Raw genomic sequence first — 103426 nt, forward strand, 5'->3', positions numbered from 1 at the left:
AAATCAACTATGGCCTATAGATAATAGAAGACTATAGATAATAGAAGAAACATTTAGGAAACTTTTAAGAGATCAGATTTTTTGTTTATAAATACTTCGCTAAAATGATACACGTAATTAGCTGTGTTGTTAAACCGTGACGGCTTTCTATCAGAAATTGCCACGTGACCCCACACCCCTGTTCAGAGATGAGATTCACTGCAAGCTGAAGTCTCTTGTGGAAAGTGGAGACATTCTGCAAAAAGAATGTGAGTTCATGAAAGTAGACTATCTAATCAGCAGCGTTATTCGTTCCTTACCAAAAATCCACAAACAATTGGATAAGCCGCCAGGGAGACCTATTGTGGCCTCCATTGGTTCATTGACTGAAAATATTTCTGCTTTTGTAGATTCCTTTCTAAATCCCAGTGTTGTGTCACTCTGCATATGTACGCAATTCTATGGACATGATTAACACCCTTAAGACAATGCACAATATCAATGGGGAGACGCTTATGGCTTGCTTTGATGTTGAATCTCTGTATATTTATATCCCCCATCAGGGAGGCCTAGAATCCATGGCACACTGTCTTAGTCAACGACCCACTGGCACACTTCCTAGCACTGACCGTATTATTGAATTTGCTCCGGTTGTAGGACTAAGAACTTTTTCATGTTTGACAATGACATGCTCATTCAACAGAAGGGAACTGCTATGGGTAGTAAAATGGCACCGAAATATTCCAATCTACATGTGGGGTTGTTTGAGAAGAATGTGATTTCCAGCCCTAACAATTCATTCCTGCGCCATATCAGACTCTGGAAACACTTAATTGATGACGTATTCCTTTAATTCCAGGGCACAGCAGAGGAACTTCATCGATCCCACTCCTTCATCAATACAAGCAGTCAACATTTGAAATTCACTCTAGCCTTTGATACGCATGAAACAAGTTTTCTTGCCATTTTGTTTAAGAGGGAGGGGGTGGATTTAGCACGGGATCTATACAGGAAGCCGACGGACAGGAATTCACTGTTACGTGGAGACAGCTTCCACACCACACCCCTAAAAAAGAGCCTTCTCATTAGCCAATACAGTCGCATACACCGGATTGGTAGTACACAGTCACTACGAGAAACAAGCCGTCTATCTGGATGAGCGTTTCAGACTGCAGGGCTACCCAGAAGAATGGCTGCATGACGCAAGGGAACGTTATAAAAAAATATGACCCTTGATGACACCCTCACACCCAAACCTCCCCGCGCACCTGACCAACGCGTTCAATGCTTCCTTCAATACTCCCCACTTGGTAAACAGTTCGACCACATCATTAAAAAACACTGGTACATTTTGAGTACTGATCCACAACTGGAAAATACGTTTAAAGAACCCCCGTGGGTAGTCTTTAGACGCGCCCCCAACATCAGTCAAATGGTGGGGAGGTCTGATCTTCCACCAGTGCCATGTAGTACTTTTCTAGATAGACAATGTGCCGGACGGTAACTATAGATGTGGCGGATGTTCCCAGTGTAATTTTACGAAAAAATGCACTATGTTCAATCACCCTATTACGGGCAAGGTCATTAAGATTAAGGGCATCATTACATGTTCCACAAAAAAATTGATATACCTGATCAAGTGTATTTGGGGTCTATGCTATGTAGGAAAAACTAAACGAGCTCTGAAAACAAGGACAGCAGAACACAGGAGTAATATCAGGACCCTTGGCCAGAGAAACCCTGTGGCTACTCATTTCATGGAGGCTCGTCACCACATTAGCTCTTTGAAATACATTGGCATCGAACACGTTAAGACTCCTAGGAGGGAGGGATACTGATAAGCTGTTATTGAGAAGAGAATTGGATTCGATTCACCGTTTGTGCACCATGTCTCCTAGAGGTCTGAATCAACAGTTTGATATCAGACCATTTCTTACATAAATATGTCACTTTGATTTGTCTTGCCTTCTGTCATGGTTCCACCTGTCACCAGAGGGCGGCAGAGACCGTCCTAGAGGCATTAACGACACTCAGGTGTGTCCAATTTACTCATTATGATTTCCATGTTAAAAGAGATGTGTTTTTTTGTTGTCCTTTGCAGAAGCTTGAATTGTTTACCATATGCGTTCGTTTCCTGAGTGAGTTTGAGACCTTTGTTGAGTTTGTTGTTTTTTCAAGTGTACTGTTATCCTGTGGCAACCATTTCTCAATAAAGTATTAAGTTCTTCCTTAAACACTGATTCCTAGTCTGTTCTCTTCTCTTCACCTGGGTCCAACCTTACCACGTCACAGCAAGCTTCTGCCCAAACATGGACCCAGCAGAGATCACCCAGATCAAGAAAGTTGTAACCCACCAAGGAGCACTGCTGTGGCAGCAGCAAGAAAAACTCTCCAAAATTTCAGAGACCCTCCGGGCACTTGCCAACTCCCTCCGACCACAGTCCAACCTCAACCCAGGAGGAGCCAATGTCCAAGTCTCATCGCCCAGTGCTACAGATGTCGCCGTAGTTCCTCCAGGGAACCTGCACCGGGAACCCAAGATCCCAGCCCCCGAGCGGTATGACGGCCACCCGGGAGGATGCAATGGGTCCTTCACTCAATGTGTTCTCTGGTGTTCTAGCTACAGTCCTCCTCATTCCACACCGATCGGGCCATGATCGCCTACATCATCTTTCTACTCTCGGGCAAGGCCCTGGCATGGGCAACGGCAGTGTGGGAACAGCAGCCACCACCCTGCAGCTCCATATTAGCCTTCATTGCCGAGCTGCGATGAGTCTTCGACCACCCAGTTGGTGGACGAAAAAAGACAGTGCCTTTTTGACACCACCCCAGTATCCCGGTTTCCTGAGCACCCCAAGCCTCCCGAATCCAGCATTGAGGAGCCCATGCAGCTGGGACGCACACATTTCTTTAGCTCACAGGTGCGTGACAGGCGCATGCGCTAAGGCTGCTGCCTCTACTGCGGAGGTCTCTGCCTTCTCCATGCTACATGCCCAGAGCTGATGGGAAATGCTAGGGCTCGCCAGGATAAGGGGGAGACCCTGATGCCCTGTGCAGTTACCTCCCTGCTACCCAGTCACCGTCTGTCACTACCCGTAACCCTCCACTGGGACAACCGTCAGCACCAGATTCAAGCCTTCGTGGACTCCGGGGCCGCAGATAATTTAATTGATCAGGACTTCACCAGAGAATTACAAATCCCCTGCGTGAAGTGTCCCATCCCTCTGCTGATTCAAACCCTCCATGAACGGCCTATCAGCTCCGATCAAGTGGAATATCAGACCAAGCCCATTCTACTGGAGGTTGTGGTGAACCACTCAGAGACTTTTAGTTTTCTTTTGATCACTGTCCCCGAGAACCCCCTTATCCTAGGGTACCCCTGGCTAGCACTACTTAACCCACCATTCTCCTGGTCCACAAGACACCTACTAGACTGGGGTAAGGACTGCCAGACTAAATGTCTAAGACCCCCACCAAGAGCTTTGCCGTGTCCTCCTGCATCCATTGAAGACCAAGACTTCTCCTCTCTCCCTCCCGAATACTTCGACCTCCAGGTGGCCTTCAGTAAGAGGCAAGCCACCACCCTCCCCCCCCCATCGTCCATACAACTGCGCCATAGAACTCCTCCACGGCTCCACACCTCCCCGGGTCTGTACTCCCTCTCGACTCCTGAAGCAGCAGTCATGGACAATTACATCCGGGAGGCAGGTTTCAATCTCCCTCAGCAATCTGGTGAGAATCAGGGAGGGAGATGAGTGGAAAACTGCCTTTAACAGCCCTAGTGGTCACTATGAGTATTTAGTCATGCCCTTCGGATTATCGAACTCACCGACAGTCTTTTAAGCATTGGTCAATGACACTCTTAGGGATATGTTGATATGTTGAACCTGGTTCCTCGGGTTTGGCAATTTTTACAGGCGTTTTATACGCAACTTTGGTGCGGTTGCAGCGCCTCCCACGGTCATAACCCGCAAGCCCCAGATCCGTTTTTGCTTGACTCCTGAGTCTGACAGGCATTTCTCAAGGGACATTTCCCCTCTGTATGGATTTTTGTTCATCCTGATCCTACTTGTCCCTTTGTGGTAGAGGTGGACGACCCTGTACGCTCCAGCTCCACTCCGCTCACATACTCTGACCTCACCGAAGGAGAGCAGGAACCAAGAGAAACACACAAGGAATCTGAATCCCTTTTATAACCATATGACCTATTTGAGTTGTTGGCCAATAGCATACTCTAAAAGTGAACGTCCAATCAGATGACCAGACCTACAGAACGTGAACACAACACCTCTACTTCACAGAGGTGTGTGGGTGGATAAGAACAATACAGATAAGACAGAATTCTTGAGAAAGACCATTAAGATAAGATTTTATCCCAACCCCTCTTGAAGAGATTGGAGCAAGGGGCTGCCACACTGGAGCAGTTGATTTTTCGGGGTTAAGTGCCTTGCTCAAGGGCACAACAGGAAGCAATGACATTGATACAAGTAACCTTCTGGTTGCCAGCTCACTTCCCACCAGATTTGTACTGTCAGACCCAGGACTCAAACTTGCAACTTTCCAGTTGCTGGCTCACCTCTCTAGTCTAATCGCTTGGCTGCATGCCTCCCTAAAATAAATAAAAGCTCTTGAGTACAGTTGTTAAGAGTCATTTCGAGGGCTGGGCCAGCCTGCAGTTTCTGTTTTGAGAGTTACTAGCTCCTCTGAACAGTCACTATTGTGGGCTTATTTCCCTCTTTGTGTCAGTGACTAGAGCCAGTCAAATGGAATAATAAATGACATCTGAAATCTCAAGAAAACCATTTACACTAAACTATTACAGACGGCTATGCGTTAACCATGTGACCCTCTATAAACAAGGTGAGGTGAGGATGTGGTGTGCGGCCCATTAAAAACCCCTGACAATAGTATTTATGTCATCTGGGTGTGTTGCCAGAGCAGCTGTTGCCAAAGAGATTTGATCTAGGGCTGCTCCAATGATAAAGCGGAATATGTGCTGTCATGACAATGGCACAGCATCATAGGATACTTAGACAAGACAACAATATGTCACCCTTCTCGTATGAACACAGTATGGCATCACAAAGGCATGGTTCTTCGCCTGGTGATTGACTTTCAAGTAAAGGTCATATAGGGTTAGATTAAGCTACGTTCAGGACTAAAAATACATTCTTAAAGAGATTTCCCTTTTTTTGTGACTGGAAAAGCAGCACATAAGGTTCAGCTTCATTCAGAAAAGTGTCAAATAAAAACTAAGGTGAACATAGTCTGTTTTTTAATAGTGTGATCCTACGGTTGAGAGAATGCCACTTCACTTTCCTACCATTAGTATACTGTGTTGTAGACATTAGCAATGTCAGTGGATTTCCATTGAGGTCACACTGTCTGACCCCTAAATAGTGGGTCCAAATTCTGGGGTCATGGGTAGGTTATCCATGTGTTTCTGTTAGGAAGAAATTGTAACAACAAATGACAGAATGACTGAATGTGTAACTAGGCAGACAACGTGATTGAGCTGTGAAGCAAAGTCCATCCATGACTCCAAGAGTTCAAATGTGACAACCTCAGATAAATATATATTTTCCTTCACCATGTCATAACACAATTATGTACAAGCTTGTATATGAGAGTTTGCTTATTCCATTCAAAATTCAATGGAATTTTTTAAGGTTCTTTGGGAAAGGTGATGGTTCTATGAGGAACCATAATAACCCAAAGAACCTTTTGAGCTATTCAATGGTTCTTTACAGTTCACAAAAGGGTTATTCGCTTTTTTTTAGTGGTCATTAAAATGTAGGCTGCGAAAAAAAAAAATGGGGCGTGGTTTGCTCACAGCTCTTTTTGTGCAACCGTGAGTGAGAGTGTCATTCCAGTGTATGTAATCTGCTGTGTTACGCCATTACATTTTATACATGACCAATGCTGTGTCTTGTGAAATACTCATGTAAGGCCTTATGTCAACTGAGAACTGTTGGCTAACTCAGTGGTTCTCAATTCTCTCCTCAGGGACCCCAGCCTTTCCAGAGAGAGCACACCTGATTCAACTTGTCAATTAACTCAATAACAAAGCCTATGGCAGAGATCATCAGCTGATTCAGCCATGGGGGCTGATTTGTTCTTGAGCGGATGGCTATGGGTCCGGAACATAATTACAAATTATTTGCAGACTGCAAATTGACCAAAAGAAGCGCAAACAGATATAATATTTGACGGCAGGTAGCCTAGCAGTTAAGAACATTGGGCCACAGGTCACTGGTTCAAATACCCGAGCTGACTAGGTGAAAAATCTGTTGGTGTGCTCTTGAGCAAGGAACTTTACCCTAGTCGCTCTGGATAAGAGCATTTGTTAAAACATCACACCTATTCTTTCCATGACATAGACTGACCAGGTGAAAGCTATGATCCCTTATTGATATCCACCTCAATCAGTGTAGATGAAGGGGAGGAGACAGGTTAAAGAAGGATTTTTAAGCCTTGAGACAATTGAGGCATGGATTGTGTGTGTGCCATTCAGAGGGTGAATGGGCAAGAAAATATTTAAGTGCCTTTGAATGGGGTATTGTAGTAGTTGCCAGACGCACACGTATTTGTCAAGAACTGTAACGCTGCTGGGTTTTTCATGCTCAACAGTTTCCTGTACGTACCAAAAATGGTTCACCACCCAAAAGACATCCAGCCAACTTGACACAACTGTGGGAAGCATTGGAGTCAACATGGGCCAGCTTATAGAGTCCATGCCCTGACGAATTGAGGCTGTTCTAAGGGCACATGTCTCTCTATTATGCGTGGGAATACTTTGGAACATAAAAAAGAACCATTAAAAAAGGTTCTATATAGCCCCAAAAAGGGTTGTAAGAATAACCTTTTTTTGGTGCTATATAGAACCTTTTTTAATGGTTCTTTATAGAACTGTAGGAAAGGGTTCTTTATAGCACCATTCAGGTTCCATTTAGAATCATATGAGCATGGTTCTTTATAGAACCTTCAAACCAAAAAGGGATCCACAATGGTTACAAGCCAAATAACTCTTATTTGGCACTATATAGAACCATTTGGTTTTAGTGTGTATTGCATCATGTTTTCTAGTCTTTTCCGTTTACATAATCCCAAGATTACCACACTTCGCACAGATCAATTTATGGTGACATACATTTCCCTTTTCCAGTCCTTTGACTATGGCCACTTGCCTTACAAGTAGGGAAAGAGAAAACGAAGAGGGGGAGAAAGGATAAGGAAAAACGCTGATGTAGAAGATTAATCGTATCACAAGGTTTCAATAAGGGAATAGCCTTGATCCTTTCTTGATGAATTTTACTGAGTTGGTTGAGCAGGGTAACAGTGTAATCCCTTGTTGGCTGTTCTCCCTGAGCTTTTGCCCCAGAGAGGAGCTAAAAAGCTACAGCAAGATAGCATGACTCTGCTGTTTTTAGTTTCAGCCAATGCACCACACCCAGAGGGTGTTATCTCTGTTATTTGCTGTAATGAAGCTAATGAGAAAGAGAGAGTTAGAGAGAAAGAGAGATAGAGAAAGGCCGTAAGCAGAGCAACAGGCCCAACCCCCACTAATACACCTGCCCAAGCCCCATCCTGCAGCCTAAGAGGCATGCACCAGATACTCAGCTTACACCTAATGGTTCGAGCCTAAACCACACAAATAACAACACTGGACACTATGTAACACAAGCTTTGACTATTTCATCCTGGATTATACAAGATCTGCCTTTGGACTAAAGAGCAGGAACCCAGACTTTGTCATCCTACAAGAAACATGATATAGAGGAGATGGACCCACTGGTTTCCATCTAGGTTACAGAGAGCTGGTAGTCCCATCTGTCACGCCCTGACCATAGAGAGCTGTTTATTCTCTGTTGGTTGGGGCGTGATAGTGACTATGGTGAGTCATCTAGGGGATTAATGGTTTATGTTGGCCTGGTATGGTTTCCAATCAGAGACAGCTGTTTATCGTTGTCTCTGATTGGGGATCATATTTAGGCAGCCATTTCCCCTTTGTGTTTCTTGGGATCTTGTCTACATTTAGTTGCCTGAGTGCACAACAGTAGCCTCACGTGTCGGTTGGTCGTTTGTTGTTTTTGTTCAGTGAGTTTCGGTTTATTAAAATGATGTGGAACTCTACACACGCTGCGCCTTGGTCTAATCATTTCAACGATCGTGACACCATCCACCAAATGACCTGGTGTGAAACAGGGAAGAGACTCAGGGGGTATGCTAATTTGGTATAGAGCAGACCTAACCCACTCAATTAAATAATAAAAACAGGAACATTTTACATCTGGTTAGAAATAAATAAATAATCTCAACAGAGAAAAATGTCCTATTGTGTGCTACTTACAGTGCCTTGAGTAAGTATTCACACCCCTTGACTTTTTCCACATTGTTGTATTACAGCCTATATTTAAATGGATTAAATTCATTTTACAAATGAATTACAAATGAAAAGCTCAAAGGTTTTGATTCAATAAGTGTAACGGCTGTCGAAGTCATTCTCCTCCTCAGACGAGGAGCATGGATCGGACCAACACGCAGCGAGGTATGTAGACATAATGAATTTAATTATAATAACGAATACGAAAATACAAGACAAACTACAAAACAACAAACGACGTCAACAGACCTGAACATGCGAACTAACATAAAACGAAGAACGCACGAACAGACTAAACATAACGAAACAGTACCGTGTGGTGCACAGACACAGCAACAATCACCCACCAACAAACAGTGAGAACAGCCTACCTTAATATGGTTCTCAATCAGAGGAAACGTCAAACACCTGCCTCTAATTGAGAACCATATCAGGCAACACATTTAACCCAACATAGAAACACATAACATAGAATGCCCACCCCAACTCACGCCCTGACCAACTAAACACATACAAAAACAACAGAAAACAGGTTAGGAACGTGACAATAAGTATTCAACCTCTTTGTTATGGCAAGCCTAAATAACTTCAGGAGTAAAAATGTTGCTTAACAAGTCACATAATAAGTTGCATGGACTTTCAAACACAGATTCAACCACAAAAACCAGGAAGGTTTTCCAATGCCTCGCAAAGAAAAACACCTATTGGTAGATGGGTGAAAAAAAGCATACATTGAATATCCCTTTGAGCATGGTGGTTATTAATTTCATTTTGGATGGTGTATCAATACACCCAGTCAACTACAAAGATTCAGGCGTCCTTCCTAACTCAGTTGCCGGAGAGAAAGGAAACCGCTCAGGGATTTCACCATGAGGCCATTTGTGACTTTAAAATAGTTACAGAGTTGAATGGCTGTGTTAGGAGAAAACTGTGGCTGGATCAACAACATTGTAGTTACTCCACAATACTAATCTAAATGACAGAGGGAAAGGAAGGAAGCCTGTACAAGATACAAATATTCCAAAACCTGCATCCTGTTTGCAACAAGACACTAAAGCAATACTATAAAAAATTTGGCAGAGCAATAAACTTTTTGTCCTGAAGACAGTGTTGTGTTTGGGGCAAATCCAACCAGTGGATGCTGCTGAGGCACGGCTCATAATAACGGTTGGAACGGAGGAAATTAAATGGCATCAAACACATGGAAACCATGTATTTAATGCATTTGATACCATTCTTATTATTCCGCTCCAGCCATTACCAGGAGCCCGTCCTCCCCAATTAAGGTGCCACCAACGTCCTTTGAATCTAATACAACACATTACCACTCTTCATATTTTCAAGCATAGTGGTGAGTGCATCATGTTATGAGCATGCTTGTAATCGTTAAGGACTGGGGAGTTTTTCTGGATAAAAAAGAAATGGAATGGAGCTAAGCACAGGCAAAGTCCTATAGGAAAACCTGGTTCAGTCTGCTTTCCAGCAGACATCTGGTCTTACGTTAGGTACGCCTACCTTGGCAGCAGTAGTGTAGACTAGTTCATCACTGACCTCAATCCAGAGTATCTCAGAGCGTTCACAGTCCTCCCACTGACACCTCTATCAGATCACAGCAAAGTCACAGCCTTCATGAACAGAGCAATACTCAATCATGAGGCATCAAGCCAAAGAAACTGCATACTATTAAGAAATGCTAAAGATGGAAGGAAAATAGTGTAGAAACCTACCAGAAAACAATTAGCCAACAACAAATTAAATTCCTTTCAGACAACTTCCTGGCAGTGGTGGTAAAGAACTTCAGTAAAAATACTTTAAAGTACAACTTAATGTCACGACTTCCGCCGAAGTCGGTTCCTCTCCTTGTTCGGGTGGCGTTCGGCGGTCGACGTCACCGGTCTTCTAGCCATCGCCGATCCACCTTTCATTTTCTATTTGTTTTGTCTTGTTTTCCCACACACCTGGTTTACATTCTCTCATTACTTGTCGTGTATTTAACCCTCTGTTCCCCCCATGTCTGTGTGGGAAATTGTTTGTAATAAAGTGTTTGTGCACTCTGACTGGTCCGCGATGGGTTATTTTCTACCCATATTTTGTTGTTCTGGGTGCCGTTGGTTTTTGCAAATTAAACTGCTCCGGTTATTACCCAGTTCTGCTCTCCTGCGCCTGACTTCCCTGCAGCCAGTCACGCACGTCTTGCACTTAAGTAGCTTTTTGGGTTATTTGTACTTTACTAGCTATATTTTTGACTACTTTTACCTCACTAGATTCCTAAATAAAATAATGTACTTCTTACTGCATACATTTTCCCTGATACCCAAAAGTATTCGTTACATTTTGAATGCTTAGCAGGACAGGAAAAGGGTCCAATTCACACACTTATTAAGAGAAAATGCCTGGTCATCCCTACTGCCTCTGATCTGACGGACTCACTAAACACTAATGCTTTTTTACATTTTTGTAATTATTATATTTTTTATTTGTAAATTGCAAAATAAAATGTGGCCTCCCGAGTGGTGCAGCGGTCTAAGGCACTGCATCACAGTGCTTGAGGTGTCTCTACAGACCTGGGTTCAATCCCAGGCTGGGTCGCAACCAGCTGTGACTGGGAGTCCCATAGGGCAGCGCACAATTGGCCCAGCGTTGTCCGGGTTTGGCCGGGGGGGCTTTACTTGCCTCATCTCGCTCTAGTAACTCCTTGTGGTGGGCCGGGCACCTGCAGGCTGACTGTGATCATCAGATGAACAGTGTTTCCTCAGACACATTGGTGCTAAGCGGGTGGGTGTTAAACCTCTAACGCCTCACAAACCCGGATCCGGGGCACCCCCATCAAAAAAGCTGACTAGCATAGCCTAGCCTAAAGCCACAGGGATATCATATAATAAAATGTTCATGAAATCACAAGTCCAAGACACCAAATGAAAGATACACATCTTGTGAATCCAGCCATCATTTCTGATTTTTAAAATGTTTTACAGGGAAGACACAATATGTAAATCTATTAGCTAACCACGTTAGCAAAAGACACCACTTCTTTACTCCACCATTTTTTTACTCCATCAGTAGCTATCACAAATTCGACCAAATAAAGATATAAATAGCCACTAACCAAGAATCAACTTCATCAGATGACAGTCTGATAACATATTTATTGTATAGCATATGTTTTGATAGAAAAATTTGCATTTTTCAGGTATAAATCATAGTTTACCATTGCAGCCACTATCACAACTCTCACCAAAGCGACTAGAATAACTACAGAGACCATCGTGTATTAGCTAATTACTCATCATAAAACATTTCTTAAAAATACACAGCGTACAGCAGATGAAAGACACAGATCTTGTGAATCCAGCCAATATTTCAGATTTTCTAAGTGTTTTACAGCGAAAACACAATATAGCGTTATATTAGCTTACCACAATAGCAAACATCACAACAGCATTGATTCAAGGCAAAAATAGCGATAATAGCGATAATAGCGATTTTTATCATAGGTACACTTCAACTGTGAGAGACGGAATCTAAAACAGAAATCCAGAAAATCACATTGTATGATTTTTAAGTAATTCATTTGCATTTTATTGCATGACATAAGTATTTGATACATCAGAAAAGCAGAACTTAATATTTGGTACAGAAACCTTTGTTTGCAATTATAGAGATCATACGTTTCCTGTAGTTCTTGACCAGGTTTGCACACACTGCAGCAGGGATTTTGTCCCTCTCCTCCATACAGACCTTCTCCAGATCCTTCAGGTTTTGGGGCTGTCGCTGGGCAATACGGACTCAGCTCCCTCCAAAGATTTTCTATCGGGTTCAGGTCTGGAGACTGGCTAGGCCACTCCAGGACCTTGAGATGCTTCTTACGGAGCCACTCCTTAGTTGCCCTGGCTGTGTGTTTCGGGTCGTTGTCATGCTGGAAGACCCAGCCACGACCCATCTTCAATGCTCTTACTGAGGGAAGGAGGTTGTTGGCCAAGATCTCGCGATACATGGCCCCATCCATCCTCCCCTCAAATACGGTGCAGTCGTCCTGTCCCCTTTGCAGAAAAGCATCCCCAAAGAATGATGTTTCCACCTCCATGCTTCACGGTTGGGATGGTGTTCTTGGGGTTGTACTCATCCTTCTTCTTCCTCCAAACACGGCGAGTGGAGTTTAGACCAAAAAGCTCTATTTTTGTCTCATCAGACCACATGACCTTCTCCCATTCCTCCTCTGGATCATCCAGATGGTCATTGGCAAACTTCAGACGGGCCTGGACATGCGCTGGCTTGAGCAGGGGGAACTTGCGTGTGCTGCAGGATTTTAATCCATGACGGCGTAGTGTGTTACTAATGGTTTTCTTTGAGACTGTGGTCCCAGCTCTCTTCAGGTCATTGACCAGGTCCTGTAATGTAGTTCTGGGCTGATCCCTCACCTTCCTCATGATCATTGATACCCCACGAGGTGAGATCTTGCATGGAGCCCCAGACCGATGGGGATTGACCGTCATCTTGAACTTCTTTCATTTTCTAATAATTGCGCCAACAGTTGTTGCCTTCTCACCAAGCTGCTTGCCTATTGTCCTGTAGCCCATTCCAGCCTTGTGCAGGTCTACAATTTTATCCCTGATGTCCTTACACAGCTCTCTGGTCTTGGCCATTGTGGGGAGGTTGGAGTCTGTTTGATTGAGTGTGTGGACAGGTGTCTTTTATACAGGTAACGAGTTCAAACAGGTGCAGTTAATACAGGTGATGAGTGGAGAACAGGAGGGCTTCTTAAAGAAAAACTAACAGGTCTGTGGGAGCCGGAATTCTTACTGGTTGGTAGGTGATCAAATACTTATGTCATGCAATAAAATGCAAATTAATTACTTAAAAATCATACAATGTGATTTTCTGGATTTTTGTTTTAGATTCCGTCTCTCACAGTTGAAGTGTACCTATGATAAAAAATTATAGACTTCTACATGCTTTGTAAGTAGGAAAACCTGCAAAATCGGCAGTGTATCAAATACTTGTTCTCCCCACTGTAACTTTTATTTCTTATCCGTATTATTTTTAAAACTGCATTGTTGGTTAGGGGCTCGTAAGTAAGCATACCTGTTGTATTCGGCGCATGTGACTAATTGTAACGGTAGTCGTCATATTCCTCCTCCTCGGAAGAGGAGAGGCGAGAAGGATCGGACCAATACGCGGAGTGGTTAGTGTTCATGATGAATGATTTATTATAACGGAAAAACTGAACACTGAAAATACAAAACAAATAAACGAAGTGCAGAAAACAGACAGTACTGTGTGGTGAAAAACACAAACACGGAAACAAACACCCACAAAACACACGTGAAACCCAGGCTGCCTAAGTATGATTCTCAATCAGGGACAATGATTGACAGCTGCCAATGATTGAGAATCATACCAGGCTGAACACAAAAATCCCAACATAGAAAATCAACCATAGACAAACCCACCCAACTCACGCCCTGACCAACTAAAATAAATACAAGACAAAGGAAAACAGGTCAGGAACGTGACACTAATAAAAATTGATTTGATGAAACGCTAAAACAGTACAGAAATACACGAAGAAAAAATAACGAACAGCACGTCAGAGATCAGCTCAATGTAATTGAAGAATCCATAGAATCTAACCACTTCTGGGAAATTTGGAACACACTAAACAAACAACAACATGAAGAGTTATCTTTCCAAAATGGAGATGTATGGATCAACCACTTCTACAATCTTTTTGGCCCTATAACAAAGAACAAAGAGTGAAAACATATAGATGATCAATTAAAAATCTTAGACTCAGCTATTAAAGACTACCAGAGCCCACTAGATTGTACAATTAAGTTTAATGAAATGCAGTACAAAAAACACCAAATAATGCATGCAGAGCAGAATTAGAACGATTCCCAGTAATTATTAAAATCCAGAAAAAAAAATATTAAATTGTACAATCACTTACAAAGAAGCAATTGTCAAATCTTCCTTAACAAATCCCTCACCCACAGAGAGGGGAACCTGGAGAAAAGTCCCCTCAGCCAGCTGGTACAGGGATTCTCTTCTCAAACACAAACCGACCCCACATAGCCCCAAGACAGCAACACAATTAGGCCCAACCAAATTATTAGAAAACAAAAAGAGAATTATTTAAAACCTAGAACAGACTCAACAAAAAAAAATTGGCCCTAAACAGAGAGTACACAGTAGCAGAAGACCTGACCACTGTGACTGACCCAAAATTAAAGCTTTGATTATGTACAGACTCAGTGAGCATAGCCTTGCTATTGAGAAAGGCCGCCGAAGGCAGACCTGGCTCTCAGGAGATGACAGACTATGTGCCCACTGGCCACAAAATGAGCTGGAAACCGAACTGCACTTCCTAACCTCCTGACAAATGTATGACCATATTAGAGACACACATTTCCCTCAGATTACACAGAAACACAAATAATTTTAAAACAAATCCAATATTGATAAACTCCCATATCTATGTGAAATTCCATAGTATGCCACCACAGCAGCAAGATATTTGACCTGTTGCCACAAGAAAATGGCAACCAGTGGAACACAAACACCACTGTAAATACAAACAATATTTATCTGTTTATTTATTTCCCCTTTCATACTTCAACTACTTTCACATTATTACAACATAGCCTAAAACTTTTGTGAGTGTAATGTTTACTGATAATTTGTGATTGTTAATTTCCCTTCTTTATTTCCCTTTTGTTTATTTTCTATTCCACTTGCTTTGGCAATGTAAACACGTTTCCCCTCTTTGAATTTCATTGAAATTACGTAGAAACAACATTGATTCAACCAGTGTGTGCCCAATGGGACCATTGACTTATGGCATCAATATGTGTCTTAAATGTCAAATAATTTGCATACAGGAAATACAGGAAATCTGGTCACAATGCGGACACAGTGGACAGATATGAGCCACATTTGAATACAATGTGTAGACACATTTCTGAAAATGTGGGCACAATCAGAATGTGGACAAGATCAGGAAAAGGGATGCATGTTAGTGCCAGGTATATATGTGGCTATACAGAGAGAGGCGAGAGAGAAAAGAGAGAGTGATGCTTTAGTGAGCCTTACAGCAGGTCTACAGTAGCTTTTACTGTTGAAAATTACATTCAAAAATGCTTTGTGTCAAGAATAGTGTATGTGCATGCTGAAAAGTTGTTGCTCTCTGTGTGGTTACATGTGGTTCAAATGAATTGCTTGAAGGTTAGCTCCTCACTGAGTACATATTTGCCACAGCACTAATATATAACAGATGGTTGTTATGGTGTCACTGTTTACTACCCATTCTGCTAGAGAGAGAAAACAGATCACATCCCTGGAACCTGATAGGCTACGTATGTTCTAAGGATACGTTTTTGTTAGCCGGGATTCAGGAACATGAACACACAGTCAGGTTTACAGTTAGTTTTGTGTCACACCTATTTAGAGTTCTTAGCACCGAAGAAGCAGGATCCCTATTGTTTTTATTATTTGTTTGTAACCAAATAACAAATAGTTATGGTACATAACTGTTATAGGGGGCTTCACACACTTACACAGTGATATGTTTGATGTTGATGTGCTTAAACTCTCAAGACTGTAGCTCTCATTTATATTTGTTAGAGGGTCGTTCCACAAAAATATGACCTTTTCTTTGATATTTTAAGTAGAAATTATGCACCAATATTGAATTTTAAAAGCCTGGTATATTAAATGAAGTGCCCTTTAATATAGAACACATGGAGAATTCAATAAACCAGATTTTTTTTCTATGAATACAGGCTTGCTAAAGTGCCAATATGTCAACCCTATGTCAACCCTTTGTCACTTCTAGGAAGATTTTAACCCACATAATCCCAAAATGTCTCCAAGTTTCACCATCATTGTAAAGCCCAAGTTATTTTGTTGCTTTGACAAAGTAATTTCTGAAGATTATTATTTATTTCATGTGATTAGTGTCCCTCATTTTAAGGTCAACCCTGTTACTGGAACTGAACTCTCGTTTTAATATGGTGAAACTATTAATTTTTTTATTCAAAAGAGTCATTGAACATCTAATTGTCAAATCGTAGAGTAAAAGCAGGGGAGCTGGTTCTACTGTTTTTGGCCATTTTCTGGTGTTTTGTGGTATAAAACTGAGCAGGTCGAAACAATGAACACAAATTTGTGAAGCTTGCATTCAATTGCCACTCCCTGTTTCACACAAGGACCTTCCATTTCCCCTGTCACAAAGGGATTTATAGCTGATTGAAAAATAATTCTTCATCCCTGTTAAGGTTAACCTTGTTATTTTATTTGGCACTAAATAGGCACTAAATAAGTGCCAAATATTTGTCCTTTTGAGATGGGAAAACTTGTTTTTTATTGAGTTGATGACAGAATGTTAAAATGAGGTGAAATCTAAGGTTTTTGGGGACTAAGTTACACTTCTCAAAGGGCACTGAATTTGTGGAATGACCTTACTAGTTTGCAGCAGTATCTTTGTAGAGTTCATGTTCCCAACAAACCAATGCCTTCAAGTGAACCAGGAGGTTCATTAACTCGAAGTTAGCTCCATGTAGAAGTTGCCCTTAGAGTCAACTTGGCTCTACCCCTAGAAAGGATGTAGCATGCAGTACTATGCATTTACATTTTGGACATTACTGAATGAGACCTCAGTCTCAGCTATTGATTGCCACCAATTACTATATTTCCACGGCTCTCTGGTTTTCCACTAGTTACCACAGCCACAAAGTCAAAATGTGCTTTTTCGTAAAAGTTAATGAAAACCAAAATGTGCTTTTTGATCTTAATTTAAGGTTAGACATAAGGCTAGCAGTGTGGTTAAGGTTCGGTGAAAAAAAATGTTTTTAAGAAGATACATTTTAGAAATAGGCGGGGATTATGACTTTGGTAACTTGGGACGACCCAGTTTGGCGCTAGCTAGCGCGTGGCGTGCCACAGCACAATTCCGACTCGAGATCAGTGATTGGCTTGACATAATTTTCACATTTTCTATTGGCTGTCTGTCTTGTAATTTAGTACCATGTGCGTGCAACCAAGTTACACAACAGGAAATAAAGTAACAGTTTTGAAGAGTGGAGGTAGCAGACTTTGTCGTACCGCACACATGGAAGTTGGCCAAGCCTTTGAATAGTGCCAGCAGGGAAATATGGAACCGGTAAAAAAAGATGCGAAGACGAATCCATCGGCAACAGCTAATCTTTTCTCCCAGGTATTCTTCTGGTAAGTCAACAACCTTCGCCGCCGGGTTATTGAAAGGAAGCTGAGCTACCCTCTACAGAAAGTCGTTATAGTTGTTACTGAAAGTGTTACTGTTAGGCTATTCGAAAAATCTTTGGTCAATTTTAATTTGAGAGGTTGAACGATTTGCTGTTTAATTAAATTAGGTATAACGTCATAATGAACACTTATAACTTAAAGCACTAGTCTGGTTTATAACACAAAGTGCGTTTTACCCATGTAATTCCATGGTTTCCCCCACTGTGAAATCACAATTTCCGGTTGATTCATACAGTCTTGGATTATGTATGGTGCCAAATAAGATTCCAGTAATTTATGAACCAAGAATATTGTTTGCGCAAACTAGGCTATTAATCCCCATCTCGTTTGTTTCGGATACACTCAGAGGTAAACCTCTGCGAGAAGGGAAAGGATGGATGCCTCGTTTTGAATTGAATGAGACCATCTGTGCCTTATATTTACATTAAAGACGCGCTCCAGCAATTTTTGTTGATTTTTCCAGTTGAAAAACAGTACCCCACCCCACGTATAAATACAGTAATGTACAAATGGGTAAAACAATGTTTTGAGCAAAATCATTTTTTTTTCAGTGCAAATGAGCTCAAAAGGAGACGAGTAGGTATTTAAAACAACGTTTGCTAAGGCATTTGCTGACAATTTGTACATTTTACAAGCACAGTGCACACAGTTGGGTACTAAAGCATTTGCAATAAATGCTTTTTACAAAGACATGCTACCAGTAGGCCTATGTCACAAATAGAGTAGATCGTCTACTGCAGTGGTTCCCAAACTGGGGTCTGCAGTGGGGGCTTGGAGAGGTAGTGGGAGATGAGGAATAACCAAAATTTAAAAATAAAAAGTTGTCGTAGTATAATGCACAAGGTGCAATTTCGAAATTGGGTAGTGCATCATCAGTTTTCCCTCTTGTCGTTGCAGACCTTAGAGCTATGTATAACTTGTCAGGTGATTAGGAAAGTAGTGATGGGGGGAAAACGATAGATCAAAAATAATATCCCGATTATGTAGCTATCGTTTTGACTATCCCAATATTATTTTTGTGCTAGTTTGCTGTAGCTGTACCAAATCTCCAGTATTTTTTTCCCATCATAGCATGTTCTCTATCTTCTTTTTAAATAGGGAGCCAATTAATTTCACCACTTTTTTATTTCCATGACAGATCATAACTCGTTTTCTTATAGTTCTCTCTTGTCCCTCTGCAGCAGACATATGGTGAGCAATATGTTTGGAACATTGAATCACAATAAACTCGCAGTATTGAATCACAATGCATATCATATCGGCACCTAAGAATCAGGATAATATCATATTGTGAGGTCCCTGGTAATTCCCAGCCCTAGATGAAAGGGGGGCATGAGTGAAAAAGTTTAGGACGCACTGGTCTACTGTAGCGTTTCCCAAACTCGGTCCTGGAGCCTCTCGGAGTGCACATTTTTTTTTCCCCCCCTATCATTACACAGTGATTCAAATAACTAACTCATCATCAAGATTTTTTTATTTGAATCAGCTGGGTAGTGCTAGGAAGAAAAAAAACATGCCCCGGGAATGAGTTTGGGAACCTCTGGTCTAGTGCATGCATTGCCCTGCTCGTCCTGAATGTAACAATACATGTATTAAACACTTCTCTACCTCTGTTCTCTTCCCCTTTTCCATATATTCTGTCTTCCCTTTTTCATTAGCTGGCTAAATCCTTTGTTCCGCATTGGATACAAACGAAGGCTAGAGGAAGATGACATGTACAAAGTGCTTCCGGAGGATGGATCTGAGAGTCTGGGAGAGGAACTACAGAGGTATGGCAAATGTATCATTTTGAACCAATACAGAAGTGGCCTGTTGAATTGTTGTTAATTAAGCACAAACATCACCTTAAATAAAACGTAATAGCGGAATCGCCTTCAAACCAGTTGCTTATCGCCCACCTGAGGATGTTTATCCTACCACTACTATACACCAAGCATATTATGAAAGCCATATCCTGTTGGCTGTTTACCCTTTGATAAATGAATGGAAAGGAGTTGCTGCATTTAACCTGTCCTTGTTAATATTTTACATGCTGCCTGTCCTGTCTGCTTTCAAGGACAGTTATAAAAGGAAGCATGCATACCCTCCTGTAAATGACGAGGGGAAAAAATAAACAGTCTTTCAGCATTTCACCAAGACATTGTCAATATTCACCTATCCAACCTGGCCTCGGGGAGATTTATAGGATTTGGAATGTACATTTGTCTCTCTCCATTTAGTATATGTTACCTTAAAAAATGTAAACGGTTATACCACATCATACAACTTGGATGACTGAATGTATCAAGCATCTTGGAGGACATATAGTATTATACATCTTTCTTTGAGACCAGGCTTCTTGTTGCGTTGTTAGCATTTGTGGCTAACGTTAGTGGCTAAAGCAGCAGGTCAGGAGTATTTGCTTAGCAGGTATGGGGAATTTAAGTTGAGGTTAGGGGAAGGGGAAGGGTTAGCTAAAATGCTACAGTTGTCCCCGACATGACTAAAACATGCAACCTTTGCGTTGCTGGACGGACCCATGCTCCCCGACCTACTTTTGTTTCTGTCTTAAGTAACCGGACCATTATTCTATTCGCAACGTAGCGTATCATACTAAATGGAGATACACGCATTTAAATAACATATCCTATGTCTGTTTAAATGTGGTCATGCTGACCAATCCATTGTCTTTATCTAAACAGGGGTGTCAAATATTGCAGTGGGCCCATTTCGGCCCGCAGGTGGTTAGAGTAATATGAACTATTTTAAAATATTGTTTTTGCAGGGAAAACGACATCGATATATTTTAAAATGACAAATCAATGTAGTTACTTCAGAACTATTTAAAGGTGTTCCATGTGTGATCTGGTGACACATTGGTGTGTAATTAGGGCGTCATTCAAGACTGATCTGATGTTTATATTATGAACCTTCAGTGAGTTTCTTTGAGTTACACATTCATACTCTAAAATTCAGACGGAGCAATGGATGCAAACACTGACCATCCATGAGGTCAGAATTATAGTTTTAACCATGTTTTGAAGATGTATAGTGTTGGCTTACAATAACATTGTTTAGACACAGTGGCGTATTTTGTGTTGTGATGGAGTAAGACAGTTCACCTAAGCTCACAAATCAATGGCTATATATCATTAATTGAAATGTAAAGAAATGGATGTACCAATTGTAGATTGCCCCTTTTTAAGTACAATTGTATCACCACATGATGCAATGCAGAATTGAACGTCCAGGTACCTATAGGGATTCCTTGCGTCGTCGGTCCTCAAAAGTCATTGGCAAGGACGTGAGAAATCAAATCATTGCAATTGAGATTCTCCCAAATTAAAATGAAAGCCATCTTTCCTCAGGCACTGGGACCATGAGGTGCAGAAGGCTGCCAAAGATCTCAGGCCTCCCAAACTCACCAAAGTCCTCATCAAGTGCTACTGGAAACCCTACGCAGTGCTGGGGATCTTTACTCTTGTTGAGGTACGTAGAAGAAGAGAAACACAGCCTGTGTAAGACTTACCGGTACCCTGCTAGGGAATTAATGATATCTTAGCCGTATGTTTTATATATATCAAGCTGTGGATTCACCTTATTCTCTGTATTCTCTACCTCTTGTTCCCCCAATAGGAGGTGATTAAGGTGATCCAGCCAGTGTTCTTGGGAAAGCTGATCCAATACTTTGAGAAGTACGATCCTGATAATATGGACACACTGTATGAGGCCTATGGCTACGCTGCTGGTGTCTGTCTGTCCACCCTGATCCTGGCCGTCACGCATCACCTCTACTTCTTCCACGTCCAGAGGACCGGCATGAAGATGCGCGTAGCCATGTGTCACATGATCTACAAGAAGGTCAGTATAAGAGACACATGTCTACAGACCTTTTTTTAAACTGTTTTTTTCAAGGTTGTATCTGATGTCCTGAACTTGAATTTGGCAGACTAAAGGATTGAGATTGCCCTCTAGGGCACATGTCAAACTCATTCCACAGAGGGCAGAGTATCTGTGGGTTTTCGCTCCACCCTTGTACTTGATTGATGAATTAAGGTCACTAAGTAGTAAGGAGCTCCCCTCACCTGGTTGTCTAGGTCTTAATTGAAAGGAAAAACCAAAAACCCGCAGACACTTGGCCCTCCTTGGATTGAGTTTGACACCCCTGCTCTAGGGCAGTATTTCCCAACCCATACGTTTCACATTTTTAGACCTAAACTTGCACACCTGATTCAGTTAGTCAAGGGGTTGATGATTTATAGAGTAATTGAATCCGGTGTGCCAGTTTAGGGCTACATCAAAAATGTGAAGCGACTAGTGGTCCCTGGGGAGAGGGCTTGGAAACACTGCTCTAGGGTATGACTGCCTTTCCAAACTGACATGTAGGTATTTTCTTCTTCGTATTGTGACAAATTACCTGGTTATTTATTGAGTTTTCAATAATTAACTTGGTAATGTATGTGTCACCCCAGGCCCTGTGTCTCAGCAGCTCAGCGATGGGAAAAACAACCACAGGCCAAATAGTGAACCTGCTATCCAACGATGTCAACAAGTTTGATGAGGTATGAATGCATTTATGTAATGCATTTATTTTTTTGTCACTTTGCATATTGCTGACTTAGTGTATTAGCAACAGTAGAAAAAGCTGTTGAAAATGAACCTATACTTTTAAGACCTTTTGATCCACTGTACAGACCCAATCCAATATCAGCTCTGTTACTTCAACCCTGGAAGATTGCCTAAGTCGCACAAGGCTGACTGAGTTGTTAACCTGCATGGTGCCAGGCAAAGTAACACTTGAGTTTTTAAAGTACAGTACTGTGCATTTTGATAAAGGTCAGAGTCACAGGCTTCTCCGGGCACCTGGCAGACAAATTAACATTTTGAGTTGTTACTCCAGTGTTTCCCAATCCTGGTCCTCCAGTACCCCCCAACAGTACACCTTTTTATTGTAACCCTGCACAAGTGCACCTGATTAAACTTGTCAACTAATCATGAAGCCCTCAATGAGTTGAATGAGGTGCGTTTGTCAAGGGCTACTATGAAACTGTGTACTGTTAGGGGTACTCAAGGACCACGGTTGGGAAACACTGCCCTACTCCACCCTCCTGTTTTGTTGCATATTGTGGTCAATGATTCAAAGTCAAGGAAAGATGCTGCTACATATTACTGTTTAGAACATGGCTGAATGGAACGTGCACAGTTGAATTCAGTGACTGTAGCATCAAACTACAGTGTAGATGAAGCAGCCATGTTATAGATGTAACACAGGGGTCTAGAACACGGGTCTACAACTCATGGCTTGTGGGCCACATCAGGCCCATAAGTCACTGTGGTGGCACGCTGGAGGGAATTTGAGACAACTGATGTACCATAACCTCCCAAAATCCTGTTCTTGTTTAGAAACACTCACCCTATGAGTTCCAACACGTGATCCCTCTTGGTTACAGGTGACCATTTTCCTGCACTTCCTATGGGTAGGGCCTCTCCAGGCGGCGGCCGTCCTGGGGCTGCTGTGGGTGGAGATTGGCCCATCATGCCTCGCAGGCATGGCCGTCCTCGTCATCCTTATGCCAACGCAGACCATGTTCGGAAGGCTCTTCTCCAAGTTCAGGTAACACACGATGTAGATAGGAGTCTGAGCTTAAGATTTTCAAAACAAGCAGGGAGGTCAGTGAGTGCCTTTTCTTGCCCAATATGAAACCCTGTGACCAGACCAATTGCTTTATAAACTGATCTTTGGCCTGTTTTTATGATGTGTAATGATTATCCCTAGCATAGACCATATGAGAACATAATCCTAACCCTAGCGTGGACCATAAAAAATGTTATTTCACCTTTATTTAACCAGGTAAGCGAGTTGAGAACAAGTTCTCATTTACAACTGCGACCTGGCCAAGATAAAGCAAAGCAGTGCGACAGAAACAACAACAGAGTTACACATGGAATAAACAAGCATACAGTCAATAACACAATAGGAAAAAAAAAGAACGTCTATACAGTGTGTGCAAATGGTATGAGGAGGTAAGGCAATAAATAGGCCATAGTAGCAAAGTAATTACAATTTAGCAGATTAACACGAGTGGTAGATGAGCAGATGATGATGGTGTGTAAGTAGTGATACTGGTGTGCAAAAGAGCAGAAAAGTAAATAAAAACAATATGGGGGATGAGGTAGGTAGATTGGGTGGGCTATTTACAGATGAACTATGTACAGCTGCAGCGATCGGTTAGCTGCTCAGATAGCTGATGTTTAAAGTTAGTGAGGGAAATGTAAGTCTCCAGCTTCAGTGATTTTTTTTTTTTTTTTTTTTTTTTTGTCATTTGTTTTAGTCACTGGCAGCAGAGAACTGGAAGGAAAGGCAGCCAAAGGGGGTGTTTGCTTTGGAGATGACCAGTGAGATATACCTGCTGGCGCGCGTGCTAGGTGGGTGTTGTTATCGTGACCGGTGAGCTGAGATAAGGCGGAGCTTTACCTAGCCTAGACTTATAGATGACCTGGAGCTAGTGGGTCTGGCAAAGAATATGTAGCGAGTGCCAGGCGACTAGAGCATACAAGTCACAGTGGTGGGTGGTATAAGGGGCTTTGGTGACAAAACGGATGGCACTGTGATAGACTACATCCAATTTGCTGAGTAGAGTATTGGAAGCTATTTTGTAGATGACATCGTCGAGGATCGGTAGGATAGTCAGTTTTACTAGGGTAAGTTTGGCGGCGTGAATGTAGGAGGCTTTGTTGTGAAATAGAAAGCTGATTTCTAGATTTGATTTTGGATTGGAGATGTCTGGAAGGAGAGTTTACAGTCTAGCCAGACACCTAGGTATTCGTAGTTGTCCACGTATTCTAGGTCAGAACCGTCCAGAGTAGTGATGCTAGTCGGGCGGGTGCGGGCAGCGAACGGTTGAAAAGCATGCATTTGGTTTCATTAGTGTTTAAGAGCAGTTGGAGGCCACGGAAGGAGTGTTGTATGACATTGAAGCTCGTTTGGAGGTTAATTAACACAGTGTCCAAAGAAGGGCCAGATGTATACAGAATGGTGTCGTCTGCGTAGGGGTGGATCAGGAAATCACCCGCAGCAAGAGCAACATCGTTGATATATACAGAGAAAAGAGTTGCCCTGAGAATTCAACCCTGTGGCACCCCCATAGACTGCCAGAGGTCCGGACAACAGGCCCTCCGATTTGACACACTGAACTCTGTCTGCGAAGTAGTTGGTGAACCAGGCGAGGCAGTCATTTGAGAAACCAAGGCTATTGAGTCTGCCGATAAGAATACGGTGATTGACAGAGTCGAAAGCCTTGGCCAGGTCGATGAAGATGGCTGCACAGTACTATCTTTTATCGATGGCGGTTATGATATTGTTTAGTACCTTGAGCGTGGCTGAGGTGCACCCATGACCAGCTCGGAAAACAGATGGCACAGCAGAGAAGGTACGGTGGGATTCGAAATGGTCAGTGATCTGTTTTATTAACTTGGCTTTCGAAGACTTTAGAAAGGCAGGGCAGGATGGATATAGGTCTATAACAGTTTGGGTCTACAGTGTCACCCCCTTTGAAGAGGGGGATGACCGTGGCAGCTTTCCAATCTTTAGGGATCTCGGACGATACGAAAGAGCGGTTGAACAGACTGGTAATAGGGGTTGCAACAATGGCGGTGGATAATTTTAGAAGGAGAGGGTCCAGATTGTCTAGCCCAGCTGATTTGTACAGGTCCAGGTTTTGCAGCTCTTTCAGAACATCTGCTATCTGGATTTGGGTGAAGGAGAAGCTGGGAAGGCTTGGGCTGCGGGGGGTGCGGAGCTGTTGGCCGGGGTTGGGGTAGCCAGGAGGAAAGCATGGCCAGCCGTAGAGAAATGCTTATTGAAATTTTCGATTATCATGGATTTATCGGTGGTGACCGTGTTACCTAGCCTCAGTACAGTGGGCAGCTGGGAGGAGGTGCTCTTGTTCTCCATGGACTTTAGTGTCCCAAGACTTTTGAGTCAGAGCTACAGGATGCAAATTTCTGTTTGAAAAAGCTAGCCTTTGCTTTCCTGACTGACTGTGTGTATTGGTTCCTGACTTCCCTGAACAGTTGCATATCGCGGGGACTATTCGACGCTATTGCAGTCCGCCACAGGATGTTTTTGTGCTGGTCAAGGGCAGTCAGGTCTGGAGTGAACCAAGGGCTATATCTGTTCTTAGTTCAATTTTTTTTGAAAGGGGCATGCTTATTTAAGATGGTGAGGAAATTACTTTTAAAGAACGACCAGGCATCCTCGACTGACGGGATGAGGTCAATATCCTTCCAGGATACCCGGGCCAGGTTGATTAGAAAGGCCTGCTAGCAGAAGTGTTTTAGGGAGCGTTTGACAGTGATGAGGGGTGGTCATTTGACCGCGGACCCATAGCAGATGCAGGCAATGAGGCAGTGATCGCTGAGATCCTGATTGAAAACAGCAGAGGTGTATTTGTAGGGCAAGTTGGTCAGGATATAATTTATAAGGGTGCCCATGTTTACGGATTTAGGGTTGTACCTGGTGGTTTCCTTGATAATTTGTGTGAGATTGAGGGCATCTAGCTTAGATTGTAGGACTGCTGGGGTGTTAAGCATATCCCAGTTTAGGTTGCCTAACAGAACGAACTCTGAAGATAGATGGGAGGCAATCAATTCACACATGGTGTCCAGGGCACAGCTGGGAGTTGAGGGGGGTCTATAACAGATGGCAACAGTGAGACTTATTTCTGGAGAGATTCATTTTTAAAATTAAATGCTTGAACTGTTTGGGCATAGACCTGGAAAGTATGACAGAACTTTGCAAGCTATCTCTGCAGTAGATTGCAACTCCTCCCCCTTTGGCAGTTCTAGCTTGACGGAAAATGTTGTAGTTTGGTATGGAAATTCATAAGCCAGGATTCAGACACGGCGAGGACATCAGGGTTGGCGGAGTGTGCTAAAGCCGTGAGTAAAACAAACTTCGGGAGGAGGCTTCTGATGTTAACATGCATGAAACCAAGGTTTTTTTGATTACAGAAGTCAACAAATGAGTGCCTGGGGACACGCAGGGCCTGGGTTGGCCTCCACATCACCCGAGGAACAAAGGAGGAGTAGGATGCCTAAAGGATAGCAAAACTGGTCGTCTAGTGCGTTGGGGACAGAATAAAAGGAGCAGATTTCTGGGTGTGGTAGAATAGATTCAGGGCATAATGTGCAGATGGGTATGGTGGGGTGCGGGTACAGTGGAGGTAAGTCCAGGCACTGAGGGATGATAAGAGAGGTTGCATCTCTGGACATGCTGCTTATACTGGGTGAGGTCACCGCATGTGTGGGAGGTGGGACAAAGGAGGTATCTGAGGCATGTACAGTGGGACTAGGGGCTCCGCAGTAAACTAAAACAATAACTATCCTAAACAACAGTATCCAAGGCATATTGAAATTTTGAGAGAGACATAAAGCAATAACAGGTGTTGATTGGGAGAGCTAGCTAAGACAACAGGTAAGACAACAGCTAATCAGCTAAGACAACAACAGAGAAAATGTCGATGAATGAGCAGAGAGGGTTGGTTAACTACACACAGGGCCTGAGTTCGGGGCTAGGGCCGACAGATAAACAAAGGTAAACAAAGTGGAGTACCGTGATAAATTAACATTCCAGCAGGCATCCGCTATGTAGCCATGTGATCATAGGGTCCAGTGTACAGCAATAGACGGAACAGGGAAGCCGCATGGTAGTTGTTGCTACGCTAGCACGCGGGACGCCTAACCCTAGCGTGGACCATGTGAGGGCACAATTGGCTGTCTTGTCAATAAACCAAGATTGTCTAAGAAATATATATATGTATGTATGTATGTATGTATGTATATATGTATGTATATGTGGTCTTTTTTAACCTAATGCAGGGATCATCAACTAGATTCAGCTGCGGGATGATTTTTTATTTTTCTTGAGCAGATGTTCAGGGGGCTGGAAAACAATTACATTTGTAGACTGTAAATTGGCTGCAAGAAGCCGAAACAGATATATTTGACTAAATCATAGTAATTTCAAACCTTACTTACATTTGTATACAATCATATGTATCTCTCTATTATGCGTGGGAATACTTTGGAACAGATTTTCAAAAATAAAATAGCTGGGGGGTTGAGGAACCCAGACCTAATATATGACTGTCCTTTCCTTGCAGGAGTAAAACAGCTGCCTTGACTGACAATAGGATACGCACAATGAATGAAGTGGTGTCTGGAATCAGGATCATCAAAATGTATGCCTGGGAGAAGCCCTTCTCAGCACTCGTCAATGAAGTCAGAAGGTAAAAGAAAAAGTGTAACATTGAAGCTTTTGAACTGATCCCACTGCACAGAACAAACTCAATATTGAGATAGTGTTAGATTTGTAGATATTGTTACTGTAATAAGGCATAACAAGTGATATTGTCCAAAGCCCATTACAGATTGTGAAATGTTATTTCAAGAATTCTCTGTTATCACCCATGATTCATTTCAGCTGGTTGTTCTGTTAGGATTGCTGACGTGAGTGAAAGTCCCATGGTGTGTTTTAACCAAAGACCTTCCTCTTCTTGTAATTTTTCTGTGATGAGGGATCGACACCAACAATAGCTTCTTGTGAAGATGTTTAAGGAAACTGTCAAACACACTAACTACATTGTCTCTCCTGAGGGTTTGTCCAGACATTTTAGATAGACTCAATGCATTGTCTAGATAATCTTATCTAGTACTTTGTGCCAAAGTAACACTGACACAAATGTATAAGTTATACAAACATACAGTTGTCAGTCAAATCGACTGAAATGGTAGTGATTACCACTCAAGCCTAATAAAGGGTTATACTGGGGTATTTTGAAAAAATCATACCGCGGGTATTTCAAAATACCCCGGTATAATTAGGCTTGGGTGGTAATCACTAGGATTTGACTGACAACTGTATGTTTGTATAACTTATACATTTGTGTGTATATATACAGTGGGGAGAAGAAGTATTTGATACACTAACGATTTTGCAGGTTTTCCTACTTACAAAGCATGTAGAGGTCTGTAATTTTTATCATAGGTACACTTCAACTGTGAGAGACGGAATCTAAAACAAAAATCCAGAAAATCACATTGTATGATTTTTAAGTAATTCATTTGCATTTTATTGCATGACATAAGTATTTGATCACCTACCAACCAGTAAGAATTCCGGCTCTCACAGACATGTTAGTTTTTCTTTAAGAAGCCCTCCTGTTCTCCACTCATTACCTGTATTAACTGCACCTGTTTGAACTCGTTACCTGTATAAAAGACACCTGTCCACACACTCAATCAAACAGACTCCAACCTCTCTACAATGGCCAAAAACAGAGTGCTGTGTAAGGACATCAGGGATAAAATTGTAGACCTGCGAAAGGCTGGAATGGGCTACAGAACAATAGGCAAGCAGCTTGGTGAGAAGGCAACAACTGTTTGCGCAATTATTCGAAAATGGAAGAAGTTCACGATGACTGTCAATCACCCTCGGTCTGGGGCTCCATGCAAGATCTCACCTCGTGGGGCATCAATGATCATGAGGAAGGTGAGGGATCAGCCCAGAACTACACGGCAGGACCTGGTCAATGACCTGAAGAGAGCTGGGACCACAGTCTCAAAGAAAACCATTAGTAACACACTACGCCGTCATGGATTAAAATCCTGCAGCGCACGCAAGGTCCGCCTGCTCAAGCCAGCGCATGTCCAGGCCCGTCTGAAGTTTGCCAATGACCATCTGGATGATCCAGAGGAGGAATGGGAGAAGGTCATGTGGTCAGATGAGACAAAAATAGAGCTTTTTGGTCTAAACTCCACTCGCCGTGTTTGGAGGAGGAAGAAGGATGAGTACAACACCAAGGACACCATCCCAACCGTGAAGCATGGAGGTGGAAACATCATTCTTTGGGGATGCTTTTCTGCAAAGGGGACAGGACGACTGCACCGTATTGAGGGGAGGATGGATGGGGCCATGGATCGCGAGATCTTGGCCAACAACCTCCTTCCCTCAGTAAGAGCATTGAAGATGGGTCGTGGCTGGGTCTTCCAGCATGACAACGACCCGAAACACACAGCCAGGGCAACTGAGTGGCTCCGTAAGAAGCATCTCAAGGTCCTGGAGTGGCCTAGCCAGTCTCCAGACCTGAACCCAGTAGAAAATCTTTGGAGGGAGCCAAAAGTCCGTATTGCCCAGCGACAGCCCCGAAACCTGAAGGTCTGTATGGAGGAGTGGGCCAAAATCCCTGCTGTAATGTGTGCAAACCTGGTCAAGAACTACAGGAAACGTATGATCTCTATAATTGCAAACAAAGGTTTCTGTACCAAATATTAAGTTCTGCTTTTCTGATGTATCAAATACTGATGTCATGCAATAAAATGCAAATTAATTACTTAAAAATCATACAATGTGATTTTCTGGATTTCTGTTTTAGATTCCATCTCTCACAGTTGAAGTGTACCTATGATAAAAATTACAGACCTCTACATGCTTTGTAAGTAGGAAAACCTGCAAATGTATCAAATACTTGTTCTCCCCACTCTGTGTGTGTATATATATATATATATAATTTATTTCACTCAGAGGCTAATTATTAGGTACACCCCTCTAGTACCGGGTCGGACCCCACTTTTCCAGAACAGTCTGAATTCTTCTGAGATTGGAAACTTTGCTCAATTAGTATCAAAAGACTTAACGTGTGCCAGGAAAACATTCCCCACACCATTACAACACCGCCACCAGCCTGTACCGTTGACACCAGGCAGGATGGGGCCGTGGGCGCATGCTGCTTATGCCAAATCCTGACTACCGTTGGACCAGGCAATGTTTTTCCACTCCTCAATTATCCAGTGTTGGTGATAGTATGCCCATTGGAGCCACTTCTTGTTTTTAGCTGATAGGAGTGGAACCCCAGTGTGGTTGTCTGCTGCAATAACCCACCCGTGTCAAGGACTGACGAGTTGTGTGTTCCGAGATGCCGTTCTGCACACCACTGTTGTACTGCACCGTTATTTGCCTGTTTGTGGCCCCCTGTTAGCTTGCATGATTCATACCATTCTCATTCGGCCTCATCAACTACCTGTTTTCGCTCACAGGACTGCCACTGACTGGATGTTTTTTTGACAGTCGCACCATTCTCGGTAACCCTAGTCCCTGTCGTTTCTGAGATACTGGAATCGGCCCACCTGGCACCGACGATCATACCACGCTCAGAGTCTCTTAGGTCACTCGCTTTGCCCATTCTAACGTTCAATTGAACAGTAACTGAATGCCTCGATGTCTGCCTGCTTTATATAGCAAGCCACGGCCATGTGAATTACTGTCTGTAGAAGCTAACCATTTATGTGAACGGGGTGGTGTACCTAATTAAACTGGACACTGAGTGTATATAATTTTTTAAATAAATACCTGCAGTCATCTTGTGCACTAGGTTAATAGATAAAGCAGATCGTGTTCTTCATCTCGCCTGTTTGTTTTTTCATTATGAAGCCCTTCCCCAAAGCAGCTGATTGAGCCAATCATGGTATGTTTGTTTACAAAGAGCACACAGAGTTAACGGAAGCTTTCGCGACGACTGTTGTCCAGCGCAAGAGAGGTGAAGTTCAAGTTACGCTTGAAATTCACAACTGTTTGCCAGCTAAATATCTTATAGCTATACGTTTAACTTTTAGTTCTCTCCAACTCAGGGATCCAGCTATGTATTTGGTTTGCTAACTTGCTAGCTAAGTGGTTAGCCTGCAAGATCAAGCTTCTTGGTTACAGCAGAGACAATAAATCCCCTCCTGGATCAAGATCCCTGCTGTCTAATATTTGTTTTGTGTGTGCACCAAACCATTTAAGATAGTTGTACAGCTTTATGAGCTGGGGTGTCTGTCCTTGCAATTTGTTTATGTTGACTTGCACTTGTTAACAATTAGCAAGCGTCCACTATGGGAATACATTAGATTTTTTTACTGTTTGAAAATAAATGGTGGCCCCTTGTGTGCACTGCCGGTAACACCATACCCCAGTATGGTACGGAAGCGGCATGAAAATCTGGATGCCGCCCAACCCTACTTTTCATAACCACCACCATTGCCTGGTGTGGTATTGCTAGTGGGCCTCTGACACATAACCACCATGTACACTGAGTGTACAAAACATTAAGGACACCTGCTCTTTCCACAACAGACTGACCAGGTGAAAGCTATGAACCCTTATTGATGTCACTTGTTATATCCACTTCTATCGGTGTTGATGAAAGGGAGGAGACAGCTTAAATAAGTATTTTTAAGCCTTGAGCCAATTGAGACATGGCTTGTGTATGCATGCCATTCAGAGGGTGACTGGGCAAGACAAAATATTTAAGTGCCTTTTGAACGGGGTATGGTAGTAGGTGCTATGCACACCGGTTTGTGTCAAGAACTGCAACGCTGCTGAGTCTCACGCTGAACAGTTTCCTGTGTGTATCAAGAACGGTCCACCACCCAATGAATTGAGGCTCTTCTGAGGGCAAAAGGGGGGTGCAACTCAATATTAAGGTGACCTTCATATTTTGTACACTCCGTGGATACTATGATGTCCTAAAATGGACAACGGATCACAGAGCTGGCACAAAGCCACTGGCATGTTAACAGGTGTCGACAAGCGCTGTCACAGCTTCCTCACCTCAGAGCTGTGACATGGACATGCTACTACTATCCAGTCATAAGGCTGTCTAAATCTCTGTCACCTGCCTGTTAGTATAAGGAGAACAGGGTGTCCATGGTTCTTCCCAGTGATCTAAATTGCTCAGATTGAGTATTTTTATAATAGGGCTACGTAGGGATTCCTTAAGCAGTGGTTCTTAATGTCACCAAGTGACTCTGTGGTGCACATCGGCCCTGTTTTTGAAGTCTGGACAGCAACAACCTCTCCCCACGCAACAGGACAACCCCTGCTCTTCTCCCTCTGAATATCCATGCATGTTTACACATACTCACAGGGCTAAGATAAGGGGCCAGCCGCCAGATGAACCAACGCAGTCATCAAAGCCATGTTATCAGTGTGTCTTCTTCCTGGTTTTCATGTAGCATCCCCAGGCGTTCTCTGTGGTCTTCATTCGAGTGTGTGTGTTGAAATGCTTCCAGGGTTTGTTTTTGTTACGGAATGCCTCTCTCTCACCCCCCCCCCCCCCCCCAGGAAAGAGATCTCCAAGATCATGTCGAGCTCCTACCTGCGAGGCCTCAACATGGCCTCCTTCTTTGCGGCCAGTAAGATCATAGTCTTCATCACCTTCACCGTCTACGTCCTCCTGGGGAACACCATCTCAGCCAGCCGGGTGTTTGTGACCGTGTCTTTGTACAGTGCCGTCCGCCTCACCGTCACCCTCTTCTTCCCCTCGGCCGTAGAGAAACTGGCTGAGACGCGCATCAGCGTCCGCAGGATCAAGGTATTTAAATACATGTGAGCTTTTTAAATGGTTGCATTCTCCGAAGGAGTTTTTGTGCTATCATATGGTAATGTTTTCCTGGGAAGCACACAGTATCTGTAGTTAATCCAAGGTAGAGATGCTATGACGCATTGTCCCTTGTTAAAAAGAATCCATGTGAACTGCAGATCTAAGCGCTGCTGCTGATATGAATCACATTCTTTCTTGGGTGGTTTTCATCCAACAAGTTGTTGTGGTTATTTTGCATTACTTTATGCATTATCTCTTGACATATGTATTATCTTTCTGTGTGAACCATGCAATACCAGAGCTCTGTTGAAGTTGAGCAAGGCTCGTCTTCTGCACGTGTTGGCTTCTGACAGTGCAGGTGTCGTCTCTGCGCTGGGTTCCTTTTTAGATGTGCTGTACTGACAGTTGCCTGGATGCCAATGTGAAACACAAGTCCCAGCTCTGGCTGATCCCCTAAGACTCATTATGTAATCATGTCACATTATCATGCTTTATGATCAGTGACTGTAAAATCATCATGGGACTTATCTGAGCCACAGCCAGGCTTTACATTACTGTATGTCATCTGATTGTTCAAAGCCAGGGACGTAACAGGCATCATTGCAATCAAGATCCTCAAGTTGTTGAATGTGTCATCTCGATCCAACACGATTGTAAACAAAGTCTCGGGTCCATCTCGATGTGGGAGTTTTGTTAACATAAGGAGACATGGCTGTATATCACTATTGAACTCTTGGTGAACTATTGTTTCCAATCTCAGACTTTTCTCCTGTTGGATGAGATTGTGAAAAGCAACCATGGATTTCTCCAGGAGGAGAAGCAGGAGCCCTCTGTGGAGATCCAGGACCTGATTTGCTACTGGGACAAGGTGAATGTTCAACTACTGCCACCCAGACTCCTAGATACACCTACAGTACCGTTTACTGCTATCACAAACACCTTTATTACAGCTTGACGCTACGTGTGTGTGTACAGTGAGCTCAAAGTAGACAGAGAAATGTTTTATTGTTTTGGCTCTCTAATCCAGCACTTTGGATTTGAAATGATACACTGACTGGGGTTAAAGTGCAGACTGTCAGCTTTAATTTGAGGGTATTTTCACCCATATCGGGTGAACCGCTTAGAAATTACAGCACTTTTTGTTCATAGTCCTCCCATTTTAGGGGACCAAAGGTATTTATAAACAAATTCACTTGTGTATTAAACTTGTGAGTCTACAAACATTTTGGATGCATTTGCTGTTTTGGTTGTTTCAGATTATTTTGTGCCCAATAGAAATTAATGGTAAATAATGTCACTTATTGTAAATAAGAATAGAATATGTTTCTAAACACTTCTACATTAATGTGGATGCTAACATGATTATGGATAGTCCTGAATGATTTGTGATAAAGTTAGCTCATACCCCCCCCCAAGACATGCTAACCTCTCACCATTACAATAACAAGGCAGGTTAGCATTTGTATATTTACGCATTTTGGAGCTCACTCTTATAATAAAGTGTAACCTGAAATGACCCCTCTCTCGCTCTGTACAGAGTCAGGACGCCCCGTCTCTCCAGAACCTGTCACTCACAGTAAAGTCAGAGCAGCTCGTCGCTGTCATTGGACCTGTGGGGGCTGGAAAGGTCAGAGGTCATGTTTCTTAGCTTGGTGTGCCAGCCTATTACATCACTGTATGAGGACCGCCAACGTAGCGAGAGGGAAGTAAGCCAACTGGAATCTATATTTAGCTACAGTGTGAATCAGAAAACGGTTTTGCAGGATGTGTAAACATTGATGTTCTCTCCTCTTACTGTGACATAGTGCCTGCCTTTGTGTACACTGAGTGTACAAAACATTATGAATACCTGCTCTATCCATGACAGATTGGCCAGGTGAATCCAGGTCAATGCTGATGCCTTATTGATGTCACTTGTTAAATCCAACTCAATATTGGGAAGGTGTTCCTAATGTTTTGTACACTCAGTGTATGTTCTTATCATGCTCACCTGTTCCCCCTTCACATTTCCCACAGTCCTCTCTGCTCAGCGCCATCCTGGGGGAGCTGCCTCACGACAAGGGGGTGTTGAAGGTCAAAGGTCAGCTGACCTACGCCTCCCAGCAGCCCTGGGTGTTCCCCGGAACCATCCGCAGCAACATCCTGTTTGGCAAAGAGCTCCATCCTCAGAAGTATGAGAAGGTCCTGAGAGCCTGCGCCCTCAAGAGGGTAAGACACACTGGGTGGAGTTCTCATTGTATTTAACGCTGGGAGATTGCTAAATGCAAGGATTGGTGAAGCTCCATTGTGAACGTTGGATCTCTTGAACTTTGACTGCAAAGAGCACCAACACCTTGGGCTCTAGGTGGTACGCCTTTCATCAGAGCTGTCAACACTCGTACATGAACACATACAAGCTCTGTCCCCTCTGCCCTATTGAACACAATGTGAGACTAGATTCACGCTCTCACAACCACATCCCATGAAACGGACATCTGCTCTACAAACACACTTCCTCTTTGATCGGAGGACTGGACTTTCAGCCACACATTCACTTGCCATGGAGAATACTTCAAACACACAGAAATCTGTCATTTTACTTCCCCAGCCATGCACTCTGTAACACTGTCCTCTTTCACGGTGTACAAACTGCATTCCCTCTGTGTGTGGAAGATCATGTCCTACACATAGTCATTATGGTCCTCCTGTTTGAGGGATTGTGATGGTTGTGGGTCCTATTAACCCCTGTCGTCTCTGTTGTCCCTTCTGTGTTCAGGACATGGAGCTGCTGCCAGACGGGGACTTGACATTGATAGGGGACAGAGGAGCCACCCTCAGTGGGGGACAGAAAGCTAGAGTGAACCTGGCCCGGTAAGACCACAGCTCCACTTCAACTCATTTCTACTCTGGTATGAGGTACTTTCTATAGATGAATATCCTCCAGTCTCTATCTGAAAGCCTTGTTGTGTCTCAGGGCTGTGTACCAGGATGCTGATATCTACCTGCTGGACGACCCTCTAAGTGCTGTGGATGCTGAGGTTGGGAGACACCTGTTTGAACAGTGAGTGAACCACAGTTTCAGCTAAACACGTTTTTTTATTTTTACAACTGAATAGAGTGATGCAATACACTGATAGGACTTTGCTCTCAGTACACCGTCTCAACATGACTGTAAAAGAGCAAAACAATAGAGAACACAACCGACTGGGCACACACTGGTTGTTTCCACGTCATGAAATGATGAACTACTGACTTACTGAAGCATAAACTGGAATATGTACAGTAGTTCCACTATTGTTCTGGGGCGTTATGAAGGGTTCTGTTCCTGCTCCTGTCCCCCAGTCGTTTGTTGGTGGCTAGTGATTTATCTGGCAGAGTAGCAGCAAGTCTGGAGTGCTCTGTTCCTACCTCCCTGAGGTCTCCATCAAAGCAGCCCTAGGCTCTGGAAGGCAGGAAAAGGAGTGGTGCTGCTGTCAGGGACACAATGGCAACAGAGCCCTACTCTACCTTATCCTGTCACATGACATGGTCCCCTGAAAGTGTTCCTAATGGAACCAGCAGGGCAGTGATGAGCAGTGGGCTGCACTTCTACTGTGCAGGGCTCACTTTTACAAAAAGCTATAACGCTATTGAAACGTGTTCTAACCATTGTAAGAGTAAATCTGTGTTTTTGGTGTGGCCTCTTCTAGCGAACAGCGTTCAGATTCCCTTTGCGGTAGTCTACTTAAGCTTTGTGTAGCCAGTTTGAGGTCTGTGTTGATGTGTTCATTTTGTTAAAAAAAATGTTTTTGCTTTTAGTGTTGATTAGGAACTGTGTCGAAAATGCCAATACTTGTGAGCTGGCCCTAGTGATTGGCCCTGTTTGATAGGTGACAATCTCCAATTTGCCCACATGAGTCTGGTACTCTGAAAAGTTGGACAGGGTTGGCAGGTCTGCTGTCATCTGACTGTCTCCATGTGTCTGTATCCTGTCTGTCTCTCCGTGTGTGTCCAGGTGTATCTGTGGTATTCTGAAGAATAAGCCCCGCATCCTGGTCACCCACCAGTTGCAGTACCTCCAAGCAGCCGACCAGATCCTCGTCCTCAAGGAGGTGTGTTCCTGGCAGGGTTTAACATTCTACATATGCTTTAAGACCACATAGGAGCACGCATGCACTACCCTGTGCTTAAGTTTAATGCAGGACCTGTGCCTGCAAGCACGGGGGAGATGTGTTACCATGGGTTACACTGTAAACACACATAGGAACACCTGTATAATTGCACACAGACAAGACTTATACATTACATACAGACTCCAGGTGGGGTGTGACTTTCGTGTGTCTGTTTCAGGGTCACATGGTGGCAAGGGGGACGTACAGCGAACTCCAGCGGTCTGGGGTCGACTTCACCTCCCTGCTGAAGAGGGAAGAGGAGGGGCCACAAGCCCCAGGGGCGGAGACTGAAAGCCGCTCGCCACGCAGCCGCACCCTCTCCCAGAATTCTGTGGTCTCCCACACCTCCTCCATACGTTCTGTTAAAGATGGAACTGAACAGCTTCCGGTGGGTCCCGCCCAAGAAAGTTACCTGTGCTTGCTCTTTTTGTCCACAAGAAGGCAGTGCGTACAAACTTTTAGAAGAAGTTTGCCAGACACAGCAAAGTCCGTCACACGCAATATCTCAGACAGCACTGACCCGATTTTGACGACACTTGGGTGAATGATGTCTTGCCATAGAGATCCGGCATTTACACAATTACACTGATTTGGCCCAAGGCAGTAGCTATAATAAGACTGAAGTTCTTTAGTCACAAGCTATATCTCAATTGGCACGAGAGGGAGGAAGGGGGCACTGCATTATTCGTGGGGGACAGTGTTTACTGTTGCCTTGTAATTTTAGTAGAAGCTATGCAAGCCACAGCAAAGTACATGTCGTACTTTCCTTAAAAAAACAAGTGAATTTGTATCTTGTTGACATGCTCAGATTCCCCAACACAGGGGTTGTGTAAGTTCTCAACGTCCCTCGTGCTTGAACCTCTACAGAGTTGATCCTACACAGAGTGCACAAAATGACTCACTTAACATCATGTTGCACAGATGTCATTTTATTTGCAGTGGCTTTAATGAATAAACCCCAATAAATCCTATGATGTTTGTGTGTAATGCAGGCAGAGACTGTCCAGACAGTAGTCGAGGAGAGCCGCTCGGAGGGGACCATCGGCGTCAGCCTCTATGTCAAGTACCTGAAGGCAGGCGCCAACATCCTGGTGTTGATAGGAGTTGTATTACTCCAGTTCCTAGCTCAGGTAATGACATCATAACCCCAGTACAACTACATGGTCAAAAACAGCACTAGTAGTGTGGAAGAAACTCAATCTGATGACGACTTCATTAAATGATATAGGTCTAGTAACATACTTATGTTTCTGTGTGCAGGCAGCATATATTCTGCAGGACTGGTGGTTGGCATATTGGTAAGACATACTTTCACTGTTCATTTCCAGTCATGCAACTGTCATGTTACCCTTTTAACATGCTGTGTTGGGCCTGGCTCTCTGCTTTAGCTCTGTCTCCTCTGTGATTGACAGGGCAGGAGAGCAGGAGAAGCTCAACGTTAATGGCACTGTGACCGTCCAAAATGGTGTCAACGTCACTGAAGAGCTGAACCTGGATTTCTACCTCGGCATTTACGCAGGTGAGACACAGTGGAAACCCTACTCGGGGAGTTGTTTTGCTACTCCTAGAATAGTGTCATGCAGGCTCTTTCTTCCTCCATAACCTTTGTGTGTGTTACAAAATGTGTGCTTCAAAATGTGACATCCTAAAATGGGAATTCTGTGTGTTCAGGTTTGACTGGAGCAACTCTCATCTTTGGCTTTGCCAGGAGTCTGGTGATGTTCAATGTGCTGGTGAAAGCTGCTCAGTCTCTGCACAACCGCATGTTCAACTCTATCCTCCGGACACCTGTACGCTTCTTTGACATCAACCCAATTGGTGAGCCATAAGCCATGCACAAACTGGAACATATAGGGAAAGCAATTTTCTGTTGCTAAAGTTTTGTGTTGAGAGATGCTGCATTTGTGTTTACTTAAGGTCAGACATAATATATCTGTAGACAAAGTTTTTAAATTCCTGGTGTTTTCTCCTCGTGTCCCAGGAAGAGTCCTCAACCGCTTCTCTAAGGACATCGGCCAACTGGACGCGGCCTTACCTTGGACCTTTGTGGACTTCATTCAGGTGATCCACGACACATTTTGGCCCTGCATCTTCACAAGGTATTTACTATTCGATCACCAGTTAACCTGTTCCCTCTCCTCTGGTTATGTCTTTGGGGCTGTTTTCCTGAGTAGATATTCCTGCAGATCATCGGCGTGATCGCTGTAGCGGCCTCCGTCATCCCCTGGATCCTTATCCCGTTGGTTCCACTTGTCATCGTCTTCCTGTTCCTGAGACGCTACTTCCTGCAGACGTCACGAGATGTCAAGCGCCTGGAATCCACCAGTGAGTGCCAGTGGCCTTTTTTGCTTTATAGTGTGTGTGCGCTCGCGCACATGGATAGTAATCAGTAACCAAGTGTGTCTCTGCAGCTCGGAGTCCAGTCTTCTCCCACCTGTCCTCGTCCCTCCAAGGTCTGTGGACGATCCGAGCCTTCAGAGCTGAGGAGAGATTCCAGAACACCTTTGACGCTTATCAGGATCTGCACTCAGGTGGTTCTCCTTTCAATGCTGCCTTACTTCCATTTTGTTTGTCTCCAATGGTTCTAAGTACATTGGGTAGAATGTATATGTGTTATTAAATATCATTCTCAAACAGTCTCTGCTCTGTTCTATAGGAATAAAACTGAATCAGTGTCTCTCGTTTCTCAGAATCCTGGTTCCTGTTCCTGGTCACCTCTCGCTGGTTTGCCGTCCGCCTGGATGGCATGTGCGCCGTCTTCGTCACCATCACCGCCTTTGGCTGCCTTCTGCTCCGAGACCGTAAGAGACAACGGCACACAGAGCCAACACAATTACATTTAGCTGAAGGAGGCTATGAAAACTACAGCTTGTTGCCAGACCTAGAATAGAAATGATTTAACATTGGGTCTAACTAGTGTCCTGTTTGTTTCTCTTCTGGCCTTGTTAGAGGTGGAGGCTGGATCTGTAGGCCTGGCGTTGTCCTACGCTGTGACTCTCATGGGGATGTTCCAGTGGGGGGTACGGCAGAGTGCTGAGGTGGAGAACATGGTGAGATAACCCAGATATGTAGAGGAACACCTGTAATTACAATCAATCCCTTCAGAGATGCTACATGCTTTACAAACCCACCAGAGAACCTAGTCTGTAAATATGTTGATTGAGATGTGTAACCCAGTTCTCAGAACTATTAGTGGTGACTCTGAAAGTGCCTCCTGGTCTATTTGGCCTTTCATCTTGTTCATGCTGGTATTCATGCCAGGATGGAATGTTCGTCCATAACAGCTCTTTCAAGAATCCAGCCTGAGGGTTTTCTGAAGCTTCTTAATGCCGTTCTCTATAGTGCTTTTAGTTTCACGTTTTAACGTACTGCACAAGTACGGTGGAATGCCTTTTCTTGTTAGCTCTAAACCCAACAATGCAGTAATCATTGCAGTACTATAAAAATAACACATGAGAAATAAGAAGAACATGAGAAGTCGGTAAGCTATATTCGGGGTCAGTCAGTTCCAGTACCATATTTACAATGTGCAGGGATACTGGAGTGATAGGGGTGGGGTAACTAGGCATCAGGATATATGATAAACAGGGTAGCAGCAGCTAATATGACGATTGTGTGCAAATGGAGTGAGTGTGTAGAGTCCTGTGAGTGAGCATAGAGACAATTAAATACAAGGGTAACTCAAATAGTCCGTGTAGACATTTTGTTAGCCATTTAGAAGAATTATGGCTTGGGGATAGAAGCTGTTCAGGGGCCTGTTGCTGTCAGACTTGATGCACCGGTACTGCTTACTGTGCAGAAGCAGAGAGAACAGTCTATGGCTTGGGTGGCTGGAGTCTTTAATGTTTTTCTGGGCCTTCCTTCCTGGATGGCAGGGAGCTGGCCCCCAATGATGTACTGGGCTGCTTAGAGAAGCCATGCTAGTACAAAAGCCAGGGCTGTTTGACTGACGTAGTTAATTGACTGTCCTCAGATGACGTCGGTGGAGAGGGTGGTGGAGTACACAGAGCTGGAGAGTGAAGCACCCTGGGAAACCCAGAAGCGTCCGCCTCCTGAGTGGCCAAGCCAAGGCCTCATCACCTTTGACCGGGTCAGCTTCTCCTACAGCTCAGACGGACCTGTGGTCCTGAAGGACATGAAGGCCATGTTCAGGCCCAAAGAGAAGGTTGGCATCGTGGGCAGGACGGGTGCGGGGAAAAGCTCCCTGGTATCGGCGCTCTTCCGTCTGGCAGAGCCAGAGGGCAGGATCTACATCGATGGAGTTCTGACCTCTGAGATCGGCCTTCATGACCTGCGCCAGAAGATGTCCATCATACCTCAGGTAGCTACTGTTGGTGGTTCTTCTGTGGCTGCTCTGTCCCGTAAGCCTTCTGAATGTAGCAAAGGAAAGGCTTCTTGTTCAGATATGGGTCTGTTGGAGCTCATTACATTTTTCTGCTTGTGGCCCCTCTGTTCTGCAGGACCCAGTGCTTTTCACCGGCACCATGAGGAAGAACCTGGACCCTTTCAGCCAGCATACAGACGAGGACCTGTGGAACGCTCTCCAAGAGGTACTGCTCCTCAGACTTCTATTGATACAGTAACGAGATATACTGACACACATTTACATCAGGTTAATGGGCTTTTGGTGGCATCTGGCTCTTACTCCAGTAACTGTTTCCTCTCCAGGTCCAGCTGAAGTCTGCGGTGGAGGAGCTGCCCAATAAGATGGAGACGGTTCTGGCCGAGTCGGGCTCCAACTTCAGTGTGGGCCAGAGGCAGCTGGTCTGTCTGGCCCGAGCTGTCCTGAGGAAGAACCGCATCCTCATCATCGACGAGGCCACGGCCAACGTGGACCCCAGGTACTGAGCTTCCTCTCTCTCACACACACACACACGTTGCCATGTAGTACCTCCCGTCTGTCTTTTAGAGCTGGGCAGCAGAGGCAGCTGACATGCTTTAATGCTGCGTTCATAGCCAAGTGGGAAGGTGGTATTTATCACTTATGACTGGGAAAAATCCACTTGAAGGCCCCTCCAACTGGTAATTACTAGTGGGGAAACTCGTCTCATCCCTGAGCTCTGACCTTTCTCACATGCTGACCTCTGACATCCCCTACTAAGGAAATTCTCGATAACAGCATTTTTGGCAGTTAAATGAAACAGTAAAACCATACTTTAAAAAAAATAAAAAGCAACTTATGGTTTTCGAACATTAATTTGTTTACAGGCACGATGGCTGTAATTTTAGTTTGATGCAGCCTATGGTCAATTAGCCACTCGTCTTTTCTCAATTAGTTGAATGCATCCAGCTGGTAATTACCAAATTCCCACTTGGTTATGAATGCAACATAAGACTGGGAGGCATCTAGTAGTAGACAAGTGTGAGTGTGTTTCTTCCTCCCAACTTTGTGTGTCCTCACCTGTCTGTTTCTTGGCTCTGTAGAACAGACGAGCTGATCCAGAAGACAATACGAGACAAATTCAGGGAGTGCACCGTGCTCACCATCGCCCACCGCCTCAACACCATCATAGACAGTGACCGCATTCTGGTGAGAGCGCTCCACAGTTACACAATGATCACCCAACTGGTTACCTGTCTACTCTACAGTATTCTTTTTATATACACTACTGTTCAAAAGTTTTGGGTTCTTTAAATTGTTGGAAGAAAAGCCTTTTTTTTTGTCCATTTTAAAATGACTTCAAATTGATCAGAAATGCAGTGTAGACATTGTTAATGTTGTAAATGTCTGTTGAAGCTAGAAACCGCAGATTTTTTTTATGGAAAATCTACGTAGGCTTACAGTGGCCCATTATCGCAAACATCACTCTTGTGTTCCAATGGCACGTTGTTAGCTAATCCAAGTTTATAATTTGAAAAGGCTAATTGATCATTAGAAAACCCTTTTGCAAGTATGTTAGCACAGCTGAAAACTGTTGTCCTGACTAAAGAAGCAATAAAACTGGCCTTTAGACTTGTTGAGTATCTGGAGCTTCAGCATTTGTGGGTTCGATTTACAGGATCAAAATGGCCAGAAACAAACACTTTCTTCTGAAACTCGTCAGTCTATTCTTGTTCTGAGAAATTAAGGCTATTCCATGCGAGAAATTGAAGATCTCGTACAACACCGTGTATTACTCCGTCACAGAACAGCGCAAACTGGCTCTAACCAGAATAGAAAGAGGAGTGGGAGGTCCCGGTGCACAACTGAGCAAGAGGACAAGTACATTAGTATTGTCTAGTTTGAGAAACAGACCCCTCACAAGGCCTCAACTGGCAGCTTCTTTAAATAGTACCCACAAAACACCCGTCTCAATGTCAACAGTGAAGAGGTGACTACGGCATGTTGCAAAGAAAAAGCCATATCTCAAACTGGCCAATAAAAAGAAAAGATTAAGATGGGCAAAAGAACACACACTGGACAAAGGAACTCTGCCTACTAGGCAAGCATCCCGGAGTCAACTCTTTACTGTTGACGTTGAAACTGGTGTTTTAGGGGTACTATTTAATGAAGTTGAGGACTTGTGAGTGGGTCTGTTTCTCAAACTAGACAATACTAATGTACTTGTCCTCTTGCTCAGTTGTGCACTGGGGCCTCCCACTCTTTCTATTCTGGTTATAGCCAGTTTGTGCTGTTCTGTGAAGGGAGTAGTACACAGCGTTGTATGAGATCTTCAGTTTTTTGGGCAATTTCTCACATGGAATAGCCTTCATTTCTCAGAACAAGAATAGACTGACGAGTTTCAGAAGAAAGTGTTTGTTTCTGGCCATTTGGCCTGTAATCGAACCCACACATGCTGATCCTCAACTAGTCTAAAGAAGGCCAGTTTTATTGCTTCTTTAATCAGAAAAGCTTTCAGCTGTGCTAACATAATTGCAAAATGTTTTTTTTAAATGATCAATTAGCCTTTTAAAAATGATAAACTTGGATTAGCTAACACAACGTGCCATTGGAACACAGGAGTGATGGTTGCTGTAAATGGGCCTCTGTACGCCTACGTAGATATTCCATTAAAAATCAGCCGTTTCCAGCTACAATGGGCATTTACAACAATAAATGTCTGATCAAATTGATGTTATTTTAATGAACAAAAAATTTGCTTTTTCAAAAACAAGGACATTCCTAATAGACCCCAAACTTTTGAACGGTTTTGTGTGTGTCCCAAGGGCTTGTCAGGTCCTTTTTGTATCCCTAATGATACACCATCAATTACCTACTATATAACTTGACTCTGTTCCCAGGTTCTAGACGCGGGTCAGATCCACGCATACGATGAGCCCTACACCCTACTTCAAAACCACGATGGTATCTTCTTCAAGATGGTCCAGCAGACAGGCAGGCAGGAGGCCGTTGCCCTCCTGCAGTCAGCTAAACAGGTACGTAGCACACTGACTCAACAGAGCGTGTCTACTTCACTCTGTTCTCTGGCAGTGAAATAGCTTCATGTTCAAAGTGACATGCTACCACACAGATGTGTGGGAGTTGTGTTCTTGTGCATCCACCACCTGGCGTTTCAGGGAGGCATACACTAACACCGGTTGTCTCATCTTGATTCAGGCATACAATAGCCGGAGTCGTCCCAGTACGACCAACGGCGGGGTCGGCGCAGAAGGCAATTTGGTAATCTTTGAGACGGCCCTGTAACAACCCGGAGGAGGCTTTGACTATTGTTTTAAAGCCTGAAGTACTACTCCTCGGAGTCGGCTGGCACTGCAGTCCCATGGCATTCTCCAGTCTACCGAGATCAACAGTGCCTTATCACCCAGCAAAAATTCCATGTTGGAAACTCCAGTTGGACAGGAATCGCAACGGTTTGGTCCAGTGTGCCACAGGCCGAGTTGAGTTAAATCCACTTATGCAGTTGTAGGGATTTTTCCCCCCAAGCTAAAAAAAAGTTGGGAAAGTACGTGGTGGGATAACACTAAATGTTAACCGTCCCTTATTTATTTTTGTATTTTTTTATCATTATACGAACATGCAGTAACCAATCGATTTAAAGTAATAACCATCGAGACCCATGACAATTGATTGTATAATCGTGACTTGACTGATTTGAGACAGACTTGCGTATACAATTTACAAGAGCCAACATTTGAGGACTCTTTCCTTAGATTCATTTGTGGCCAATTTAATATCCGATTTGTAAGTAAATACTACGTAATGTAGTTTAGTGCTTTCATTTTTTTGCAGCAGTTTTAGATGAATCATCTCTGTATAAGTCATATTTACTATAAATGTAATTTGTATTCAAAGTAAAAACGTAAGTGATTTGGTATGGCTAAATAAATCTCATGTAAAGTGTAACTTTTTTTTGTATACCAGTGATTTGTCTTTATTTTTAACAACTTATTTGCACCAGCAGCTCCAAATGCATTATTTACTGTAGTTACTGCATCAATGTACCAAATAGGGTTTGCGAATGTCTTCTGAAACTCAATACTCAGGTAGTTTGAATATGAATCCCACTAAATATTTAGTCAAAAGGGCAATTTCTCAGGCAAAAATGTTGCAAATACTGTCTGGGAGTGGCCTGAGTGGGAGGGGAAAATTGGCTTATTGGCAGAGGTTTGGAACGCTCTTTCTTATTGGTCTAACTCATTTACCGCATGGTGATGTCACCATGGAAAGCCAAAACTCTATCCCAAAATAGGCTGATATTTCAGCCTGTATTTTCAAACAGCTCTTACACTACAGGGGCATCATCATTTTCATAATTTCAGTTACTCCAACCTCAGTATAGAAATGTTTTATAAAACAGGAAAATCATTTTTGACTGCACTGGGTTAAGAACTGGTTAGTCATGTAGATTAGAAATGTGATTAGTGAGGAATGTTGGGTAAGGTTGAAAAACAAGTCGTGCGCCCGATTCAAACTGGCAACCTAACCTAGGAAAATCACGTTTCGCTGCACTGGGACTTGAAATGGCGTATACGGGGGCTTTTTCTGGCTTGTAATTGACTGTATGTGCCTTTTTATATTCAGCATTGATCCTCATCGTCAGGTCTTGTCAGATGAGTTTACATGAATGAATATCACTTCTATTTCTGAGTGATTTAAAGGCTAGATTCAATCTGTAGCGCAGAAGATCCCCATTATAGCACGATTGAAATGTAAAGGTCCTTTCTGAATAAGCTGACGAGGTGTTAACTTTGAATACAGTCCCTGTGCACGCGGGAACATAGGAAATCGCGCTATAGCGTGGAACTAATGCCATACGGATTAAATAAAGCTACTAATCGACTTGTTTTATAATTTTTTTTAAATCAGCTCGTTTCACTATTGCAACTGACGTGGTGATATGTTTGTGAGGAAAGTCACAGGACTGATGAATGTGGTTTTCCTTATTAGATATTTTTCTGTCGAGGTCGGAAAGTTCAGGAATAAGGGTTGGGTTAGAAAACAAAAAAAAACACATTTGAACCTCTGACCTTCTGATCCCTGTATCGAGTCCACGGTGCCATCGGGGAGACCACCACACTGGTTGTATCACATATTTAATGCTGTTCAGTCCGTTAGTCATGTAGATGAGGAATGTTGGGGAAGGTATAAAAACAAGGGCACATGCCGGATTCAACCTGGCAACCTAGCCTGTCACAACCTGGCAACCTATCCTGTCACAACTCGTGTTTAACACCCCCCCATCCCTAAAATGCTGTTCTTTATTTGACTCTCACCTCTTGCAAGCTCTGCCCACTGACCATTGAGCTTTCATCCAACCATTCACATTTGTCCTCAGAACAAGATTGGCTAAGGAACACTCTACTGCTGTGTTTAGACAGGCAGCCCAATTTGGATATTTTTTTCAGGTCTGAAAAAGATCTGATGCGATTGTTCAAAAGACCAATTAGTGGAGAAAAATATCAGAATTAGGCTGCCTGTCTAAACGCAGCCTACTTGGCCTTTTATATAATGCATCCTCCTACTCACATTGCGCAAGGTTCTCCTTGGATAATCATGATTATCACAAAGGAATTTCAAAGTATTCACTGCAGAATGTCACCGATGATGCATTTAAATACTTGTCAAACCTGTGTATATTTGATTTATCTAAAGGTGGATAGTGTAACACTTTAACTGTGTGTTTGAAGAGGGTAAAGGGAAATAATTGTGGAAAGAGGCTTACAAAACCAGCTTGTGAAAAGGAAAAGATGGTGTGAAATTGAGGCGTTATCACTTTGGTCCATTTTCTTTAGTCAATACTGATTAGTATTAACTCCAAAAGAAAAGCAACTACATGTTTGCTTTGAAGACGTGACATGAGACAAGACAATTAAGTTTGTTTGAAATGTAATCTTCATTTTAATACAAACTTCACTGTGGAAAGAACATCCATATCTGAAACTTGAAAAAGAGGTACTATGTTGCTATAGGTACATATAAGAATACCTTTGGGAAAACAATTTTAATTTTACATCCACTACAAAAAAAAATTTAAAAGCAAAACCAATGGAATCAAAATTATACATTTTCTAAATCTAAAGTCAAGGTCTCTATACTGCCCCATTAGGGAATAAGTCAAAGTTCAAGATAAGTTCAATGCATTTTCACATTGACGGGTAGGTATTCCTGCTTTTAAATGATCTAGATTGTCATCACACAGCTTTCACTCATGCAAACAACATGAGACATACATGGGTTACTCACTTTGGTCAAGTTAATCCTCATGAGAATAATGTATGTATGTCTTTTCATGTGCGTACAATGGTGAAGTGTAATTTTCTATTGCACGTATATGAATACACACGCCAATTAATTCTATTGCCCAGTAAAGTGATTGCATAAACAGTGCAGCATGATGTCAGGATACTGTGCAGTAGAATACATCAATAGGAGTAGCAGCAGTTCAAATAGTAAAAGATTGAGGCACAAAGTATGAAAATGCAATGCTACTTCCATTGTTGTAACACTCTTCTTATGATTGTCAATGAAAGTAGTATTAAATATGCAACACACATCAGCAAAGTGTCAATAAGGAAATACATTTTGCTTCCTTATTTAAATAAAAAAAACTGATAAAGCACATTAAAGTCAGTTCCAGAAATCTTTCCTGATTTTGCATGAAAACAAGTAATCAACAACTTACCATTAAAATTACTCTGCCTGCGTTTACACAGCCAGAGTAATATGAAAAGATCTGATATGATTGGTCAAAAGACCAATTAGTGGGAAAAAATATATAAATTGGGCAGATATCACATATCTCTTTCTGCTCGTCAAGTCCCTGCACCGTCACACAACCGTCTCAAAGAAGGCCATGGCCATTTTTGGACCATGGCTGTTGCCGTTGTTCATATACGCCTGAATGAAAATATTGTGAACTGTGTCATTGACTTGGTAGACATTTTCAGTTGGGCTATCAGAATTCACCAAAAGTCTAATATACCAGTCAAGTCATTAGCCATGGCAATGATGGAATAAATGATTTAACAAATTATACCGATTTTCTGGCCAAACTCTTGAATAAATTGTTAGTGCATTGATTAAACTAAAGACATTAAGTTGAGAGAATGTGTGCGCGCTGGGTTGGGATGCAGTGTTAGTGCTCACCTGTTTGGCTGATTCAAGCAGGGCAGCTGCCTCTGCCTTGCCCATCTGCTGGACTGTCCTGTAGAGGGCACTTTCCTGGTTCTGAAGCAGGACGTACGGCTCGTCAAACTCCTGGATCATACCAGCTCCTAGCACCTGAAGGCAGGGTCAAAGGTCAGTAAGTCAACCTGGCTGGACTGAAATTCTATAGGGTTCCCAAGCAGTTTCACTCAGGCCCCTTTCCAGCATTGGGAAACATCCGGTGCCCCCTGTCTGTTTCTGTGGGCACAAGCACTGTTCATGACACAAACTGTTCACACCCCTCTTGGCGGAGAGAACATGTTGCAGGTTTAAAGCTTATTTCCTGCAATTCTATACATTTTGCCATGGAATGGAGACATTTTTTTGCCATTATAAAACTCAAACATTACAACAAAATCAATAGGCAAAAAAATGTTAGCTGACATGGCCTAGTTGAATTGGACATTTCTGACAAGTTATAAATAGCTCTCTAAGGTCTGCAATGACTGACACAACGAGGATAACTGCTGATGCCCTACCCAATTTCAAAATTGCATTCTACTATTACAACTTTCAGGAGTAAGTTTAAAGCCCCCCCTCTCATTTTTATCTTGTGTGTGAGACAGATTTGATCTACTTGAAGGTAAGAGCTCTCACCAGAATGCGGTCACTGTCTATGATGGTGTTGAGGCGGTGGGCGATGGTGAGCACGGTGCATTCCCTGAATTTGTCTCGTATTGTCTTCTGGATCAGCTCGTCTGTTCTACAGAGCCAAGACACAGTTCAGGAAAGAGACTCGACCAAGATAAAGAAACTCAATCACGCTTTGCTTGACTACTAGATGCCTCCCAGTCGTAAAGCATTTCAGCTGCCTCTGCTGATCAGCTCTAAAGGACAGACTGTGTGTGTGTGTGTGTGTGTGTGTGTGTGTGTGTGTGTGTGTGTGTGTGTGTGTGTGAGTGTGAGAGAGGCAGCTCTGTACCTGGGGTCCACGTTGGCCGTAGCCTCGTCGATGATGAGGATGCGGTTCTTCCTCAGGACAGCTCGGGCCAAACAGACCAGCTGCCTCTGGCCCACACTGAAGTTGGAGCCCGACTCGGCCAGAACCGTCTCCATCTTATTGGGCAGCTCCTCCACAACAGACTTCAGCTGGACCTGGAGAGGAAACAGTTACTGGAGTAAGACCCCGATGCCACCAAAAGCACACACACTCACACACATTTACATACAGGTTAATATCTCGTTATTGTATCAATAGGAGTCTGAGGAGCAGTACCTCTTGGAGAGCGTTCCACAGGTCCTCGTCTGTGTGCTGGTTGAAAGGGTCCAGGTTCTTCCTCATGGTGCCGGTGAAGAGCACTGGGTCCTGCAGAACAGAGGGGCCACAAACAGAAAAATGTAATAAGCTCCAACAGACCCATATCTGAACAAGAAGCCTTTCCTTTGCTACATTCAGAAGGACTACGGGACAGAGCAGCCACAGAAGATGCTCCCACTGTTAGCGACAGTACATTTGGAAAGTATTCAGACCCCTTGAATTTTTCCACATTTTGTTGCGTTACAGCCTTAATCTAAAATTGATTAAATTGTTTTCCTCATCCATCTGCACACAATACCCATAATGACAAAGCGAAAACAAGTTTAGACATTTTTGCAAACAAAAAAAATTATATACTGTACCAGTCAAAAGTTTGGACACACCTACTTATGCAAGGGTTTATCTTTATTTTTACTATTTTCTATAGTGAAAACAAACTATGAAATAACACATTTGGAATCAAGTATATTTAATCCATTTTAGAATAAGGCTGTAACGTACCAAAATGTGGAAAAAGTGAAGGGGTCTGAATTCTTTCCCGAATGCACCGTACCTGAGGTATGATGGACATCTTTTGGCGCAGGTCATGAAGGCCAATCTCGGAAGTCAAAACTCCATCGATGTAGATCCTGCCCTCTGGCTCTGCCAGGCGGAAGAGCGCCGATACCAGGGAGCTTTTCCCCGCACCTGTCCTGCCCATGATGCCAACCTTCTCTTTGGGCCTGAACATGGCCTTCATGTCCTTCAGGACCACAGGTCCGTCTGAGCTGTAGGAGAAGCTGACCCGGTCAAAGGTGATGAGGCCTTGGCTTGGCCACTCAGGAGGAGGATGTTTCTGGGTTTCCCAGGGTGCTTCACTCTCCAGCTCTGTGTACTCCACCACCCTCTCTACTGACGTCATCTGAGGACGGTGAATACATTACCATATCAATTAAACAAACCTGGTTCTAATCTCGTCTACCAGCCCACTCTGAGACTGGGAACGTGGTTAACCTTGGTCTTATGATAGTATGGCTTCTAAATTATAAAACTTTATAGAACTTCAATAATCCTCACCCTGTTTTCTTAAGTGAGCTGTTTCAGCGGAACATTCCTGAATTACAGGATGCAATTAAAACCCTTTGATTCCAATTAATCTTATTTCTACAGGTCACTGGCGCAGATCTCTGGGTTTGATTATTTTCTCTGTGGATATTCATTCCCAGGTAAAATCCTTCACATATTGTAAAAGGGCCTGGGGAGCTGAGGGATGGACAATACCAGAGTTAGGACTTTGATGTGATCTTACCATGTTCTCCATCTCTGCACTCTGTCGAATGGTCCATTGGAAGTTCCCAAGAAGGGTGACAGCATAGGACAACACCAAACCCACAGCTCCCGCCTCCAGCCCTGATTAGAACAGATAAGAACATTTACTCAATTAATTGGCTACATAGCATGTCATCAACCAGAAGCCATGGATTACAGGCAACATCCGCACTGAGATAAAGGCTAGAGCTGCCACTTTCAAGGAGACGGACACAAATCCGGACGCTTATAAGAAATTCCGCTACGACCTCAGATTAGCCATAAAACAGGCAAAGCGTCACTACAGCACTAAGATCGAATCCTCTGGCACCCGTCAGATGTGGCAGGGCTTGCAAACGATCACGGATTACAAAGGGAAACCCAGCTGCGAGCTGCCCAGTGACGTAAGCCTACCAGATGAGCTAAATGCCTTCAATGCTCGCTTCGAGGCTAGCAACACTGAATCATGCATGAGAGCACTAGTTGTTCCAGACAACTGTATGATCACGCACTCCGTAGCCAACGTGAGTAAGAACTTTAAACAGGTTAATATTCACTGCAGGACCAGATGGATTACCATGTGTACTCAAGAGTTTATGTTGACCAGCTGGCAAGTGTCTTCACTGATATTTTCAACCCCTCCCTGACCTAGTCTGTTATACTTACATTTCAAATCAGACCAGCATAGTCCCTGAACCAAAGAACGCCATGGTAACCTGTCTGAATGACTATTGCCCCGTAGCACTCACATCTGTAGCCTTAAATGCTTTAAAAAGCTGGTAATGGCTCACATCAACACCATCATCCTAGACACCCTGTACCCATCCAATTCGCATACCACCTCAACAGATCCACAGATGACGCAATCTCTATTGCACTTCAGACTGCCCTCTCCCACCTGGACAAGAGGAACACCTATGTGAGAATGCTTTTAATTAACTAGAGCTCAGTGCTCAACACCATAATGCCCTCCAAGCTCATCACTAAGCTAAGGACCCTGGGACTGAACACCTCACTCTGCAACTGGACTCCCTGACAGGCCGCCCCCAGGTGATGAGGGTAGGCAACAACCCATCCAATCCACTGCCCCTCAGCATGGGGGCTTCTCAAGGGTGCGTGCTTAGTCCCCTCCTGTACTCCCTGTTCACCCATGACTGTGTGGCCGCTCATGACTTCAACACCATCATTAAGTTTGCTGAAAACACAACGGTGGTAGGCCTGATCACAGACGAAGATGAGACAGCCTATAGGGAGGAGGTTAGAGACCTGGCAATGTGGTGCCAGGACAACAGCCTCTCCCTAAACATCAGCAAGACAAAGGACTTGATCGTAGACTTCAGGAAACGGAGGGCCGAGCATGCCCCCATCGACAGAGCTGTAGTGGAGCGGGTCGAGAGTTATGTTCCTCATTGTCCACATCACTAAGGATCTATCATGGTCCAAACACCGACACAGTTGTGAAGAGGGCACAACCATGCCTCTCCCTTAGGAGGCTGAAATGATTTAGCATGGGTCCTCAGATCCTCAAGTTCTACAGCTGCACCATTGAGAGCATCTTGACTGACTGCATCACTGCTTGGTAAGGCAGCTGCATTAGCTTCCAATTGCAAGGTGCTACAGGGGGTAGTGTGTACGGCCAAGTACATCACTGGGGCCGAACTCCCTGCCCCCCAGGACCTCTATACCAGGCGGTGTTAGAGGAAGGCCCTAAAAATTGTCAAAGACAATGTCATAGACTGTTCTTTCTGCTTCGCATGACAAGCACTAACGATGCTGGGACTAACAGACCATTGAACAGCTTCTACCCAAAGCCATGACTGCTAAATAGTTAGTCCGGGTAGCTATTTGGTTAACTATTTAACTATCTGCATTGACCCTTTTTGCACAAGTTCTTTGACTCATCACATACGTTGCTGCTATTGTCTATTATCTATCCTGTTGCCTAGTCACTTTATTCCTAGTTATTTGTACATATCAACCTCAATTACCCCGAACCCTTGCACATCGACTCGGTACTGGTACCGCGTGTATATAGCCAAGTTATCATTATGTTTTAATTTTTACTTGTGTTATATACTTTTCTAACATTTCTCTATGTTATGTCTGCATTGTTGGGAAGGGATTTATTTTATTTCCTTATTAATTCTGTTTCTTGACATAGCTTGGAAAACTGTTTGGCCCCAAGTGTAATATCAATTGTTGTTAGGGAACAGGCAATGAGCCAAAGAATTTGAGCAGAAAGATTATCCAACCTTGAATTCCATAATTTTTTAATGTCATAATATATAACCAACATTGATTTCTACCATTGTGTAACAGCTTATGTAATGGAATCATGGGCCCCTTAAAACTTCTTCTTAATAGGGGGCGCTATTTTCACTTTGGGAAAAAATTGTGCCCAAATTAAACAGCCTTGTACTCTGTTCTAGATCATATGATATGCATATTATTATTACTATTGGATAGAAAACACTCTGAAGTTTCTAAAACTGTTTGAATTATATCTGTGAGTAAAACAGAACTCATTTGGCAGGCAAACTTCCAAACAGGAAGTGAAAATTCTGAAATGGGTCTCTGTGAAGGGCTTCGCCTATTCAATTGCCTTGTATTTATGGATATGTATGCACTTCATACGCCTTCTACTAGATGTCAACAGGCAGTAGAACGTTGAATGAGGTGTCTAGCCTGATGTGGGACCGAATGAGAGCTTTTGGAGTGACAGGTCAGCCATATTGGCAGTATTTTGCTGCGCACCTACGTGCACCATATCGTTGTTTGCAATGCCTTAGGTAGACACGAAGAAATGCTCTGTCTGGGACGTTATTGGATACATACGAGAAAAACATCCTAAAGATGGATTATCAACTGAGTTTGACCAGTTTATTCGACTTTTATTATGACATTTTGAATGTTTCGATCCATGCATCAAACTTTCATGGACACGTGAGCTCCACTATGCCAGCCAAAGTTGCTAATTCGACAGAAGAAATGGACATTCTAAAACAAAACAACGATTTGTGGAACTAGGACTCCTTGCACTGCATTCTGATGAAAGATCATCAAAGGTAAGGGAATATTTATGATGTTATTTCGTATTTTTGTTGAATATGTTGACTCCAACATGGCGGAGAATGGCTGAGCGCTGTCTCAGATTATTGTATGCTGTGCTTTTTACTAAAGTTATTTTTTTAAATCTAACACAGCGGTTGCATTAAGAACCAGTGTATCTTTAATTATATGTCCAACATGTATTTTTCAGCAAAGTTTTTCTGTTAGATTACGTGACTCTCCAAAATTTCTCCGGACAATTTGGAGCATTTTTGCGCCATGTTCACAATGTAAAACCAGGATTTGTACCTATAAATATGCACATTTTCGAACAAAACATTAAATGTATTGTATAACATGATGTTATAAGACTGTCATCTGATGAAGTTGTTCAAAGGTTAGTAATTATTTTTATCTCTATTTGTAGGTTTTGTGAAAGCTATCTTTGCTGTGAAAAAATGGCTGTTTTTTTTTGGATATGGTGGTGAGCTAACATAAATATATGTTGTGTTTTCGCTGTAAAACAGTAAAAAAATCGGACATGTTGGCTGGGTTCACAAGATGTTTATCTTTCATTTGCTGTATTGGACTTGTGATTTCATGATATTTATATGCTATTATTTACTTGCTAGGCTATGCTAATCAGCGTTTCTGATGAGGAGGATCCCGGATCCGGGAGGGTGATTCGGTAGAGGTTTTAAGGCACTGGTCAAAAGTGCACTACATACAGAATAGGGTGTGACATTTAAGCAATAATAATTTATCCTCTTACCATCTCTGAGGAAGAGGCAGCCGAAGGCGGTGACAGTGACAAAGGCCGCGCAGATTCCATCCAGTCGGAGAGCGAACCAGCGAGAGGTGACCAGGAACAGGAACCAGGACTCTGTGTGCAGATCCTGATGAGCGTCAAAGGTGTTCTGGAATCTCTCCTCGGCTCTGAAGGCTCGGATCGTCCACAGACCTTGGAGGGACGAGGACAGGTGGGAGAAGACGGGACTCCGAGCTGCAGAACACAGGAAATTCATCAACACACACACGCCTGCAGACACAAAAGGAAATCATACACATTAATAGAGCAAATGTACAATTATCATTTGTCCCTTGCCTCCCCTCACTGTCCCAGTCAGTCCTGTCACTCACTGGTGGACTCCAGGCGTTTGACGTCCCGTGACGTCTGCAGGAAGTAGCGCCTCAGGAACAGGAAGACGATGAGTAGAGGAACCACAGGAATGAGGATCCAGGGCATGACTGCCGCTGCCACCGCCACCACGCCGATATTCTGCAGGATCAACTGTGGAAAATCGGATACACCCCAGGAGATATGAAGAGATGAAAAGATTCAGATACTGGATTGGGAAATCTATATCCGCCTGCCAAAATACATAGATGTTCCCCTCTAGGGCTATACACTTTGGAGGGATGAACAATTATACAGAATAGGGTGTGACATTTAAGCAATAATAATTCAACCTCTTACCATCTCTGAGGAAGAGGCAGTCACTTACCTGACTGAAGTCAACAAAGGTATTAGGTAACATGGAATCCAGCTGGCCAATGTCCTTAGAGAACCTGTTGAGAATTCTTCCTGTGACAGAACAGGAGGAAACGCGAGGACGTAATCTACTGGGCAACAACTGGTTGAATCAACGCCGTTTCCCATGTCATTTCAACAAAAAAATTAAATGTGGTGGTGACTGATCAAATTGGAAAACAGACAAGATTTTTTTTAAAGTCATCAATGTGCTAAGAATGCTATATTTTGGATGACTATTCCCTATTGACATTTGGCATTTAGAAAAGAGAGGGAGAGAGGGAGAGCTTTGCGGCAAACTTCTTAGAGGAACATTTCTGTCTTTCCATGTGCATATGTCTGTCTATTAAACCTTTAAATATAGAAGTTGTTCACCTTGTATTTTGCATCAAGTATTTCTCTACAACTTGACCAGTTTTCAATTCCTAACAAACGTAAGGGAATTTTGTATTTTTTTCACCCAACTTTTAACCCAAATCCAATGAGGGTGAGATATATTATATACAGTTGAAGTCGGAAGTTTCCTACACTGAGGTTGGAGTCATTAAAACAAATTTTTCAACCACTCCACAAATTTTTTGTTAACAAACTATAGTTTTGGCAAGTTGGTTAGGACATCTACTTTGTGCATGACACAAGTCATTTTTCTAACAATTGTATACAGACAGATTATTTCACTTATAATTCACTGTATCACAATTCCAGTGGGTCAGAAGTTTACATACACTAAATTGACTGTGCTTTTAAACAGCTTGGAATATTTCAGAAAATGATTTCATGGCTTTAGAAGCTTCTGATAGGCTAATTGACATCATTTGAGTCAATTGGAGGTGTGCCTATGGATGTATTTCAAGGCCTACCTTCAAACTCAGTGCCTCTTTGCTTGACATCATGGGAAAATCAAAAGAAATCAGCCAAGACCTCAGAAAAATAATTGTAGACCTCCACAAGTCTGGTTCATCCTTGGGAGCAATTTCCAAACGCCTGAAGGTACCACGTTCATCTGTACAAACAATAGTACGCAAGTATAAACACCATGGGACCACGCAGCCTTCATCCTGCTCAGGAAGGAGATGCCTTCTGTCTCCTAGAGATGAACGTGCTCTGGTGCGAAAAGTGCAAATCAGCCCCAGAACAACAGCAAAGGAACTTGATAAGATGCTGGAGGAAACCGGTACAAAAGTATCTATATCCACAGTAAAACATGTCCTATGTCGACATAACCTAAAAGGCCACTCAGCAATGAAGAAGCCACTGCTCCAAAACCACCATAGAAAAGCCAGACTACGGTTTGCAACTGCACATGAGAACAAAGATCGTACTTTTGAGAAATGTCCTCTGGTCTGATGAAAGAAAAATAGAACTGTTTGGCCACAATGACCATCGTTATGTTTGGAGGGAAAAGGGGGAGGCTTGCAAGCCAAAGAACACCATCCCTACCATGAAGCACTGGAGTGGCAGCATCATGTTGTGGGGGTGCTTTGCTGCAGGAGGGACTGGTGCACTTCACAAAATAGATGGCATCATGAGGGAGGCAAATGATGTGGATATATTGAAGCAACATCTCAAGACATCAGTCAGGAAGTTAAAGCTTGGTCGCAAATGGGTCTTCCAAATGGACAATGACCCCAAGCATACTTCCAAAGTTGTGGCAAAACGGCTTAAGGACAACTAAGTCAAGGTATTGGAGTGGCCATGACAATGCCCTGACCTCAATCCCATAGAAAATGTGTGGGCAGAACTGAAAAAGTGTGTGCGAGCAAGGAGGCCTACAAACCTGACTCAGTTACACCAGCTCTGTCAGGAGGAATGGGCCAAAATTCACCCAACTTATTGTGGGAAGCTTTTGGAAGGCTATCCGAAACATTTGACCCAAGTTAAACAATTTAAAGGTAATGCTACCAAATACTAATTGAGTGTATGTAAACTTCTGACCCACTTGGAATAATTCTCTCTACTATTATTCTGACATTTCACATTCTTAAAATAAAGTGGTGATCCTAACTGACCTAAGACGGGGACATTATTACTTGGATTAAATGTCAGGAATTGTGAAAACGTTTAAATGTATTTGGCTAAGGTGTATGTAAACTTCAGACATCAACTGTATATACACACTACACCAAATAGAAATCAAAACTAAATGTTAAAATTACATCTGTTCCCAGTGGGAAGAGAACATTTAACCCATCTCACCCTAACCGGTTTCAAAGCATTTTGAGGTCAGGAATCAATTCCAAGTAATTGTATTGTACTCAACAAGAAAAAGACAACACAAACAGATTCTATTTCACAGGGGGGTTTCTCACCAATTGGGTTGACGTCAAAGAAGCGTACAGGTGTCCGGAGGATAGAGTTGAACATGCGGTTGTGCAGAGACTGAGCAGCTTTCACCAGCACATTGAACATCACCAGACTCCTGGCAAAGCCAAAGATGACTGAGGCCAGAGTCAAACCTGAACACAGAGAAGGTGACTTGTCACGATTTTCCAAAGCTTCCTCCGAGGGAAGGGGACAACCTCATACTTACTTGGAAAATATTCCCATTTTTTGAAGGGAAACGTAAATATAGAGTATATGTAGGAATGCTCTTCCTCTGTATACCTGCATAAATACCCATGTAGAAACTGAGGTCCAATTCTTGAGTGATGTTGAGGCCATTGTGGACAATTACAGTGCTGTTAATATTGAGTTTCTCCTGCTCTCCTGCCCTGCCAATCAAACAGCATTGTTACTTGAATGTTCACAATGCTATGGTCCAACTGAACTGTGAAACAAATAATGTACTACTGTAACAATAGAGGCTTCTCACCAATAGGCCAGCCACCAATCCTGAAGAACATACGCTACCTGTAGTTGACAAATTACATTATAGTTGGTTCGATCATTGCAATGTCATTGGTTCCAATGCACTGATCTGTTCAGAGTTAAATTTTGCACACATCTATCAGAAGTCAAAATGCTTGTATTTACTGTAGATGCTATGAGGTAGAATGGTGACATATGGCTATTCACTGCCTGACATTTTGGATGCGTTAATACCTCCGCGATGAGACTGAGGAGGACTGTGCCCAGCATAACCAGGATGCTGGCTCCTGCGTTTAAGTACTTGAAGTATAGGCTGGCGCCGATGTTGCCCTCCGATCGGCTCTCCTCTGCTACTGTCTGGACAGGCTCCTCCTGGGAGGAGACATGGACAGATAATACCCTGTTAACTAAGGGACGAACAACCAGGCACACTTCAGAATGAAAATCTTCATTGTGACTGTATCTAAGGGCTTGAATGGAAGTGAGTGGGGTTTGGACCCACCGGAAGCTGTTCAGCTCCATCTTTAACAGAGTGCATGGAGGAGGTGTGGGAGACCAATGAATTCCGGGAGGAAATTGAGTTCTGGGAAAAGGCGTGTTTGACCACTGAGTGATTGTTGTTGGCTTGTGGCTCCTCCTCCTCGTCCCTCTTCAGCAGGGAGGTGAAGTCAACCCCAGAGTGCTGCAGCTCGGAGTATGTCCCCCTCGCTACCACGTGACCCTGAGACACACACACACACACACGTCACACCCTGCCCAACTTCTGGAGTCTGTATTCATATGTAAATGTATATGCCTTTGGGTGAACTATTCAGTTCATGAAGATTGACAGCAGACATGTGTTATGTGCTCAACAAATTAAAAGGTAAGCAGAAATGCACCTGTGGTCATACGTAGGTTACAAAGCATGTGTAGAATGTTAAACCCTGCCAGGAACACACCTCCTTGAGGACGAGGATCTGGTCGGCTGCTTGGAGGTACTGCAACTGGTGGGTGACCAGGATGCGGGGCTTGTTCTTCAGAATACCACAGATACACCTGGACACACACGGAGAGACAGACAGACAGACAGGATACAGACACATGGAGACAGACAGTTTAAGTGCAGTTTCAACCTGCTGGTGAAGGCCTAAGGCCTGTTCTAACGTCAGAGAATCCACATGACCCTGAACATCCTTTTACTTGTAAATGCTATACAAAAACCCATTACTGCCCTAAAGAAGCAGCCAGTAAGTAGACCTAATCTGAGTCTGGGAAGAATGTAGTTCAGTTGTTCTAAAGGATAGTGGGGTAAGTTGAGCCAAAGGGTTAGTTGAGCCACCCTTTGTTTCTAGGAAACCATATGCAAAATGAATCATGTGACCAAAAAAAATAAACGTCCTCTCACTGTCAACTGGGTTTATTTTCAGCAAACTTAACATGTTTAAATATTTCTATGAACATAAGATTCAACAACAGACATAACTGAACAAGTTCCGCAGACATGTGATTAACAGAAATGGAGTAATGTGTCCCTGAACAAAGGGAGAATCAAAAGTAACAGTCAGTATCTGGTGTGGCCACCAGCTGCATTAACCTCTCTTGGGCACGTGAGACGGTAGCGTCCCACCACTTCAACAGCCAGTGAAACTGCTGGGCGCCAAATTCAAATACAGAAATACTCATTATAAAAATTCAGAAAACAAAACATATTTTACATAGGTTTAAAGATTAACTTCTTGTGAATCCAACCACGGTGTCAGATTTAAAAAACGCTTTACGGCGAAAGCATACATTACGATTATGAGAACATAGCCCACAAGACAAATCATTACAAACAGTAGCCAGTCAGATAGAACAGTTACACAATTTAGAAATAGAGATAGAATTAATCCCTTACCTTTGATGATATTCATATGGTTGCACTCAGCAGACATTCATTTACTCAATAAATGTTCCTCTTGTTCGATAAAGTCTCTTTATACCCAAAAACCTCCGTTTTGTTTGCGCGTTTTCTTCAGTAATCCACAGGCTGAAACGCAGTCAAAACAGGAAGACAAAAAAATCCAAATTGTATCCGTAAAGTTCATAGAAACATGTCAAACGATGTTTATATTCAAACCTCAGGTTGTTTTTAGCCTAAATAATCGATAATATTTCAACCGGACGATAACGTCGTCAATATAAAATGTAAACAAGAAACGCACTCTCTCGGTCTTGCGCAGGAAAAAGCTCCGAGAAACTTTAGGGTCCACTCATTCAGACTGCTCTTACTTCCTCATTTTTCGGAATACAAGACTGAAACACATTCTAAAGACTGTTGACATCTAGTGGAAGGCATAGAAACTGCAAGTTGAGTCCTAAGTCAAGGGATACTGTAATGGCATTGAATAGAAAACTACAAACCAAAAAATAAAATACTTCCTGAATGGATTTTTCTCAGCTTTTCGCCTGCCAAATTAGTTCTGTTAAACTCACAGACAATATTTTAACTGTTTTGGAAGCTTTAGAGTTTTCTATCCAACTTTAGAGTGTTTTCTATCCAGTTATATGCATATCATATCTTTTGGGCCCAAGAAACAGGCCATTTAATTTGGGCATGCATTTCATCCAAAATTCCAAATGCTGCCCCCTACCCTAGAGAAGTTAAGTACTGCAGTGCATCTCCTCTTCATGTGCTGCACCAGATTTTCCAGTTCTTGGTGTAAGATGTTAACCCACTCTTCCAACAAGGCACCTGCAAGTTCCCGGACATTTCTGGGGGGAATGGCCCTAGCCCTCACCCTCCGATCCAACAGGTCCCAGATGTGCTCAATGGGATTGAGATCCGGGCTCTTTGCTGGCCATGGCAGAACACTGACATTCCTGTCTTGCAGGAAGTCACCCACAGAACGAGCAGTATGGCTGGTGGCATTGTCATGCTGGAGGGTCATGTCAGGATAAGCCTGCAGGAATGGTACCACATGAGGGAGGAGAATGTCTTCCCTGTAACGCACAGCGTTGAGATTGCCTGCAATGACAACAAGCTCAGTCCGATGATACTGAGTCACACCGCCCCAGACAATGACGGCCCCTACACCTCCAAATCGATCCCGCTCCAGAGTACAGGCCTCGATGTAACGCTCATTCCTTCAACGATAAACGCGAATCCGACCATCACCCCTGGTGAGACAAAACTGTGACTTGTCAGTGAAGAGTACTTTTTGCCAGTCCTGTTTGATCCAGTGACGGCGGATTTGTGCCCATAGGCGATGTTGTTGCTGGTGAGGACCTGCCTTACAACAGGCCTACAAGCCCTCAGTCCAGCCTCTCTCGTACCGGGTTGAACTCGGACAGTTGTTGTTTCCATCCTGTACCTGTCCCGCAGGTGTGATGTTTGAGGTGCAGGTGGTGTTACACGTGGTCTGCCACTGCGAGGACGATCAGCTGTCTGTCCTATCTCCCTGTAGAGCTGTCTTAGGCGTCTCACAGTACAGACATTGCAATTTATTGCTCTGGCCACATCTACATGCCTCTTTGCGGCATGCCTAAGGCACGTTCACGTAGATGAGCAGGGACCCTGGGCATCTTTCTTTTGGTGTTTTTCAGAGTCAGTAGAAAGGCCTCTTTAGTGTCCTAAGTTGTCATAACTGTGACCTAAATTGCCTACCGTCTGTAAGCTGTTAGTGACTTAACGACCGTTCCAAAAGTGCATGTTCATTAATTGTTTATGGTTCACTGAACAAGCATGGGAAACAGTGTTTAAACCCTTTACAATGAAGATCTGTGAAGTTATTTGGATTTTTTTATAATTCTCTTTTGAAACACAGTTTTAGGAAGAGGTCATAATTTCATAGTTGCACCATACCTCCCCAAATCATCTTGCTGTTCAATGTGTAAATGTATATTTTTAAACTGTAGTGCGTAGTTTTATGTTGTAAATGGGTCTGAAACTTTGTGAGCTGCTATTTTGTCTCTTGTAAAGTCATTATTTATCTCAATGGGACGAGTCCAGTAAAATAAAGGTTAAAAAAATACAACCTGTTCAGCTGAAACTGTGGTTCACTCACTGTTCAAACAGGTGTCTCCCAACCTCAGCATCCACAGCACTTAGAGGGTCGTCCAGCAGGTAGATATCAGCATCCTGGTACACAGCCCTGAGACACAACAAGGCTTTCAGATAGAGACTGGAGGATATTCTTCTATAGAAAGTACCTCAACTCATTTCTACTCTGGTATGAAGTGGAGCTGTGGTCTTACCGGGCCAGGTTCACTCTAGCTTTCTGTCCCCCACTGAGGGTGGCTCCTCTGTCCCCTATCAATGTCAAGTCCCCGTCTGGCAGCAGCTCCATGTCCTGAACACAGAAGTGATAACAGCGACAACAGGGGTTAACAGTCATTGAGCACAAAGCCATTACAACCACTGCAAAGCTCCTAGAATAAATACCATGAGCGCTCCATTCAGTGTGTCTTACCCTCTTGAGGGCGCAGGCTCTCAGGACCTTCTCATACTTCTGAGGATGGAGCTCTTTGCCAAACAGGATGTTGCTGCGGATGGTTCCAGGGAACACCCAGGGCTGCTGGGAGGCGTAGGTCAGCTGACCTTTGACCCTCAACACCCCCTTGTTATGAGGCAGCTCCCCCAGGATAGCGCTGAGCAGAGAGGACTGTGGGAGATGGGAGGGTAAACAAGTGAGCTGGCTGATATGGCTTACTACATATTTTACTATATGTACTGTGTATAAGGCTGTGGCGGTCACGAAATTTCATCAGTCGGTGATGGTCAAGCAAATAACTGCCGGTCTCACGGTAATTGACCGTTAATTAACGTAAACACATTTAGCATCTCCTGGCTTAAACACACAGCCTACAAGCCACTGATGCAGACCGTTGGAACATCTACATTTTAAAAAGTCTAATAAATATAGCCTACACCCTCACAATAAATCCATTATTTATTTTAGACAGGTCTAAAGAAACATGATATGAAGAAATGTAGTCTATTTCAGAAGAACAGAATGGCATACTCTGAGTTATCCTTATGTTAGGTCCTCATCTGGCTATGCCATATGGCTGTGGGCTACACTAGTTCATTTAGCAGACAAGAATTGATTAGAATTCCGTGGCATTATTTTATAGTATGAAGAATACAATTGAACAAAGATGAATAAAATATATTTTCTCCAAACGATTTGAAGGAGTGCGCACATGCGGCTATTCCGTGTTGAGCGGTTAACAAAGATAGGTACTCCTATATGCTTAATATAGAATTATTAATGTAACTTTAGCTGTTCTACAAATGTTGGACTATATGTTTTGAGTTTGAATACATTGTAAGGCTGCATGATGTGACTCTACTGATGATTTGAAAAACGTTGCATGAAAGGCATGAGCTCTGCTTAGTTTTTTTACACCGGCTGTGCACACTTCATCACCCTCATTCACAACTTGACAAGCACTTGATAATGCCTCGAATTTCCCGGTGGCATTCCCTTACATCCCGTGCAACTATGATTACAAAAAGTGATAATATATAAAAGTGATAGGGTAATATTGTCACCCATCTTGATCTAACATTGTCTTTACATATACTAAAGCTGTCGAGACAAAGGGTGAGACTTTGAAGAATCTCAAATATAAAATAAATGTTGATTTGTTTAACACTTTTTTGGTTACTACATGATTCCATATGTGTTATTTCATAGTTTTGATGTCTACACTATTATTCTACAATGTAAAATAAAGAAAAACCCTGGAATGAGTAGGTGTGTCCAAACGTTGACTGGTACTGTATGTGTGAAATGTTGTTTTTATTTAAAATGGACCATTATCATGCACCGGTCTCAAAACAGTGGCAGGGGAAACAAATGAATGTAATCTATGCACTTAAATAGCGAATGGAGGACGCTTTCCCGTGGTTCATTTTGTTGGCCAGCCAGGTAGGCTATACTCCTGTTGTAAAGAGAAGCAATGTGCTTAATATTAGGAAAGTTGAGAAATAAATACAGTAGGCCTAGTCTATAGAAAGCTGATGGGATCCTCTTTTTAACAGAGGCCACCACTCTGTTTTCATGTGCAATTGCATAGCCTATAGAAATGTTGAGCTCATGGGCTCTCATGAAGTGTTAGATTACATTTTCGATACATTTGCATCGATGTCAGAGTGATTAGAGGGACAATAGAGTGCTGAGTACCAGGCAGTTAGTAAGTTTGGTAGGCTACTAATGACCATCAGAGCTTGGTAAAGCCTAGTTCCTGTGACTAAATGGTAACGTGGACATTGACTGCCTTCATAACTCGTGACCGCCGTAATATGGTCACCGTAACAGTCCTAACTATGCATGACCTCTGACCTTTCCAGCCCCCACAGGTCCAATGACAACAACGAGTTGCTCCGATTTCACTGTGAGTGACAGGTTCTGGAGAGACGGGGCATCCAGACACTGTGGTGATAGAAAGGAGGGACATTTCATAGCAATTCATGAAGTTACCACACAGGACAGGCGTCTTCTTGTTTTGTACAGTGCCTTCGGAAAGTATTCAGAACCCTTGACTTTTCCCCACATTTTGTTAGTTTTGATAGGATTGGATTTCTGAACTTTAAATGTTATTAGTCATTAGTTGTAATAGAGACCTGAGGGGTGCCAGTTTATGGCCTGTATCACTTAGTTTCCTGCCTAGCAATAAAGATGCAATGTTTGTTCAGATGTGTAGGAGGAGATTCAGCATAGGAGAATGGGTTAAATATCAGTGCGTGTGTGAATGTCTTTGTCTAATGCAGCTGTATTGACCCTCGGAAGAATAAACTTGGTTTGAGCTTTCATAGTGTCCGTAGAGTTTTTACTCTGAGAATTAAAACATAACAGTTTTCAGCCTTATTCTAACATTGTTTAAATCGTTTTTCCCCCCTCATCAATCTACACACAATACACTTTAATGACAAAGCAAAAACTGTTTTTTGGAAATGTTTGCTAATTTATTAAAAATAAAAAACTGATATTACAAATTCTTATTTACAATGACGGCCTTCCCCAGCCAAACCCGGATCACCGAATGGGCGCCGCCCTATGGGACTCCCAATCACGGCCGGATGTGATACAACCTGGATTCGAACCAGGGACAGTAGTGACACCTCTTGCACTGAGATGCAGTGCCTTAGACCGCTGCACCACTGGGGCTACAAGCTTGGCACACCTGTATTTGGGGAGTTTCTCACATTCTTCTCTGCAGATCCTCACTAGCTTTGTCAGGTTGGATGGGGAGTGTTGCTGTTGGAGTGTTAGGAGCTATTTTCAGGTCTCTCCAGAGATGTTCAATCAGGATGAAGTTCGGGCTCTGGCTGGACCACTCAAAGACATTCAAAGACTGGTCCTGAAGCCACTTCTGCATTGTCTTGGCTGTGTGCTTAGGGTTATTGTCCTGTTGGAAGGTGAACCTTCTCCCCAGTCTGAGGTCCTGAGAGCTCTGGAGCAGGTTTTCATCAAGGATCTCTCTGTACTTTGCTCTATTCACCTTTGCCTCGATCTTGACTAGTCTCACAGTCCCTGCCGCTGAAAAACATCCCCCCTTCATGATGCTGTCACCACCATGCTTCACCGTAAGGATGGTGCCAGGTTTCCTCCAGATGTGACGCTTGGCATTCATGCCAAAGTGGTCAATCTTGGTTTCATTAGACCAGAGAATCTTGTTCCTCATGGTCTGAGAGTCTTAGGTGCTTTTTGGCAAATTCCAAGCGGGCTGTCATGTGCCTTTTACTGAGGAATGGCTTCCATCTAGCTACTCTACCATAACGGCCTGGATGGTGGAGTGCTGCAGAGATGGTTGTCCTTCTGGAAGGTTCTCCCATCTCCACAGAGGAACTCTGGAGCTCTGTCAGAGTGAACATCGGGTTCTTGATCAGCTCCCTGACCAAGGCCCTTCTCCCCCGATTGCTCAGTTTGGCCGGGTGGTCAGCTCTACGAAGAGTCTTGGTTATTCCAAACTTATTCCATTTAAGAATGATGGAGGCCACTGTATTCTCGGAGACCTTCAATGCTGCAGACATTTTTTGGTACCCTTCCCCAGATCTGTGCCTCGACACAATCTTGTCTTGGCGCTCAATGCACAATTCCTTCAACCTCATGGTTTGGTTTTTGCTCTGACATGCACTGTCAACTGTGGGACATTATATAGACAGGTGTGTGCCTTTCAAAATTATGTACAATCAATTGAATTTACCACAGGTGGACTCCAATCAAGTTGAAGAAACATCTCAAGGATGATCAATGGAAAAAGGATGGACCTGAGCTCAATTTCGAGTCTCATAGCAAAGGGTCTGAATACTTGTAAATAAGTAAATAAAGTTTTTCTGTAGATGTTTTAAAATACATTTGCAAACATTTCTAAAAACCTGTTATCACTTTGTCATTATGGGGTATTGTGGGTAGATTGCTGAGAAAAAATAAATAAATCTATTTTAGAATAAGGCTGTAACATAACAAAATGTGAAAAAAGTCAAGGGGTCTAAATACTTTCTGAAGGCGCTGTATATCAAAATGTGGACATTTGGGCCTCCCGAGTGGCGCAGTGGTCTAAGTCACTGCATCGCAGTGCTAGAGGCATCACTACAGACCTGGGTTTGATCCCGGGCTGTATCACAACCAGCCGTGATCGGTAGTCCCATAGGGCGGCGCACAATTAACCCAGCGTGGTCCGGGTTAGGGGAGGATTAGGCCGGGGGGGGGGGGGGCTTTACTTGGCTCATCGCACTCTAGCAACTCCTTGTGGCGGGCCCGGGTGCCTGCAGGCTGACCTTGGTCGTCAGTTGAATGGTGTTTCCTCCAACACATTGGTGTGGCTGGCTTCCTGGTTAAGTGGGTGTTAAGAAGTGCGGTTAGGCGGGTCATGTTTCGGAGGACGCACAACTCGATCTTCACCTCCCGAGTTCGTCGTAAAATACAAAGAAAATGTAATATTAACCTTTTATAAAACATGTGGACATTAAACATTTGACCCTGCCAGAATATTCACCTTGTCCCAGTAGCAAATTAAGTCCTTGATCTCAACAGAGATCTCTTTCTTTTCCTCCAGGGTGAATCTCATGTTGGGTCTCACAATCTCATCCAACAGAAGGAAATGCTGTGGGTCAACAGAGAGATGATTCAGCCAAACAAACCTTACTAAACTACAATAACTTATTGCACCTAGGTGAGGCACATCAGCCGTTTTGTGCCAGATGATCTATAGAGTACCTTGATCCTGCGGATACTGATGATGGTCTCGAACACCTTCTCGATGGCCAGTGGGAAGAAGAGGGTCACTGTGAGCTTGATGGCACCATACAGAGACACTGCCACAAACACCCGGCTGGCTGAGATGGTGTTCCCCAGGAGGACGTAGACGGCGAAGGTGATGAAGACGATGATCTTACTGGCCGCAAAGAAGGAGGCCATGTTGAGGCCTCGGAGGTAGGAGCTCGACATGATCTTGGAGATTTCTTTCCTGAGGGAAGAATGAAAGTGAAGTTTTTCAATAATAATGCAATAAAACAAAACATTCTGTTACACATCTGTTAAATTCAATGGAGTCTTTATAAATCTTTCCTTTAACCTATAAAAGTCTAAGTCGTTGGGGGAGGTTCTACTAAGTTAACATATGGAGTTGTTTTAAGATGGTCATACTATACGGATCATTTAGCTATTTGATTTTGAATTTTAAGACCCCTTTAGGTACAGTGGGGCAAAAAGGTATTTAGTCAGCCACCAATTGTGCAAGTTCTCCCACTTAAAAAGATGAGAGAGGCCTGTAATTTTCATCATAGGTACACTTCAACTATGACAGACAAAATGAGAAAGAAAAAAATCCAGAAAATCACATTGTAGGATTTTTTAATGAATTTATTTGCAAATGATGGTGGAAAATAAGTATTTTTGTCCTAGACTTAGCACTCCGATATCGCTTGCCATGTGGTAGTAGAGAGAACAGTCTATGACTGGGGTAGCTGGGGTCTTTGACCATTTTTAGGGCCTTCCTCTGACATCGCCTGGTGTAGAGGTCCTGGATGGCAAGCAGCTTAGCCCCAGTGATGTACTGAGTCGCACGCACTACCCTCTGTAGTGCCTTGCGGTCGGAGGCCGAGCAATTGCAGTACCAGGCAGTGATGCAACCAGTCAGGATGCTCTCGATGTTGCAGCTGCTGTAGAACCTTTTGAGGATCTCAGGACCCATGCCAAATCTTAGTTTCCTGAGGGGGAATAGGCTTTGTCGTGCCCTCTTCACGACTGTCTTGGTGTGTTTGGACCATTCTAGTTTGTTGGTGATGTGGACACCAAGAAACTTGAAGCTCTCAAACTGCTCCACTACAGCCCCGTCGATGAGAATGGGGGCGTACTGGGTCCACCTTTTCCTGTAGTCCACAATCATCTCCTTAGTCTTGGTTACGTTGAGGGATAGGTTGTTATTCTGGCACCACCCGACCAGGTCTTTGACCTCCTCCCTATAGGCTGTCTCGTCATTGTCGGTGATCAGGCCTACCACTGTTGTGTCGTCTGCAAACTTAATGATGGTGTTGGAGTCGTCATGCAGTCGTGGATGAACAGGGAGTACAGGAGGGGACTGAGCACGCACCCCTGAGGGGCCCCTTTGTTGAGGATCAGCGTGGCAGATGTGTTGTTACCTACCCTTGCCACCTGGAGGCGGCCGCCAGGAAGTCCAGTTGCAGAGGGAGGTATTTAGTCCCAGGGTCCTTATTTTAGTGATGAGCTTTGAGGGCACTATGGTGTTGAACGCAGAGCTGTAGTCAATGAATATCTTTCTCACGTAGGTGTGCAATAGAGATTGCATCATCTGTGGATATGTTGGGGAGGTATGCAAATTGGAGTGGGTCTAGGGTTTCTGGGATAATAGTGTTGATGTGAGTGGGGCAATAGTCATTTAGGCAGGTAGCCTTTGTGTTCTTGGGCACAGGGACTATGGTTGTCTGCTTGAAACATGTAGGTATTACAGACTGTCAGGGACAGGTTTAAAATGTCAGTGAAGACACCTGCCAGTTGGTCAGTGCATGCTCGGAGTACACATCCTGGTAATCCGTCTGGCCCTGCGGCCTTGTGAATGTTGAACTTTTTAAAGGTCTTACTCACATCAGCTACGGAGAGCGTGATCACACAGTTGTCCGTAACAGCTGATGCTCTCATGCATGCTTCAGTGTTGTGTGCCTCGAAGCGAGCATAGAAGTTATTTAGCTCATCTGGTAGGCTCGTGTCACTGGGCAGCTCGCGGCTGTGCTTCCCTTTGTAGTCCGTTATAGTCTGTAAGCCCTGCCACATCCGACGAGCATCGAAGCCAGTGTAGTACGATTCAATCTTAGTCCTGTATTGACGCTTTGCCTGTTTGATGGTCTGTCTGAGGGCATAGCGGGATTTCTTATAAGCTTCTGGGTTAGAGTCCCGGTCCTTGAAAGCGGCAGCTCTAGCCTTTAGCTCAGTACGGATGTTACCTGTAATCCATGGCTTCTGGTTGGGGTATGTACGTACGGTCACTGTGGGACGACGTCATCTATGCACTTATTGATGAAACAAGTCACTGATGTGGTGTATGGATGCATCAATAGATTTTAACAAAGGTTTTTCACAGATAAAGAAAAATGGAAGAAGAACTGCAGGATGACTATTACAGCTTTTGTGCACTTTGCTGCAGCCAGGAATATGAGAGGTAGAATGTTTTGGGAATGGGAATTCCACAAATGCCCCAGACATTCCACTAAAAGCTACCATAGAATGTAACATTCAATAACATTCAGAGACAAAAACATGCCAATTCTCCTCATGTTAAAGGCCAAAGAGAAGCAGAAAGAAGACTACGATATGACCAGGTCTCATGGCTGGATAGTGTTGGCTGTTCATGGTGAGAGGGATCAGGGGACCAGACCTGTGATGTAACTGAAAGCTGTTTGCTGGCAGCTGGTGAAGTCAATGTGGTTTTGCTCCCTCTGTGAGGCCCTGCTAGGGGTGCCTGGCCCTCAGCCAAATACTATAAACCGCACATGCAGACACGCATATGTGCCTTCAGAAAGTATTCATACCACTTGACTTGACTCCACATTTTGTTGCATTACAGCCTGAATACAAAATGGATTACATTGATTTTATTTCTCACCCATAATATAGCCAATAGCCCATAATGACAAAGTGAAAACATGTTTTTAGAATTTTTTGCTAATTTATTGAAAATCAAATACAGAAATATATAATTTACATAAGTTAATACTTTGAAGAACCAACGTTGGCAGCGATTACAGCTGTGAGTCTGTCTTTCTGAGTAAGTCTCTAAGAGCATTCCACACCTGGATTTTGCAACTTTTCCCATTATTCTTACAACATGTTCTTTCAAATTTGTTGTTGATCACTGCAAGACAAGCATTTTTAGGTAGATTTAATTCCAAACGGTAACTCGGTCACTGTCTTCTTGGTAAGCAACTCCAGTGTAGATTTGGCCTTTGGTGTTTTAGGTTACTGTCTTGCTGAAGGGTAATTAATCTCCCAGTGTCTGGTGGAAAGCAGACTGAACAAGGTTTTCCTCTAGGATTTTGCTTGTGCTTAGCTCCATTCCATTTATATTTTATCCTGAAAAACTTCCCAGTCCTTAATGATTAGAAGCATAACCATAACATGATGCAGCCACCACTATGCTTGAAAATACAGAGAGTGGTACTCAGTAACGTGTTGTATTAGATTTGCATCAACAGTCTTCGACAACTTATCCACATTGTCTCTGTAATTTACACCGTCATGCTTTGCCTTCATGGCAATCGTGTAGGCTACCTCAGGCTTCAGCCTGCGCTTCAGAGGGTATTTCTGTGTGGGGATTGTTGCTCATTTCAATCAAATAATTTCACTATCCATGGCATATTTTTTAATTCCTGGTTTCTGAGCCGGTAACTGTAGGCTATTCAACAAGTGGAATTATTTGTGGAAATCGATGCAAGGGGTGGACCCCGAATACTCGGACGGATCATCATTGTCCACTGTATTTCAATTTGCAGGGATAGCTACAGGCTACTTGCCCAGCCGACGCTTGTCACTGAAGTATCACTGTAGCCTACTTTTGTTTCTCATCACATGTCCCTGGCGGCATTTTGATTCCCCCATCATGCTGCCACGTTTAGCCATCCAATATATATATATATTTAGGTATTTTTCTCCCGACTCTACTGACGAGTATTTTTATCTGCTCGTACAGGAGTAATAGAGGCCGAGTGCACTAATTTGGTGGATTTATTTTTTATATAAAACTATGTTTTCATTGTGATTTATCATGGGGTGCTGCAGCACCCTCAGCACCCCTAGTTCCCGCAGCTATGACTGGCTATCAGATCTGGATGGATCATTGTAAATGCACGTTTACTAAAATCTCCCTTAGCCCAGGGCTAAAGTGCAATATGAACGTGCCTAATATGTTGTCTTGTGTCAAACTTTATTTTTCAGGAAGTACACAGAGATATATCCTCCGCATGGACAATGTCGCATTGGCTATATGCTGCTGGTAGTGGCTCGCAAGTATAATCCATGCTTAGCCTATTATCTGACGATATTCATCGTTACTCATTGTCACTTCATTCTTAAGTTCTGCACGCAATGCATAGTCATTATAGCGTAGTCTTCTTTGTAGCGGATATCATGCCTGCACAAACCAATACAATCAAATGTTATTGTCATATGTACAGGATAGACATTCAATGACATGCTTACTGGTGGCAATCTTGTTTACTCATCATAGGGCTATGCCAATTTGATCATGTCATGTTGATCTAGCGCAGTTTAGGCATTACGTATGGTTTCAGGTGTGTAGACCACGGGCCTACTCTTTCCACATGTTGTGCTGTTTCCTCTTCCCTCGCTATTGCTCTCTCCTCTCTATTAAGTCTATTAGAATGTATGGAACGCCATAACGTCGGCACGTCTTTCATGGTCGTGCCCGGCCGGCCGTGAGCACTCCCGTACACTGGTCTACACAGGCTGATTGCTGTCGTGCTGTTCACAGCTATATGATTTGGATAGGAGTGAACTCCGAACTAAGGTGCTGGAGTAACGGCCATTACAATTATCAAGTGCCCCCTCTGCTGTCAAGGCAGGCAATATCAACACCATTTGCTAAACAACATGCAATTTAGCTATCCTCTACAGGGAAAATGGTGCATCTACGCTGTTGGTAGTGGCTCAACGAATGGAACACTATATAACACTGGCGTGTCATCCATGGTCGTACCCCGCCGGGTATGAGAATTCCCGTCCACTGATCTACACAGACTGAGTACTGATCAGAGCTACTTGGCTGCATAGGCGTGGGCTTTACTAAGCTGAACTCAAGAGAACTTGTTGAATGGCCTCATCGACAATCCATCGCAGCAATCGTGGTCTGTAAGCTAGTCATTCATATTTGATTTTAAGTAACCTTGCTCAAGTGAAGCTTTGCAACAGTAGTCATTTGATCAGTTGATTCATCAGCGACTCAAATATGTCATCCATGCTTTATGAGCTCAGTAGACCTACTGCTGCCTTTAACTCTTGGCATTTTTATTTAATCTCATCATAAACAAAATGTCTTCCGTTTGCTTGATATCAGCCCCAGCAATCAGTTCTCCTGGACTCCTGACTCCAATTAGCTTTTGGAAAAGTCATTAGCCTAGGGGTTCACATACTTTTTCTAACCTACACTGTGTATGTTTACATTATGTATTCAATATAGACACGAAAAATACAATAATTTGTGTGTTATTAGTTTAAGCACACTGTGTTTGTCTATTGTTGTGACTAAGATGAAGATCAGATCAAATTTTGTGACAAATTTATGCAGAAATCTGTTTCATGTTAATCATGCATATCGCTTATGGAATGTGTGGCTACACGCAGATGTCTCATTTCATCCAGAAACATTCCATATGATACTGTCCAATACAGCATAATTACCAGCCACAAACTATTCAATAAAATTCCTTATTATATTCTGTCTCTGTTGTCATGTTAAGCCTGTACTCCATTACAGGTAGCCTAGTGGTTAGAGCATTGGGCCAGTAACCGGAAGGTTGCTGGATCGAATCCCTGAGCTGACAAGGTAAACATCTGTCATTCTGCCCCTGAGCAAGACAGTTAACCCACTGTTCCCTGGGCGCTGAAGACGTGGATGTCGATTAAGGCAGCCCCCCGCACCCCTCTGATTCAAAAGGGTTGGGTAAATGCAGAAGACACATTTCAGTTGAATAGATTACAGCGGGGGCGCAGCCGGTTTGGGTTCCGTGTTACGATCCTAACAATTTACGTATGGATTTTCTTACAATCCTAATGATACGCATGTTCAACCTATTGGCAGGTATCTGGCTCCATAAGCGCTCCTTGATGTAGCATGGGCAACATTTTCCATCTCCTCAAATGTATCTGCCGTTGCGAATGTTAAGACCACTCTGTGAGGTACATCAAACTACAGGTTGAACATGGTGATATTGTAGACTTCTAAATTGATAGTGCAGTTTGTTTAGGTGATTTTACAGCTAACTAGCTACTTTACATGCTGATATTGTCTTTGATATTACTGTGTGTAGCTACATGTGCTATCTAGCTAGCTAGCTAGCCAGCCCATAGAGAGAGCATTGCATTGTGGATTTTGTAGTTGACTTGAGCTGGAACAGATTTACACAATGATTTTGGATGTTGCTACCAACCTTACTTTAACATTAGTTTACAAACAATAGTGTTCTCACATATTAGTGTTATTTAACAATGTAAATTAAAGGAGCGAGGGGTTTTGGGTGGATTTCTCCTTTAACCTCTACTTCCTCACAAACCCGGGTCCGGGAGCACCACCATCAGTAAAAAAAAACAGACTAGCATAGGCTAGCATAGCATCACAAGTAAATAGTAGCATCTAAATATCATTACATCACAAGTCCAAGACACCAGATGAAAGATACACATCTTGTGAATCCAGCCATCATTTCTGATTTTTAAAATGTTTTACAGGGAAGACACAATATGTAAATCTATTAGCTAACCACGTTAGCAAAAGACACCACTTTTTTTACTCCACCCTTTTCTTACTGCATCAGTAGCTATCACAAATTCGACCAAATAAAGATATAAATAGCCACTAACCAAGAAACAACTTCATCAGATGACAGTCTGATAACATATGCTATACAATAAATATGTTTTGTTAGAAAAATGTGCATATTTCAGGTATAAATCATAGTTTACCATTGCAGCCACCATCACAACTCTCACCAAAGCAACTAGAATTACTACAGAGACCACCGTGTATTAGCTAATTACTCATCATAAAACATTTCTTAAAAATACACAGCGTACAGCAAATGAAAGACACAGATCTTGTGAATCCAGCCAATCTTTCAGATTTCCTAAGTGTTTTACAGCGAAAACACAATATAGCGTTATATTAGCTTACCACAATAGCAAACATCACAACAGCATTGATTCAAGCCAAAATAGCGATAACGTATAAACCACCAAAATATATTAATTTTTTCACTAACCTTCTCAGAATTCTTCAGATGACAGTCCTATAACATCATATTACACAATGCATATAGAGTTTGTTCGAAAATGTGCATATTTAGCGCCACAAATCGTGGTTATACAATGAGAAAAGTAGCAAAGCTGCCCAGAAAAAGTCAGGAGAAATCTTTGAAGAGGCACCTATTCTAATCAGTAACTATTCCAAAACTTGACAAAAAAATACAGGTTGGACAGCAATTGAAAGACAAATTAGTTCTTAATGCAATCGCTGGGTTACATTTTTTAAATTAACGTTACTTCAAAATACAGCGTGCGATAAAGCGAGGCTGCACTGCAATTAATGGCGGCTTATGCATTTGACATTTTTCAACAGAACAACGAATTATCAGCATAAATAGTTCTTACTTTTTGATGAACTCTCATCAGAATCTTGGGAATGGTGTCCTTTGTCCAAAAGAATCGTTGCTAGGTTGTATAACGTCCTCTTCAACGTTGCAATTAGCAGTAAACATTAGCATGAGAGAGAGAGATACCCAACCCCCTAGAACGCCAGGAAATGAAATACCCGAAAATCGCAATATACTGACATAAACTGATATAATTCGGTTTAAAATAACAAGATTATGATGTCTTTAAAGCCTATATCGAATAAAAACACAGCCGGAAATGTCTAAGATCTATAACCGATGGTTCTAGTACAATATGCCAAGGTCCTCAGTGCGTCAGAGCGAAGAGGGAAAAGACCAGACACGTCTTTGCCAAGTGATTTATAACCTTTGAGATCTACGTAGAGACTCCATTTCAAGTCTCCCTATTCGCTAACATCCAGGGGAAGGCGTATGCAGTGAATCTCAACCAATAGAAGACAGGCAGATTTATACACAGGTCTCAGAGCAGCTTGGAAAATTTGGCATTCTCACATCCACATAGGAAAGTCCAGTTCTGTTTCACTCACAGATATAATTCAAACGGTTTTAGAAACTAGAGAGTGTTTTCTATCCAATAGTAATAATAATATGCATATTGTACGAGCAAGAATTGAGTACGAGGCAGTTTCATTTGGGAACGTCATTATTACAAAGTGCTAACAGCTCCCCCTATTGACAAGAAGTTTTACGTTGAACATGTGCTCTTTATGACAGAATGTTAAAATTAGGTGAAATAAGTTACACTACCCAGAAGGTATTCATTTGGTGGAACGACCCATTTACTTTCTGGTCTTCGATATTCCCTTTTGAAAACAACAGGTGCAAACATGCAAAAAGTTATTTTCAATTCAAATCAATACATATTTATTCTCCCATAGGGGAAATTCATGTAAATATATAGCTGCAAACAGCCATGGCGGGGTTCAAGCACCATGGCTCCACCATCCAGACAAAATGGACTGTACAAGGAATGCGAATGTTAAAGGGATCAATCCCATCTAGCTGGGGGACCTTGGTTTATCATACCATTTGTGTATCTAGCTAATAGAAATAAACATATACCATTTATGTTACTGTAGTTTTTACCTTCGGACTTCATTGACCAGTGCTGAGAAGGGCTTCTCCCAGGCATACATTTTGATGATCCTGATTCCAGACACCACTTCATTCATGGTGCGTATTCTACTGTCTGTGAGGACAGCAGTTTTACTCCTGCAAGGAAAGGAGTTCACTCAGTCAGTTCAGACATATCTCCTTGTGAACAAAAACGTCTGACGTTTCCTGAGTTTAATGAACCGATGGCAATGTTTACAATTAAGATATCTCTTTCGTAGAATCAGAGGTTTCATAACGCCTAACTTTTCTTCACACGTGCTTGAAGTGTTCCAAGAGGTAATCATTACAGTCAAAACTGAAAAGGGGTTTAAAACATGGACATCATTAACATATAGGTTGACCTAAGGTAGCTCTATGACATAATCATTGAAGCATAGGAACCACTCACTGAAACATGTTGCCCCCTACAGATAAGAACAGTCAACTTCTACTAAGACCCCACTCTGACTGTAAATTCAAGTCATGTCATGTAACGTATGTAATTCACCTGAGGGAGCCAAAGAGCTTTCCAAACATGGTCTGTAGTGGCATAAGGAACAAAAGGACAGCCACGCCTGCCAGGCACGACGGGCCAATCTCATACCACAGGAGTATGATAACCACCACAGCCTGCAGAGGTGCTATCCAGAGGTAGTGCAGATTGGTGGTCACCTACAAAGACCAGTAATCCTTGGTTAATTTAGCTGTTACGTAATGTTTCTAAGTAGTTGCATTTAGCACAACATAGATGATATGATCCTTCGAGCTGGATTCATGACCTAATACAACAGGCCACGCTTGTCATAATCTTTATACCACCGAAGAAGCTGCATGGGCTCTCCATGTTATATACATTTATATTCTTTCAGTCTGGTTTGAGTTTAGCATCGAACTATTGTAAACATTTGTGCTAAGCAACCATCTGCATTTTCCATTCATCCATGACTTTGTTCTCTCCGTCTGGATTTAACTTATGTACTTTTAACTTTTGTACGGACAGGATGACAAGACAGCTCAAATATTGGTGCATTCCATTCCTGTACATTTGATGAAGTTTCAATTGTCATATAAGCTACAGCCAAACTCTTCAGAAACCTATGGAATGAACTGAGGGAGATGATGTGCTCAACCATTTCATCCAATGAAAGCTCCTGTCTTCACGCACTTCCTGCATTTACCTCATCAAACCTGTTGACATCGTTGGATAGCAGGTTCACTATTTGGCCCGTGGTTGTTCTTCCCATCGCTGCACTGCTGAGACACAGGGCCTATGGGGGAATTCAATTTACTAGTAAATTGTTCTTAAAGATTTTAATTTGTATAATGCAAGTATGCAGCGTAGAATGACCTTCTTGTAGATCATGTGACACATGGCCACTCGTATCTTCATGCCGGTCCTCAGGACGTGGTAGAAGTAGAGACTTTGGAGGACGGTCAGTGCAACGGTGGACAGAGAGACACCAGCAGCGTAGCCAAAGGCCTCATAGAGTGCGTCCATATTATCAGGATCGTACTTCTCAAAGTATTGGATCAGCTTTCCCAAGAACACTGGCTGGATCACCTTAACCACCTCCTATTGGGGGAACAAGAGAGAGGTAGAGCGATTTCAACCTGAATTCAAATCCACTTAATTACACTGTAAAAGCTGACATATATGGATAGATAACCCACTCACCATGTACCGTAGGTACATAGATCAAATGTTCTTTTAAAAAACAGGCAAACGTATATTTCTACATACTACAGTGAAACTAAAGATCCCCAGCACTGCGTAGGGTTTCCCATAGCACTTCACGATGGCTTTGGTGAGTTTGGGCATCCGCAGTTCCTTGGCAGCCATTCGAACCTCCTTATCCCAATGTCTGTAAAGATTAGCACATTGTTAGATTATGATCAGAAAACAGAATACAGGCCATTGATATTTTTGTAATCTCTACCTGGGGCTATTTGGAGCCTAAATACACAATGGTGCTAAATTCAGTGGTATAGCATAAAACTCCAAATGGAGCCAGGGAAAGTCATCAATCAACGCTCAGGAAACAAAACAAAAAAAGACCAACAATACAATAAGGGATGTAAACAATGAAGAGTGAAAGGGATAGGCTAGGGGATAGGGCTAGGCTAGGGGATAAGGCTAGGGGATAGGTCTGGGAGATGGGGATAGGGCTAGGGGATCGGACTAGGGCTAGGCTAGGGGATAGGACTAGGCTAGAAGATAAGGGGATAGGGCTGGGGGATAAGGCTAGGGGATAGGGCTAGGCTAGGGGATAGGGCTAGGCTAGGGGATAGGGCTAGGTTAGGGGATAGGCCCAGGGAAAAATAGAGCTGGGCCACAGTATGTCATACCTCTGTAGTTCCTCTCCCAGGCCCTGAGAAGCATCATCGGGAAGTACTTGGTACATGTCATCTTCCTCTAGCCTCCGCTTATTTCCAATACTGAATAAAGGGGTTACCCAACTGATAGAGAATAAAAAGGAGGGGAGAGAGAGACAGAGCAGGTTAATTTACAAATGTATCAATTAACCAATGCAATAGCCAATTAACCAATGCATTAATTAACCAATGCAATAACCAATTAACTAATGCAATTATTAACCAATGCACATTGAGGAAAGAGAAAACACAAAACAGGAAGTGGATGTGTATGAGCAACATTTAATCCAAGAACCCCAACGTCAAAATGCACTGTACTCAATGTTCTGCTTTATGTTTTTTATTTTATTAGGATATACATGTAGTAGGAGGGCCTGGTTTGTTTGCACTGCCCTACGACAACTTGGTTGAAGAGTAACAAATTAGATGTACCTTAAAAAGATAAAGCTACTTATTTATGAATGTGTTAACCAATAGCTCATTTGTTTTAGTTGTGTCAGACAACTTTACGTGACCTCAGCCACTCTCCCTCAGCAGTGTCACTGATATAGGAAATAGTATGGAACAAAGAATATCCTATTACAGGTGGCAACTGTAGCGTGATCAATATGCATGCAAGAACAATGTTTTTACATCTAAATGCAATTTATACAATTGTATAAATGTCGACAGAACACGTTTAGTTCGACATGGTGGGATCCATTTGTTGGTAAAAATGTATTTATGGGAAAATATTGATATAATAACCTTCATATCGTAGTAAATTTGGAGTCACGAGATGATATGTTGTGTGGTCCTCCCACTACGACGTGGGAAAGCATGCAGTTTATTAAACTACAGATTAAATCAATTATGATGAACTTCACTGGGTGGTGAATGTGTAAGGTGATTTTCCTTTCCAATAAATATCGAGGGTCTTATTCTGGTGACATGATGATCGCTGCTTGGCTGCCGTTCGACAAATACAAATAATATTGGTTATTCATAATAATCTCATAATGTAGGTAAGTAGACTACCCACACTGCATCAGCGAGATGTTGGTTCAAGCACATGTGCCAAGACCAGAGTGGACACATTTGTCATATAACAACAGTTGTGACAAAACCATCAGTAGTGTTGATAAATGTGATGGAAACCCAATTAACTTGTATTTTTCATTCAGTACATGGAAATTGAAAGGCAAAAGTTATTGTTATGTGCACTATGTCCTCACACAGCCTTTTATCCGCAAAAAGTCAGTTTGATGGAAACATCTCAGGTCTAAAATGCGCAAATTGTTTTATAAAGATTTTTGAATATTCACATGGGAATCTGTCACTAATTGGATGCAAACCTAGCTACTGTTACCTTGTTTTTCAGCTTGAAAGAGCATTGCAACTGGTTGCCTCCTTCTAGACTGAAGCAACGACCAGTGTGGAATGGCACATTCAGATCTGGATGTGTCAAATCACAAATCTTCATCTTGCTCAAAACAACCAGTTCATCATACTGTGCATCAACACTGTGCAGCATTCTCTCTGAACTCTAGTAGTGCTTTATGACACATGGGATAGAAGGTTAACTTTTTTGACTGACCTGTGATCAGTTTGCTTGCTTTGCTCTACTGATTTTGTGGTGTTTCCTAACCCCGGAAAACACTGAATGGATAATCAGGCAGCATTGAATGGATAATCTGGGGTCTGTGGCCAGCCGCACCACTTAAACTGAAGGACGAGGCTGGAGAAATGGAACCGCTCTCTCAAATATAATAGATGTGGGTCTATGCATGGAGTGACAGTCCATGAGATATTTTGAAGCTTTACATTGATTGTTTACAAAACTCAAAAGACAACAAAAATATAAACAAGAGCAATACAACCATATGTTGGGTTATGATGATAATTGAAATGAACATGTGACAGCAGAGAATATCCAGATAGTGTTTTTTTAAAGAGACTGACACATGGAAAATTCCACCGAAAAACTATTGTTGAAACAGTGCATTCGGAAAGTATTCAGACCCCTTGACTTTTTTCCACATTTTGTTACGCTACAGCCTTATTCTAAAATGTATTAAAGGACCACAATACCCCATAATGACAAAGCAAAAACAGGTTTTTAGACATAAAAAAATAAATAATGAAATATCACAATGCTTGGACACTTTTACTGATAAAGAACAAACCCACTCTGTAAAGGGTAGACTTATGTAGGACAATTCATGTACCCTACGGGAGATCCTGAGCAAAACAAATGAAGGTGAACACGGTTTTGACATAGTGGCTCTTGATCAAGGCTTTTGACTTCCTCTCGCGAAAATACTTATGGAACGCTATGGCAGCCTATGGGTTCCCAACAAGGTTGATAAACATGGTGAAATGTCTGTATGCCAAGTCTGTATGCCAAGTGAACAGTAAATGGCCACCTGACAGAGGATATGATCATAAAGTGCGGAGTTAAACAAGGTTGCCCTTGCTCAGCCCTATACAGTATGGCTATAAGTCCAAAGGGTGTATTATTAGATCAAGATAAAGTGTTGAGTCTAGGATACGCCGACGACGTGGCTGTTCTTGTTCACACACAAAAAGGATTTTGACATTGTCAGAGTACTTTTGGCATTATGAGAAAGTATCTGCTGCAAAGCTAAATCAGGCCAAGTCAGAGGCAGTATAGACAGGAAAACCTGAAAAGAAAACTACTTTGGATATAGAGGTAAAGAAACAAATCAAAATTTTGGGATTGATTCTGTGCAATAAAGAGTTTGCAGAGAGAAATTGGGAGAAAAAGAGTTGGAAGTGAAAGAAGAAGTAAATAAATGATCAAACCGAATTACCAACTTCAAGTCAAGAATCACTGTCAACAAAATGTTTAACCTATCCAAAGTGATGTTCTTGAGTACTGTATTTCCTCCCACAGAAAAGTGTGGGAAGAAATGAAACAAAAAATGTTGTTGACTGAGGGCCACCTGCGTGCCGCAGTGGTCTAAGGTACTGTATCGCAGTGCTTGAGGTGTCACTACAGCGCTGGGTACGATCCCAGGCTGGCCGGGAGACCCATGAGGCGGCGCACAATTGGCCCAGAGTCGTCCGAGTTAGAGAAGGGTTTGGCCAGCCAGGATTTCCTTTTCAGCTTTCAGTTGTGCTAACAATTGCAAAAGGCTTTTCAAATGATCAATTAGCCTTTTAAAATGATAAACTTGGATTAGCTAACACAATGTGCCATTGGAACACAGGAGTGATGGTTGCTGATAATGGGCCTCTGTACACCTATGTAGATATTCCATTAAAAGAACTGCAGTTTCCAGCTACAACAGTAATTTACAACATTAACAATGTCTACACTGTATTTCTGATCAATTTTAAGTTATTTTACTGGACAAAAATGTAGCTTTTCTTTCAAAAACAAGGACATTTCTAACTGACCCCAAACTTTTGAACGGTGGTATATATCACACACACAGTGCCTTCGGAAAGTATTCAAGACCCCTTGACTTTTTCCACATTTTGGTAGGTTACAGCCTTATTTTAAAATTGATTAAATCATTTCCCACCCGCTCATCAATCAACACACAATACCCCATAATAACAAAGCAAAAAAACGTGTTTTAAAAAATAAAATAAAAATTGTACATTGAAAAAGTTTTTCAAAAACTGATAGCACATAAGTATTCAGACCCTTTACTCAGTACTCTGTTGAAGCACCTTTAGCAGTAATTACAGCCTCAAATCTTCTTGGGTATGACACTACAAGCTTGGCACACCTGTATTTGGGGAATTTCTCCCATTCTTAGGGTCGTTGTCCTGTTGGAAGGTGAACCTTCACCCCAGTCTGAGGTCCTGTGCGCTCTGGAGCAGGTTTGCATCAAGGATCTCTCTGTACTTTGCTCTGTTCATCTTTGCCTCGAGCCTGACTAGTCTCCCAGTCTCTGTCGCTGAAAAACATCCCCACAGCATGATGCTGCCACCACCATGCTTCACCGTAGGTATGGTGCCAGGTTTCCTCCAGACGTGACGCTTGGCATTCAGGGAAAAGAGTTCAATCTTGGTTTCATCAGACCAGAGAATCTTGTTTCTCATGGTCTGAGAGTTTTTAGTTGCCTTTTGGCAAACTCCAAGCGGGCTGTCATATGCCTTTTACTGAGGAGCGGCTTCTGTCTGGCCACTCTACCATAAAGGCCTAATTGGTGGAGTGCTGCAGAGATGGTTGTCCTTCTGGAAGGTTCTCCCATCTCCACAGAGGAACTCTAGAGCTCTGTCAGAGTGAGCATCATGTTCTTGGTCACCTCCCTGACCAAAGCCCTTCTCCTCCGATTGCTCAGTTTGACCGGGTGGCCAGCTCTAGGAAGAGTCATGGGGGTTCCAAACTTCTTTCATTTAAGAATGATGGAGGCCACTGTGTTCTTGGGGACCTTCAATTGCTGCAGACATTTTTGGTACCCTTTCGCAGATCTGTTCCTCGACACAATCCAGTCTCTGTGCTCTACAGAGAATTCCTTCGACCTCATGGCTTGGTTTTTGCTCTGACATGGACTGTCAACTGTGGGACCTTATATAGACAGGCGTGTGCCTTTCCGAATCATGTTCAATCAAATTAATTTACCACATGTAGACTCCAATCAAGTTGTAGAAACATCTCAAGGATGATCAATGGAAACAGGATGCACCTGAGCTTAATTTTAAGTATCATAGCAAAGGGTCTGAATACCTTTTGCTATGATAGGGTATTTCTGTTTTTTCTTTAAGAAATTTGCAAACATTTCAAAAGACCTGTTTTCGCTTTGTCATTATGGGGTATTGTGTGTAGATTGATGAGGAAATATTTGTATTCAATCCATTTTATAATAAGGCTGTATTGTAACATAATGTGGAAAAAGTCAAGGGGTCTGAATACTTCGCTAGGTATGCCTACGTTGGGTTTACATACCACTATGTTCAGGCAACTGTACAAAGTTTCTAACGGTAGCTTGCAAAGTAAACATTATCAGCTAAGTGTACATCGACTCATTTCAGGAAACTAGGCATATGTCGCGCGTCACTACTTCACAGGAGAGGCATTTGAACGTAAACATATATATTTGATCAAAATGCATTTTTGACCTTCTGGAACATGTGAACTTTTCATCTGCCTTAATAAGATGAAGGAAAAAGGAAACCGCACACTGCTCTTGATAGTATCACCGATATTTAATAAGCTTACGTATCGGCCTCACGTGATACTATCAAGAGCAGTGTGCGGTTTTCTTTTTCCTTCATCTTGTTCAATTGTTTCCATGCACCTGCAAATAAGATTGCTCAGATGTGCGAGTGCCTTTTGAATCTGCTTTAATAACAAACGTGTATGCCATCTGTAAATACAAATAAAATGTTAAATTACGAGCATAGTTGGTTTAGCCCCGGAAAAAGACAGGAACCTACCTTCTAGCCATTTCTGGCTGAGATAATGGATGGCCTGGACATGTCGAGAGATGAGTTCGGATTGGACTGCCATGTAGCAGGCTTCTGTCTCTAACTTGTACTATGTGTAGGTCATTATTTCTAATGTGGCTTTTTTTTAAAAGATATCACGAAGAACTGCAAAAGTGCTGCTCTCCACTTTCTGGAGGGCTGAGTTTGGAAATCAGTGGAATGCCCGGTGGAAGCAGAGTATGATAGCTAAGGAGATTGAGAAAATTCTGGCTTCTGATTGCAAATATGTGGAGGGAGTCAAAAAGAGGACACACAGGCTGTTGTATAAAACACCTTTCTCGAGAGCACATCTTCAAACTAAGGACAACCATGGCATCCGTGACAGGTTAAGAGTTTAGCTAGCTACATTTTCAGATATGACCAGTTTCAAATTTTTCAGAAAGTCGTTTTCAATGCAAGTTAAAGCCTCCTCTTAGCCAACTAGCTAACATTAGCTGGCTGGGTTGATAGCTAATGTTACATGTATGATCTGTGTCGTAATATTATTCATATCTCGGAGCCATTTGCATTGCTAGTTATAGCCTAATGTTAGCTAGCTAGTTAACCTGTCTAGGATGAGGGTGCCGCTAGCGGCACTCCCCCCCCACCCCCACTGAAAAGGCAGAGCCGCGAAATTCAAAAAAAAATATTTTTTTTAAATATTTAACTTTCACACATTAAAGTCCAATACAGCTAATGAAAGACACAGATCTTGTGAATCCAGCCAACATGTCCGATTTTTAAAATGTTTTACAGGGAAGACACAATATGTAAAGATGTAAATCTATTAGCTAAAAACACATTAGCATAATCCACCATCTTTTATTTGTCCACCAACAACAGTAGCTATCACTAATTCGGCTAAACTAAGATATTTATAGCCCCTAACCAAGAAAAAAACTCATCAGATGACAGTCTGATAACATATTTATGGTATGGGATAGGTTTTGTTAGAAAAATGTGCATATTTCAGGTAGATGGCATAGGTTACAATTGCACCCACCGTCACAAATGGACTAGAATAACTACATAGAGCAACGTGTTTACCTACTTACTAATCATCAAACATTTCGTAAAAATACACAGCATACACTAATCGAAAGACACAGATCCTGTGAATACAGACAATATTTCAGATTTTCTAAGTGTCTTACAGCGAAAACACAATAAATCGTTATATTAGCATAGCACATGTGCAAACATTACCCCAGCATTAATTCTAGCCAAAGTGAGCGATAACGTAAACATCGCCAAAATATATTACTTTTTCACTAACCTTCTCAGAATTCTTCAGATGACACCCCTGTAACATCACATTACAACATGCATATACAGTTTGTTCGAAAATGTGCATATTTAGCCACCAAAATCATGGTTAGACAATGGGGAAAGTAGCCCAGCTGGTGAGGAAATGTCCGTGCGGCCTATTAGACAGTGATCTACTCGTATACATAAATACTCATAAACGTGACTAAAAAATATAGGGTGGACAGCGATTGATAGACAATTTAATTCTTAATACAATCGCGGAATTACATTTTTTAAATTATCCTTACTTTTCAATACAGTTTGCGCCAAGCGAAGCTACGTCAAAAAACATGGCGTCCTAAGCCACTAACATTTTTCGACAGAAACACGATTTATCATAATAAAAATGTCCTACTTTGAGCTGTTCTTCCATCAGTATCTTGGGCAAAGGATCCTTTCTTGGGTCTAATCGTCTTTTGGTGGAAAGCTGTCCTCTTGCCATGTGGAAATGCCAACTGCGTTCAGCATGAACTGGAAGCGTGCCCAGCGATTCACAGCGTTTCAGAAATAAATGTCCCAAAATCGCACTAAACGGATATAAATTGCTATAAAACGCTTTAAATTAACTACCTTATGATGTTTTTAACTCCTATAACGAGTCTTAACATGACCGGAGAAAGATTACTCCCAACACTAATGCTTGGAACAGGTGCGGGTCGGTGTCCTCCAGGCGCATGACGCAGCTCCAAAAGAGTGACTAGCTACAGGGTTTTTTAATTTGTAGTGCCTGTGAACGCGCAATCGACCCCATTCAAATCGTCATCACGTAAAGGCATCCAGGGGAAGACGTAAGCAGTGTCCGTATACTCATAGCAATAACAGTGGCCTTTTAACTGACTCCAGATCAGGGGCCAACATTTCTGAAATCTGACTCCATGTCAGGGAAATTGCTGTAGAATGGGTTCTGTTCCACTTAGAGACAAAATTTCAACTCCTATAGAAACTATAGACTGTTTTCTATCCAATAATAATAATAATATGCATATTGTACGATCAAGAATTTTGTAGGAAGCCGTTTCAAAAATTACAAGATTACCATAAATAGTGACAACAGCGCCCCCAGCCTCAACAGGTTAACATTGAACCTAGTTGGTTAGCTACCTGCAGATTCATGCAGGGTAGTAACATTATGAGTTGGGATTATGGTTCATTGTTTAGCTAGCTAGCTACATGTCTGAACAAAAGACTGCACTATGCAAGTAACCATTTCACTGTACCGTTTACACTTTCTGTGTCCTGTGCATGTGACAAATAAACTTTGATATAGTGTGTGTTTACCAGAGACGGTAATGTGAAGAACAACATGACCTGCACCAGTCAAATTAGGATATAAGGTTAGGCCAATGAGACAGTGTCCAAGTAAAAAAAAGTATCTGGTAGAATCCCCTGTTTTTATTTCATCACACTCACAATCATAAGCTATTTTCTGCAATTAGCTTGCTATTACCTTGTAAATAATGATCTTGTTGTAAGTTTATTTTCTTGTAATAATTCATACAAATTAGCTAAAGTTAAGATGGTCAGCTATATGATATGGTCATTATTTGAAGCTAGAAACGAACCAAAACATTGTTTAGAAAGTTGTATTTAGTTGCCTGGTTTGCTACATTGACACATACTAAATTCATTGTTAAAACAGATGGGTTTATTGGTGTCATGCAGCCTGTAGTTTTTGTGTTTATACTTTTTCATAACGACAATTTCAAGTTTGATGTCGGACGACAATAGAATGTTCATGATGCCACTGTGATAACTGTCTACAGACATGTCGATAGACGCAGTATAAACCAGCCTTTAGTCTTGAAATATTTGGTTGTTCAGTACACTTCTGCACTCCCTCTGTTTAGCACATGGCCTCATGTGAATCCTTAAAGAGATGGGAAGGGCTAAGGCTTACTTATGAGGGTGTGAACTATGCTGAATGAGTGTAGACAAAGAGCTCTCCAGTAGGTGTACCAAAACATTCAAGGACCATTTTCTCAAAAGTGGGGTTACAAGTTAATCAACTTTCAAAGCAGAATTACTTTTCCATTGATCCTCTGTAGTATATGATATACAATTTTCTAGCTCTGAGTCTTTACTTCTATCCAATGTAAAAAACACCATTTCAAATGTTGTTACATAAGACCGAATCGAGCTGGTAGGTCACAAATGGGCCCTTCTACTGCTCGACAGGCAGAGCCTATAAATGATTGGGAAATTCACCTAAAACACTCATACTTGTCAGGTATAGTTCACTTTTATGTCATTCAAATATACAATTAATGGTGGCCAATACAGATATATCTTGAGGCTACCCTCACTTATCTGTAATTACATGATCAATTGATGTTTACTCATCATGAACATCATGCAGTTATTTGCTGTATAACTCTGATGATAGAGCTAAACGTGCACAATTGTTTGGCATGGAAAAATTGTAAATGTGTAGTTCTAACTATTCGTAGTGTAACGGATGTGAAATGGCTAGCTAGTTAGCAGGTACGCGCTAGTAGCGTTTCAATCAGTTACGTCACTTGCTCTGAAACCTAGATGTAGGGTTTCCCCTTGCTCTGCAAGGGCCGCGGCTTTTGTGGAGCGATGGGTAACGACGCTTCGTGGGTGTCAGTTGTTGATGTGTGCAGAGGGTCCCTGGTTCGCACCCGAGGTCGGGACGAGGGGACGTACTAAAGTTATACTGTTACAGTAGCATATCATACATTTTTCAAATTCCTGACATATTGTACGTTTGCAAATTCATAACATATTGTACACTTTGAAAATGTTTAACATATTGTAGGAATTGCAATTCATAACATACGAAATAGACGATGGACATCCACAAATTAATACATCCATACGAAATGTTACATATACTAAATGGAGTCTACACTCTAGGATTTACATACATAACCATACAAAATGATCTGAGACCAGGTTGCTTCAAGAGGTTAATGATACTGTATTACAATCAAATAGTTAATATCAACATTTACTTAACAATCCCTTGAAAACGGCAAGCAGTTGTCAATGGTTTTAGCAGGCAAATCAAATGCTCTGCAACTTATTGTGAACTTTTATTGATTTTCATAATAGCAAGCTAGGAATGATGGTTTGGTTAGCTAAACTATCGAGTCTGTTAGTTTGCTTGCTTATCAAGGCAACTACTGTAGCTAGCTTCTTGTAAACTTGCTAGCTACTTCAGTGCACATGCAGCAGCTACTATTCCTGGGATTCACATAAAACACACAGACACGTTACAAAGTACAGAACAAGACCAACAACATAAGATATGACATTACGGTAAGTTCAATAAAAAATTCCCACCAAAATTAAATAAAAGTGATATATGGGAAAGACACCAAGAGACAACAAAAATACTATTTACACACTATTCATATATACATATTTATATATACAGTTAAAGTAGATCTTTAGAAAGATATGCGCTGTGATACATTGCGTTTTTTGTATGTTTTTTAAAGCTAAACTTGCTTTTTGCCTGAGTAAGCAGTAACCAATGGTGCAGAGCATTCAACTCGGGGCTCTGTGTTCTCTGTAAAATAATTAATAGTTCCATAGAACGCATGGCCAGCCCCTTGTTGATTATCCCTTACTAACCGGCTACTTTCAAAATATCGAGCTACAGTGTTAACTGTAAACAGCGTTGTGTACTTACCAGAAAAACACCCGTGAAAAAAAATTGGCTGTTGTTAATGGATTAAATTGCACATCTCTCTTCAGTTGTTCCATTGTTGTGTAATGACACCATGCCAAAATGTGTAAATAAATAGACCGGTGAGGAGGAGTCTACCGTGTCCAGACGAATTCACATTCATTTTTTGTTTTCAACATCGTTTTAAGCGTTGTTTTACTATTGACAATTACAGATGATTTTGTAATTGTATATCAATTTACTATCCTTACATATAATTATGTAATCTGATTTATTTGTTTCCGTCCCTGAATTGTTTAATCAAAGTTTTCGCCACCAGCTCGTTATATCGGCCATAAAAACTACAACGGGTCTGCCTGACCTGATAAGTGTAGAGCGCATGTCCGCCCAGGGTTGCCAGGTGTTACTAAATTTACAGCCCATTGACTAATTAAAACCCACACACAAGGCCTGAAAACTGGCCCACATTTTTTTTTCGCAGCAAGAGAGGAGTTGCCACATTTAACCAATAAACAATTTCCCCATAACGTTATTGAGCGAATTAAGAAGGAATCTGGACTTAACTTCTAACGACCTAAGCAAAATTCGGTTTTCCATCAAATTAACAATTATTGCGAGCTAATGTGACTAATAAATTAATTTGAATATGTCACAAGAGAAAATATAATTTGCCCTTATTAAACTTCAAAAAACGAATGTTAGGCTATTTTCTAGCAATTGTGCCTTTATGTGCCAGATGTTAAGACTGCAAAACATTATAAATGGCCTATCTGCAAAATCATTTCAATAGGCATAGTCTAGGCCTACTGACTAAAATCTGGGTTTATGATTGTAATTCAACTTCGTCATGGTTCGGTTAGCTAGATGCAGGCATCGCCTTACAAAATGATATGACACAAAATCATTTTGGGCTATTAGCCCATACAAACGCACTGAACAGCAGATTCACTACATGAAACAGATTGTCCCAAAATAAAACGTGTCTGTCAGCAATTGCAACAGAACTGTGACCATAATCATAATTGATAACTTCCCATTTCCTGAACTAAACATGGCCATTAATATTTGCATAATAACACAAGGTTACAACAACAAACTGAAGTTATATGCTATTTACTAAACCCGTTTGCCAGCTCCAGGTAGGCTATACAAGTGGCACAAATTTGCAATGACTCCAGTTATATAATCATTTCCACATATTTATTGTATAAAATGCTAGGCTAGCCTAAATATGCATATAAATAAATAAGCTAATTGATGGCCAACAGATGCAAATTTATAATTCTCCACATTTAATGTCAGTTTCATTCTGGACTTTCCCCCATAACAGAAAAACGTGAGGGAGTTCATTTACTTCCATTTCAAATTGCCACTGGAGCAGCGCTTGAGATCCAAGAACTGAGCATGTGTAAAACCCTTGATCATTTTTTATTTTTTACAAGTCAGTTAAGAACAAATTCTTATTTACAATGATGGCCCGGCCAAACCTTGACGACGCTGGGCTAATTGTGCACCGCCCTATTGGACTCCCAATCCCGGCTGGATGTGATACAGCCTGGATTCGAACCAGGGACCGTAGTGAAGCCTCTTGCACTGAGATGCAGTGCCCTTAGACCACTGCGACACTTGGCTCATCTGGTTTACCATATGTAAAGTTGACATTAGAATGCAGTTTAAACCACGTCTGAGGGAATTTATCGTGCTTTGACACCGTTATTTCTTGATGCGCATCAGTTCTAGCGTGTTAAAATGTTTCATGGAAAAAGGGTTGGAAATAGGTGTCTCCATAATGACAATCTAAGCAGCCTACCTGCACGTGCTGACACTCCTCCGTCCTTCCCCACCACTCCCACTCACTCAGAAACAGGCTGCCTCACTGCCTGATAGTCAGCAGCAGCAGGTCACGGTGAAATATATATTTTTATGAAATTGCCGTGGCGGCCGCGTGCAATTTAGAAGCAGCCCAATGCCAATACCCGCGACATATTTTTTGAAAGTAGCCCAATGTGTTCAAAAACAGCAGACATGGCAACCCATGTTGCCGCACATGCACAGCAGGCCCGAGCTCGTTTTCCCACTGAGGTATAATAAAAAATCTAAATCAAATTTATTGGTCACATACACGTGTTTAGCCGATGTTGTTGCGGGTGTAGTGAAATTCTTGTGCTTCTAGCTCCGACAGTGCAGTAATATCTAACAAGTAATATCTACGTTTCACAACATATACCCAAAATACACATACATCTAAGTAAGGAATGGATTAAGAATATATATACATATACACTACCATTCAAAAGTTTGGGGTCACTTAGAAATTTCCTTGTTTATGAAAGAAAAACAATTGTTTTGTCCATTAAAATAACATCAAATTGATCAGAAATACAGTGTAGACATTGTTAATGTTGTAATTGACTATTGTAGCTGGAAATGGCTGATTGTAGATATTCCATAAACATAGGTGTACAGAGGCCCATTATCAGCAACTATCACTCCTGTGTTCCAATGGCCCGTTGAATAAGCTAATCCAAGTTGATCATTTTAAAAGGCTAGTTGATCATTATGAAACCCTTTTGCAAGTATGTCAGCACAGCTAAAAACTGTTGTTCTGATTAAAGAATCAATAAAACTGGCCTTATTTAGGCTAGTTGAGTATCTGGAGCATCAGCATTTGTGGGTTAATGAGCTATAGTCAATGAACAGCATTCTTACATAGGTATTCCTCTTGTCCAGATGGGGCAGGGCAGTGTGATTTGGTGGCGATTGCATCGTCTGTGGATCTATTGGGACAGTAAGCAAAATGAAGTGGGTCTAGGGTTGCAGGTGATATGATCCTTGACTAGCCTAAAATGACATACCCAAATCTAACTGCCTGTAGCTCAGGACCTGAAGCAAGGATATGCATTTTCTTGATACCACTTGAAAAGGAAACACTTTGAAGTTTGTGGAAATGTGAAATTAATATAGGAGAATATAACACATTAGATCTGGTAAAAGTTAATAAAAAAATATATTTTTGAAATGCAAGAGAAGTGCTATAATGTATTATTCCAGCCCAAGCACAATTTAGATTTTGGCCACTAGATGGCAGCAGTGTATGTGCAAAGTTTCAGACTGATCCAATGAACCATTGTGTTTCTGTACGAAATGTTGTATCAAGACTGCCCAAATGTGCCTAATAGGTTTATTAATAACTTTTCAAGTTCATAACTGTGCACTCTCCTCAAACAATAGCATGGTATTCTTTCACTGTAATTGCTACTGTAAATTGGACAGTGCAGTTAGTTTAACAAAAATTGAAGCTTTCTGCCCATATCAGATATGTCTATGTCCTGGGAAATGTTCTTGTTACTTACAACCTCATGCAAATCGCATTAGCCTACGTTAGCTCAACCGTCCTGTGGGGGATCCACCGATTTTGTAGAGGTTAAATGTCTTACTCACGCCATTCACAGAGAAGGAGAGTCCACAGTCCTTGATAGCGGGCAGTGTTGGTGGCACTGTATTATCCTCAAAGCAACGGAAGAAGGTGTTCAGCCTGTCCGGAAGCGAGACATCGGTGTCCACGACATGGCTGGTTTACCATACTCTGCAAGCATTTTAGCCAGGTAACCTAGGAAAACTAAAACTAAAAGCTTGTAGGCCTACTGTATGACATAGTCATAGACTGTTTCGGCCAAATGAAAGAGAGGAGGATGGCATTGCTGTTTCTCTACAAGTAGGATGAGTCAACATGTTTTTTTGTACTCGCACGCACGCACGCACGCACAAACCAGTACTATGGACAGCAACATCATATTTAGCTTGCATTGATTGGACAAAATAGTTTTTGGTATCTTTTAGTTGTCACTGTATTAGACTAAGCATAGGTGATTTGATGATGCTGAAATGTTGAAGTTGAAATGGTGCTGGAATAGTGGAGGCAGCTCCTGTTTTCTTTTCAACTAGCGGTAACTCTCTGTGGTTCTAAATCAATAGTTGTTAAGTAGTCCAAAAATTTAAGAAACATTAACTTGCTTGACCATGCTGTAGGTCATGTAAATGTTTGTTACATGGAATATGTTTTATGGACTTCACAGGACAGATGTTGCTCTCCGGTTTTGTGATGAAACAAGGGTGTGATTGAATTTATTCTGCCACTGTGTTTTATTGTCTCAGCCTTATGCCTATGCAGTGCCTTCGGAAGTATTCAGACCTCTTGACTTTATCCACATTTTGTTAAATAACAGACTTATTCTAAAATGTATTAAATAATTTGTTTCTCTCAGAAATCTACACATAATACCCCATAATGACAAAGCGAAAACAGGTTTTTAGAAATTGTTTAAAATGTATAACAAATAATAAACAGAAATACCTTATTTACATAAGTATTCAGACCCTTTGCTATGAGACTCGAAATTGAGCTCTGGTGCATCCTCTTTCCATTGATCATCCTTAAGATGTTTCTACAACTTGATTATAGTCCACCTGTGGTAAATTCAATTGATTGAACATGATTTGGAAAGGCACCCACCTGTCTATATAAGGTCCCACAGATGCACCGTGCATGTCAGAGCAAAAACCAAGGCATGAGGTCGAAGGAATTGTCCGTAGAGCGCCAAGACAAGATAGTGTCAAGGCACAGATCTGGGGAGAAGGGCCTTGGTCAGGGAGGTGACCAAGAACCCAAATACCACACACACACTTTAAGACTACATAGGAGCACACATGCACTACCCTGTGCTCTTAAGTTAATGCAGGACCCACACTGCAAGCAGGGGGAGGTATGTGTTACCATGTATTACACTGAGGTTTTAGTGTAAACAAAGTTGATGTAAACACACATGGGAACACCTCTATAAATGCACAGAGACAGACTTACAGTTGAAATCGGAAGTTTACATACTCTTATGTTGGAGTCATTAAAACTAGTTTTTCAACCACTCCACAAATTTCTTGTTAACAAACTATAGTTTTGGCAAACTGGTTCGGACATCTACTTTGTGTATGACACAAGTCATTTTTCCAACAATTGTTTACACACAGATTATTTCACTTATAATTCACTGTATCACAATTCCAGTGGGTCAGAAGTTGCCTTTAAACAGCTTGGAAAATTCCAGAAAATTGTGTCATGGCTTTAGAAGATTCTGATAGGCTAATTGACATCATTTGAGTCAATTGGAGGTGTACCTGTGGATGTATTTCAAGGCCTACCTTCAAACTCAGTGCCTCTTTGCTTGACATCATGGGAAAATCAAAGAAATCAGCCAAGACCTCAGAAAAATACATTTGGAGACCACAAGTCTGGTTCATCCTTGGGAGCAATTTCCAAACGCCTGAAGGTACCATGTTCATCTGTACAAACAATAGTACGCAAGTATAAACACCATGGGACCACACAGCCGTAATACCGCTCAGGAAGGAGACGAGTTCTGTCTCCTAGAGATTAACATATTTTGGTGCGAAAAGTGTAAATCAATCCCAGAACAACAGCAAAGGACCTGTGAAGATGCTGGAGGAAACAGGTACAAAAGTATCTATATCCACAATAAAACGAGTCCTATATCAACATAAGCTGAAAGGCCACTCAGCAAGGGAAAAGCCATTGCTCCAAAACCACTATAAAAAAGTAAGACTACGGTTTGCAACTGCACATGGGGACAAAGATCGTACTTTTTGGAGAAATGTCCTCTGGTCTGATGAAACAAAAATAGAACTGTTTGGCCGTAATGACCATCGTTATGTTTGGAGGAAAAAGGGGGAGGCTTGCAAGCTGAAGAATACCATCCCAACCCTGAAGCACGAGGGTGGGAGCATCATGTTGTGGGAGCGCTTTGCTGCAGGAGGGACTGGTGCACATCACAAAATAGATGGCATCATGAGGGAGGAAAATGATGTGGATATATTGAAGCAACATCTCAAGACATCAGTCAGGAAGTTAAAGCTTGGTCATAGGTGGGTCTTCCAATTGGACAATGACCCCATGCATACTTCCAAAGTTGTGGCAAAATGGCTTAAGGACAACAAAGTCAAGGTATTGGAGTGGCCATCACAAAGCCCTGATCTTAATAGAAAATGTGTGGGCAGAACTGAAAAAGCGTGTGCGAGCAAGGAGGCCTACAAACCTGACTCAGTTACACTAGCTCTGTCAGGAGGAATGGGACAAAATTCACCCAACTTATTGTGGGAAACTTGTAGCCGAAGCATTTGACCCAAGTTAAACAATTTAAAGGCAATGCTACCAAATACTAATTGAGTGTATGTCAACTTCTGACCCACTGGCAATGTGATGAAAGAAATAACAGCTGAAATAAATCATTCTCTCTACTATTATTCAAACATTTCATATTCTTAAAATAAAGTGGTGATCCTAACTGACCTAAAACAGGGAATTTTTCCTAGTATTAAATGTCAGGAATTGTGAAAAACTGAGTTTAAATGTATTTGGCTAAGGTGTATGTAAACTTCCGACTTCAACGGTATACAATACATGCAAACTCCGAACGCTTGGTGGGGTGTGACTTTCGTGTGTCAGTTTCACATGGTGACATGGGGGACGTACAGCGAACTCCAGCGCTCTGGGGTCGACTTCACCTCCCTGCTGAAGAGGGAAGAGGAGAGGACACAAGCCCCAGGGGCGGAGACTGAAAGCCGCTCGCTGCACACTCTCGCAGAATTCAGTGGTCTCTCACACCTCCTCCAACGCTCTGTTAAAGATGGAACTGAACAACTTCCGATGGGTCCCCCTCACTTCCGGTTCAGCCCTTAGATACAGTCGCTAGGAGCATTTTCACCGTGTCCCTGATGATATTTTGTAGCAAAGCAGTGAGTGAAGAAAGTTACCTGTGCTTGCTCTTTTTGTCCACAAGAAGGCAGTGCGTACAAACTTTTAGTAGAAGTTTGCCAGACACAGCAAAGTCCGTCACACGCAATATCTCACAGCACTGACCCGATTTTGACGACACTTGGGTGAATGATGTCTTGGCATAGAGATAATGAACTGAAATTCTTTAGTCACACGTAATATATATATTTTTTTGGCCACAGCAAAGTCATACAAATTAACTTGTTTTTAAGGGAAGTATCTTGTTGACATGTTCAGATTCCCCAACACAGGGGTTGTGTAAATTCTCAACTTCCCTCGTGCTTGAACCTCTACAGAGTTGATCCTACACAGAGTGCACAGAATGACTCACTTAACATCATGTTGCACAGATGTCATTTTATTTGCAGTGGCTTTAATGAATAACCCCCAATAAATCCTATGATGTTTGTGTGTAATGCAGGCAGAGCCTGTCCAGACAGTAGTCGAGGAGAGCCGCTCGGAGGGGACCATCAGGGTCAGCCTCTATGTCAAGTACCTGAAGGCAGGCGCCAACATCCTGGTGTTGATAGGAGTTGTATTACTCCAGTTCCTAGCTCAGGTAATGACATCATAACCCAGTACAACTACATGGTCAAAAACAGCACTAGTAGTGTGGAAGAAACTCAATCTGATGACTTCATTAAATGATATAGGTCTAGTAAAATACTTATGTTTTTGTGTGCAGGCAGCATATATTCTGCAGGACTGGTGGTTGGCATATTGGTAAGATGCTTTAATTTCACTGTTCATTTCCAGTCATGCAACTGTCATGCTACCCTTTTAACATGCTGTGTTGGGCCCGGCTCTCTGCTTTAGCTCTGTCTCCTCTGTGATTGACAGGGCAGGAGAGCAGGAGAAGCTCAACGTTAACGGCACTGTGACCGTCCAAAATGGTGTCAACGTCACTGAAGAGCTGAACCTGGATTTCTAGCTCGGCATTTACGCAGGTGAGACACAGTGGAAACCCTACTCGGGGAGTTGTTTTGCTACTCCTAGAATAGTGTCACGCAGGCTCTTTGTTCCTCCATAACCTTTGTGTGTCTGTGTTACAAAATGTGTGCTTCAAAATGTAACATCCTAAAATGGGAATTCTGTGTTTTCAGGTTTGACTGGAGCAACTCTCATCTTTGGCTTTGCCAGGAGTCTGGTGATGTTCAATGTGCTGGTGAAAGCTGCTCAGTCTCTGCACAACCGCATGTTCAACTCTATCCTCCGGACACCTGTACGCTTCTTTGACATCAACCCAATTGGTGAGCCATAAGCCATGCACAAACTGGAACATATAGGGAAAGCAATTTTCTGTTGCTAAAGTTTTGTGTTGAGAGATGCTGCATTTGTGTTTACTTAAGGTCAGACATAATATATCTGTAGACAAAGAAAGAAAAGTCTTTAAGACGAGAGAAGACCAGGAATTTGTGTCCCAGGACGAGTCATCAACCGCTTCTCTAAGGACATCGGCTAACTGGATGCGTACTTACCTTGGACCTTTGTGGACTTCATTCAGGTGAGCCACGACACATTTTGGCCCTGCATCTTCACAATAGGCTTTACAAACCCACCAGAGAACCTAGTCTGTAAATATGTTGATTGAGATGTGTAACCCAGTTCTCAGAACTATTAGTGGTGACTCTGAAAGTGCCTCCTGGTCTATTTGGCCTTTCATCTTGTTCATGCTGGTATTCATGCCAGGATGGAATGTTCGTCCATAACAGCTCTTTCAAGAAACCAGCCTGAGGGTTTTTTGAAGCTTCTTAATGCCGCTCTCTATAGTGCTTTTAGTTTCACGTTTTAACGTACTGCACAAGTACAGCGGAATGCCTTTTCTTGCTAGCTCTAAACCCAACAACGAAGTAATCAATATCAATGTAGTACTAAAAACAAGAGAACAGAAACACATGAGAAATAAGAACACTAGAAATTAAGTATGCATACAATATACAGGGTCAGTTGGTTCCAGTACCATATTTACAATGTGCAGGGATACTGGAGTGGTAGAGGTGGGTTGTATAGGGGTAAGGTGACTAGGCATCAGGATGTATGATAAACAGGGTAGCAGCAGCTAATATGACGATTGTATGTATTTGTGTGTGTGCAAATGAAGTGAGTGTGTAGAGTCCTGTGAGTGAGCATAGAAACAAAATTAAATACAAGGATACCTCGAATAGTCTGTGTAGCCATTTTGTTAGCTATTTAGAAGTATTATGGCTTGGGGATAGAAGCTGTTCAGGAGCCTGTTGCTGTCAGACTTGATGCACCGGTACTGCTTACTGTGCAGAAGCAGAGAGAACAGTCTATGGCTTGGGTGGCTGGAGTCTTTAATGTTTTTCTGGGCCTTACGTCCTGGATGGCATGGAGCTGGCCCCCAATGATGTACTGGGCTGCTTAGAGAAGCCATGCTAGTACAAAAGCCAGGGCTGTTGGACTGACGTGGTTAATTCACTGTCCTCAGATGACGTCAGTGGAGAGGGTGGTGGAGTACACAGAGCTGGAGAGTGAAGCACCCTGGGAAACCCAGAAGTGTCCTCCTCCTGAGTGGCCAAGCCAAGGCCTCATCACCTTTGACCGGGTCAGCTTCTCCTACAGCTCAGACGGACCTGTGGTCCTGAAGGACATGAAGGCCATGTTCAGGCCCAAAGAGAAGGTTGGCATCGTGGGCAGGACGGGTGCGGGGAAAAGCTCCCTGGTATCGGCCCTCTTCCGCCTGGCAGAGCCAGAGGGCAGGATCTACATCGATGGAGTTCTGACCTCTGAGATCGGCCTTCATGACCTGCGTCAATCATTCCTCAGGTAGCTACTGTTGGTGGGTCTTCTGTGGCTGCTCTGTCCCGTAGTCCTTCTGAATGTAGCAAAGGAAAGGCTTCTTGTTCAGATATGGGTCTGTTGGAGCTTATTACATTTTTCTGTTTGTGGTCCCTCTGTTCTGCAGGACCCAGTGCTTTTCACCGGCACCATGAGGAAGAACCTGGACCCTTTCCACCAGCACACAGACGAGGACCTGTGGAACGCTCTCCAAGAGGTACTGCTCCTCAGACTTCTATTGATACAGTAACGAGATATACTGACACACATTTACATACAGGTTAATGGGCTTTTGGTGGCATCGGAGTCTTACTCCAGTAACTGTTTCCTCTCCAGGTCCAGCTGAAGTCTGTTGTGGAGGAGCTGCCCAATAAGATGGAGACGGTTCTTGCCGAGTCGGGCTCCAACTTCAGTGTGGGCCAGAGGCAGCTGGCCTGTTTGGCTCGAGCTGTCCTGAGGAAGAACCGCATCCTCATCATCGACGAGGCCATGGCCAACGTGGACCCCAGGTACTGAGCTTCCTCTCTCTCTCTCACACACACACACACACACACACACACACACACACACACACACACACACACACACACACACACACACACACACACACACACACACACACACACACACACACACACACACACGTGTTGCCATGGAGGACCTCCCGTCTGTCCTTTAGAGCTGAGCAGCAGAGGCAGCTGATATGCTTTAATGCTGCATTCATAACCAAGCAGGAAGGTGGTATTAACCCCTTATGACTGGGAAAAATCAACTTGAAGGCCCCTTCAACTGGTAATTACTAGTGGGGAAATGTGTCTATCATCCCTGAGCTCCGACTTCTCTCACATGCTGACCTCTGACGTCACCTACTAAGGAAATTCTCAATAACAGCATTTTTGGCAGTTAAATGAAACAGTAAAAACATTATTTTTTTTTACATAAAAAGCTATTTAGTAATATGGTTTTCGAACACTAATTTGTTTACAGGCATGATAGCTGAAATTTTAGTTTGATGCAGCTTGTTGTCAATAAGCCACTTGTCTTTTCTCAATAAGAAAGCATGTGAATGCATCCAGCTGGTAATTACCAACTTCCCACTTGGTTATGAATGCAACATAAGACTGGGAGGCATCTAGTAGTAGCAAAAGTGTGAGTGTTTCTTCCTCCCAGCTTTGTGTCCTCACCTGTCTGTTTGTCTTGGCTCTGTAGTACAGACGAGCTGATCCAGAAGACGATAGAGAGACAAATTCAGGGAATGCACCGTGCTCACCATCGCCAACATAGACAGCAATCGCATTCTGGTGAGAGCTCTCCAGTCACAATGATCACCCAACACGTCCCAACACGGGTATCGGTCTACTCTTCAGTATTACAATTTAGTTTTTTCCTTAAATACACTGGTTTTCATTTAAGAAAAACCACAGAGATTCGAACCTCTGGCATCAATAAGATTAGAACCTGTAACCTTCTGGTCCCTATCCCTGCCCCATCAGGGGGAGACCACCACACTGGTTGTTTCACATATTTAAAGCTGTTCAGTCCGTTAGTCATGTAGATGAGGAATGTTGGGGAAGGTATAAAAACAAAGGCACATGCTGGATTTAACCTGGCAACCTAGCCTGTCACAGCCTGGCAACCTAGCCTGTCACAGCCTGGCAACCTAGCCTGTCACAACCTGGCAACCTAGCCTGTCACAACCTGGCAACCTAGCCTGTCACAACCTGGCAACCTAGCCTGTCACAACCTGGCAACCTAGCCTGTCACAACCTGGCAACCTAGCCTGTCACAACCTGGCAACCTAGCCTGTCACAACCTGGCAACCTAGCCTGTCACAACCTGGCAACCTAGCCTGTCACAACCTGGCAACCTAGCCTGTCACAACCTGGCAACCTTGCCTGCCACAACCTGGCAACCTAGCCTGTCACAACCTGGCAACCTTGCCTGTCACAACCTGGCAACCTAGCCTGTCACAACCTGGCAACCTAGCCTGTCACAACCTGGCAACCTAGCCTGTCACAACCTGGCAACCTAGCCTGTCACAACCTGGCAACCTTGCCTGTCACAACCTGGCAACCTAGCCTGTCACAACCTGGCAACCTAGCCTGTCACAACCTGGCAACCTAGCCTGTCACAACCTGGCAACCTTGCCTGTCACAACCTGGCAACCTAACCTGTCACAACCTGGCAACCTAGCCTGTCACAACCCGTGTTTAACACCCCCCATCCCCCTCCAACCCTAAAAGGCTGTTCTTTATTTGACTCTCCCCTCTTGCAAGCTCTGCCCATTGAGCTTTCATCCACCCATTCACATTTGTCCTCAGAACAAGATTGGCTAAGGAAAACTCTACTGCTGTGTTTAGACAGGCAGCCCAATTTGGATATTTTTTTCAGGTCTGAAAAAGATCTGATGCGATTGTTCAAAAGACGAATTAGTGGAGAAAAATATCAGAATTAGGTTGCCTGTCTAAACCCAGCCTACTTGGCCTTTTATATAATGCATCCTCCTACTCACATTGCACAAGGTTCTCCTTAGATAATCATGATTAGGAATTTCACAAAGTATTCAATGCAAAATGTCACAGATGATGCGTTTAAATACTTGATATACTTATCAAACCTGTCTATATTTGGTTTATCTGAAAATGTTAATGTCTATAAAGGTGGATAATGTAATACTGTTTAAGTGTGTGTTTGAAGAGGGTAAAGTGAAATTGTGGAAAGAGGCTTACAAAACCAGCTTGTGAAAAGGAACAGATGCTGTAAAATTGGGGAGCTATCATTTTGGTCCCTTTTATTTAGTCAATACTGATTAGTATATATATATATATATATATATACACTGCTCAAAAAAATAAAGGGAACACTTAAACAACACAATGTAACTCCAAGTCAATCACACTTCTGTGAAATCAAACTGTTCACTTAGGAAGCCACACTGATTGACAATACATTTCACATGCTGTTGTGCAAATGGAATAGACAAAAGTTGGAAATTATAGGCAATTAGCAAGACACCCCCAATAAAGGAGTGATTCTGCAGGTGGTGACCACAGACCACTTCTCAGTTCATATGCTTCCTGGCTGATGTTTTGGTCACTTTTGAATGCTGGCGGTGCTCTCACTCTAGTGGTAGCATGAGACGGAGTCTACAACCCACATAAGTGGCTCAGGTAGTGCAGCTCATCCAGGATGGCACATCAATGCGAGCTGTGGCAAAAAGGTTTGCTGTGTCTGTCAGCGTAGTGTCCAGAGCATGGAGGCGCTACCAGGAGACAGGCCAGTACATCAGGAGACCAGGAGGAGGCTGTAGGAGGGCAACAACCCAGCAGCAGGACCGCTACCTCCGCCTTTGAGCAGGAGGAGCACTGCCAGAGCCCTGCAAAATGACCTCCAGCAGGCCACAAATGTGCATGTGTCAGCATATGGTCTCACAAGGGCTCTGAGGATCTCATCTCGGTACCTAATGGCAGTCAGGCTACCTCTGGCGAGCACATGGAGGGCTGTGCAGCCCCACAAAGAAATGCCACCCCACACCATGACTGACCCACTGCCAAACCGGTCATGCTGGAGGATGTTGCAGGCAGCAGAAAGTTCTCCACGGCGTCTCCAGACTCTGTCACGTCTGTCACATGTGCTCATGTGCTCAGTGTGAACCTGCTTTCATCTGTGAAGAGCACAGGGTGCCAGTGGCGAATTTGCCAATCTTGGTGTTCTCTGGCAAATGCCAAACGTCCTGCACGGTGTTGGGCTGTAAGCACAACCCCCACCTGTGGACGTCGGGCCCTCATACCACCCTCATGGAGTCTGTTTCTGACCGTTTGAGCAGACACATGCACATTTGTGGCCTGCTGGAGGTCATTTTGCAGGGCTCTGGCAGTGCTCCTCCTTGCACAAAGGCGGAGGTAGCGGTCCTGCTGCTGGGTTGTTGCCCTCCTACGGCCTCCTCCACGTCTCCTGATGTACTGGCCTGTCTCCTGGTAGCGCCTCCATGCTCTGGACACTACGCTGACAGACACAGAAAACCTTCTTGCCACAGCTCGCATTGATGTGCCATCCTGGATGAGCTGCACTACCTGAGCCACTTATGTGGGTTGTAGACTCCGTCTCATGCTACCACTAGAGTGAAAGCGCCGGCAGCATTCAAAAGTGACCAAACCATCAGCCAGGAAGCATAGGAACTGAGAAGTAGTCTGTGGTCACCACCTGCAGAACCACTCCTTTATTGGGGGTGTCTTGCTAATTGCCTATCATTTCCACCTTTGGTCTATTCCATTTGCACAACAGCATGTGAAATTTATTGTCAATCAGTGTTGCTTCCTCAGTGGACAGTTTGATTTCACAGAAGT

At 42.7% G+C, this 103426-nt stretch overlaps 2 protein-coding genes and 1 pseudogene across 3 annotated transcripts; 2 read left to right on the forward strand and 1 right to left on the reverse strand.

The window, feature by feature from the left end:
• Window positions 1-17304: 17304 nt before the first annotated feature.
• Window positions 17305-45456, forward strand: LOC129859686 (ATP-binding cassette sub-family C member 4-like). The gene is made up of 30 exons (XM_055929753.1): window positions 17305-17587; window positions 19303-19413; window positions 20992-21112; window positions 21260-21484; window positions 22096-22185; window positions 23074-23237; window positions 27787-27912; window positions 32784-33033; window positions 33803-33910; window positions 34580-34669; window positions 35059-35250; window positions 35798-35892; window positions 35996-36082; window positions 37016-37112; window positions 37351-37560; window positions 38165-38302; window positions 38433-38470; window positions 38585-38691; window positions 38844-38990; window positions 39154-39233; window positions 39347-39497; window positions 39584-39703; window positions 39863-39973; window positions 40122-40222; window positions 41146-41493; window positions 41633-41722; window positions 41841-42013; window positions 42597-42702; window positions 44394-44528; window positions 44710-45456. The coding sequence occupies exons 1-30, from the start codon at window positions 17514-17516 to the stop codon at window positions 44794-44796; spliced, it is 3972 nt and encodes a 1323-aa protein (XP_055785728.1). The 5' UTR covers window positions 17305-17513; the 3' UTR covers window positions 44797-45456.
• A 1971-nt stretch (window positions 45457-47427) lies between these two features.
• Window positions 47428-89799, reverse strand: LOC129859687 (ATP-binding cassette sub-family C member 4-like). 2 transcript variants are annotated; one of them, XM_055929754.1, is made up of 29 exons: window positions 89438-89799; window positions 79021-79131; window positions 78416-78536; window positions 78023-78247; window positions 77853-77942; window positions 77183-77346; window positions 76666-76791; window positions 67880-68129; window positions 67659-67766; window positions 65003-65092; window positions 63125-63316; window positions 62910-63004; window positions 62720-62806; window positions 59633-59729; window positions 59194-59412; window positions 58926-59063; window positions 58696-58733; window positions 58488-58594; window positions 58193-58339; window positions 55858-55937; window positions 55493-55643; window positions 55125-55355; window positions 51306-51406; window positions 50571-50918; window positions 49976-50065; window positions 49682-49854; window positions 49357-49462; window positions 48700-48834; window positions 47428-48450 (listed from the first exon to the last, which is right to left on the reverse strand). In XM_055929754.1, the coding sequence occupies exons 1-29, from the start codon at window positions 89509-89511 to the stop codon at window positions 48382-48384; spliced, it is 3963 nt and encodes a 1320-aa protein (XP_055785729.1). In that variant the 5' UTR covers window positions 89512-89799; the 3' UTR covers window positions 47428-48381. The 2 variants fall into 2 exon arrangements, with proteins under 2 accessions (XP_055785729.1, XP_055785730.1); XM_055929755.1 differs by lacking the exons at window positions 77183-77346; window positions 78416-78536; window positions 79021-79131; window positions 89438-89799 and having other exon boundaries at window positions 78023-78110.
• Window positions 89800-95957: 6158 nt separating this feature from the next.
• Window positions 95958-99596, forward strand: LOC129860083 (ATP-binding cassette sub-family C member 4-like; annotated as a pseudogene).
• Window positions 99597-103426: the final 3830 nt, after the last annotated feature.

The sequence above is a fragment of the Salvelinus fontinalis genome, chromosome 7, assembly GCF_029448725.1.
Source record: "Salvelinus fontinalis isolate EN_2023a chromosome 7, ASM2944872v1, whole genome shotgun sequence".
In the NCBI taxonomy this organism is placed as follows: domain Eukaryota; kingdom Metazoa; phylum Chordata; class Actinopteri; order Salmoniformes; family Salmonidae; genus Salvelinus; species Salvelinus fontinalis.

Bases quoted from the DNA above. Each gene is read 5' to 3' on its own strand.
- LOC129859686 (XM_055929753.1), top strand. From the start codon at position 17,514: ATGGAACCGGTAAAAAAAGATGCGAAGACGAATCCATCGGCAACAGCT. The intron at 36,083-37,015 runs GTGAGTGAACCA...GTGTGTGTCCAG, and splicing joins GGGAGACACCTGTTTGAACA to GTGTATCTGTGGTATTCTGA. The intron at 39,234-39,346 runs GTGATCCACGAC...TTTCCTGAGTAG, and splicing joins CCTTTGTGGACTTCATTCAG to ATATTCCTGCAGATCATCGG.
- LOC129859687 (XM_055929754.1), bottom strand. From the start codon at position 89,511: ATGGAACAACTGAAGAGAGATGTGCAATTTAATCCATTAACAACAGCC. The intron at 79,132-89,437 runs GTAAGTACACAA...ATTCTCTATCAG, and splicing joins TTTTCACGGGTGTTTTTCTG to TTGGGTAACCCCTTTATTCA. The intron at 59,413-59,632 runs GTGTGTTCCTGG...TGTGTGTCTCAG, and splicing joins AGATCCTCGTCCTCAAGGAG to GGTCACGTGGTAGCGAGGGG.